This window comes from Prinia subflava, assembly GCF_021018805.1.
Source record: "Prinia subflava isolate CZ2003 ecotype Zambia chromosome W unlocalized genomic scaffold, Cam_Psub_1.2 scaffold_32_NEW, whole genome shotgun sequence".
Classification (NCBI taxonomy): domain Eukaryota; kingdom Metazoa; phylum Chordata; class Aves; order Passeriformes; family Cisticolidae; genus Prinia; species Prinia subflava.
This window is the reverse complement of record NW_026960609.1, coordinates 3,480,269-3,624,447: the sequence shown is the minus strand read 5'-3', so window position 1 is coordinate 3,624,447 and position 144,179 is coordinate 3,480,269. Positions and strand designations below refer to the sequence as shown.

Here is a 144,179-nt window from a genome sequence, read left to right as displayed (position 1 = left end):
TATGTCAACTTTAAGACTGTCTTTTCTAGGAATCTCCAGGCTGAGTCTAGTTTCATTGTACTGACCCTTTATAGGTATTACAGTTAAGCTTATGATCAGCAGGGAAGTCCACAGACGAGTTCTTCTGTTTAGACTAACGCCCATTGGGTTGCGACCAATGGCTGGTTTCCGGGTTCTTCTCACAGCAGGAACAGGTTGCCTGGACTTTCTTCTTGATCCTTTCTTCATTTTTTGCTGGGTTGTTTTCCCTGGATGGCTTGAGTTGCCTTTTTGTCACAATGGGAGCTTCACTGGATCAATTTCTCTACTTCTATGCTTTTTGCACTCTATCCCCCCCCTGTCGGCCGAATTCCAGGTATTTGCCAGATTAACTCACACTACTCTTAGCAGACCGTAATTTCTAAGATTGTATGACTAAGGAGAAATACCATCCTTCGGGTTACCCTTCCCTCTTTTAGTTCTCCTTTTCGAGTGGTTACAAAGTTTCTTTTGAGGCTCTTTTAGGCTGCGGCTTCATGTTACCAGGGCGGTGGCATCCTCGGTGCAGCCGGACCTTCAGATCTCCGGGGGAAGAGATGACTTTCTACTCGGGGTTTTCCTTCGGGGCTGTTAATTTCTTAGCTCTGGAGGCATGTGTCCAACCTCTCTCAGCCGTTCGGATGGCTGTATCTGTAGTTAAAAGGACAAGAAAGGGTCCCTCCCAATGAGGGGTTAGTGACACCGCTTTCTAAGCTCTTATCAGTACTTTATCTCTTGGTTGTATATCATGAATATACATCAAAATCTTGCAACTTTCCCAGATTGAATTTACTAATTAAGAACACGTACCTAATACAAAATTCTAAACCAGCCCAGTACTACAGGAATATTTTACAGAAAGAGTCACTGCCATGTCTACCATTCAGCAAATCTGAATATTAGAACAAGTTATCTAATAGTACATTCATACATTCACTATAAAAACAATTTTGTCCCTGGATCACTATGATTTTCACTTCACTATTCATACAATGCACTATACAATCAAGAATTTTTCTTTAATAAAAAATGATTTTAACGCATCATCTAAAATTTAAATAATTTAATACAAAATTCAAAAATCCTTTTTGTACTGTTCTAGAGAGAAAGTAAAACTAACAGGATGGTTTTACCAATACATCTGAAAAATGGCTGCGTGGTACATGGATTTTGTACAGCAAGTAAATAATAAACACTAAGACAACCTTAAACCCCATAAACTAGCTCTAGGTAATATGTTTCTAATGAAGAATAGCCTCTTAAGTAAAATGCACATGAGATAAAAATTTTAGACATCGACTATAATCCTGGGGAATACTTTTAACAAGTCATAAAAGAAATGAGGTATACTAAATAAAAGGAAATGACTTCACAAATGACAGAGTCTACTCTTTTACCACTTATAAAATATTCTAGACATATACAGATGCTATAAGAACAATACTGGCAGCAATATAAAAATGGCATCGCCTCAGGCACTTCTAACTTATTGCGGGTCTGATCTTCTTCAGTTTTTATCAAAAGAAGTGAATAAAGTAGCAAGACTAACTCATCTGTTTTAGATGGAAGGCATCAAAAGCTATAGTTAAAATGCATCAAAATACTCTGTAATATACCATGCATTACTTAAATTCGGAACTTAAGACTCGGGAAAGTTTTCTAAAGCTAGGAGTCACTGTAAACTTCAGGCCTCGGTAATTAGACAGCTTTATCTAGTGCAATTGCCAGAACATTAACACTACTGCTTTTTACCTCAGTCTAAAAAAAACTTTACAAACTTAGCCTCTCTTAACAAGCAAACTCGAGTTAACTTATGCTTAATTCTTAAAGCAAAACTCTTGTATTTGCTATCCATTTTTGCGTATTATTAAACCTAAATACATGGCTCAAAGGACCACAAGCAAACACTGACCATACTTAACACCGGTGACACAAATGCTGCCTCTCATACATCACTTACTCTCTACCCCTGAAACACAGGCACCAGGGCAACCTCAAAGTTCACATCTAAATTGAGGAGCAAGTAAAGAAGACATAATATCAAAGGGACAACACAAACTATCTCTTTCTAAGAAGTCAGTAATTAAAATTAAGAATCCCTGTTCCCACTAGACAAAATACATACAGAATAGGAACTGCAAAGAATAAAGAAAAGACCTGTAACTACTAACACAGAGAATTATACCACTTTCCCAACTTAATACTAGAATCTTGACTCTACCATTCTAACACTATCTCGACAGAAAGATTTAGTTTCTAGCCTCTCAACAGCCGCTTGTATTTGGACTCCACTGGGCACATGCTTCAACTTTTTAAAAGAAAAACTTAAACAAAACCCTTGCAATACATTGTCTGCTAACACAAATGCTATATCCCTGCTCAAGCTAACAATCTGAATTCAAAATGTAGCAATTGTTTTAAACATAGATGAACTACATCTACTATACTATCAACATTTTTGATTTGCACGAAATCTTCACATGCAGCAGACAGGCAACTAAAGGGAAGATATATTTTCAGCTTTTCAAGAACAAACACTTAGGTATTTCCCACGCATAAGTATAGCTCTCATTCTTGGTCTCTTTTCTCAATACTTTTATCTATTTTTGCTTCTTATTTCGCTTTACATTGCGGTTTTCTGCCCCGGGCAGCCTCGTCTAGTCACTTTAAAACTGCCGCTTTCCTTCATCTCCCGGCAACCATGGACTGACTCGCCCTGCCGCTTGCGGGGGGGGGAAGGGGGGTGGGTTTGGTTCTTTTTCTCATGTTAGCGAAAAGAGAAAAAAAAACCTCCAAAAAAAACTCGTCCAGGAGAAAAAAACCTTTTAAAGCAAAATACACAACTCTAGGGAGCCTCTAAAATGTATTCAGCCTGAAGTAAAAGATCTACTCCCACCAAGGAAGAGTAAGCAAGATTCTTTTTAATTCCTTTTTCTATCTTTTTCTCCTTTTGCAGACTTGCGTGAATTCTCGCATTTCTAATTTGCACACTTCCCAACAGCACCAGTTATTCTCTAATGCATTCCAATTCACCTTTGGTAATTTCTGTTTTGCTCTACTGTCTAGCTTAAATTTCTTACGGGAATGCTTCTTTTCCCCCATTTTTCTTCCCGGGCCGTTCTTGCTCTCACACCAACTGTCTCACTCTGAATCCCTTCCGGGTTCTTCTAGATCTCCTTCGGGGGTCCTGGTTTTAGCCAGGGCTCTAACTGGTGTATACCTGTCTGATTTATTCTTCCACCCTTCGTTTTCCTTACCTTTCTTCTCTTTTTCTTTATAGTTTAGCGTCGGTGGCCGAGGTGCGGGGTCAGGACCAGAAACGGGGGCAGGATTCCCTCTCGGGAATCTCCTTGAACGGGAGGGAGGTTTCTGGAGTGGCCGCTGAGCTCGGGGCTCCGCATGGGTCTCGGATGGCAGCGCTAACGCTGCCACTGAGAAGGCCGAGGAGGAGGAAGGGGTAGGGGTAGGGGCTGACAGGATGTGGGCCACCGAGCCGTGAGAGAAGCTTATCCCATAGTCCGGTTTATTCCGTGTTTCCCTTTCTTCAGAATACAGCTTTACTCGTACCCAGTGCCATAACAGAACATATGCCAATTCTTCAAATTCTCTCCTTTTCTTCTTCGCTACATGTTCCCACAGAGCTTCCCATGCTCATTCGTCAAAAGTACTAAACACAGGCCATATAAGATTAGGTCTCATCTCCTTTCCTCCCCAAACATTCATACACAAATAAATCATCTGATCTTTAGATGCCCTTCTCCTAATTGGGCATTCTTGCCAATCTTGCAACAACTTTCCTAATGGACTTTTCCGAGGGATTTCAAGAGCAGCCCCTGCTGAGGTTTCCCTTAAGGAATTTTCCCGATCTCTACTGTGATACGATCTCATACTCCCCGTGGCACAGAAGTTATGGGATACTATATAAAAATTAAATCCCGAGTTTCCGAACTAGGTGCCGTTAACATAATGATCCAACGGATGACCGTTCCGTGGATGTTTCGGTTAACCGCAGGGCTCTGTATCCGCCACTGAAAAAATTAACGGACCCCTCTCGGTAGCGGTCAAGAAGGCTTACGAGTCCCCGAAATCGAAAGGGACCTCCTCTTTCCTTCAGGACCCCTGGTGACTCCCACACCTTGTCGGGTAACACTTACACATGAAGCGAAATATCACGCGTTCCAATCGCTTCCCCGTCGGTCGGCCGTGTCCCTCGCGGGAGCAGCGGAACCGCGACCTTAAGGTCCGCTCTCGCTTCGTGATAAATCACGTCTCGTTCACGCACACTCACACACATACACGTTCTCAAACACTTGGTCACCCCACTCAACCACGCTATACTTACGGTCCTTTTCCTGCATGGATTCTTCGTGCACTTAGACTTTTACGAGTGAAACAATACTGCGGTTCCAGGGGAAAACCCCTGCTGAGTTCCCGAGCCTTCCCCAAGCTAGCTTGTCCTAACACCTAATACCTTCGCTGTTGTGGGTTCTGGGTTCGTAAAGCCAGTTCGTTCTTTCGGACTTACCCACTCTGCCAGGCCGCTTTTTACAGCAGGGGTCTGTAGAATATTCAAAACTGGCCCCACGTTGGGCACCAAAATTGTTATAAATGCCAGGACAATTTATTACCAAATTCAATAATTTGGTTTATTAAAAATTCAAATCACAAAATTTGGAATCAAATTACAGAATTTTAAGTAAAAAAAAAAAAAACCCCACAAACAGCGACACTTACTTGACAGAATTTCTCTCGGGAAAAAATGAGTCAAGGGTGACCCAGAGACACGGACCCTGGCAGTCTGTGTCTCTAGCTGGGTTCACACCTTGCCCACCTAGAGGCTTAACTTAAATACCCTTAATTTTACCCTCAGCAGCCCTTCTCCCATTGTTTCCACTAAGCACGGGCCATTAAGTTTGTTTATTCTGAAAGAATCCCTTGGCCCATTCAAATGCTAATGTCCAGAGTTAGTCTTTGCTTTGAGTAATTGAACCGTCGTAGAAGTGTGTGATGATTCCTCTGCACGTAGCATTCGACTGGTGTAAGTCCTGGTAATTTTCGCTGCACGTAGGCAGGGGTAGGTTGGTCCGTGTTCATTGTCTCATCAGTGCCTCGTGTTCTCACCTTCTATTTTTGGACCAGGGAGATCAGGAGAGGTGCTTTACAGAAGTCCGTGAAACGTGCGGGTTGAGCAGACACACATACCTTTATAGAATATATTACAGTTTCTAGTCTATAATTATTTATAGAACATAAATTAAATAACCCTATTTTCTACATTAAGGATGGGGGATCCATGCATGCTTGTTGCTTTGGTTTTTCTGAGATTTTTTAAAGCTTTTTACTTGCTTGTAAGATGGAGTCAGTTCTTTAGCTACTGTTGCGATATTAAGGGTCAGTCTTTCACTTTCTCACGCTTTGGAACATAAACAACCCTTCTTGTTTTTGTTCACTGTCCTTTGCTTACATATTTCCAACATAAAATAATGTTGGTTGACAGCTGGTCTAGCCAGTGGGGTGAAGGGGTAGTAACCCCAGGAGCCAATGTGCTCCCAGACCCACAAAATTATAAAAGGAAAAGAATAAACAGGCTGGCCCACTTTTCTCGGTGGGGAGCAGCTTTCACTGAAGAGTCTGCCTCCGTGTTGTTGATTATTGCGTTCCGGGCAACACATGCTCAGCAAGCCTAGCATGGTTTTGTTAACGTCTCTCCCGTTGGACACGACCTCTCCCATACCTTGAGTTCCCTTGGCTCACCTGTCACGTTCGGCGTACAGATGATTGTAGGCCAAACGCGGTTCCTTCACTGTCCCGATCAGTTCCAGGGGCATCGCCAATTGCCAGCAGATAGCCGGTTCTTCTCCGGTCACACGGAGCACCAATTATTGGCGATTGATGAGAGACGGGAAGACTGATTCAGTGATCAGAATTCAATTTTACTCAGGTTTCCCAAAAGCTTATATACTATTGCAAACAAGTTAATAATTTCTACTACAATAATCAGGTTAAAAATCACACAGAAAACTCATGCATTTTACAACAATTCTTTGCTTGCAGAAGTTGATTGAATCTTCTCTCTTCCCGTAAGCAGGTGTAATCTCATTTCCTGTAATTTTCCCAGTTCTGTTTGTTCCTGCCATGGCATCTTGGTTATCAAACTAGCTATGCTAATCAAGTCTGTTTGACTCTCTTTCTTGTGTATTCCCAGAGCCAAGAAGGCAAATGGCCTCCTGGCCTGTATCAGGAACTGTGGAATTGCATTTTATTGAAATGGTATGCTCGGGCTCACCCCTGGAAAGTGTATGGTTTATCCCAAGTCTGTAACCTCCCCTGCAGTATCGTTTATTTGTAACCCTTTTGGCCGGAGAATCTATCCGCGCCCACTTTGAATCTCTCTGTTAAGGGTGCAAACGGAGAGGGCACGCTCTCTCTTTGATCTGGAGGCCTCCGGAGGCTCCGCTCCTCTCCCCTTACATCTCCCCTTCCCTCTCTCCCCCTCCTCCCCCCTCTCCCTCACTGACCATGCTGCCTTCTTGGGGTCGAACTCTAAATAAATTCTCATCTCATCAGCACCTCACCAGCCGTCTAGAGTCTCCTTGCCTGCCAGCATGTGAACACCCACGACCCTAGGACCCGGGGGGCTCCTGGGGAACCCTCCCCGGGGACCCCCCAAAATCTAAACTTCAACAAGGAACAGTGTGGCCAGCAGGAGCAGGGAGGTCATTCTTCCATTGTACACGGCACAGGTGAGGCCGCACCTCGAGTACTGTGTCCACTTCTGGGCCCCTCAGTTTAAGAAGGACATTGAGGTACTTGAGCGCATCCAGAGGAGGGCAACAAGGCTGGTGAGGGGCTTGGAACACAAGCCCTATGAGGAACGACTGAGGGAGTTGGAGTTGTTCAGCCTGGAGAAAAGGAGACTCAGAGGTGACCTTATCACTCTCTACAACTTCCTGAAACGTGGTTGTAGTCAGGTGGGGGTCGGTCTCTTTCTCCAGGCAACAACTGACAGAACGAGAGGACACAGTCTCAACCTGCATCAAGGGAAATATAAGTTGGATATTATGAAGAAGATTTGCACAGAGAGAGTAATAAAGTACTGGAATGGCCTGCCCGGGGAGGTGGTGGAGTTGCCATCCCTGGATGTGTTTTAAAAAAGACTGGATGTGGCACTCAGTGCCATGGTTTAGTTGAGGTGTTAGGGCATGGGTTGGATTTGATGATCTTGAAGGTCTCTTCCAACCTACTAATTCTGTGATTCTGTGATTATCAAGCGCTTGCGATAAATCTGTAAATACAGCTAAGACTTGTGTTGCTGCCAAATCCTGCTTGCTGCACTCTTGATGACATTGAAGTCACAAAATGCATTTACTTTCCATGTGTTTGGTTGGCTTCTGTGGTCTTTGTGTACCTGTAATGATAGGAAAGTTCTGAATCATGGCTGTATATTATGGAGCTATCCTCCCTGGAGAGCTGGATGCCTAAAACCAGTGTGCCACTGTGGTTCCTCAGGGTGACCTGCTTTGCAGTCAAACTTACGGAGCAATGTAATTGTAAACACGGGAACGAGTTTTGCTCAGAAAGAAAAGTTGTTTCAACTGGAAATTGGTAGGGAATAAAGAGGTATGGGGGGAACATTACCTTCAACAAGCATTAGGGTAGGATTTATTTTGGCAGATGCCTATCTTGTATGTATAGGATACTTTCCAAATCCATCAGACATGCTTTTGGGCTGAGAGTGGACATAGACAAATCTATGTCTTTTTCCATTTATTGCTTGGGAGAATAGCTTGGAGGCTGAAATCCAAACTTTGCTGAAAGAAACTTCTGAAATATGAAAGATAAGATACTGTACCAAGAGACTCTAGCGTAACTTAATTGCTGAGAACACTTCATGGTATAAAAGTATTGTTATTTTTTTAATGCACTCATTAGTATAGTTTTTCTCAGTTATAAAAGCCAAAAAAATAGCCTAAAATGATTAAAAGATTTTTTTTTTTAGGTAATTACAGCTGTCTGTGCACTCCTCTCCTCTGTACCTAATCATCCTACCAAACCATCCCATCTCTGTCTGGCTTCCTCTTCTGTCCTCTTGCAGCATCATTCTTTGGCATATTGAGGGAAAGGAGAAATGGAGATTTGGGAGGCATGCTGCTGTCTCGGTTTGAGGGGGAGGTGAATTTTTCAGGCAGTTGTGGGCAAACCAATCAATGGTCAGGTTTGAATGTTGGCACTTTTCAGTGGCCACTGAGGTGTTGGACACGCCTCCGAGTACACAAGGGGTTAAAAGCAGGGACTCCCAGAGGTACCCTCTCTTTTGGGTTCTGGTTTCATCAGGGAAACATCTCTTCTCCCCCGCTCAGCTTTAGGCTGAGTGGGGGAGGGGAGCCACGTGGCCGGGCTGAGGAGAACCACGCGGCTGAGCTGAAGTAAGCTGGGGCCCCGGGGGGGGGGGAAGAGAATGGACAGAACTGGAGCTGAGCTGGCCCCATCCAGGATGGAGGGGTGGAAAACTGTGAAGGTGCCTTCTGTGTGTCCCCCCCCCACCCCCACCCCCCTCCGGGAGAAGATGCCCAGCCGCGTGGGAGTTGCCGAGCCTGGGAGTGCCTGAGCCTGCACCCTGCCGGGAGCCAGAAACTGTTAACCCTTTCTTGGCAGAAGGAAACTTTTCCCAGACATTGATTCTCATAGCTATTGGCTTCAGAAAAGAGAGAGAAACAGCTTGGGACTGAGATGATAAAAGAAGATGAAAAGAATCCCAGATGGGCAGGGATGAAGAAGAGTAGCTTTTTGAGCTGGGCTTTTCTTGCATAATGTTAGCCATAGACTGAAATTGAGTGTCTTTTGAACATAAACTGCATTTTGGGGTGGATGTGGCCGGCTTGACTTGCTGCAGTGGAGCGAGCAGAGAAGAGAGGGGGAGGGTGTGGTGACACCCTCTGCCCTCAGGGGAAACCTGCTCTTGGAACCCTCAGCCCCAGGGGAAAGATGGGGAGAGCTCGGCATGCAAGCATCCTTAAAAGAGCCCTATATGCTGTTTTGGCCCATGGACAGTGGTGAGAGCACTGGACATGGAAAAGAGAGTGTCACCATGGCAACTTTCTCTGGGTGGTGCCACGGGTGACATAGAAACACATAAGGGGTGGACCCTTGTTTTCTGAAGAGCAGTCTGTGGTGCGAGAGAGGCTCCTCTCTCCCTTGCTGAATTGAAGATTAGTTTTTTGAGTGGTGATTGTTTGATTTAAAATCCAAGGTTTTAGTGCCATGGAAGGTAACGTGTGAGGGGTGGAAATTGGGAGGAGGAGAAGAAATGCTCTGGGAAGTTTTCATTTCTGGTTTGGTTTTTTTTTTGTGTGTGTGTGTTTAAGGTGTTGGGTTGTTTTTTTTTTTCCTATTTCTGTTCTTATGTAATGTAATAAAGTTTTGTCTTCTGTTGTCAAGTTTTGAGCCTGCTCTGCTCTGTTCCTGATCACATCCCACAGTAGTTGCTAAGAAAAACATATAGTCATAGGTACATCAACATCTAGCCAGTGGAAACCCATGACAGCTGCTCCTGCGTCCAGGAAGGCAGTAACTTCTGAAAGTGGTTTTGGGTATGTTAGCCTTTAGAGGAAAGAGTGACTTCAGGGAAAGTAAAAGTAATTGTTTAAATTAGTTTAAATCAGAAAGAATTGAGCTAAACTGTTTAAGATTTACTCAACTTGATACAAGCGTGCAGGTTAAATAAAGTATTTTTGGAAAGTGCACATTGTCAAATACAAAATCCTGGTATATTTCCAGAATGCTGAAATAAATCTGAGTCCAAAAGGTATCCTTCTTTTCATCTTGAACAAGTCAAATTAATCTTTCTGCAGTGAGAATAGTGAATAAAACATTTGACTCCAAACAAGATATAGAGCTGATTTCTAAAAGTGACTGTCAGTGAGTGTCATATCCCTCCAAGAACACTGCATTTGCATCAGGACACCTCAGCTGATAAAAAGGTGCTGTATGAATAGGTGGGTGATAAAATATGAGATGAACCATCTTGAAGAACAAGCAACTTAAAATTTGGGGGAAGGTTAGAGAGAACTTCAATAAGAGGAGAGAGAAAATGGAAAATAAAAAAATAGATATAAAAAGAAGAAGCAAATTGAATTCTTCCATTTAACCTTTTATATAATAAAAGACAGGAGACATCCCAATGAAATTAAAATGCAATGCATTTAAAAATTAATAAAAAGCAAATACCTTTATTGAAGACAGGAATATGGACAAACGGAGCTATTGCTCTGATCTGATGTGTCAGCGCAGAGATAGCTAAATTATGTGACCTTTGGAGGAAGTCTTTAGCTTCTGTAGCCAGGTACAGTTCTGTTTTGCCACAGTCTGAGATATCTGGCCAGAAGCCAACCCTGGCTCAGCAGTTCAGTGGGTGCAGATGCTGTGGCAGTGGTAGCTGTGGTAGATACATTGCTGTGAGGTGGCTGTGTGGCTCCCACTTTGTGAGGACAACTTCCAGTTGAAGAACCGTGTGCAGGTTCTCATTGCAAGATCAGGCAGCATATGACAAAACCCTATGAATATTGGTTTCTGTTTTATTAGGTCAAACACGGTCCAGGCTCCATTAATTTTACTTTTATGATGTTGGTTCCTTACCCAAATATAGTCAGCCTAGCAAGGAGCTTTAGTAAAGCTAAAGGTACAATCTTCCCTCACACATGTAGATTTTGATCCAGCTTGTCAGAGAAATGGGCTTTTATTCATATCATAGAATAACCCATACTATAGGTAATGACATTTGAAACCAACAGATGGACATCTATGTGTATGCATTTGTGTCTATGCTTATACTGCTAGAAAAAAATCTTTTCATCAAAATATTTTAAAAGTTTTAAAGGCTGGTTTTTAACCAAGGGAAAAAAAAAAAAAGCCATGGACTCAGCCATATTAGTCTGGGTAGGCCTTCTTACTAGGATGAAAATTTTTTTGAAATTTTGTGCTCTGAATGCTGTGTAGCCAAAATCTTTCAGAGGAATGCTTCAGTTAAGACTAAACACAGCTTTATAGACTGTACACTTGGACCTAAGCCTCAGCTGTTTCCCAATTCCCACATGTGATGAGATGGATGGTTTGCTGCTTGTATTTTAAAAAGAATCTGGTGCAACAAATGATGCATAGCCACAGCAGGTCCTCACTAGGAAACGTACCTCCCAAAGGTGAGGTAGTGTCTATGCTCCTGCTGTGAGTGGCTTCAATATAATCCCAGTGAAACTGGTAGTGGATTTCTCCATGCGATCATCTTGAGTATGTGCCTGAAAACCACATCCTTCTTAATATAGTTTTCCTGTGGTGTAATCCAAAGGTATTTTCACCTCTCTTGGCAGTGTGTGGCTCCTTTTTTCTCAAGGCTCAGTCACTTTTGATATATAACTAAGATATAAATGGCCCTAAATTGGAAGGAAAAAACCTCAACCAACCATCTCTGAAAAAGCAGCAGAACCTCCCTATGATAAGATGCATCACATTGTGAACTGATCTCCTAAACTGCAGCAACAAACCCTCCATCATTAAATGCATCTAAAACTGAAAAGAGAAAACACACTGAACTCTTTAGGGCATCTTGTCCAAGGCTTGGGTTCATGAGTATTTACATTTTTTACCTACTTCGAGTCATATGAGAAGAATGCCTTAGCATGCTGTTTCTGCTGGACTAGCCAGCTGTAGAAGAAAGTAAGTTTACATGGCCTAAATAAGTTTTGGAGTTAAAAAGCATTATCTAGCAAAGCATATCATACTTTGTTTTGAGAGTAGTAATTTCATGTAGTCTACATATATGGGGAATAAAAAGTGTTTGAGAGCTCGGTTTGATGGCTTATTTGGGCAGTTTGTCCGTTTCCATTAAAGTCTGCAGACTGTAGAGTCAGTTTTATCTGTAAGGATGATACTGTATGAGAATTTAAGATTTAACAAATTAAGAAAGGCCCCACTAGTAAATACATTTCAGAGAAGCACATGCATCACCTGCTGTGTGCTCTTATTTCCTCTCAACTCTCACAATTTCAAATGAACATGCAGATAAAAGCAGAAAGTTTATAAAACCAGTTGTAATTCTTGTGAAATTGAATCATTACAGAGGTGTCAGTCATTACAACAGATGAACTGTTTTAGCCATCAGCGATGGTTATAGTATATTTTTTATAAAAGCACATGTTAATTTGTTGTAATGAGTATCAGTATTTGTGTGTATTGAACAATAGATTGATGAGTTCTTAAGGAAGCGATTTGATTTAAGGTATGTTTTGAAAATACTCTGGTTTTGGGAATGATTTTAAGAACCCACTTCGGTTTTGTAAATATGGGGCAACTAAGAGACTGAGTTTTAGTTGTTTGGCTTTTATTTAATGGGCCTGGCAAGCCTTTTGTTTACTTCCTCTCCTCTTGACAGTCTGCACACAGTCTGCCCCAATTTGTTAAAGACGAATTGTTGCCCATGGTAACTGCAGAGAATTTGTTGAAAAGAACACTTTTAGAAGACAATGTGCCCCAAATATACTGTAGCACAGCTATAAACTTTATTAAGTCTGTCTTGGACTACCCTCTCTTCTCCTGAGTTAAGAGAAGAAAAGTTTGGCAGCCTCCACGCTGGGAGCATGATTGATGCCCAGAACATCTGAGGGACTTTTGTGTCCACATGCTCTCCATGAGTGCATAATGTGTGAATACTCAAATAAGGTCAGCCCTTATCAGATGTAATCTAGGCCTGAAAGCAGATCAACAGTGACAGTCATACCCCATAAGTGAGAACACAAATCATCCTTGTGTGCTTTGGACAAGTTAAGGGATTTTCTCCCTTGCTCCCATTTTGCCCTTTCCAAATGAGGTGTGTGTATGTCAGAGGGGAGGGGAAACTTTGGCAGATCTCTGGGGAAAAAAAAGAGAGACAAAACTCAGAGGAATACATGCCTGGAATATTAGATGGTCCCCTCAGCTGGGCCACAGGGGCAAGGGGTCTGTGCAAGGTCTGGGAATACACCAAGACAGAGAGTCAAACAGACTTGATTAGCATAGCTAGTTTGATAACCAAGATGCCATGGCAGGAACAAACAGAACTGGGAAAATTACAGGAGATGGGATTACACCTGCTTACGGAAAGAGAGAAGATTCAATCAACTTCTGCAAGCAAAGAGTTGTTGTAAAATGCATGAGTTTTCTGTGTGATTTTTAACCTGATTATTGTAGTAGAAATTATTAACCTGTTTGAAATAGTATATAAGCTTTTGGGAAACCTGAGTAAAATTGAATTCTGATCACCGAATCAGTCTTCCCATCTCTCATCAATCGCCAATACAAGGCAGTGGCTGTCCCTGCAGAGGGGCTGGGGTGTGCGGCTCCTCTCAGGCTTGCTGGGGGAGCATCCCCACTGGTAGAGCTGGGCAAGAGGGAAGAAAATTGGGCAAAAGAGGTTCAATTCACATCTCCAGTACCTTCTAAGAGTCTTTTCAGAGATTTCTAAGCACGTCACAGTTTTGTTGTCTGCCTGTCCCTGGGTTTGAATGCCTCAGTTTTTCAAAGTGGACCAAAAGCATCTTTTTTAATTGTTTTTGAGTTTGTGCTCCATGGAGGGGGATGCTGTGTTTCACCACAAAGTGAAAAAAATGTTAGAGAATAATGCCTTAAAAATTCTTTTCTGACAGCTTCCCTGGAGAAAGCAGATGTAAGTGGGCTTCATCTGGAGGAAGAGCCTCCCATTTGTGAATATTACTGTAGTTTAAGTACTGGATTGCTTTTTATCAAGAAAAACAACAACAGCAGCAATGAAATGCTGTTAATTTAGACTTTTTTGATTTGCTCTTCTGCTTAGAAAAGCATTCTAACGGGCGAAGAGCTTTTACAGAACACAAAATATATAGGGAAATAGCAACATTAGCAGGAGGAAATAAAAGATACTGTTACATCAGTGACAACATTAACAACTATGGAAACAATGATGTCATCCTCTAAGATGGGAAATTTTATTCCCACACTTATGATGACTTGAAAAATTTTGTTTTTAGAAATATAATGCTTCTATCAGGACAATAATTTGCAATACTTTTGCTTGCTTATGCACTCTTTATATAGAAGTGTGTAACACTGGTGTATTCCTTGGGATTGAGTGGAAGATCCATGAATGCTGACAGCCTGCCTACAAACCTTGTAATTACAGCACATAATTGCTTGCTTCACTGATTTTTTTTGCTTTGTGTTTTAACAATAGCAGGAGTGTCCAGCTCCTCTTTGAAAAGGCACAATAAAAAAGAACCCTTAGTTGCAGCTCACACCTTGAACTCTGAGCAGGAAGGCCTCTCTCTTCCCTTCACTGTGCTGTCACCTCTTTTCTCTGCTGAATGGGACAGTGTTTTTAATGGTAAGGTGTGAAACTCTGGAATACAAGACAGGAGATGAAACCTCATCAAGTTTATGACAATGGTGTCCTGAGCTACCATATTATGTTTCCCCACTACCTCATTTCTCTTGAAAAAGTGATCAAGGTGTGTCTTAAAGTAATTTATGCTTTCTTTTTGGCCACTGTTCCATTGATATCCATATACTCAGTATGGATGTGCAAAGAACCACCTAATTTATAGAAATACATTATTGGCTTTGAGTCTAAAAGTCTCCTCCTGCCACCCACACCCTAACAAACACCTGCTGGGCACTGATTTTAAACACTTGCTTTAGTCTGCACAAGTTTTTCCTAGTGCATTGATTTCCTTGATGCATTGATTCTGCTGATATCCTAAAAGCATCTCAGTTGGATTCCCCATACTTGCAGTGGCAGTCTTTCAGATTCAGACACTTGCTGCTCTGAATTCATCTAAGTCCTTTAAGGTCACAAAACTGAGGTTTGTGGTGCCCGTCCCGTGTTCAACACTGATAATCTTCCATCTTGCAGTTGTCATAAATGCTAATACAATATTCCAATTAAAATAATAATTTGGTTTATTAATAAAGATTGAATTACAGAATTTCGATAAACCCACCAACAGCGGAGATACTTGACAGTCTTTTTCCCGGGAAAATGCCAAGGGTGAACCATGAGATACAGAACTTGGCAGTCTGCTATATCCCCTACGGTTCACAAATTTGCCTGGTTCGGGGCTTAGTTTTTATACACTTTATTCTGCCTTCGGCAATATTTCCCTGTATTTCTATTTGTTTCTCAGCTAGCTATTCAAATTCAAGGGTGTCTCTGACCAGGCTGGAGAGAGTTCCTTTCTCAGTTCATATGTTAATGTCCAGTTTCTATAGATCTTTATGGCTGATGAATGGTCGAGATACGGATGATGGTGCCTGATGATCTGTGAGGGTGTCAGCAGAGGTGTGGATCACTTGGCCACCTTATCTTGATGGGTCTCCTGCCGGTACTCGAGGAAGCTGTCAGTTTTCCAGTAAACCTTTTGTCTCTTTCTGAATGGGAGTTTCTAGGGTGGTGCCTGCTTTTTCAACATTTTTAGTTTCACCAACTGCTACAAGGTCTCCTGAAACATATACTTTATACAACACACATTTATACAGTTTTATAGTTTTTCAATTAACCATAAGAACATGAATTAATCATTTCACATTTTTCACACAGTCAAAAGGTCATAAGAGTGACATCCTGGGTTTGACATAGGAAGAATGGTCTGCTCTGTAGTGTTCAAAGTGTGATATGTGGCAATTTGGGATTTTTAATTTTACTAACAAATATTTTAAATGGTGTCAGCAGATGACAAAGCATTACTTTAACACGTTTTTGTATGGGACTTTGGGATGGAAATGCCTAGCATGCTTTTTGAAGACCACGTGTAGATTAAATAGGAATTTTAAAACTAAGGTACTTTTTCTCATGAAAACTGATCTGTATGGAGCAAATCTGTAATTAGGACTCCTTTTAGAAAATAATTAGTTTAGACACTACTGTAATACTTTCTTGACATGAAAACGTGAGAAAGACTGAAAAATTATATTGACAGAACGATTATATTCACACAAACGATGCATTCATGTGTATAGACATGGATGTATGTGTTACAGTTGCATTGTTAGTTGGTGTAGTAATCAAACAGGTAATAAGAGTCTTAAACAAAAGGATGAGGAAAAAAATTCCACTAATCACTAGAAAGATAAGAGCAATGCTTATCACATTTATGATACCTGGTCAGGATCTGTTTTATGAATGCTGTGGCCAAATTACTTTCAGTCAAATAAAAGTGAATTTTATTCTGTTATTACTAATTGTTGTTCGACAGCTGCTAGGTGGCCACTTCAAAGATTTCCATTTTGCTAAACAGCATCAAAAATGTTGATCTTTCCCAGAAAGTTTCAGGGGGATTACTTGTTTGAAGCAAAATAACATTTGCAGCACAGTAGTGGAATTTACCCTCTGAGATGCCAGGCTTCTATAAGCTACAGCAGTCCAGTATCAGTGTCAAACTGAACATTGTCACAAGTGAGCTGATCAACCACAAATGCTACTTTTCCCATTCTTATAGATAAAAATAATAGTGCTGTCATTAATTATTACTATCTATCAATACAGAGTTTAATTGTATATACCTAGCTTACCTGTGCTTGTTTTGTTTGGGTTTTTTTGTTTTGTTTTGTTTTGTTGTTTTTTGTGGTTTTTTTGCTTAGTGGTAGTTGGGAGCCTGAACTCAGGGTCTCTGTATGGGAGCTGGAACAGAGCAATGCACGATACAACGAATATGGTTAAAACATACGTTCTCCTGTTTATTCTCCAAATGGCTGGTTTTATACAGTGCAAAATAATTTACAGTTGCAGGTGCATTTTTATTGGCATTCAGCGTGAACAAATATGTAAACTATCTCAGTTTAAGGCAGCTACCGTGATTCCACTCTAATTGTCCTATCCAGTCTGTACACACGCCTTAACCAAATTTCTAACTGCGCCACAAGCTTATCTACTACACGGGCCCAAATCTGAGGCCTAGCAGGCCCAAATCTGAGGCCCAGTTTGGGATAGCTCAAATCTCATTCCACAGCACATCATGCCCACAATCTCTAAGAAATTCAGTTACAGTTCCGTCTTTTTCTTTTTGAGCTACCCAAACTGATGCTAAGGCACGGCTGGCTAATTTTTGCATACATCGTATCAAGCAAGGCGTGATAATTAAGATAACTATAATAACAATGAGTACCACTAAACTAAAACAGATCAAATCTTTGATCCTCCCAGTAAAACCCCATGATCCAAGCCATTTGTCAAACGGAGTGTCTACAACTACAAGTTTTTTCATGTTATCTTTTAGCTGTGACAGCTGCTTGTAAATTGATTGCGAATGGTCTGATAAATTCATGCAGCACATGCCCTCAAATTCTTCACATCCATGCCCTTGTGCTAAAAGGAGGAAGTCAACCGCAGCTCTGTTTTGGAGAACAGCATGACAAATTTCATTAACATCTTTGGCAAGCTCACTTAGTAAATTAGATGTTATATTAATTTGTTTTCCTGTCCAGCAGGCTAAGTTTTTCAACTGCATCAGGGCTTGCGCTGAAGCAACTCCTGGGGCAAGAAATGACACTGAGATTACAGCTGCAGGTTGCCATAACTCAACTCGATCTTTACAGTTAGGGCTTAGTTGAGACATACTGCGTTTGACTCATCAGGTCTTTCGAGACAACCCTAAAACTTGATGAATGCAGCAAACAATGTTAATTTATCAAAATAACATGGACCTCCTATAGCTTCTTGAGGCACTGCAGACCAGGCTCTATCTCCACAAATGAGAAAGATCCCTGGCGGTAATTTTCTTGCAACACCTGTTAATGGCGTTACAGACTCAGTCCAATTCTTACAGTACTCAGTATAGTTATAATACAGTGGGGACTGGGGAGACAAAGAAGTGTTGCCATTTTTCAGTTGCCGTTTGTCTACAATTAGCAAGCTTGAATTTATGATAAAATGCCCAAAGATCAAACAGTAATTCCCCGGCACAGAACCCAAAAGATCAAGTTCTTGGGGCTTAGTACTAGCAACTTTAAGACTCTGCGCAATGGCAACAGCTTGCGTTCCTAAAACATTATTTGGATTAATTTTGATTTGAGACCAGGTTCTGAACTCTGTAATGGAGTCCACTGGGACTCCAATCAAGCAAGTCTGAAAAGGATTTGATGGTGTGGCTAAAGACAAGCAAAATGAATCTTGTTTACTCCGATCGGCCCAAGTGACCCACATATTTTGTCTTGGGTCAATTTCAAGCATTCCTGATCCTCTTTCTATTAAAACATTAACTAAAATAAACATTCCAACACCTAACATTCCATTCATCATTTTGGTTGTCTCTCGTAGAAAAGCAAAACAAACAGCACCTGCTTATTACTTAATCTTAAATCTTAAAAATGACTTATTGCTAAACCTAATCTTATAACTGTAACTGTATAACTATTTTTTCTAATCCAAAAGTCAATTTTCAGCAGTCTCAGGGTCTTCACAAGGTGCTTCAGGTAAATCACTGCTGTCACTGTGGTTATCACTGTTAGCTGGTATGGCTGACTACGGACATGCACGGGTAAATTGGCTCGGCACCCAAACAGGTCCTGCTTCGCCTGTGGAAACACATATAACCACGACCATTAAATAACACAGGACTCGGTCCCTGCCATTCGCCCGTTCACATGTTTTTGTGATAAACATAAAGCCCTGGAATTGCTTGTGGTCTTCCTTCTTTCACTGCATGGTGATGGATGACAACCGCAGGCTCTTCTCTTCCTTCTGCTAAACACAAATAGTTTAAAGTAAACAGTACTTTGGACAATCGGCTAGTTATGTCAGTTTCATAATTTTGTTTCTGCTTTGCTAAATATTCTTTCAGCATCCAATTAGCCCTTTCTACAATGGCTTGACCAGTAGGAGAGTGAGGAATTCCGGTGGTATGCTTGACTCCCCACTTCTGCAGAAATCTAGCAACTCGCTGACCGACATAGGCTGGACCATTGTCGGTCTTAATTTCTGCAGGCACTCCCATTACTGAAAAACAAATGGTCAGGTGTCTTTCAACATGCAAAGCTCTCTCGCCTGACTGCGCTGTGGCCGAGATGAATTTAGAATAAGTATCAAGAGTGACATGGACATATTTCCATCTTCGAAATTCTGGAACATGAGTTACGTCCATCTGCCACAATTCTAAAGCTTTCATTCCCCTTGGGTTCATGCCCAGGCCAAGGCCAGGCCCATGATGACTACACTGAGGGCAGGCATGCAGAATCCCCTGTGCATCGTTCAGGGAAATCTGGAATTGTCGATGCAGGGCCCTAGCATTTTGATGAAAATTCTCATGGCTGTCGCGAGCCCTCACAAATTTGTTTTCTGGAGGGACATGGGTAACGCAACTGACTGCAGCGTCTGCTAGTGCGTTGCCTTCTCCTAAACCGCTGTTGCACTGATGGCTGTGAATATACATAACACAAAAGGCATGCTGACGCTGTTTCAGTACTCTTCTTAGTTGCAAAAACAGTTTTCCAAGGCACTGATTTTGAGAGGTCCTGATGAGTGCATCCTCAATTCTTTGCACGACTCCAACCACATATAAAGAATCTGAAATAACAGTGAGTGGTTCTTTGTTCCAGGTCTGTAAAGCCCAACACACTGCTCTCAGTTCAAGGGTTTGCAGACTGTCTCCCGCTTCACTCTTAAGTAAATGTTGCATCCATTCCTCCTTGCTGTTGCCATGCACACACAGCCCCTCTTGGTTTTCGACCGGCATCAGTAAAAACTGTTCTGCCTTTAACTGGTGTCAAGGAGCACAAAGGGCTAGCTAGCCATTGATAGCATGTAATTAGAGTCCACATCGGGCCTTTTGGCTGCTGGTTGTGAACCACACATGTAAAACCCAACAACGCTTCTTGCGTTGCAACAGAAAGTCTCAGCTTCCACTCTAAATCTTCACTTCTGACAGGAACACTGATGTCTGCTGGTTCCTTTCCATCTATCTCTATAATTCTGTCCCTACCCTTTCTTATCAATGCAGCAAGAGCGTCTGTTCTGGTCATAACACGGCTCTTTGGTTGCACAGGTAAAAACACCCATTCCACCACACTTGCTGTTGACCTAAACTTAGACGGGTGTTCCCCCTTTTTCTTTTGCCATTGAAAAACAATGGCAAATGGACAGGCATCAGCATTGGAAAGGAAAAGTGACAGTGGAAGATGCTCTATGTGGCGAGCACTCCAACTACGTTGTAACTTTTCTGATACCTGATTTAAAGCTCTTTGTTGTTCAGGGGTACACTTTCGGGGACTACTGGCATCACTACCATGAAGCCATGGTAGAAATGGTTGTAAATCATCATTGGTGATTCCTACAATGGCACGAACCCATTGCAAGTCTCCAAAAAGTCTCTGAGCATCATGCAAGGTGGAAATGCTCATGTGTAAAGTGATCTTCTGTGGGCGAATTTCTACGCTTGTGATCAGCCAACCTAAGTATTTCCAAGGAGCTGATCGCTGTATTTTTTCTGGGGCTACAGTCAGTCCACGATGTTTCAATTGTGCAATCAACCAGTTTAAATCTGTTTCTGCCAATGGTTGTTTAGTGGCAATAAGAATGTCATCAACATAATGATAAATCATTGCACTAGAAAAATGCTGGCTAATGGGTTGCAAGGCCCAATTAACAAATAACTGACACATTGTTGGTGAGTTTCTGCCCCCCTGGGGCAATACGGTCCATTCATATTGCTGTGCTGGGGCTGCCCTGTTGATAGATGGCACAGTGAAGGCAAAGCATTGAGTGTCCTGTGGATGAAGCGGGATGGTGAAGAAGCAGTCTTTTAAATCGATGATTACGATGTTCCACCCTTGAGGTATCATAGTTGGTGCTGGCAGGCCTGGTTGTAAAGCACCCATTGCTTGCATTTGTTCGTTGACTTTGCGGAGATCATGTAATAATCTCCATTTTCATGATTTTTTAGGGATAACAAAAATTGGTGTGTTCCATGGACTCACTGAGGGCCGAATGTGACCTGCTTCTAGTTGCTCTTGTACCAATTGCTTAGTAATTTGCAGCCTTTCTTCTTTCATTGGCCACTGCTGGACCCATACAGGAATTTCAGTCAACCAGGTGATTTTTAAAATGGGTGGCTGCTCTGCAGTGGCCATCAAGGAAAATGCTGGTTAGTGGTTAGAACAATTCCCAGTTGAGAAAGCACATCTCGGCCTAGCAATCCTGGAAGTTCTTCGGGCAAAAGCATAACATAGGGCTGAGTCACAATGACTTGATTGTCTTCAAAGATAATACTGATAGGGTCTGCACTCACTGAGGGAATACTCATTCCGCCCACTCCTACAACGTGGGTGTAGGGAGGTTGCAGAGGCCAATTAGGCGGCCAGTGCATTTGTTTGATGATGGAAATGTCTGCCCCCTTGTCGAGAAGGGGTGACCGGGTGACGATCTGTTTACCACGTTGTAATTTCACCATGATGCGCGGGTGATCTTTCAGGCTTATTGTAAGAAAAACATTGTGGTTAGTTGATCCAAAGCTCCCATGTGCTCTTTCTGGTTCAGTTGGCCCTTTTGGCCGCTGACGATGTGGTAAAATATTTTCAAATGGGATAATTTGAGCAATTTTGCTCCCTTTTGGAATGGCTGAAGGTGGTTGCAAAGCATAAGCCATTATTTTCACTTGTTCGGTGTAATCTGCATTGATAACTCCTGGAACTATGATTACACCTTGTTTGCCTGTGAAGGATCTTCCTAGCAATAAACCTCCAACTAGAGAGATTGTGCTGTACATCGGTCCATATACATTGGTGGGAATCAGGGTTACTTCTTTGTCTTGTAACTTCTTCTGCTGTTGTTATATCCACACCAAGACTTCTTCATGTGGCAGGCCTATTCTTAACTAAGAAACCATTTTTTGGGGTCTTGTGGGTCAAGGCATTGATTTGTGTCTTGGCGCGCTGCCTTAGCACACTGGCTTTGAAGTTTCCCTGCTTCCTACAAGCTTCAGTGGCGTGGGTGTCTGCATTACATTTGTGACACCACAGTCTTTTGACAGGCTCGCTTGAAATGGCCTGTATCACCACAGCGGAATCAAACAATGCCAGCTGGTGGTCTTCTGTTATTGCTGGAATGGCTGATATTTTTTCCTGTCAATGCAGCTGCAATGATATGTCCCTGTTGTTGCATTGCATTTTGCATAACTGCTGTGAATGCTGCTGTTTGCTTCTTCTGTTCTCTGGTTGCTCTTACTAACATCTCATCGACCCCACAGTCTTGAGGAAGGGAAGCTAACACAGTCCTGGTGTGCTCGTAGCATTTTCAAAAGCAAGGGGATGAAACAGATGTTCTTGCACATCTGTGGGTAAGTCTGGGGAATCTTTTAAAGCTGCAGATAAGTGATCGATAAACTGGCCATAAATTTCAGTGGCTCCTTGCTTAACATTTGCATATGATGCAGGCTTTTTCTTGTCTGGCACCAGTAGTAAAGCCTTGTGGGCTAATGCCTGAGACAGATGATGGATTTCAATTGGAAATGTCAGTTGTACGTTGGTGGTTGCTTAAGGACCTTGCCCTATCAACATATCTGGCTGGATTCCATAAAATGGGTCTCCCACTATTTGATGCTTATTAGCCTCTTCGGTGGCTAAGAGTCTCCATTCCCTCTCAAAAATAAGAAATTGCGAGGGTGTCAATAGCAAAGATGCAATGCTGGAACAATCTGCTGGACAAAGGGGATCAGCAGTTAAAATACATTGTATGATATTTTTGGCTGCTTCAGATCTAATATCGTGGGTTGAGACAGTCTGTTTGGCCGATTGCAAAACCTTCCACTCGTGGGGGTCCCACTTAGCGTGGTTTTGTTCTATGATTACTGAGCAGACAATGGAGTTAGCAGCTTTAAAATCACCATCTAAAACAGCTTCTTTTAAAACACCAGCCCAGTGTTTTTGAATTGGGTCTGTTTTGGTGGCAGGCAGCGCCATCTACTGGGCAGCAGGCAGCAATGCCTGATTGAATTGCAAAGAAGGGAAAGCTGGTAAATTGTGCATTTTTTGTGGAGAAATTCTGGATGCTGCAACTGCTTGCTGCTCAAGTTGGCTATGGCAATTAGAAAGCTCGGCGAGTTTAGTTATTATTTGTTGTAATTCATCCGAATGCGGTACTTTTTCTTGTGGCTGGGGTGTGCAACAGACGTCGGGCTCAGAAACCTCTCCTTCTGAGTCAGATTCTGGCAGGGGGCAATGGGTTGCCTGTGAATGGGTGGCGGGCTGCTCTGGTGCTGGCTGCAGCGGTGTGGGAAGGTCAGACTGGACCGGGTCTGAGTTTCCGGAAGTAGCAATGGGGGCAGCCATGTTTGTTTTGGTAACATGTGCTTGTGTCATCCGCTCCCTTTCTGGTGAAGGGAGAACCGGCGCCGCCCCGCTCTCGGCACCTCCCTGAACCTCACCTCCCTGCTGTGTTACTTGTGCCCGCCCAACTCCGCCTTCAGCCTCGCCTGCCTCCTCATCTTTCACTATGCTTCCTGAGCCTGGTCACTGGGGCATTTCCTGTTTGCTTTCATTCTTTCCGGGGGCCAATGGGAGCACTTCCGGTGATCGGCTCACATGGCTCGTGGCTGTGTCCATTACTTCACATAAAGAGGAGCACACTGGAGCTGCGTTCCCTTTCACGTGATGTGTGGAATTGATACCAAAAAATCTCGCAACTCTGGATGGTTTTTCAGCTCTTTTGGCTCGGCAGCAGGCACTTCCCAATCGGATGGCGGGGGGATTGCCCCCTCTAGAGCTTGGATGGCTGCTTGAGCTGCTCGCCGTTCAGCGGCGAAAACTTGCAAGGTATTTATGACCTTTTTCCAAATCACGCCTTAATCTGTTGCCACCTTACTTTCCTTTCCTTGCGAAATAGCACAGTCCCATAATAATTCACCTATTTCTTTCCATTCTGCTTCACTAAAAAGAAGCGATGGTTGGTTTAGCTTTCCTTTTTTCCTGGCCCGTAGGGTTAACTGCTCTATATCAGTTTCTTTTATTTTCTCGCCCCTTTTAGAGACAATAGTTGCGAGAAGCTCCATTGCCACGTGAAGTTCTTTCTCCATTTTTTACTTTCGATTCTTTTCTTTCATGCACGGCCGCTTACCTCTCCTTTCCACTGTGTGCCGTTGTTTCCCTCCAGGTGAAGCAGACAGGTCACGCTTCCAGCCCCAGCTCTGTGAGCTCGGCACTGCTCCGTGGCTGGTTCGGATATTCAGTCCGAATTTTGCACACTGAGTAAACCAAGCACAGAGTCTTTCACCGCATTAAAGCAAAATTCATATTCAAATGAAAAATTAAAAATTCAAAATAAAATCTGCATTAAAGCGTAATAAAATCAAGACTGCATTGAAGTAAAAATAAAAAATTGTCCCTGTTTTCCAGGTGCCAGAATGAACCCAGGGTCTCTATATGGGAGCTGGAACAGAGCAATGCACGATACAACGAATATGGTTAAAACATACGTTCTCCTGTTTATTCTCCAAATGGCTGGTTTTATACAGTGCAAAATAATTTACAGTTGCAGGTGCATTTTTATTGGCATTCAGCGTGAACAAATATGTAAACTATCTCAGTTTAAGGCAGCTACCGTGATTCCACTCTAATTGTCCTATCCAGTCTGTACACACGCCTTAACCAAATTTCTAACTGCGCCACAAGCTTATCTACTACACGGGCCCAAATCTGAGGCCTAGCAGGCCCAAATCTGAGGCCCAGTTTGGGATAGCTCAAATCTCATTCCACAGCACATCATGCCCACAATCTCTAAGAAATTCAGTTACAGGAGCCTCTTTTTATTATGGTACATCAGTTTGTAAATTTTCCCACTATATTGCTGTATTTTAAGGTGTTTTAAGGATCTCACGTGTTTTGCTCAAGAACATAGACCACATACTCCTGCTGCTCGATGGCATAAGAGTTGCTTAAAACGCTTGTTCCTGTCATAAGGGGCAGATGTGTAGATGGTTCAAAAGTTGTGTATGTGGCACTAGGGGATGTGGTTTAGTGGTGAACATGGTGATGCTAGGTTAACTGTTGCACTTGATTATCTCAGAGGTCTCTGTAAACTTACACTGATTCTGTGAGTCTGTGGGTTTGCATTCATTGATGACCTGCCGATGTAGAGGTCTATAAGCCCTAGCCATAGAGGAGGTGGCTTTGTTTTAGTGCTCCCGGCAGAAGAGCGACACAACTGCTGTGCATGCGTGACCATGACGGGTGAGGTTAAATCCCTATCTTCGGTTGATTCACTAACAGGCCTTTAGGGAAATCCTGCACTTCGCAAATACTGAAGCGGCTCATTTAGTCCTTGAATAACGACACCAGCTCAGAAGGTGTCTATAGCAGCTGTCCGGAGAAAAGCTGCAGGGAGGGTGCCCGCTCTGAAAGCGTGCCGGGCAGGAGCGGAGGTCGCGGTTCCTCCTCGCTCCCGGCTGCCATCGGCTGCTGCTGGTGGGCGCTTTCTGCGCGGGGCAGGGGCGCGTTCCGGGGCGCTCGACGGCCGCCGCCTCTTCCCGGGCAGAGGAGGCGTTTGCTGTGCGAAAGCCCGAAGGCGTTTGGTGGCACGGCTCCGGCTTCCTTGCGGGGCTGGGGCTGTGCCGGGGCAGGACGAGCCCAGGGGTGCCTCTCCCGGCAGCGGCTCTCACTGCGCCCCGGCTGCCCCTTTGTGTCCGGCCGCGGGGGTGCAGCCCGCCCGGTGGGGCTGCCCCGCTGCCCCCGGGTCCGACGGCAGCCCTGCTCTGCCCTGCCCTGCCTGCAGGAGCCGGCTGGGGGCAGGAGCGGCCGGGGGCGGGGGCGCGGCCAGAGGCGGTCGGGGCCGGCGGGCGGAGCGGGCCGGGAGCCGCGGCTCTCGCTGAGAGCTGGCGCTAGCTGCACGCCCGAGGTGAGCGGGGAGGGACGCACGGGCCGAGGGGGCAGCGGGCGGCGGAAGGTGCCCGCGGGCGGGGCGAGGGGGGAAGGATTTTAGCTCCGGGCCGCCGTCCGGGCCCTGCTGGGTGCAGCGGTGCGGGTGATGCTCCGGAGGCGCACGGCGTGCGAGGACAGCCGGCGCGATGGGGCGGCGGGAGCTGCTGCTCTCGCTGCTGCGCTTCCCTTTCCGAGAGCGCAGCTTTGGGCTACTTGCACTGCTCAAAAGAAAGAGTTTTAAAGAAGCTGTGTTGTATTAAATCTGCCCTTGGAAATCTTGAGCGTTTCAGGCTTATGCTTTTTGTAACTTTTGTCTGGTTACCCCTTTTAACAGTGAGGACTTTTTTTATTAGTAGCTATAGACTTAGGAAACGTCGTGCTGGTTTCACAGGAAGACCAAATTTGTTCATGTTTCAGTCTTAGCAGGAAAGCATCATGCTAATTGTAAGTGAAAATGCTGTATTTGCTCACCAAGTTGCAAATATTTGACATGGCTAATAAGAAAAGGAGGCACTAATTAGCAGTAAAGAGATGGCAGTAGGGCAGAATTTTGATTGACAGCAGAATCATAGTAGCTTTATTCATTATAGAGATGAAAATAAGAAGTGTATTAGAGGATTTGAAACATACTTACAAACCTGCATTTGAAAACAAGTTCTGGGCGCAGTAAAGGAACTGACGTGTTTTTGGGAGGGGTTTTTTTGAGTTTATAAATGTGTTTACAGTAGCACTTCATTCATGTACTGATGTTCTTTGGAAGAACTATGAAATTACTGTAATTGAAGACTCATTTTTCTGTTAAGCTTGATGTCTCTTGAAAAGCGGTAAATAATTTAATGAAACAGTCCTGGATGTTTTGGCTTGGATGTCTTCATTATGAAGCAGTTAGCTAACAAGCTGATACTCACATCTGAAAGGAGAAAAAGATATACATAACAAGGAAGTTTTTTTCTTTTCCCCCATAAATTAGTCAGTTCTCTTAACTAACCAGGTAAACTTTCTGTGATTTCACCTACAGCCCTTCAGCATCAACCATGAGTTTTCCTGATGCTTGTGGAGGTATTTCTCTGGCTTCCTTAGTAAGATACACTAAAGCTAAGGAGCAGAAGAAACAGCAGTGACACTCGTGCGTGTGGTGGAATGTCCTGGAAGCTTTCATGTGGTGGGAAGTGGGTGCAGTGTCCATGGGAACAGCTGGGCTTGGGGGGAGTGTGGTAGATGGCAGAGCAGGATTCTGAACAGCAGCTGGTCTGCAGGAGTCCTAACCAAGTGTGACAGTGCGAGCAGTTCAGATTCAAGCTTGCAGTCCTTGGTCAGTCCTTTTCTCTTTGAATCACAAAACTACTGAACTGTTGTTTTTAGTCTAATGTTTGACTTCATTTTCAGGCATCACTGCAGAAACTGTGTATGAGGCTTAGGAGTGAGAATGCCACACAGTTTGGTATGGGATGAACAAATTTTATGGACTTTGGGTGATACTGAAAAAGGAGGTTGAAATCATTAACTGGTCCTGTTCTTCCTAAGTGATCCTTGTGTGATATGGAGGCTCTGGACACACTGCAGTCACACCTGACTGACCAGTCCTGGATATCTTTGCAGGGGCACTCAGTATTCTGGCAACACCCTCTGCTGCCAAAGTGGAGAATGCAGCTAGGGCTGCATCAATTTCCCTGAAACCAGGAGTCAGAAATGCACTTGAGCCTTATTAGGCTCCTTGTTCCCTTTAAAAATTTTCATGGGTGGATGCTTTGACACTTTTCTTTGTGCATGATCCCTTCAAATCAAGGGGGGGTCCTAGTGTATCCTCAAAGTTATCCATACCAAAATAATGTGCTCCTAAAGGCACTGAGAATCTTGGTGCAATGACCTTCAAGGAAATAGTATGTATTCTGATTTAGGAGCATCTGCAAGGGGATTAGGCAGATCTGTGGAAGAAATGCAGTAGGCTGTTGAAAGATGTCCATAGAAAACTTAGGCTGTCCAGAAGAGACCAAGATTTTTCCCTCTCTACAGAATTTCAGGCACAAATATGAGCATGCAAAAATTACGTCAAAAGAAAAGATCCTCAGATACAGTGTCTTATCAACAGTGTAATTACAAGTGTCAGTAGAAGATTGCCAGTAATTTGAAACCTAGCTGCTTATGAGTTCCCTGTTTGCATTTGAAATACATTCCCAACTTCCTGGCAGTTGGGAGTCAAATCTTTTCTTGGTTTTTGAGCACTTGTGCAAACTTCTTTAGGAAATGCAGCCAGTGTCTTGTTCAGCGCAGGGTTTTTTCCCTCCCAAAGACTGTGTATTTCTTGTTTGCTAGCGCTGCTCAGAGGGTGAGAGGCTTGTGCTGGGGAATCTTTGTCAGGGAGTCCCCAGTGGTTTCCACTGGCGCTTTCAGCAGCTCCAGCCCAAAATCTTTCAGCAAATAAAGAATGACAAAGTGATAGCAGTTGAAGCTGTGTTCTTGAGGATAATTTTAGGAGCTAAATCTGTGGGGGGGGGAAACCCCAAAAAACCCCAAACCCTTGCTAAGATATGCATTGTATAATTGTATTTATGTATTTATTTATTTTTAATTTAAAAAAGAAAAAAAATCACACTAACACTTTGCTATCTCCTAACCTTTGGGTTGTGGGGTCAGTTTCAAGGCCAGAAATTATTATGAAAAGAGAGCTGAAAATGAAATTAAGAGGTCTTTTAAGTAATTCAGGCCATGCCTCAGGCTGAGAACAAGATTTTCTAAAGCTTTATTAATTCTAGCTTAAATTTGCTTAGTAGATACATCTATTCTTTATTGTGGCTCCTCGCCCTAGTCACGGTGTTCCGGGCTGGCCGTGCGTGGAGACGTTGAGGTCTCGAAACACAGCACCGTGACACTTTATCCCCCTCAAATCTTCTGCTTCCTTGCAGGATGATCCCAGTGAGGACATGAATTACTCACCTGTGGAGTTTGCCCTTTGCCTGTTCATATACCAGGGGAGATCCTGATGGTTCCACATGGTTACTAAAATCAGATATAATTAGATTATTATTGTAATGACTGATATGCAGTAGATGCCAAGAGTTTAATCCTCTGATATACATAACATAGTTTTACCAACATTTGGCTTCCCTTCAGTGATGAGGAGACCACAGGTTTCCAGGAAATAATTTCCAGTGTCTCCTTATTTTCACCTCTATAAAAATAAGTCTTAAGTGTACCCTGGTTGTCTTTATGCTAGTTCAAGCCTAGTTCTATTTGTCTGGTCTTAAGTATCTCTTGAGTTACATTTGCTGAACTTTGCTGTGCATTTTTCAGTCTCTCTGTATGTTCCTCAAAATGCAGAACTCAGATCTGAGTATCTCTTAATTTATGCAACTGCTTTTGTGTGTGCATTGTTACAGTGGCTGAATATTGTGTTATACTGTCTTAATAGCACCTCAGCTTCTCCCAAACATTTCTCCAACTTCTTAAGAACATTTTTGAATGCTAGCCTCATTCTCCAGTTCACCAGATCCAGTGCGATCTTACTTGTATTATGTCTACAAGGCCTATGCTTTATCCTAGAGGGAATTGAAATGTTTTTGACATGGTTTGTTTGTGGCCAATGTTGGCTGTTGCTTATGTGTGCCTTTTGAAGTATTTTTGGCTGAATTTAATCTTCTGTAAACTTGAGATCAAAATGTAAGGAAGAAAAGCAGAGCAGTTCACTGAGACTGAACTGCAGCTCTTGTATTCAGGCTTTTGGGCTAAGCACTATTTTCTGCTTCTATCCTGCATTGCAAACTTACTGAGGGTACTTTTTCAGACTGGATTTCAGACTTAAGGAGATCCTTTCTGAAGGAAATGTTCAAAAATTAGATCAGAAAAAGTAATATTGGTTTGAAAACTGAATCATGAATAATGTAGGCCAAAAGCTAATTTAACTGAATGGTTAGAAAAAATGCTTACTTTGAGCTTGATCATGCAACCTAGAGGGTTGTATTGTCAAGGAAACTGGTGACAAAAGCTCTTCTTAACAAACCTGCCTCTTTGTTTTAAAAACTCTCTTTTATCCCATTATCTGAGCAAAGGTCATCTCGGAAATAAAAAATTTAAAAAAAAAAGGAAGAAAGAAATGTTTCATAAGAGGCTGAGCTTTGGGGCAAAATCGTAGTTTTGGCCTAAATCCTTTGCATCTGTCACTGCATAGCTGAATCAGTCCTGTACATGGAATGAAGTGTAAGCCATAATTATTGTAAAAATGGAGCTTTACAAAAATTCTGAGGTTTTCCTGCCCATCTTACCCATGTGAGGTGGAAGCAGGACATGAGTTTGCCAGATTTTTCCATCTTCCCATTCTACCACTGGTGGCATCCCGAGTGGTGCTACAAATGAGCATCTTTTGAATAGTCAGGAAGTTGACTGTGTTGCAGCCTTGTCCTAAAGTTATGTGTGGAAATTATAGAGAAGTCTTTCTGAATGAAAGAGCGTAGCACTTGTGAAAAATAGGGGGGAGAAGTATGGGAAAACTGAGCAGGACCCAGTTGTATCTTTGAGGAGAAGCTTATGCCTCTTGGTGTACCCCAGCCTCACACTGTGGAGCGACATATCAGCCTTTTTGATTAATGGATCCAAAGCCACAGAGACTCTGAGCAGAGGTAATTGTCAATTAAGTTTTGAAATCTGGTAAATATATAAAGCTGATGCATCGAAAATTTTTGGTATAATTATTTGTCAGACAGTTCACTGCTTAAGGGATTTAGCAGGCAATTCTGTACTTTGGTCTAATGCAAAAGAATTTCATGTTCACCTGCTGGTCTGGTCATTGTCTGGATAAGGGCCAGGCCTCCACATCCACTTCTGGCATTTGTTGCTCTTTGATGCATTTTAACACTTGGAGACTTAAAGGAAAAAACTGTGGGAATTAGGAGATAGGACCTGACGTATTTTGGCTTGTTGAAAGTTGAAGGATGATCCAGGAGCATGAGGATAGGTAACCTTTGAGTTATGTTACTTCAGAGGTATCTGTCTGGTATAGTTGTACAGCATGCATTTAAAGTAATAATTTTTCAACTGTAAACTGATCCTAGTTACCATACAGGAAAATCCACCTAAAGTTTGAACCCAGCTGTTAAATGCATAACCATGTCTGTGTTCATGTGGTTCAGACTGCAGCTGTTACATGGGATCCCCGGATATTAATCTCACTATTAATCAACAGCAAAAGTAGCTTATGGTGAGCATTACAGATGCTTGAATCTCATCTTTTCAGCATCATACCTGGAGGGAAGACAGCAAATACCTGTGTCTTTCCTTCTTTCATTCCCCCCTCCTTGGTTTTCTAGGAGATATGGTTCAACTCAGGACATAAGAAATATACTTTGCACCACTTGTTCTGAACTGGAGTTTATCACCCATCCTCACCTGCCTGGCCTTGACAGAGATACTGGATTTGTAGGCCTGACGTGTTCTGCAGTGTGGCAAACACTTCACTTGTGTGGTTTTTCAATGCCTGTTGTTCCAGATTCATTACTAGAAAGCAGAATAATTAAGTGGACTGAAACTAGATGTGCCATGTGTTAGCCCAAATAACCATGAAGTGTTTAAAAGACCTGTGTGAGTTTAAACTTGGAAGGACTTTTTGGGACTCAGGACTACTCTCTTCCTTGAGTAATTTGCAGAAGTGGAGACTTAATTCCTTTAAAAAATGAACAGGGCTAGTGTGTTAGTTATCCAGACTACGGACAGCCTTGTCTTTTTACTAACCCCTATTTGCAGCTCTTCTATTTTTTAGCACTTGACACTGGAAACTGACTGACTTTCTAATGCTACTGATGTTTATGATGTTGCTCTGGGGAGTTACTGTGATGTTGCAATGGTACTGGTCATCTATCAGCAGATTTTGGGCTGTTGTTTCACGCACAATGTATTCTTGTAAGAAGTCAAAACGTGCACACTAAGCAATTGTATTGTTCTTCCTGGGTTGAAATATGGCTTTGCATTGGCTTCACAGTGTAAAAAAGGTACATAAAGATCCATAGCATATAAACATTCCTTGAAAAGTAAACAGGATATTCATTGCTCCTCTTTTGAAAGAGAGTTTGGGAAATGTTGCTTGCTGGGCTTCTTCAAATAAACTCCTGATCTCCTTTGGGACAGCTCTGCTGTCTCAGCTCATCCGGTGGCCCTGTAATGTGCTCAGGAGGTATTATATCACAGGGGTGATGGGAAGTGTTAGATTTGTCTCTGTTCCTGCTTTGCTGAAGTTAATGACCTTCTGGTTTCTGTTTTAAAAGCATTCAGTGAACTGCACAGAGAAGTGCAGCCCCTTTATTACTAATCCACAGTATAAATGTTAGCCTTTTGTACTAATTTTACTTTGCTAAGAAGATCACATCTGTGTGTATTAAGTCATAGTTCTGTATTCGAAAGGATATTTGTATAAACCAGGATTTTGAGGTGATAGAGTGCCAAATGATCACAAAGATTAACTTTTTAAATTTTTTTTCTGTGTTTCTCAATTCCCCAAAGGAGAGAAAAGATCATCTTGAAAGGGAATGCTACCCTTTCCAAGACAGTTTTTTGCCAAAGGATGAAATTTAGGAATGGCTAGGAAGGGAAAACCTGGTCATGTGCTGTAATAGAGCTTATTATAATGAGATGGGCAAGACTGGGACCGTGGAGAGCCAGACACGTTAGGCGTCTTTGGAGATTTTAGGCAAGACATTTAACATTGTAAAAATGGAGTTATTTAGTGTTTCTGTGGCTTCACTTAATTGTAAATGTTACCTCAATTTGTTCTTTATGTTCTCTTTTACCACAGTCATTTTTTTCCCTCCACTTCTCTTTTGAGGAAGCCAATATATGTGTGACGTTTTGGTGGAACAAATAGCCTGATGATGTGTCAGGATGTAGGAATTTGCTTAAGTGTCTGACAGCATTCCCTTGAGTGTGAAAGAGAGCATGTTTGTTTGTCCCAGAAGTATCTGGTGTCCAGTACACAATATTGTTACCCAGAGTGGTCAGTGGGATTTGAGCTTTTTCCCAGCCTTCGAAATACTGAACTTTTGGTGGCTAAGGAGTAAAACGGAGTCATTCATTTGAGCATGTTGTTTATAAATGTTTGATCCGCTGGTGTCAGAGGCAGTATCTGTCATCCCTGTTTCTGGAATAAGTGCTGTGAATAAAAGGTAAGCAGTCTGCATGAAACATAAGCACCTCAGGAGCTCCATGAATACCACCACTATAAACTAACCTAAGCCGATTGGGTGAAAAATGTGGTTTCCTGTCTTTGCTTGAAAAAATGTTTTTCAGGCATACTGACATGCATACTGCAAATTTAATTTTCATAAATATTTAATCTCTTTCTTATACTCAGTTTACTCTATCAAAGCTACACGGTGCAGGAGACATCTGGGATTGTGCTTAAGCAGCTGGGTTTCATTTGCAGGACGTTTCCAGCAAATTTCTTTTTCTTCCCAAACACAGACTATCTTGGTGACTGTGCAGAGTACTGGGAAAATCAGCATGAGTGACATAGCTTCAGAAACAGATGGGCTTAGTTTCTTCCTTTACCTGGGTTAGGTACAATCCAAGGCTTTTCATGGGAGGCTTTGTTTTGTATCTGTTCAGCCTAAGCAATAAAAGAACTTTTTTTTTTCTAACCATGGCACCTTGTATACAGAGTGAACCTTTACAACAGCTGGCTACATTTTCCTTTAGTAGTAAAAAGCATAGAAATTCTAATCTGAAATGTGTGAAATTGACAATATAGTTCTATATTGACATATGCTTTGATCAAGCAACATATATATAAAATAAATAAATTATTAATTGAATACCTCTTCTAAAATCTGAATGCATATTAATGAGGCCAATGTGACATACTAACCTCTATTCTATTGTGACTAAGTAACAAGTGAAAACTCAGTCTTTTGTTTAAATTGGTAAATATATTCTGTGTGATTAAGGGCCACCAAGTAGATTTTGTTGAATGAATGATGGCTGTCTGTGGGAAGTCACCAGCTGAAAATACAGCTACAGATGAAAAAACATTTTCACCTTCTGAATCTGTCATTACCGGCTTCAGTTTTGCAAATAAATTTAGACTTTGGGAGCATTATTTCAGATCAGTTTTCTTAGAGCTGGAACATCTCATAAACTTTATTATTTTTTAAATGTAGTTTTCTGTATGTTCTCTTAGCAGTTTGCAGTTCAGTTGTTAGTAGATGCCTTAAGATGTACTTTATTTATTGTTTTTGTTGCCTTATAAATTGGAAAATAAGTAAATATATCAGAGGTCATCAGTAACAAGAGGGAAGGTAAAAGATTGTCGGAAGTTTTTCTGGTGTTTGTAAAATTTTGCATCTGATTCTGTTCAGATCGGTTATTAACATGTCTTCTCTTTAAAAAAGATGGGAAGACAAAAATTCCAGCTTTAGCTGTAAAGAGGAAAAATTGAGAAGTTTTTTGTTGCAAATAGGGATAGTCCAGCTGCAAAGTAGGCATTTTAGCTGGACAGTGAGGATTAAACTGTCTAGGGAGCATCTTGTTCATGTGGGAAAATTTGGGCATGGAATTGCTGCTCTGTATGAAATAGAGATGCTGGTATGTGTAATGGTTTCTCCTTGGTAGTGGCTGTATTATATGTACAGAAATTCACAATTTTCTTAGATTACAGTTCCCATGCAAACCCAGATACTGAAGTGTAGTGATATTCTGGCATTTTTCCTGGTCTGTTCTCTTTAAAACAGGGTTCTCCAAAACGTTTGTGATTGATCCAGTATCTTTAGTAGCAGCCAGTAATAGCTGACACTACCGCTGTGTATGGTTATTAACAGTTCTCTGCAGTGCTTTGGTTTTTGAAGGGTTTTAATGCTTGTCTTAGGCTGACTGTTCCCTGTGGCAGAGGGAGATGCTGTGCTTTCTACAACCTGAGAAGGATTCAGTCTGGAATATCTACTGTCATTGTACTTTGTTAATTTTTTTGTATTAAGCACTCTATTATAAGTTTGACATAAATCCCTTAGGAATTCTTCTTTTTGGGGCCAAAAAAATGTCTGACACTTTCTACATCTGTGGTCATGCGCTTCAGTCATGTACATGTTTTGTGCAATAAGAAAATAGTAACATCAAAGAAAAGCAGACTAAATCTCCTAACAATTGTCTGAAAATCTAACCTTTTTAACTAAGCTTCTTTCCCTTGGAAAATGTTTGTGCAGCCAGCTAGCATCCTGCCACCAAAGACTGTTGGAATAAACCTAATGTTACAGCCTTCCTTTTGTAACAAATATCTGAAGGTTATTTTAGAAAGAGAAATAAAGCCTACCTGATGTAAAAATAAGGGCAAATAAATTCTGTCTCTAAAATACAATGGTTTTAATTGGTGAAAAAGCTCTTGTTTTTCTGCCACTTCTGTAAACAATGTGTTGGCAGAGTCCTCTATGTGTTTAGAGAGCGAGGGGGGAATTCAGTCTGGAGTTTTACAGCCTTGGGTGACAGCACCTTCTGACAACAAACTCTGCCACCTGTGTGCTTTCATGTCCTGGCACTAAGATGACGTTGGTTCTGGGAAGCACCTTCCTGTTCTCAGTGGGCAGTTCTTAGATGGGTGTTACACTGGAGAAAGGCTGCAGCCCTGCCATGGATGTGCTGGGAAGTGGAGGACAAATAGCAAAGATGAGAATTGCTAAAAAAATTCTCACGAATGGTGCACTGCTCCTGCTTCTCTCCAAACAAATTGTTTGTACTAGTGGGCAAACACCTTCCTCTCTTTGATTGAAGAGCTAGAGGAGTGCTGTGGTCCTGTGGTTAGGTTTACACTTACACTAGGTTAGGTTTAACACTTAGGTCTGCATCAGAAGGATTTTTCAGAGCTAAATAAAGGTGGTGGTGTAAATCTTTGTTACATTTTTATATAGATATAAAAGATGCATAGAAATCTGTGCTTTTGAAACTTTTGGCTAGAATGACAAGGTTTTTCTTATTGTGTGGCAGCATTAATGATTTTTAGTGTTTATTGGCATACAATACTTCTATTTATACAATAAATAGACAGTATTAGGGGAAAATTCAGTTATGAGTGGTGTGAAAAAAGAGCTAATTAGCTCATCCTTGTAAGCATTTGGTATAACCCTACCACTCCTCCTGCTCCAGTTTCTCTTGTCTATTTAATATTTTAGTGGTAGTAACCAACCCTTTACTGACGGAAACAATACAGCTCAATTTTCTGAAAAAAATTGTGTTTAGTTCACTAATGACCTTTCAAAGATACAAGGCTTTGTAGAATAATCCCACCTAGATGCTCATTTGATTTGTGGATCCAGATCCACACAAGTTCCAAGTTTGAACCAAGCAGTTGAACCAAGTTTGGCTCATTTCAGTGTGAGTTAGTCACAAAGATACCCTTGTGCATCTGGTCTGTTCTTTTGTTTTACCTTCTCTCCTGCAAAATGGAAATAATAATGCAGTCTGACTCCACAGAGCTGTTTATGAGAGGCATTTATTTGGAGTAGCTGTCTCTGCTGGTGACAAAGACCATAGAAATATTTGTAGATACATTATAAACAGTAACAGACTGCTGCTGTTTTGTGTGCTGGACCAAATGGCTTTCAAATCTGAGTGGCACTTTGGGTGTGAGGTGCTGCCATGTTACATTCCCATTGTTTTTCTCAGGGCAGCTTAATCTAAAATAATGGAGAATAAATTTCCTTTGCAGAATGGCAGAGAGTTTGTCACCATTTGCCTGACTCTCAGACAGGATCTTCAGTTGTGAAGGCATCTGTGTTTTGGCATCCTTGCAAGAAACATAGGAGGAGGGATGTGGCAGAGGAAGGTTGTGTGTTCCATCCTCAGCACTCCAAAACTGAATCTGTTAATCTGGGCTGCTGCTCAACCAAATAATTCAACCAATGCACTCAAAGTAATACATTTTAAGGAGAGAAAAGTGACATTTTGAAAGAAAATTATAGATCTTCAATTATGTCAACTGTTAAGTTTCATATACCAAGTAAGTCACGCTACACAAGCCCAAAACAGATGAAAACACCCTTACCAGTGCTGCAGTCAGAATGTCTGTGTTTGTGTTGTACACGCAACCTCTGACTCCTGTGCATACGCATTGCTGTGCAGTCTTCAGTTGCATGTTAACAGACTAGCTTTTCCACTGGACCCCTGCTTTCTTCAGTATAAAGGATGAGCAATGCTCACTTAATGAGTCTGTATTCATTAGTTTATTTTGTGTGACCATCACCTGATGGTCACACATGCTATTCAAACCCTGCTGAGGCCATGATTATTCATGTCCTCACATTTTTTTTTCCTGAGACACCCATCATTATAGTATCATTACTGTAACTTCAGTTTAGTTTTACAAATCACCAAGGTTAGACAAAGGGCTATCTGTCCCCCCATTTAGCAGGTGGAGCATCGAGGCAGAGGATGGTTCAGGCTAGAAGAAGACACCCAGGCTGCGGTTTCACATTTGGGTAAAACCAGCCAGCCTAATTTAGTGTGTGAGCAGCAGTGTACAACTCCTTGCTGTTGATTCTTCTCTCTGCTTGTCCCTGGGACTTAGGCAGCTGCACGGTGGAGCAGATCACTGATGTGACTGCAAAATAATGCCGCCAAAACAGATGGAAACAGAATTTTTGGTTGGACTGTTTCTTTCAAAGGAAGTGTGTTCTTGTTAGCGTAGGAAAACATATAACCACACAGAGGCAATCATATGCGGTTCTTTATTCCAGCGCGCGGGACACCGGGGTGATAATACACCCAAATCTGATGTCCGAAGGATACAGAGTCGATTCGTGATTTTTATAGTTTAAATTATACACATGTTAACTAACCCCCACCCCTAGATACTGATTATCCTATTCCTTAGTTACTATCTTAAATCATACCTACGCTTCTACCCTGATCCACACTTGATTTGGTTAAAACAATAGCATGGAGCTGTTTACAAAAACTGACGCTTGTTCCCAGCTAGCTGCGTCAAGTTCCAGTTGTACGTTCTCTACTTTCCTCCCCCTACACATTACTCAATCCAGAAATTATATTTTTTTTAACCCTCCACCAACATTCCCCCCTTTGAAAGTATTTTCACTCTAATATACTAAGTGTAAATGCTTTCACTTAATACAGTCCATTAGGCTTCAGAGTTCATACTGGATGTTCATCTTCAAATCCTCTGTTGTCATAGGCTTTGTCCGGGATGTTGTTGCGGATTGAAGGTGCTGGGTTCCGTGCCAATGCCTTCATTATGGTCCTGTTCCAAGATGCCTTTTTCTGTATCTCTCTCTTCAGGATTCTGTAAACTAACCAAATTACTAAAAATATAATCAGTAAAATTATCAGATTTTCAAGGATAGACTTTATCCATGAACTCACATTCCATCCTAATCCTTCAAAGATTTTACCCAACCAGCTAGTAGCTAAATCCTTTTGTTCCTTTTGTGCCTCATGCTCTATTTGTTTTAACTGACTGATGTCATGTTCTATATCTGCAGTTACATTTGGGATGTGGATGCAGCAATGGTCGATTTGTCCCTTTAAATATCCACACACTCCGTGTTCTTTCAAAAGTAACATATCTAAAGCCAAACGATTTTGCAGGGTCATTTTGGTGGTGGCCTGTAATTGCACATTGAGTTCCCTAAATCCTTCTCGTGTGATTCTTGCTAATCTGTCTACCTGACCTGTGAGTCTATATAGCATTTCTCTATTTCGATAATTTGCAATGGGACCAAACAAGGATTCTAGGGCCCACCCAATCTTTACTCCACTAGAGGGTTCCTTCCAAGTGTCATCTGGGTTCTTGTCTTCTGAGACGTCTCGCTTTGCTTTTATTTGTAAGGCTTCACTGCTCCTGTTAAATGGGGATTTCTTCCAAATTGGACATAAAGTGGGAAGGCCCAGGGTGATTTCTCTTACCTCCCCGTCCATAGGCAAGTGTGTTGTCCATGTGCCATCACTCATTGCCCATACAAATGGTCCTGGACTTCGAATTGTACTCCTGCTACATCCTACTATAATCTTAGAATCTATTTTGCCTTGTTTGTGTTTAATTTTCCTGCAGGCACAACCAATTCGTAAGGCTATTGCCAATGGTGACCACTGTTTCATTTCTAGATTGTCGGAGGTGCAATCATAAATTTTCTTACATACCCACCAACTTACCTTATTTGCCTCTTTCTGACTGCTAGTATCAGTATTTGTCACTGTGGGATCTGTCTCATTTTCGGAGCCTTTCCATTTAATGCACCAGGGTGTGCTTTCCATATATTGGAATTTCTGGAGGATGCTCACAGACCATGCACTGTCCCAAGGTTCCAGTCCTTTCCAATCCTTCTCTTCACATTTCCACACCACAACACTTTCTGTAGCGTTGTCCCTGATCTTTTGATAGCGTAGAAACCAACATTGCCATTTTGCAAGGTCTTGGTCCTTAACCCACCACTCTATGATTTGTCCCAATTTGCCGTTACTAAGAATGCACTCTGACTTTCTCATGGGTTGCATATAGGAATCCTCTGTTATCTTCCAGTATTCTCTGACCACCACCCTTGACTCTGGTACTTGTTTACAGTTAATTGTTTTGTTCCCTCCTATTTCAGGTAATTTTGACGTTATTATTCCCCAGCTTACTGGGTCCCCTGCTGCCTTTGGTATTGGCAGACAGGCTGTTATTCTGCTGGTATTATGCATTTTGGCAAAGTCTCTGACCAATCCAATCATTACATTCTCAGCCCGAATTTCATTAGAAATTTCTATTACTTGTGTTTTTGCCTGTATCTCTCTCTTCATTCTAGAATGAAGAGTTGTTAGTTGACCCTTCTGTATCCCATATCCCAAAGTAACAGCAATCCCTACTGGTGACATTAGTATCCATGAAATTAACATTACCCACAGGAAGAGCATGAGCACAGTTACCAATACCATTTGAACAGTTACAGACGTTTCAGCCTCAGCTTTGTTGGTCCAAAAGTTTCTACAGCCCACGACTGGACTCCACGAGGGACCTTCTTCACACGTGTGTAGTGTATCCAGGGTTCCACTCCAGCCACTTTGACTGCTGTAAAGGTGGTTAGCAGTACCTGATGGGGACCAGTCCACTTCTCTTTTAGTGGTTCTTCGTTCCAGGTTTTGATGTATACCTCATCTCCTGGTTCGATATTGTGGACTGGATTCTCCAGGGCCAGTGGTCTGTTCCACACGAGAACACTTCGGAGCCGAGCTAGAGTTTTCCCGAGGGACAGAACATAATTATACACATCTTGTTTCCCTGTGACATGAACATTTGGATTGGGGTTAGGAGATTCATATGGTTTCCCATACAATATTTCATAAGGACTAACTGACATCCCACTCCTAGGCTTTATCCGAACCCTCAGCAATGCGATCGGCAAAGCCTGTGGCCACTGCAGTTTGGCTTCCTGGCATATTTTACTGATCTGCCTCTTCAGTGTCTGGTTCATTCTTTCTACTTGCCCACTTGACTGGGGTCTCCACGGTGTGTGGAGGTCCCAAGATATTCCCAATAACTTGCTTACCTCTTGTACCACCGTGGCTATGAAGTGTGGGCCTCTGTCTGATGATATCCCTAGGGGCACCCCAAACCTGGGAATGATCTCCTGTAATAACCACTTAACTGTTTCCTTTGCTTGGTTTGTGCGACAGGGAAGGGCTTCTGGCTATCCAGAAAATGTGTCAACCCCTACTAACAGGTATTTGTATCCCCGAGTTTTTGGCAGTTCTGCAACATCCACTTGCCAATAGTCTCCTGGTTCTATTCCTATCCGAATTCTGCCTAACTGTGCCTGTCGTCTAGCTACGGGATTGTTTTTCAGACAGATTTCACATTTAGACATTACTGACTTGGCCACTGTTTGCATCCGTACTGAGATTAGGTATTGTCTTAGCCACTTTACCAACGCCTCTGCACCCCAGTGACACTCATTATGTTTTACCTGTAAAATTTCTCTCATTACCAAAGGAGGTACCACTATTTGCCCTTGTGCGGTTACATACCACCCTTCTGCGTTCTTCTGTGCCTTCAGCAGTTGTGCTAGTCTGTCATCTTCGATTGTATAGTTTGGCTTCGGAGGCAAATTAAATTGAGAGATATTAAGTCTTGATGGTATCAATGCCATTGTTTTCTGCACCTCTCGCGCTACCTGACGGGCTGCCCAATCTGCTTTTCGATTTCCTTCACAAATTTTGGAGTTGCCTGATTGATGTGCCTTGCAGTGCATGATTGCTACTTGTTCAGGTTTTTGTACTGCATCTATCAATTGTAGGACTGCATCTTGATGTTTAATATTTGTCCCTTGGGAGGACAGCAGTCCTCTTTCTTTCCATAAAGCTCCGTGTACATGCACTACTCCAAAGGCATATTTGGAATCAGTCCAAATATTCACTGTCTTCCCTTCACTCAGCTCGAGTGCTCTGGTTAATGCGATTAGTTCTGCCCTTTGTGCGGACGTGTTAGGTGGTAGTGATTTTGCCTCTATTACTACATCAATTGTAGTTACCGCATATCCCGCGTATCTGGCTCCGTTCTCCATGAAGCTGCTTCCATCTGTAAAGAGTTCCCACTCTGGTTGCTCCAGGGGGACATCCTTCAGATCTGTTCTTGCTGAATAAGTGTGCTCGATGACTTCTAGACAGTCATGCTCTAATGGACCTTCCTCAGCTGTGGCACCTAGAAATAGAGCTGGATTCAAGAGGTTAGTTGTTTTTAGTGCAACATCATCCTGCTCAGCCAGGGTTACCTGATACTTCATCATCCGGCTTGGAGAGAGCCAATGGCCCCCCTTTTGTTCCAGGACTGTAGTTACCATGTGTGGCACATAGACATCTATGTGTCTTCCCATTGTGAGCTTCCTGGCTTCCTGTATCAGCAGCACGGTAGCTGCCACTGCCCGCAGACATGAAGGCCATCCGGCACTTACGTTGTCGAGTTGTTTGGAAAAGTAACCCACCGGCCTTTTCCAGCTTCCCAGTCGTTGGGTCAGGACTCCCAGTGCCAGTCGCTGCCTTTCATGCACATACAGCTGAAAGTCTTTAGACAGATCAGGTAACCCCAAAGCAGGAGCAGTTGTCAGTGCTTCCTTTAACTTCTGGAAGGCCTCTTTCTGTGGTTTGCCCCAGGTGAACGGCTGCGTCTTCTGAGCCTCGTACAAGGGTTTTGCAATCAGTCCATAGTCCATGATCCACAGGCGACACCACCCTGTCATTCCGAGGAAGATCCGCAGCTCGTGTAGATTCTGGGGCTCTGGAATAGCACAGATAGCTTGAATACGATTAGTACCCAGTTTTCTCTGCCCTTGTGAGATTTCACATCCCAGGTAAATCACAGTCTGTTGGGCAATTTGTGCTTTTTCTCTGGATACCTTATACCCTCCCATTCCTAGTGAATTTAAGATCTCAATGGTTACCTTTATGCAGGTCATTTCTTCCTCTGTTGCAATCAAAATGTCATCTACATACTGGAGTAATAAATATTGGTCTCTTGGTACTTGCCCTTCTCTGGTCCAGATTTCCAGTTCTTTTGCCAGTTGACTTCCAAAGAGAGTGGGCGACCCCTTGTACCCCATCGGTAATCGAGTCCAGGTGAGCTGAGTTTTTCTTCCACTTTCTGGATGTTCCCACTCAAAGGCAAATAGTTTCCTACTTTCTTGGTCAAGGGGTATACAGAAGAAAGCATCTTTTAAGTCAATTACAGTAAACCATTTATATATCTCTTTTACGGATGCTAACAATGTATAGGGATTGGCAACCACTGGATGAATGTCTTTTGTTATTTCATTTATACCTCTTAAATCCTGTACAAGTCTATACTCACCATTGGGTTTCTTCACTGGGAAAATTGGGGTGTTGTATTCCGATTTACATTCCTCTAGAATTCGATATTTTAAAAATTTATCAATAGTCTTTGCTATTCCCTGTCGTGCTTCTGGTTTTATAGGGTATTGTTTAATTCGTACAGCCTTTGCTCCTTCTTTTAACTCTACATGTACCGGTTGTGCCAATTTAGATTTTCCAGGTACATCTGTTTCCCAGACAGAGGGAATTACTGCATCTTCTACTTCTTTAGGAATATTAGAAATTGGTTTTTCTTTTATCATCAAAATCTTTCCTGTCTTAGACTCCGGAATTTTCATTACGAGTTCACCATTCTCAAAAGTAATTACTGCCTCCAGTGCTGCCAGTAGATCGCGCCCTAAGAGCGGAGTTGGGCAGTCTGGCATGTATAAGAATTCATGGGTCAAGATCTTATCTTCAAAGCTCAATTCTAGGGGTTGCAAGAATGGCCGTACCTCCTCCTTCCCTGTGGCTCCAATGACTGCTGCTGACTTGTTCCCGATTTGCCCCTCAAGATAATTTAGTACAGAATGTGTGGCCCCCGTGTCAATGAGAAAATCTACGTCTTTTCCTTCTAAATGCAAAGTCACCATGGGCTCTCTTGATCCTGGCTCCCTCTCATGTAAAACCATGACCCTGGCTACACCATCCAGCTGATGCTCACCACTTTGATTAAACATACTGTCTAACTGAGGCTGACCATTCTGGCTAAACCGGTTTGGACACTCCCTTTTCCAGTGTCCCTCCATCCGACAATATGCACACTGATTCAGACCTAATCTACCATGACCAGAACCTCTGCCAAAGCCACCTCTATTAACGCCACGACCACCTCTACCACGTCCCCGCCCCTGTCTCTGTAAGACTGCCAAAAGGCTTTGCCCCTGTTTCTTGACAATTTCTCTGTCCCTGTTATTATAAACTTTCCAGGCAACCTCTAGGAGTTTATCTAAGTTTCTTAACTCTTCACCTTCTAGTTTCTGTAGCTTTTTCCTAATATCTTCCTGTGCCTGACCCAGAAAAATAAAGGCAAGCTGAGTTCTTCCTTGCTCACTGTCTACTTGAAGATCAGTATATTTTCTTTCAGCGGGTGTGGGCGGGGGAGCAGGATAGCTTTGAGCAGGTGTATGTGGAGAAGGGGGGGTTCTCTGAGCAGGCAGAGGAGGGGCAAGCGGAGGAGCGGCTGGCACAGGCAGAGGAGGATAATCACCTTCAGCAGACAAAGGTGGGGGTGAAACATATTGTGCTGGCGCGAGCGAGGGGGGTGTAAGAGAATCAGGTGGGGTCAGGGTGAGCGGGGTAGAACTTGGTGTTGAGGGGGCCGTGGTGGTTCCGGGAGCCATGGGAGATACCAATAATTCCGATTCCAGTTCGTCTCTTTTTCCCCCTAAAATTTCACTTAAAACTGCATGTTCCATACAATACTTATTTTGGACGCAAGCCAGACACTTATTATTCTCAAGCTTCATTGCTTTCATTTTGTCAAGCCACAAAACCGGTTTCTCAAGCAAGCACAGAAATAAGTCAATATATGGTAACTGTTCTACCCTTCCATCTTGTGTACAAAGCGATCTAAGTTGCATAATAACCTTCACATCAAAAGACCCGTTTTTCGGCCACCTCTGATTTTCAGGCAAAGCGTATTTTGGCCAGTGAACATTACAATATTCAATCAACTTATCTTTTCGTAATTCCTGACCAAAATTCCCCTCTTTCCAATGTGCCAACAAACAACCCAACGGAGAAGAACTTGGTATAGAGGCATTATTGCTGCCCAAAACCTCTTTTAACCCTTTTAGTTTCTCCATATCACAGATACATAAAACCACAGATGCCGAACCTGCAACGCTTTCGCGATGTCTGACGGACGGCTGCCTAGGCAATACCACCAGGAATTCCTTTTGCCCAACCAAGCGTAGCTTTTGCTGCGTCTTAATGGCAGGCCCCCAGACCAGAGAATAAAGAACCTTACCTCTCACCAGGGGTCGTTGTGAGCGGCGAGGGTCGCGGCTCCGATGGGCTCCCCGAGAAATCACCCGGTGCCGGCTGGAGCGTGATCGGGTCGCGGGGTCCTGGCTGCGCCCACAAGGTCCCATCTGGGTCGCCAAAAATGTTAGCGTAGGAAAACATATAACCACACAGAGGCGATCATATGCGGTTCTTTATTCCAGCGCGCGGGACACCGGGGTGATAATACACCCAAATCTGATGTCCGAAGGATACAGAGTCGATTCGTGATTTTTATAGTTTAAATTATACACATGTTAACTAACCCCCACCCCTAGATACTGATTATCCTATTCCTTAGTTACTATCTTAAATCATACCTACGCTTCTACCCTGATCCACACTTGATTTGGTTAAAACAATAGCATGGAGCTGTTTACAAAAACTGACGCTTGTTCCCAGCTAGCTGCGTCAAGTTCCAGTTGTACGTTCTCTACTTTCCTCCCCCTACACATTACTCAATCCAGAAATTATATTTTTTTTAACCCTCCACCAACATTCTGACATGGCTAAATCCCCTTGTGACATCATTTTTTTGCTACATGGTTGGTTTTGAGGCACTCTGGGCTCCATTCTTTGGCATGCACTTACTTGAGCTGTGAAGCACATTTCTGGCATCAGTGGTACCTGTGAGTGCTGACTGTGCTGGGTGATCAGAACTGAGGTTTTCAGGTTGAGCACACAGAGGAGTTGAGCAAAGAATTGGGGACCGCTTGAGAAAAGTGGCTTAGATGTTTGTTCTAGCTTCACCCCCAGGTAGTGCTGAGGGAAACAGGTCACAGCAAAGCAGCGTAATTGCTTGCAGATAATTCCTTCTCTTTTTCCTTTTTTAGTAGTTTTTTTTTTCTTCTTGTGGTTATTTACCTCACCTTTTAAAGTTTCTGGCAATCATTTAAAAAGGGTTCTACACTCAGCAATAAATATTCTTTATTAAACTTGCAGAAGTAACACTAATTCAGCCATCTCCTTAGTAGGCAGGTGGGTAGGTGAGTTGATTTTTTTTAGTGTGCTTCTAACATATTGTGGTTTTATGGGTTATTGTTTAGACTTTGAAAAAAATCAAGTGGAGAACAGAAGTCCTCTCATGCAGCAAACCCCCTATTGTGCCAAAACATGATGCAGCACAATGACCATGCATATCCATGTCACAAAACTTTTCCCTTGAGTGAACAAAGTAGCACAAATAATAGGTTGCAAATCTCCATGTGTCCAGCACTTGGAAGGGACAGGATGTTTAGCTAGGGCCTTGCAGAAAGGTTTTTCCACAGAGGAGTTATGAGATTCAACAAATCAAAGTGCAATTCTAAGCTGTAGAGAAACATCTAGCACCTCTTGTTTTCACCTGACTCAATTTCCCCCAGCACATTCCCCTCCTTATGCGAGTTTATATAGTTCCCAGATTTCTCAGCTCACTTCCACTGCTTACGAGTTTTGTGTCTGATGCTTTTTCTCAGCTTTTCAATCCAGCTTGGTCTATCTCTCAACCCATTTGGTTTCCTCATAGTTGCCAAATACTGGGATGAACAACACCATCCACTGTGCTGTTGCACAGCCTGCCACAGCCTCTCACAGGCAGGAAGCAAGGCTGCTGGAAAAGTCCTGCTGAGCTGGCATATTCCTTTGGAGGTGACATTGTCAGGAAATCCAACTCCTCAGATCTCTGGGGTCTGAATTAGTACAGCTGGGGGGGTTACTGATTTTTTATTGGGCCAGGCTAGCTCAGATCTTTGAAGGAGCTGCAACAAATGCACTCCTCATTCAAACTCTTCTGCTTGTGAGTAAAGATTTTGTTTAAGAAAAGCTTCATGGAATGTACTGTAATGCTTCAAGTTAGATTTACTACAAGCCTGCCATATTTATGTATCACAGAATGGTTTGGAGGGGACCTTAAAGATCATCTAGTTCCAACAGCCACCTCTGCTGTGGGCTATCACTGTGGGACCTGACCAGTAAGAGAGGGATTCGATAGACATTTCTGGGTTGTGAGCAGAGCAGGGCCGGAAGCAGGAAGCCCCGAGGTTTATTTACAAAGGCACTTTTATACATTTCCTATAATGCTCATCGATTGGAGGATGGAATTCCCACCTTCCAATCCACACTGGTCAAGCTAACTGTCAATCACCTTTTTCCTCCCAACTAGAAATATGTAAACAATGAAAGACAGTTAGCAAAACATGGCCAGTGTTTACATTAACAAGCGGGAGAAACTGCACGTCTCTCCTTCAACACGAACGCTCAACGAACTAGGAAAAACCTCATGGCAACAGTGGGCAGGGAAAGGTGCTGTGGAAAGGGCACCTTTCACTAGACCAGGTAGCTCAAACCCCATCCAACCTGGCCTTGAACATTTCCAGGCACAGGGCATCCACAGCTGCTCTGGCAATCTGTTTCCAGTGCCTTACCACCCATGTTGCTTCCCAATACTTTTGAAAATCTGTAGGTTTGTGTGCCACTGATAAAAGTAAAGGTCTTAGGAGAAAAAAAAAAATCAATCTATGAACACTTTAAACACTTTTTTCTTTGGACTCACATTATCAGTATTTTAGGAGTAATGGAAATCACATGGCAGTGTGTGCATCCAAGATTGGAATTTCGGTTTAAATCAAAGTTTTTTTTCTCATTTTTTGGAAATATTTCCAATCATACTCAGTATAGCACTGGAATGGCTTATGTTTTGTAGCCTTTGGCGTGTGATTCATTGCTCAGGTTACATTGGTAGCACCCTCTGCATCATTCATTTCAACAGGAGGGAGGAACTCGGAATCTCACAGGATCAGGTTGTTCTTTGGTTCTTTTTTGTATTCCTGTAATGCCTAGTGCCACCTGGCAGAGATTTTTTACTTTGATGTATGTTGTCAAAGTGAAAAGGGATGTTTCTGCTGCTAACTGTCAGCTGTTGGGGATGTTAACTCAGCTGTTCAGGGAGGGTGTTTGCTTTTCTCTGCCACTTTCATCTCTTGATTCTAAGAAAGGAATTTTTTACTTAGGCAAAACATAGCCTTTCCCTGTTGGCAGCTGGGAGAATAAGGATTAAATTCTCTAAACAAAGCTCAGTGCCCTTGTCAGGTCTCTCTTTTCAGAAGGTTTCCAAAGCCATGGTAATCAAAAGGCAGGTTTCAGGCAGAGCATTCCTTCGAAACACCTGCTGGATGGAGCTGAACACAGTATCCTTGAAGTGTATTGTGCTCTAACAGTGCATCCTCTTTGGAAATTTCCCCTGAAATTCACTGGGCACAGACCATAAAGAAATACAAGACACTTCTGCAACACTTTGAGCACTTGGTATCTATTTCCTTGAGAAGATGCATGGAGGAAGTCTGCAATAGCATTTTTCCTACCTGTTTTTAAACATTCTTTTGCCTGTTAGGGATCTAGGCTGTAAGGAAAATGTTATTCATGTTAATAAAGAAATGATATTATAAAAGCCTGGCAGCTTGAGTCCAGCTGGGTTGACTGGTGGCTCTTCATCTCCTCTCTTGTGCATGGCCCTTGTTGACTTGACTATGTATTATCATCTTTCACACTACAGTGAAAATACTTCTTTTCACCTTCCCCTAAAAATAAACAATTCAGTTGCATATACATGGCAATTCTCTGCTAAATACAAAGTTCTCCAGCTGTGCACAAAGAACATAAAGCTTTGGAAAGGAAAATTTTACAGCTCTGACAACCAAAACCCCAACTGGCAGAAGCTGCTATTTGCAAGAGATCTCATACACTGAATAGGGGAAGACATGGTAAATTGTGTTATTTGTTACAGCTTCAGTTTAACTCATTTGAAAAATCAAGGCAATTTGTAAAGTAGCTTTATATTTCAAAATATTGGTTAGCCTTTTGGAAAAGAAAGAAAAAAAGAGGCTTGTGTAAATGAAACTGAACATCTTCCTAGGGAAATAGCATTAAACAATTAAAGGTCTGGAGACAAATGTGATACGGATTTTCTCATTCGAAAGAGATGTTTTCTTGCCTGCATTAAAAATAATCTCAGAGGAGATTAGGAAACATGGGTAGAGTCAGAGAGTGATTTTTAATGCTGCTTTGTTCTTCTTAGATTAAGCTATTATGATCAAAGAAGCATGTTGGAATGTTCAAAGCATTTTAAAAATATATTTTCATTTAACTTAGGGCTTGCTGCAACTTCTGAGTCTCCAGAGTGAAGAAAAAACAAAATACTATAGTCCTCTTATTTCCAAAGGTTCAGTGTCTGTTCAAAACAATTTTCCCCTGAGATCCCCAGTAATTTTTTAGCTGTTGTTTTCCTTTTTTTTTTTTTTTTTTTTAACTTCTCTTTGGAGAGAACAGTCTGGGACAGAGGGCTTGGAATTGGATGGCCTTTAAGATCTTTAAGGTTCCTTACAATTCAAACCATTTTACAGTTCCACGATTTCAGACTGTCACCAAGACTGATGCTACAACTGATCTAACCTATATTCGTATTCTAATGTGAATACGATAATGTGAACAGTATTGTTGGAATCTTGGAATTCCAGTGATGGAATTATCTTGATTAGAACTCTGTGGAGGACAGGTCTTTTGGCTTGGTGAGCAATTAACAGTAATACAGAGTCTCAGTAATACCATATGTGGTTTATGAACATTACATTGAAACATTTTGGGTTTAGGTTATTTTCTTTATTGTTCATTCGGCCAAGTTAGAATTTCAGTGTTATGAAATTAAAAAGTGGAATTACATTAAAAGAATTTTGTATACTAAAAATTAAGAGATACAGATTCAGTTTTTGAATTAGTTGAATTTGCATTTTGAAGTAAATTTGTAAAGTGACAGACAGTAAGTCTGCAAAGAACTTTGAATTCTCTTGGCTGTCCCTCCACCTGAAGGCACTGTACCTAAGCCATTTCTGACACCCATTTGTCTAATAATTTTTTAAACCTTTGGGAAGAAATGTTTATTCTTGCACCTCTGTAAACAATCTGCTTCTATTCTTTGTCAGGGTTTCAAAGAAAACTTGATCTTCTGGATGTCTGAGATCTCAGTGTTCAAATTTCAGCCTTTGTTTCCCATGTTGTGCAAGTGCACATGGAGCAGGGGTGCATTTCATCTGTCTTTGCAGAGGCTTTTTACTTATTTCAGAGCTGTTACCACATGGCCCTTGTCTCTAGACTGAACAAATCTCACAATTGTAATCTGTCCTCATAATTAATTGTGTTCAAATTGGTGAAGGTACTTTTTGTGATGTTCTGGATTTGTTTTTCACAAGTTTTTCTCAAGTTTTTCTCATCCCTTTTGGGAACGATGCTGCCCAAAGCACAACACTGCTCTTAAAGTGAATTTCCTGTCCTGAGCAGGAGGCTTGTTTATCCTTTCTTACACAGAACAGTCTGTTGATATCTCCTGATTTTGTAACTGCTTTCTCATAAATTATTACACTGATGACTCACATTAAGTGAGTGACCTCCTGTCTAATGCTGCAGATTATTGACTAGCTGGTCGTTCTCCATGTTGCATTTGTGCGCCAAATTATGACAGTTCATTATTTGGACTTGTTCTTACTGAATTTGTGGCGTGTCAGAAATGTCTCATATGGATTTGTCATCAGTGCATATTGTTCCTGTTGTTAATAGTTGCTACTATTTTTACAGATGATTTGTGAGCAGGTTGAAATTACAGAATATAATAATATCGGCAGCAGCACATGAAAATACACCCTCAGTGCTGCCAGGGGAGGTAGCTGGAGTTGGCAGGTGGTAGTGGGGATGAGGAGAAACTGTCCTCCTGCTTCTTCTGCTGGGGAATTAGGAGAAAATTATATGGGAGGCTGGGACCACTGCTGCTCTTGCTCTGGTCAGTGTCTCTGCCCCCATTCCCATGTGAGCAGTTCCAGCAACTCTGAATTTCTATGGCTCACATGTAGGCAGGCTTTCATGCAAGAGGGCCAGCGACTGCTTCCCTCATCAAAGGACTGCTTCAGTCCTGAAGAAGTTCCCTTTATTGCTGAAAGAGCAGTAACATGAGTTTTTTTTGAAAAAGGCAGGTTGTGCTTGGCCAAGGAAGGAAGAGCATTGGTTGGCAAGGAGACTTGGTGGTTCATCCAAGCCTCAACTTTCATTTAATCTGCTCAAAACGTGGAACAAGCATTAACTGCTGCAGTGATGCCTCCTCAACCTCATGGTGAGTGTGAAGTGATGCATTATTTGCTGTCTTATTCACAGCTTGTCCAATTGCTGAAGGTGGGAGCTTGAACTGTAAAACCCCTGAGGGACACCTTTGCATCAAGACATATCCATTCTAAATATTTGATAAGATTATTTTTCATTTATCTGTGAAATATCCAGTGCTCAGCTGTGGGCAGAGAACAACTCAACTTGGAGAGGCTGATGTCTAACCCCTGCAGCAGCAGCAGCTGCTCTTTGCTGTGCATTCCTGGAGTCAGGTGCTGCTGCCACAGCCCTGTTGTGCTCAGGGAGGTGCTGCCCCACTGGCACGGAGGGAGCCTTGCTGTCTCACAGGATGCGGAAGGAGATCGGTGCCGTGGCTGCTTCTTGTCGTCCACAATTCCACATCAGTATTCTCACTAACCTTTTCAAATAATACCAAGAATATATGATTGATATCTGAAACAACACATTTGTTCTTAGCTGCAAAGACTAGACCCAGAGTAACTTACTGTAAAGTTCTGTTTCCACCAGACAGCGATCTATATTGAAGCTTATTAAAGTCATGTGTTCAATTTTTTCATAATTGCCCCCATTCAAACTATGGCAGGCAGCCAATAAAGCACTAAATGGAAGTTTCTGTCAGTCCACCTGTCTTTCTGTAGCTAACGAAGTGTGGTGGTTTTTGTCTTGTACATGTTACACAATTTATTGTCAGAGGCACTTGTTTATATATAGACTTCTAAATAAATGAGTTCGAGACAAGGCCAAAGCCATTCAACTCTACTTCTTTGTATAGCAAGTCATGTATTTATTATATAGAGTGACACATTAATACTTTGTTTGGGTGGAGAGCTTATTCTTAAACAAGAACAGGCAATTCTGGGTCTTGGCCATATCCATCTGTTAAATGTCCTAATTAAAAAGGATGACATCCTGTGTAGCATGGGTTTCATCAAGGGCACGCACCAATCTGGAATATGGGCTCTGCTACTTTCATTGATGGGTTAGTTGGAAGCTCTTCAGGGGAAGAGCAAGGCCATGTTTCAGGCCCTTGTCCTCTGCTAAAGCCCGATTTTCAGCAGAGGTTTCCTTTTGCTACACTTCAAACTGTAGGAGAACATCAGCAATTGCCTCTCATTAGTCTCCTTGGAGAAGTGGGAAATTAATTTTACAGTCTTCCAGAAAATAAAGTTGTAGCAGGAGCCGGATGACTTATATCCTAAGGTAGAGCTATCTCAAACTGGGCCTCAGACCAGCCTCAGGCCTGGGCCTAGTAGGCCTCATACGTCCAACATACGTAGTACCAGATAAGGTTATCTGGTACTGGGAATGTGTTAAGGTAGGAGTGCTAATAGCATAGAACAGTTACTGAGAAAACACGGTGGCTGCCTTAAACTGCAATAGCTTACATACTTCTGTACTCTCACTGCTTATCAGAATGCACTTGCTAACTGTAAACGACTGTCTCTGTATATAACTCGCCATCTCGGGAAATAAAGTGGAGTACGTGCTTATAACCATATTGGTTGGACTCATGTTGCTCTAGCCCCCGGTCTACCAGGCCTCAGCCTTCATAAAGTCTTCTAGGAAATAAAAGGAGATTTTAAGTTTACCACTCCTGATCTCTATGAATAACAGGTATGCAGCTTATCATAATTAATTCACAGTTGGAAGAGCCTCCAGGATAGAAACTTGACTGCAAGAGCAGCAATGCTAACAAAGCATAGGGAAAAAAACCTGTCCTATTTTCTATCAGGGCAATTAATCTTGAAAATTTTCTTTGCCTGTGAGAGGAGATTGGCAAAGACAGCTGTTGCTTCATCCTGGAAAACAGCCCAAAAAAGGTCTGCATAGAAAGATCTTGCTGTGATTTCATTACAAGCAGTAAGTTTAGCAGCAGCTTTCTGGATTTTCCTTTATTCTGCTGTAAGATTCAGGTGTGCTGGCACATATTCATAGAAGGAAATGAGCAAACCAGCAACTTGTCTTTCTGGCCATTAGCAGTGAAATGCTTCTGGATGAGCTAAGACAATTGTTCAGCTGAGTGATGTCAGAATAGGTCTGACACCTTCATTTTGGTGATATCCACCCTGTCAGCACATGTTTTCCTTGTCCAGCCAGTTTGTGAGCAGCAGAGTACGGTGTCTGGTCAGGCCTGAGGGGGAATAAAATGTAGCCTCCCTTGGATAAACTTTAGGCTACCCCTGATTGCTGTTACAGAGAACCTCCTATATAAACAGCTCTCCTGGAGGAGTTTTTCTGATTCATTTTCCCTGTTCACCTTCCTCAGAAAGGTTATGTTAACACAAGCTTCTCCCCGCAGTCTTGTCTCTTTTAGGCCTTTCAATTAAGAATCTTCAGCAAATCTCAAATTTTTAAAGACTTTGTATACAAGGATGCAATTCACCTTCCTTTTATGTATTGCTAGCTCTATTTTTGTTGCTGGGAAATTTGGGAAAGAGAGGAAAGGAAAGGAAGGAGGAGAGGAAGGGAAAGTTGAAGAGGTTGCCAATAGTTAAATTTTTGCAATGGGTTAATTCTTGCTGAGACGAGGTGTATGGCTCATGTCAGGTGACTGGGCATATGACTTGTCCTCTGCTTGATGGGTTTTCTGGTTCTAGATGTTTTTGTAGGCTGGATTAACTTCTGTGACCTGTTTTTTCAGGGTGAACATTGTCGGGGTCCAGGACATCCCTCTGTCCACTCTGAAGGGTTTGGAGACTGGACAGGGAGATTTGGGATCTGTACAAGGGGGTCAGCCAGCCTCACACAGAGCCCAGGAGGACACTGCTCTTGATCCCTGGCTATGGGAGTGAATACTCACATTGTATGAAGAATCACAAGCTGAAAGAATTCAAAATAAGTAGTAGCTAGTTTATCATAGAATGTAAATGTAGAAGCTAGGATTTTTAGTATATGGGTCTGAAGAGACAAGATGGAGGAATTGGGGAGTGGCCCCTGTCCTCCTTGTTCTTGCTCTCATCCCCCATCTTTTGCTGAGTTGGATTTCAAGGATTGGTTTAGAGTAGAAATGACATGTTAGCATAGGTAGTAGGTATCGGCAAAATTTTGTAAATAAAAAGTACGTTTTGGATGGTGGTTGGGTCAAGGGGACCGTACATAAGGTCCGGGACCCTCTGATCCGCCCCAGTCGGCCGCGTGTCCTGCTTTGGTGGGGACGCCTTGCAGAGCTGGGAAAGAACTGAGAGATAATGAAAGAATAAACGACCTTGGAAACATGGACTGGCAGACTCAGCTTGTCTTCTCTGGCTCCGGTGTGGAACCTTTAGGGCTAGAGAAGCCAGAAAACCTTATTACCTTGGGGAACAGCAACCCCGAGGAGAATCTCAGGGAACAGCAACCCTGAGAGAACATAAATGTGATTCAGACAATGTTAGACCTAATCAGGTCTAATCTTTTGTTATTTTGCCTACGAGGATGACTGAGGTGACAGTTTACTGTTTGATAGGACAAAACACTGCAGGGTAAATTTACACACAATTAAGTTCAGCTGCTTTTTCCTAGCAATGCAGAAACTTGTCTTTTATTCCAGTCTGCAGTGTGCACATTCAGGCAGAGCATGCAGAAGAGATGAGCTGTAATCTTGCATCTTTGCCCATGCAATGACATTCATGCTCCTGTGGAATATCTGGGTCTCAATATATGCACATTATTTGCATTGGATGGTTGAAAAAAAAATCCTGATATACTGATGAAATATTAAATAATCTGAAGACTTGTAAAATTAAATACTAACATTTCTTCATTCTATTCATGACCTGGAGAATGGTCTTCTCTACAAAACAGTGTAAAAGGGCCTTAGCAATGTATCTCATTTTAACTGAACAAGCATTATTATTTTAACACCGCTGTACTATTGGGTTCTTTCATCACAATAATGTTTCCTTAGATCACTGTGTTGTTTTATACCTTCTAGAGGAAATGCCAGAGTTTCATTTTCAGGACGTCCCACATTATTTCTCACTGTTTTCCATACACTGAATGTGTCTGCTTGCAAATATGTCCATCAGCACCTATTCAGTGTATGAGAAACAGCACTGGACTTGAAGGCTGCACTTCTGTCAGCGCTTAGAAGACTGAGATGAGAATGGAGTCTCACTTGAAAGGATACAGTGGAGACATGCATGGCAGTTTAATGCCTAAGTGGTTAGACTCAGAAATTTCTCACCCCAAATTGTCACTGGTTCAAACATTTTCAAAATCATGAAATAATAGATAGTATTTATTGTACAAAATCCCAGAAAAGGGCACCATTCTGTCATCATACAAAAGTAATCCCAGTCTATTGTGAGAAACAAAAGGCAGTGTTTTGAATGAGAGGATTTCACCTCTCTCTTCTGTTGAATAAAGGTGAACTTCTGGAAGACAGAAAGGTGATAATGGAGAAAGAATTCAAATAGCTGTTTTTCCTGTGATCTGTAGAGCATGGAAGTAAATCCTACTGCCAAACTCTTGAAACTAACCCCCAACATAAAAAAATTGAATCCATTCTTTTGTGCACCTTCACTGCTGTTTTTCACACAGTTGGAAACAAGATGGTTGAAGTACAGACATATATCCAGTGTGAGCAAGTTTCATTTATAATACTATTACAGTGGGCATTTTACTTAAAAACACCAGTTTTCAGGTTATAACTTCCATTTAAAGATACATAAATGAAGGTTAATATCTGAGCTGGTGAATAAAGAGGGGTTTTCTTTGTAGGGGGTTTTTGGCAAAATTTAACTCTCATTCTAGTGAGATTTTCTTTAGCCTTCTCATATTATTCTGTGGGGAACAACATTCATGCAGTCTTACCCTAGCAGGATATACTAATGCCAAATACAGATCTCTATGGAGTATGAAGACTGTTGCATGAGCTGGTCCCATTTTCAGGGACAAATATTTATGAAAAATAATATATTACACCATTCAAAGTGAACCTGTAGATTCCCTTTGCAGCACTACTCACTGCAGTTGGTAGCAATTACTTAAGATTTGCCCCATAGATTTTACATGTTCTCTACCTACATATTTGTTCTGTACTAACAGCAAAGTATCCTACAGAATATTGCTCATGACTAACATTTTGAACACTAACTGTTGAAAGACAGGGAAAAAAAAAAGCTGGGCATCTGATACACTCTGATCTTGAAAAGGTATTTAATAGCCTGAAATGTTACTGAAAAATATATTTCTGTTGGTTTAAGTAATGATCTTGCCAGGTGGGTTGAAAGCAGAGGAGACGGAAAAGGAGTGACGAGTGGTTGTTAACAGTAGTGTGCTATGTGAAGCATGCTGAAGTTACCCTTAAAAGTCCAAACTGGGGATGAGGCTTGCTGCCAGAACTGGAGAGCTTTTCTTAAGGCTGCCCTGTAGCTTAGTAGAGACTTACACATTAGGACTGCCACTTAATCAGTGCTATATTTGTCTAATATTTGATGCTGAAGCTTACAGTTGTTTTACCTGCAAATGGAGACTGTGTTAGCTTGTAGCTGTGTTGTACAGAGAGCCATGCAGGGTTTGAAAGCCATCTTTAAACCTTCTCCTTCAATACTAAACTCAAGCAGCCCTGTGCTAATAGAAGTGAAGCTGTGGTGGAAGTGAAAATGAGCTACCCTAAGAAGTTTGCATGGTGTGTGAAACAGTGCACACTGCAACACAGCAGTGGGAGAGGAGACATGATCCTTAGCCAGTCTTGTTTCTACATCCCACCTATATGTTATGTTAGTTATTTCCTTCTCTCTTCCTTGCTATCTCTTAATAAATAAATGGAAAGAAGCACAATCAAGCCTGCACACAGTAGAATGTTTTGAAAAGGCTTGAATGATTTGCTCTGAGTTTGCTACTGAAGGAGAGCTACTAGACAATTCCCTTCCTCTCAAAATGCCACTTTCCTGGGATTCTGTGGGAAATATGTGGTCTGTCCTACATGATATATTTTTATCTGGCAGGGCTGGCCCCAGCTGTGGCTGAAACCCTTATTTCACCTCTGGGATTTAATAATCAGTGTGAAACTGCAGCCTCCTTACATTTTAAAAAAACTAAAATAAAAAAATAGAGTGTGGTTTGCATTAAGCCTTATTAAAACCCAGAATTACTTATTAATGAATCATTGATATCTTTGTGAGACGAAACCTCTGAGGTAAATTTGTGGAACTGGTATTTCGCGAATTTCTGCTGCCTACTGCAGCAAAGTCTTGAATACCGAGAGGATGGTGGAATGCTGACTTGTTTTAGCTAGGACCCAGCAGATCAATTCATTTTCACATCTACATAGGGCTTTTGTGAATTTTTATCATAATTGTAGATATCTGACTGTCTCAATATGTCACATGACTTCCTGTAAATTTTCTAAGCACTGACTCTCCAGCATTTCCACTTTTGGGACAAAATACACTTTACTTGGCTTTGTCTTGCATTTCTTTTTAGTCTAACATGGGACCTTAGCAACCTATTAACATGTATAGATAGAATAGGAAATTCCCAATATTCTTTTTCATCATTCTTAATTTCTCTCCCGAAGAACTGGAAAGTGATATGATTGATAGAGCTGATTGAAAAGTTAAGACAATTAAAAAGCATAAGAAAATAAAGACTGGCAGAAAAATGTTTGGGTTTGGGCTCAAGGTACTCACAAATTTGAATTACATTTGACTAATAGTTTCAACTAAATAAGTGCAGGGGGTTTGAAATTGTATGATCACAACTTGTTCTCAGTAAAATGTAAATACTTTTCTTTCAAAATAACATTTCCACATAAACACTGACCCGCTGTCATGGGTTGGCACTGGCCAAATGCCAGTGCACCCATGAGTGTTTGTGTTTCCTAATGAGCTACTGTGAGATGTGGTCAAGAACAGAGCAGAGCAGGCCCAAACTTGAAATAGAAAGACAACTTTCTTAAACTACAAAACAACAGACAACAGAAAAGAAAAGAAAACCCAAACACCCAGAAACAGAAATGAAAACCTCCCAGAACATTTCTTCTCCTCCCCCGAATTTCCATCCCTTACATGCTCAACGGTTAACACTTGCACATTACCCTCATCTTACTTGCTTAAACCTTCCACAACCCTGGGTTCCCCATCAAAGTCATCATCCCTTAAAAAAACCAATCTTCAATTCATCCAGGGAGAGAGGAGTCTCTCTCGCACCACAGACCCCCCACAGGAAACACAGGTCCACCGTCCCCTGTTCCCATGTCACCCATGGCACCACCCGGAGAAGTCTGCCATGGTGACACCCTCCTTTCCATGTCCAGTGCTCTCACCACCGTCCATGGACCAAAACCGCATATAGGGCTCTTTTAAGGATGTTTGGACAAGTACCAAAAACCAGCCATCTTCTCATATTGGGACAAGCAGTCCCCCCCCCATTTACCCCTGGGGCCAAGGGTTCCAAGAACAGGCCACAAAGTCTTTGGTTTTGAGCCAAAATGCATCCACCCAAATACAGTCTTATGCTCAGGAGAGTCCAGGGTCCGTCTATGGCTAACATTATGCAAGAAAAGTCCAGCTCAACAGCCACTCCTCTTCATCTCTAGCCGATCTGGGGGTTTTTTCCATCGTGCTTTATCATCTCGGTCCTAGGCTGTCCCTTTCTCTTCTGAAACCACCAGCCATGAGAATCAGTGTCTGGGAAAAGTTTTCCTCTGCCTCAGAAAGAGTTAAAAGTTTCTGTCTCCCAGCAAGGCCACAGGCTTAGGCACTTGCAGGCTCCAGCAACTCCCACACACAGCTCGCAGCTCGGCACCTTCTCCCTGGGGGGGGGGGGGAATGGGACGAGGGGGGGGGGACGGGGACGGGACAGACGGGGACAGGGGGACAGAAGGCACCTCCAAAGTTCGCCACCCCTCCATCCTGGATGGGGCTGGCTCAGGTCCAGTCCCGTTCTCTCTCTTCCCCCCCCCCCCCCGGGGCCCGGGCCTACCTCAGCCTGACCACCTGGCCCTCCTCCCCCACCCAGCCTGGTCAGCTGGGCAGGGGAAGAGGGAAAAGATGCTCTGTTGCCATGAGGTTTTTTCCTGTGTGTCGAGTGCTCATATTGAAAGAGAATATGCAGCTTCTCTCCCGCTTGTTAATGTAAACACTGGCCATGTTTTGCTAACTGTCTTTCATTGTTTACATATTTCTAGTTGGGAAGAGAAAGGTGATTGACAGTTAGCTTGACCAGTGGGATTGGAAGGTGGGGATTTCATCATCCAATGGATGGACATTATAGGAAAAGTATATAAGTGACTTTGTAAATAAAGTTTGGGGGTTCCTGCTTCCTGCCCCGATCTGCTCGCAACCCAGAAATGTCTATGGAGTCCCTCATTTATCGTCAGGCCCAGCGGCGGCAGATGCTCCTCTCCTGAAAGTGGAGCCAGAAAGAGGAAGTCCCTCTGGGAATCCTTGCTTTTAACCCCTTGTGTCCTCAGAGGCGTGTCCAACCCCTCAGTGGCCACCAAAGGTGCCAACATTCAAACCTGACCACTGATTGGTTTGACCTCAGCTTCCTGAAAAACTCATTTCCCCTCAAACCAGGACATAGCTCTAAGCAACAAACCCCAAAATACAATGTTCTGAAGAATAATCTAAAAAATAAACTACATCATGTGGTCTGAACAATATGCATTCAAAATTACATTTAAAGGTTGGCTGGAACTGGAGGAAGCCTCAATAACTTACTTAGGCTTATTTCCAATTTTTATTTTTAGTCGTCTTCAAATGTGAAAATTCCTTACGCAATTATTCTGAAGGTTTGGCACCCCTGTTTTATTGGAAAAAAACCCCAAATAAACAAAACTCCCAAAAATACACAATGACTGAGAGATCAACCAGGGAGAATTATTACAGAGATGAAAAAGAGAGGGAGAGAAAGTACACAGCCTCCATGTGAACCCAGATCACCCACATTTTAACTGGGAGATTTTCAAGGTTGCCTGATACTTCCATTTGAACTTCTCCTTAGGAGAACTTCTCCTTCTCTCACTTTTAGCACAGCGTTATTGGTGGCACTGGCTTCTTCAGGGATAATGCACTTGCTGTGCTGCTTTTTGAAGCTGTTTTCAAGTTAAACAAAGCATCTCCCCTGCCATAAATACAGATCACTCAGTGGCTTTCCTCAAACAGAAACTCCCAGGCATCTCCTTCCAGGAGCACCCTGCAGGAACGGTAAACACTTGCCTTATAAACAAACATGGCCCAGGGAGGCTGGCCTGCCGGCTTGCAAAAATAACGTACGCCGAGGCAGGGTAGTTTACATCTCCTTCAGCCTCTGGGATGTGTCACAGAGCTGCTGGTTGAAAGGAGAAAAGCTACTGCTGCCTGAAACACGTCTTTGGAAAGGGAGGATGGAGAAGTTGTGCTTTAGATAGCTTTTTGTGGAGAAAAAAGATCTGAACTGGCGTCCAACAGACCACAGCCAGCAAAAGAGCATCACTGTGTCTGGTTTTGGCAAGAGGCATCAAAACAGTATGCAGAGTTGAAGTGTTTCAGACATTGTGTCCTATTCTTCTTTGCAAAGCACACACAGGAAAATATTTGCCTCTAATTCATATCATTAATGAACACAAAGTGCAAAAAATGAAATGTATGCAAACCATGGGAGTATGGTGTGTAACCTCTCCTTAACTGCCTAAATGTAAGCTGTCTGCCCACAGGCAAAGAAGAGAGAAAGATGCTTTAGAAATGTTTAGGTATTTTGGAAGGACGGGTCCAGAAAATGATTCTTTATCATTGTGTCTGTGTTATGTGTGAGGAAATGTTGGTGATTGGGTTTTGATGGCTTAAATGGGAGGAGAGGGCACCTGCCCAAATTCCACCAGCTGCCAGTTTTTCTTTCTTTACAGCTTAAATGGGATATAAATCAGATTATTTAGGTTTCAATTTCCATCACTTATTTGTCTTTAACAATAATATCTACATCTTAGGGAACTCTCAGCACATGTGGTTTGGGACTAGAAGATGAAGAGGTCCCTCAACCAATGGGCTACAAAATTAGGAGTGGGGAAACACCTGCACATCCCTGCTGGCAGAGGAATTTTGACAAGGGTGTTTCTTTTGGCAAGAACTGCTCCCTAGCTGGTGTTCCTGTGGGAGTCCTTTGCTGATACCCTAATTGCTGCAGGGTGGGTTGACAAGTTCATAAGCAGGGCTAATAGCTTGAGTACATTGTTCTCCATCTCTTCTCCTTGGATGAACCCCCGGACAGCTTTTGTTGAGACGAAGCTGAGTGTCAGCCTGTTAAAATCTTATGGCTGGCTTTATTGAGGAAAGGTTAGGTCCTACCTGTCAGACAGCCCTGTGATGTCATCTGGAGGATTTTAGTGATCTTCTGCTGAGGAAAGTGGGAAGGAATATTGAGCTGACTTCCTCCTAGAGAAGGGTGGAAGTGACAGAAAGGAGACACTGGTGGGAGGATCTGTGTCTGCTGTAGGGCAAATAAAACAACAAATATTGACATACAGGAAAAATAAAATTCTTCAGGGATGGGGAGAAGATATTTCTAAGGGAAATTTCCTAGTGCCTCTGCTCTTTAACAGGTTCTTCTTCCCCATTCCCCCCACATCTCTAAGATGTGTGATTTTTGTCTATTTTTCAGTGGGGTTTTTTTTCCCCCTTGTTCACATATTTTAGTTTGAAAGCTCTCTAAAAGAAGTGCACATGAAAAAAAAAAGATAGAATCTGTTTTACTGAACTTTTTTGAACTTGTCTAAGTAATACAACATACAGATGGAGTAACATGGCTATGCTGGTTTCTTGTAAGCATGTTTGAAAGGCATGGGTTTTTTCACCTTTAATTTGGCAGTATTTAGAACTATTCTAATACAATGATCCAAATAAAGTACATCTGTGCCTTGCTAGAGCTGTGCTGAGCCTCATTTTGCCATGATTGTTATGGGCAGAAACTGAATTTACCTTTGGCAGAAGCAAATACTCCTGAAAGTGGTAAGGAGAAACTTTGCAGGGGAAGGAAAAAGTGGTCTTAAAACACTCGATTAATATTATTGCTGAATCTGAAACCATTTTTTACTAGTGAAGGGAACCAGAAATATGATGCTAGAATGCTGTTGTTCCTAATCATCTCTTTCTGAATGGGTATGAGGTTTTTAAGTCAAGGGTTTTGACTCCTTCCCAAGATTCCCTAGTATTTCATGGGTTACAGAACAATGAATGTGAAATCCAAAAGGGACCCTGTAAATCTATACAGTGCATGCTGGTCTTTATTTCACCTTAATTTTTAACATCTTAACCCTATTTATTTTCAGTGAGAACTAAGATATAGGCAAGAAACAGGGGAATTACTTCACTACATAAATTTTTAATTGACTTTCTCTGACAGAGAAAGGAAGAGGAATTCTCTGCAGGTGACATCTTGCCTTGAAATGCTAAACCCATTGCAGGTGACAGCAAAACTAAAAATGCTTGCAGTAAAGCATGGGATTTAATTCTATAACTTCAGGATTTTTTAAGGAGTGAAAATTTTAGATTGTGCCCTGTACTAAAGCTGTATGAACAGTTTGCAGAAACCACTGATTCCTTCCTGAAACACAGAGAGCTTTGGATTTGAGTCTGCTCAATTTGATAACTCTCGACAATGGTGCTATTGAGAATAAAACCAAATAGTAGGGTTGTTTCTATCCTGAGTGTATCACCTACTGAAACTGCAGCAGCAGGATGTAGAATAAATTACAGAGTTCTAATTCTGTTGGTTTTATATTTAACTCTTCGTCTTTTTCTCCTTTCTTTAAATGTAGCTTCTTTCTTAGGTTTGTTGATTTATTAAAATGATTTTCATATAAGAAATTGTATTGCTGAGTAAGAAAAATATGTAGTACAAGAAAACCTTTTTTTTTTCTCAGAGTGTATTTTAAAACATAAATTTATTTTTCTTTTCTGAACATAAATTTATTAACTTTATTCTTTCAAGTAGCTATTAAAAGGTTCATTCTTGCTTGTTTTCAGGTTAGGTGGCTAACATTTAGTGGAGAAGTTGTGTTTAGCCTACCAACACTTCCTCTATTTTTAGGCTTGATGTGAGCCTAAAATGGTTTTCTCATGTATGGAGTCAAAGTTTTAAACTCCAGTCCTAAGCCAATTTCCAAGACACAGATAACTGAGTACCCATGACATTTCCTCCCCAGCAATAGTCCCTCTGACTTCTTTTGGTACAGCCCAGCTGCTGGAATGCATGTCTTGTGGTTCTGCTCCTGAAGAGGCTCCTGCAGCCGTGTCTCGCTATCAATTGGGCAAATATTAGTCATAGTTGCAGCTGAATTTCTGATTGGTATTCCTGGGTTTGTGCCGTGTGTGTTCCATGTCACTTCTGTCGGTGGACAAAGTAGGTGTTGCCAGTGTGGGGACCTACCTGCAGTGTTCTAAAGAAACATTTTTTTGCATAAGATTAGTTAACTGTGTTGTATTTTATTAAAGAAAATGACTAAATCTGACATATTTTCTGATGTCACACATATATAAGTGTTTACATTGAATTTCTGTTGAATGTATTACTAAATCTTTGAAATGAGTTTCCTTGAGCATGGTGGTAACTTAGGGAGAAAAACGTGAATTATGTGTTGGAGTAAATCTATTGCCCTTTTTGGAAGGGTTTTTCTGCTGTCTGGGCATACAGATAAATCTGGTTCTTTAACTCACAGAGATTGAACTTCTGTCCACCAGCTGCAGTCCAAGGGGAAGCTACTTTGAAAAGGAAAGCAGTGTAGAAGTACAAAATATTACATGTAGAAAAGTGTGAATGTCTATAATAATCACATGAATCTTTTAAAATGGTTTTTACCCTTTTCCTTCTTCATCTGACTGGAACTCAGTGATGATGGTTGTTTTATCTGGCATGGTTCCCACCCAGGAAAGGACTTCAGCAAATCATTCCTCTATTGAAAAGTTGTGTAGGGAATTGATTTAGCAGTGGTGCATTAAAAGAACAGCAATAAGAAATACAAGCTGAGAGGGTGTGGCGGTGTGTGAAATCTAGTTTATTAAGTTTGTTATATGTTCCTTTGTTTCCTCCCTATCCACGTGTACCCCTGCGGCAAGTGACGTAACTGTCAGTTTTCTGTCCGTCAGAAAGCCCGCGAGTTTTGTATTTCTCCCTGTCCCCTGGTTGGCAAAAGTTGAATATTGCACCTGTCTAACGGTCCCTAGAATTCCCTCTATTGGTTGTTTTGCCTTTACCCCTCCCTGACACCATCTGTATAAAGGTGTACGCAGAACTGCCCCTCGGGGCAGTTGTGAGAGCAGACGCAGGCGCGAATATCGCGCTTGCCGGACAATAAACGCTTCTACCTCACTGCCTTCCATCCTGCCTCTGCTTCGTCACTTTAAGACCCCTGCCAAAGATCTCTCAAAACAAAGAACCCACAGGAATCAGTATCGTTGCACGGCACACGAACTGATCCTCGTCCCGTGTCGCGGTGTCCTGGGCTTGCCGTGCGTGGAGACGCTGAGGTCTCGAAACACAGTACCATGACAAGAGGGAATAATTTCAGATAACTTTATGGGTAAATAATAATCCCTGTGCTTATTTACAGCATGTCCAAATACTTTTCTTTATTTCTTAGTTAAGGTTGATCAAACCAATAGTCAGGATGTGTAGCATGGAAACAACCTCATTTGTCAGACATGACCACCAACATATTCTTTAAGAATTCTGCTATTTTATGGAAAAAGCTGACTTTTTAGATTCTTTTATCCTATATTTGACATCTATTTGCTTTCATATTCTGATGGAAAATGTAGCACAATTCATGCATTTAGGTATGTTAACAGTATTTGTAGTGAGTTACAGTGCATTACACTAATGACGAAGTTTCATTTTTCATCTTTATCTAGCTGTAAAATACACTATTTTATACAAATGAAAAGTTGAAAGCTTGGGGAAATATTTTTCTTTCTCTCTGAAACTACACAGCATCTCAGCTTGAAACACATATTTGCTGTAGGCCCCTTGTTCTTATGCCTTGGAGCATTTTTAGAGATTGACTGGAGCTGAAAGAAATGAAACTTAGCTGGATGACAACTTCCATCTCTTTTAAATAGATTAAAAGAAGCAAAGGGAAAGAAAAAATTAATTTCAGCATTTTAAATTCATATTGGTGAGCATAGCCACCTTCTTTTAAGTGAAGTCTCTACAAGACCCACACTGTTGTTTTTTGTTGGCATTAGCTGAAACTTTTTTGATTTTTTCTCAAGTCAGGGTTTCTAATTCAATTGTAATGGATTAACTGAAAAAAGAAATAATATTTTTTAGAAAATGAAAAAAATTAAATCTTTAAAACACTGTGGAGGAATTAAGTTGAGGAAAAATGAGATAGAAGAGTGATTTGAAGAACAGAATATGGGAAATATTGTTTTATTAATAATTAGTCTTTATTTTATTATGTGCCTTATTTTATAATCAAATATGTGTGAACAGTGTTACACCACGGCCTTGTGTTCATTGTGCACATGAGAAAAATGATTATGAGGACCCCAGCTTTCATACTTACATTGCTTATATTGACATTATCATATTGAATAGTAGCACTATTTTCAATTTTCAAATTATTTTATTTCCACAGTGATTTGTTCAGTGGAACTAAGTCTGTGCTTCCTCTGTTTAGAGCCCTAACAGGTCAAATATTTATTCATACATGTTGCATTTAGATAGAATATGTATCTTATATACATGATATATAAACAATATTTTCTTGTTTATATTTCTTTCGAAATATTCGAGCTAGATGGAACTGATAGAAAGACATGGATGCATGGCTTGCCTTCCCCCAGTGCTTTTACCTGCGTTTTCTTTTCTTGGTTGTCCATATTTCTGGCAATCTCTCGTGTGTGTTTGTGCTTTGAACAGCAGGCAAGAATCACAGGAAAATACAGCACTGTTTGGTCTGCTGTTTTCCTCTGAACTAGCAACTTGCAGTACAACTGATTTTATCATTTCAGGGTTGTTATTAGAGTATGTGGTTAGGATAGGCAGAAATCCTCTGGCTGCATTTTTGTTCTGTGTTGTGTTATCCTCTGCTGTATTTCAAGTCTCAGGCCATTCAGGATAATTTGGATGGAGCTAGGAAAGAAGGAATGTTTGCAGATGTCATTCTTCTGTCAGTCTTGTAAAAAAATTCTCATCTGCAAAACAGAAACGGTTTTAAAAGACTGTAGTTATTCTCATCAGTGACTTGCAGATGGGCAAGGTGCATCGTGGAGTATCTGGAATAAGGTGCCACAGGTATTCATCACTTTGGGAAGAGGACTCACTTTTGGTTTCAGCATGTCATAACCACACTCTTAGGTTTTGTTACTTCACAGGGTGCTTGAATGCAGACTAGCTCTTTTTGGCTCCACAATAAAGCTAGGTGATTTGTGTCACATTCAAATTTTTTAATTATTCTAGTGGCAAAGGCTGTTCATGTTAACAGTGTCTGTGATGTCACTGAAGGCAAAAGGATTTTTCTAGGGAAGGGTAAAAGGCCATTTAATGAGTGTGAAGAACTGCAGGTTCTGAAAAACAGCTACTTTAGGAATAGTCCTCTTAATTCACTTGGACTTGCCTGATTGCTAGGAGGAGTCACTCATAGAAATCTATTGCCAAGGCCGTTTCTACAGGTTAATAGATCTTAAAGGTCCAAGAACATTTTAAAGTCTTATACCAAGTTGTTTATTACATGAAAGCATGCATCTGAAGGTGCTAGAGTTCTAAATGAGCGGTCTTACAATCTTACAATCGGTTATGAGTATAAAGTCTTTAGAAAATAAAAATCCAGAATAAACAGTAGTCTTAACATGGAATTTAACATACCATTCCAGCCTTAGGATAAAACAACCTCCAACTCCAGACCCCAAGCAGGGTTCCCGGCCGCAGGGATTGCAACAACAGGAAGGGGTCCCGAGATCACGAATCCCAAACAGGGTTCCTGGCCGCAGGGTCACAGTGGCAGGAAAGGGTCCTGGGGTCACGAATTCCAAGCAGGGTTCCCGAGATCAGGAATCCCAAACAGGGTTCCCGGCTCAAGGGTCGCAGAGGCAGAACGGGGTCCTGGGGTCCTGAACCCACGCGGAGTCCCCGGCAGCCCTGAACAGAGTTCCAGGGCAAGCGCCACAAGGGGGAAAGGGAAAGGGACCCTAGGGCCCTGATCCCACGTGACAAAGACTACAATAGATGGTACCTTCAGAATCCCATTTCTGCTCCCTGGCAGGACTCATTCCTCAGGCTGCAGAAGGTGGAGGTTGGATCAATAGATCGGATTGATCGATCGATACCTCCACTTCCAACCCAGAGGCTTTTTATCCATATGTTACAAATGCATATTCATACCTTCTTTTCATACCATTCATACCATTCATCTACACACTACCCAATCTAGGTTCAATTCTCTAACTTCGTAAAACTACGAAAAGCAGTATCAGAAACCTACGCATATAGCATATCTATTATTGCAAAAAAACTCTATCTTGCTAGTGTAAAAATTCTATCTTATTGTGTGGAAAAACTCTATCTTGTTATGTGAAAAACTTTATCTTAACATATGTAAAAAACTTTATCTTATTTGCGCAAAATTAATACCAAAAATTATAAACAGTACTCTATTTTTGTTATGTCTAAACTCTATCACTAGGCCTGAAGCTCTGAACTCCTACACTAACAATTAGGCACTTAGGGCATGTGAAGCTTAAAGCTGAAGCTTAAATCTCTACTTTATGTGTGTGTGGCTTTATATATTCTAATTTTTCTAAAGGTTTTAATTCAATCCCTTCACTTCTCACTCTCTGCAGAGGATCCATGGAAACATGGACTTCAGCAAGCTATCAAATCCTTTTGGGGGAGTGATCTCCTCTTTTATTGGAACAGACTCTCTCTCAATCCATATCGTAGTCTTTAGTACATTACAACCATATGATGAAACTGAATATTTTTATTGAATGTATTGTGTAGTGCCAGTGGACTTGAGTAGGAGAAATGATACTGGAGAGAACATAAAAGGAATTTCTTTTCTCTTTAGATGGGCATAGGAGAGTCCAATATTCCCAGAAAAACTGCTTTGAACAATGCTGATAAAGAAGAGGCTTACTGAGGCTGGGGCTATATGCAGAAAATTAGTCCATATTAGGGTATTATTCCTTCAGGGAGCGTTTATAATGCTGGCAGGAATGTGGGAAGGGGGGGTGGTGGATCAGATTGCGGCACAACCTTGCAAGCTTTCAGGTGCCTATGCTTGGTGCACCTGCATGTTCCCCTGTCTGACCTCAGAGCTGGCTTGAAAATCTCTGGCATCTGAAAGTGCGAGGAAAGATCAGGTTTTTAATTTTTGTGTGTGTGTGAAATTAAAAAAAAAAATCCGCCTTTTTTTTAATCTTAGAATGCCTTTTATTTTACATCTTTTTAAAGGATTCTGGAAACTATTTTGTAGGGATGCTTTTTAGTGGTTTGAGGTTGGTTTTGGTTTTTTTTCTTAAGCTAGTATCTTAAAGATCTCATAGTGATATTTCCAAATAGATGAATAATATTCAGTTAAAAAATCTGATTAGTTGGCAAGACTCGAGAAATTAATTTCATACTTTTTTGCTTATCTCAGGAAGAATGTTCTCCTTTAGCAAGTACAGATTTGAACATGAAAGCTTAGGCATTTATCTCATTTGTGGAGGTCTGGAATAGTATCTCATTTTCAAATTGTGGCAATATGGAGATAAAATGTAGATATGGCTGTATGAATATTGCCACTTCATAACCTTGTACATCATCACTGGTAGCTGCGGTAGGAACTTGCCAATTTTAAGTGCATGTAATTTACATTGCTTGGATTTAACTGTTTTGTAATTACACTTTGATTTGAATTTTTTTATCAGACATGATGGGGTGGTTAAGGTGTGCTGCTTATGAACTTCCATGTGAGTAATTTTGTGGTATAAAGTTGTGCTTATTAAATGCATGGATTTTCTCTTTCGGAGTTTAAAAGTTGTTCGATTTGGCATCTGTAGCTTATTTCTTGCAGTCTACTTAATTGAATAGCTTCTCTGTTTATCTTAAAATGGAGATAAATGGCTTTCAGCACAGTGTTTATAGCTTAATAGTTCCTGAAATGAGAGTCAACATTATCTCCTAGACTCTACTAGTCATAACTAATGATCCCTCTGCTTACACTGTTGAGCAAGCCAGGAGACACTGAACTCTGCAGAGAGCAAGGGCCCTGTGCAGTGGGAGGATAGTTTGTATGTGATGGCGCCTGCTAGACAAGGCTTTCATGGCTCAGTAGTGTTAATTGGGAACCAAAATTTGTCCTTGGCCACCTCTAACCTCCAACGTCCTATTACTTAACTGTTCTAGGAATATGGATACAAACCTGAGGGGGTGTTGACAGCAAACAGTATTCTCACTTCCCTCATCATTTAAGGTGAATAACTTGAGATTGCTCTTATATTTGCTTCAGTTTTGCTCATCAGAGCACATTTTGCAATACAAAGTATTTGCAGAAATTTGGTACATTATAATGTTCCAAACTTCACTGGCAGGCAGCCTAACAAAGGCATTGTGTTGGGGCCTAGAAGAAGATGAGAAAATAATTAGGCAGCTGGCAATTACTGTATTTTGTTCTGGGCCTTTTTATATTACATTTAAATTAGTTAATGAAAGAAAGAAAGAAAGATGATTTTTTTATATTTTCCTGACCTTTGGCTTAGTTGTGAATGGAGAGTGGTAGGCTTTCCTCTGTAGTAGGGGTAAGTGCATGCTCTGGGAAGAGAGAAGGGAAAGAAAGAAAAATGAAGTAGATTTACCACTCATCAGTAATGCTCTGTTGTTATTACCTTGGGAACAAAAGTTCCTTGCTAATCCATCAAATTTAAATAATATGGGGACTAGCAATGTCTCATGGTGTTAAGCATTAATATTCTTTTACATTCTGTCAGCTTGTCAATATGACCTTTTCATGAGTTTTTTAACTTGCAAGAAGAGTATTTATTGGAAATTGCAGATGTAGGTGTTGTGAGGTAGATATTACCCTTGAAGTATTTCAGCCACCACAGTGTTCTGGTTTCAAACAGGCAATCTAGCAGGAAGCTTTTGCTGGGTTTAGGTGAAGTTCAGCCGGTGATATACAAAACAGTCTGTCCCTAATTCCTATGTCTCCACAGCCATCTAGGCAACTGTTTTGAGAGCTAATTAAATGTAAACATTTAGGTGTGTGACTGGTTGTAAAAAGAACTGTATATGAAAGCTGTTCCTACTTAAAGACACATATCAGTCTTGTTTATGCTCCAGCTTCCATGCTTTTAATTGTTTCTCTGAGTTTTCACGTTACCTTAGAAGTAAGTTTTGAGCTTTGGGTTGACAGAACAGCAGGCTGGTACAGAGCAGTCTGGGTAACACCACATGCGCTGCAAAGGCCACAGTGTACAAAGAAAGAGAATTCAAAACACTACTTACAACTCTGAAGATGATTTTGTTGGACATTGCCATGAATGAGCTCCAGTAGACACAAGGCAGAATGAGCAGGATGCCCTCAGAGAGTTAAAAAGAGGAATGTGATTGCTGCCAGGAGCACCAAGCAGTTTCTAGCCAGGACCCTGATTCAACATTATGTTGGCAGAAATTTAGGCACCATCTATCTTTCACTTGGTACATGTGGTCTTGATAGAATAACAGGTAGTTCTCTAAACTAGAGATGAATCAGGAACAGATCAGAGTATGGAGGAGGAAAAATTTTGCCATTGCCTCTGCTAGTATCAAGTAGCTTTGAAAAAGCATGTAAGGCTCTGAAAAAGGAATTAAGTATTTAAAAAAAAACACATGGAAATTTTTTGAAAGAGGAAATTGGAGGCAGCTTTTTTTATTTTGATGTTATGTTGTATAAAGTCTTGTTTCTTACTTTTTGCTCTGTGATCTAATCAAATATCTAGATATCCTACTTGTTTCAGTCAGCATCTTGAAGAGTTAGCTCTTCTGTAAGAAACCAGTTTAAAGTTCATATAGTTCTAGATTTGTTATGAGCATTTTCTCATAGGAATAAAGCTCCTGTTTCTTTGGAAATAATCCCATTGGTAAACAGCAGCTGCAATAAACCTTCCACCAAGAAATTTTATGCGTAGTTCTGAGTATGCAGATGTCTCTTTTTTCCATCACCATTTTCCAAACATGGAATTAGATTAAGGAATGATGGAGCAGAAACTGAAGTATCATTTTGTAGAGAAGAGCATTTCAGTGCAAATGCTGTGAGCGTGTTGTGACTGAAATGTCTGATGTTTACAGCTTAATATCAGAAAGAAACATTAGTAACAGCACCTGTTGGTCATCAGTAATGCTTTCTTACATATATACATGTGTCACAGACGACATGAAAAGAACTGCACGAAGACACGCTGGTGAGTGAAGCAGGAAAAAGGACGAGTTTATTTACAAAACTCAATTTTATACATTCCTATGGTGCCCGTGGATTGGAGATTGGAATTCCACCTCTCAAACCACATTGGTCAAGCCAACTGTCAATCAACTTTCTCCTCCTACTTAAAAATATGTAAACAATAAAGGACAGTAAGCAAAACATAGCTATTGTTTATAGTACCAAGTGTGATAAAGCAAAAATTCTGACTCCAATAGGAAAAACAATACAGAAGGCTTAGAAAAGTCTTCAAAACCAGGGCGACATACATGTTACACACATATATCCTCTGTTAAATAGTTACATGCTGCCACAGAAATGATAGATGTTATATGAAGGAGGTGTGGTATATTACAACCATATTATCTGGAATAAATCCTGATTACCAGATTAAGGTAACTAAATTATTTCAAGTATCTGAAATAATAATCTAATCTGTATGGTTTTGTTTGAAATTTATATTGGTTTGTTTTATATGAATATGTGTGGATCACAATTACAGGGAATTTTTAACAGTGGTTAGTCAACTTGCACAGTAAATATCAGGGTCATAAAATGCTCTCAATAGCTATGTACTCTACCTTGAAATGAAATTCTTGCTATTGTACATGATGGGACCAAATTTTTATGCTGTTTGATGCAGTTTATCAAGTTTCCTGTCCTTTTTTTGGTTGGTTGGTTGGTTTTGGGTTTGTTTTTTTCTGTTTATTTTTGTTTGTGTGTGTTTTTTGGTTTGTTTGGGTTTTTGTTTGTTTGTTTGTTTTTCTGTTTCTTGTTTTTGTGGTTTTGGTTTTGTGGTTTTGGTTTTGTGGGGGTTTCCTGGCTTTCTTTGTGGTGTGCTATTATAAAGCCTATGTATCCTAGTAGCAACTTCACAACCTCTTTGCTGGCTCTTTCTCAGAAAAAAAAAATCCCAAATTGCTGTTGCATGCCATTTCCTTTCATAGTCTTCTCAGTTGGCATTTTTTTGTACCATAAGAAGCCTAAAACCCCATCAAAACCTTCTTCTGATGGCTCTCATCGGCAAATACTTATTGAATTGGGTAAATGAGAGCCAGGCCACTGTATTGCATCCTGTATCACAAGTAGTCACACTTTAAAGGGAGGTGAGGAGCAGAAGGCTCCAACTTCAGTGTGCATTTTATATACTGACCTTGGAAGGCATTTCCAACCATCTGGAAAGAGTTAGAAATTCTGCATTCCTCGGGATCTTTGTTTTATTTGTAATTCCAGGTTTTTCTTTTTCTTTCACCTTTTTACTGTCATATCCTATGTAGCTTGAATGCTCCTTTGCGCCTGGCTGAAATAATAACTGTTTGCTAGCTTACAATCAAAGCGAGCACAGAGGGAAACAGCTGAGCTGTATTAAGCAGAGGCAGTCTGGACTACATTTCTTTACTGCTGAATAACATGCCACAGGTGCAGGATTAGCCGGGCCTACGGTGCTGTGTTTGCTTAGCAGAGCCACCCTCTGCCTCACATGACTCTCATCCTCGGGGAATCTGGCAGCAATGTAGCAAGTGCACGGAAACTCTGTGTAAGTGGAAGGCTTTGGCTTTTCAGCTCACAAACCACTTGTGCTCCTCCCCGCCCTCGTCTTTCCCTTTTTCTTACTTTTTCTTTCTTTTATTTTCTTTTTAATTTTGTTTTTCTTAAGCCTGGTTTGAGCAGAACACTTAAGAGACTGGGGAAAAAAAAGTAAAACAGTGAAGTTCAGTGGGTTCTTCAGAAAGGTCAGAGAGGGACTGAAGAAAAAGTGGTGTTGCTGATGTGCTGGCAAGATGTGGGGCAGCAGGGAGCCAGCTGCTTGTGGTGCACAGGGTCTTGTGTTTGCAGCTTTGGGTCCTGCAGGGACACACACACACACTCTGGAGATTTCCTATTCATTCACTTGGACTGGGACTCAGAGTTTGTACAATGTCAGGAGGCTGATGCAAGCCTTTAGGTGCACTTTGGTTTAGATTTAAAGAGAAAGGTGTAGATTTACAGAGAAAATACTGCAGATAAAACAAAAGATTTCCTGTTTTACTTTTTGGTGAGGATTGAGGAAGAGATTTTTAGAACTAATACTTAGAAATCAGCCTCATCTTAAAATGATATTTCACTTTTTCTCCTTTATATTAACCTTTGGATTTGAAGTTAATTTAAAAGTAAATGTTTTGGCAGTAATAGGCTAATTTTGGTGCCAGGTTTGCATTGTGGGCATGAATTTCAGTGCTAGGACTGGTTTGAGCCTTAATGATAGTTGTGCTTCTGTCTAACTTTGCTGATATATAGTGCTTGTGTATGTCATTAATGCTTATTAAAATGCTGTATCTGTTCTATACAGTTCAAATACTAGTTAATTGGAAAAATAGCCAAATAATAAAAGCAAATGTGCTTTTTCTCCTACTCATTGCTGTTCATATCTGGCTGGATACTGAAAAACAAAGTTTTACATTTGATGAGAATTGTAGAGAAATTTGTAGAGAACGAAACAAAGGTGATCACACATCTCTTGAAAACTTCTGGTCAAGGAGAAGAGCACATGGGATGTGAGCTCACCAAGGATGTTTCCAGTGCACATTTCTTAGCTTCTGAGGTTGTATATGAAGTGTGGTTGTGAGGATACATCTGTATGACATTGGGAGAAAAGCAAAGCAAGCAAATACAGTGGGGCTGAGGGCTGGTTCCTCCTCTTGCAGAGGCCCAAGTGGGTGGGCAAGCATGGAAGCCTGTTGGTGGGCACTGGTTAATGGGTTGGTGGCAGTGTCACTGGCATGGGTGGCACACACCCCCTTTCCTACCCAGGCATGAGCTCTGGAGCATTCAGAGAGGGAAATATTTTTAGGCTGCTCAAACACTTCTGGAAAACCATAGCGCTTATGTTTGCAGTCAAAATTCATTATTGTTGTTCCATGCATGCAATTAATTTTGGTTTGCAGCAGAGGTGCTTTCCTCCCTCTCTAAATGGATTTGTTTGTTTTCTGTCAAAGTAAGTCAATGACACTTTTTGTTGCATTCGGCCGTGTTTGCAGAAGATAAGGTTTGTGCCTCAGCCCTCATTCATGAACACAAAGATCTTCATTGCTTATGGTTTCCACACATGCAGTTCAAATGCCTGTGCAGCGTGTGGGGCGAGGCCAACAGTAGCAGCATTGTCAGTTCAGTGCAGTCCCTGCCTTGGCAGCTTAACAGGGCAGGAATTTATACTGTCACTTGTTCAGTTGCTTAAAACTCTGCTTGGCCTGATGACCTGTCAGGGTGGCATTTGCCTCCAGGCAGAAAAATTCTTAGAGATTCTTGAGCACTTCACTCAGCAACAGTTAGTTGCCGAGAGTGTCCTAAACACGTGGGATTTTGGGAAGCAGATGGCATGAATCCATAAAAAATTATCAAAATACTAGTTATTTTTTCAGACACCAAATAATCTGTCCTTCTGGAAAATAGACACTTGAGGAAAAGTTGAAAGGGGAATTGGTAGGAAGCATCATCATCCCCATGATTTGGGAAGTGTGATAAGTTAATCAATAAACCGAGTTTAAAGGAAGCTATATATATATGGCCACAGAATTTGAAAAAATAAACTAAAAAACATTAAAAATATACCATGATTACACCATAACAGCTATATGACAGTTCTGGTTTTGTGAATATCTACACTGCTTAATTTATTCTTACAAGAAGAGACAAAAAGAATGACACCAATGTAGCAGAAATTAGAAAGGAGTTGCTAACTTATGAAGTAGGTTCCTCTTTAGGCTGAGCTGGGGTTACGTCACATTTACTCCTAAACAGATAAGCCCAGTCAGTCAGAAGGGCACTGGCACCTCTGAATAGTGTTGGCACTGTTTTCTGCAAGCATGGCATGTGCACATGCTAATTATATTTTAATATCCAGGTGCAGTCTTTGATCTTGAGGTGAGAATGGGTATCTGGTATTTTTATCTTCCAGGCACTATTTTTGTCTCAACCACATGGTGCTCTTGTGTTCCTTCTCTTTTGGAAAGGTGACAGATGTGACAGTGATTTATTAAACATATCTAAGAGGGCTAGCCATGAGGTCAAAGCTGTCTTTTGCTGGTTCTTTTAAATTCCATTGTCTGAAAGCCTCAATCTCAATATCATTTGAAATGATGATAAGTAAAAATCTGCAGCTTGCCCTGTGCAATCTTTGCTGCTTTCCTAAAGATCAGATAGCAAAGCATAGATTAGTAGCAATGGTATCACACTGCATTGCTTCCCATCTGTGTATTCTTTCCCCTGTTGCTGCTGTTCAGTAGAGTTTTCAAGATCACTTGTAGTGATATTTGCATAATCTCCTGTTGATCACATTTGGTGTTTGCTGCTTGGAACTGCAAGTATATGTGGTGAATTTCAGCTTAGAAACAGTAATAACTACTGTAGGATGTTAACAATAATCTTCCTATATTTTTAAAAATATTTTTTTAAATGTAGAGTGTGACACAGACTGCTGTTAATATCCAAATTGCCTTTTTGACATATTTGTGCCCTAATTTCTATCCTGTTTTTAGCATAATTTAACCTTTGTGATTCTATGTTGACTACTCCTGATAACTTTTTTGTCATTCATTTTGACAGAGATGGCCTCCAGAATGAGGTGCTCCATCATTCTCCTTTCACAGAATATTCTGACTTGGAAGGGATCCTCAAGGATCATCAAGTCCAACTCTTGAGTGGATGGCCCATATGGGACCAAACCCAAGTGAGCTGATCTCAGGCATTAAAGTCAGGCTGACTAGCCAGTAGGTCCCTGGCTCCTCCCTCCTGCCCTGTTTGAAAACTGGGGTGATGTTTGCTTTCTTCCAGTTTTCATGCACCTCTGTGGATTGCCACAACCTTTCAAAGATGATCATGGATAGACCCATTCTGGTGTGTGCCAGCTCTCTCACCACTCATAGATGCGTCCAGCCAGGGCCTATGGACTTGTGGATATCAAATTTGTCTAGATGTTCTCTAATCCAACCCTCCTTGACAAAGGGAATGTCTCCCTTAAAGCATTCCTTCTGGGTCAGAGATTCCTGAGGGATGGTGTTGACACTGAAGACAGATGCAAAGGCGGCCTTCAATATCTCTGTTATCTCTGTGTCCAGAAGAATCATTCTCACATTGGACTTTGGATCTCACCTTAGTATTTATGAAGTATTTGCATTTAATTGTTCCAGATTGATAGCTCCAACACATTTACATTTGCTGTGTAAAATACAGCTCTTGAAAAGGGATTAAAAATAAAGAAATTGTGGTGTTATCTTAATGAGAATTATGTGAACCACCTGCTCATTCATATTTGCAAATATTAAAGACTAACTTACATTTTAAAAGCTTTAATTTTGTCAGGGAGCATTTACACATTGAACTAAAGGACTGTAGAATGAGGCAAGATGTTTGACACAGCTTGGGAATATTTATTAATGGGGAATTCCAGTGGATAAGAATAGACTTTACTGAGTCCAAGCTGACAGAATAAAACACTTTGTGAGCACTTACCTTTGGAAATTTTAAAGTTGTCTTTCTTTTCTACTTTTTTACATTTTGTTGGTACATTGTCTCATGCTATGAAAAATGTGCCAACCAGTTCCCATTTTCTTCCAAATGAAAAATATGTCAAAGATTAAGTGTGGGCATCAGAAATGAGAGGAAAACAGCAAATTTCATCTGCATTTTCCATGGGCTGTGTTACCAAAGAAGCCACTGTGTTTGTAAGTTGTGAGTAGTATGGAACTGGTATTAGTTTGGAGGTCTTTTTTCAGTGGCTTTGTCACAGCTTGTTACATTACATGCTAAATTTTTAGCTAATAATTCTGAAAAAGAAAGACATTGTTTAAAGTGGTGCTGGATGCTTGTAGCTATATTGGCACTCCATGGCAAGTCTATGGATATGGACAGGAGCAGTTTTTAAGAAAACTGCCTTGACAGGTGGTTTAGAAGTACATTTTATTTTAAACCTTATTTGCATTATGAATAGAAACAAAGCCACCCCAAATTTTGAAATAGACAGATGAGAAGGAGCAACTTGTAGTTTCTCTGTGTTTTGTTGTACATGAAATCCAGCATAGGTGGGAAATGTAGGGCAAATCATACATAAGCCCTACAATGTTCCATTTTTTGTACTGTCAGTTTATTACAGTGGATGTATATCAAGGTACAACTATTTCAAACACAGGTTGATTCCAATCTCAGTTTGAGCTCACTAGTGCAATATAGTCACACACTAAAAAGCAAAGTGTGCTGTTTTAATTTTTTCTGGTGTATTAATGCCAGATTTTGTTTACTGTGGTTTTGGATCAAATATATGAAGATTTCAGCATCTGATATTTCCTTGAGTTTTATGGTAGCCTTGAATATCCAGCAAAGGGAAACTGTCATGATCCAGTTTTCCTTCTGTTACATAATTATCACCGATTAAAGTGTTTTACTGTTGCCTCGACTATTTTCTGCAGTAGATCAGGCTGAGTTAAGAGGTGTAATTTATTTCAAGTCTTTTAACTGTGCTGTGTTTTCATTGCTGACTATTTGCCAAAAAATATCCCATGGCAATTCTTTTATCTGGTAACTGTAAAGTACAGCGAGTTAGCAGTTATTTATTTCCCTTTCTCCTAAAACAATCAAGTTGTATGATGGTATAACCCTGGCCTGGTGGGAAGTCATCAGGCTGTGGTTTATGATACAGCATAGGAAACTAGCAGGGTGTTGCAAGATAGTTTTGTATTTTAATAAAAGTCTGTTTTGAGGAGAAGCACACTATGTAGATTAGTGCAGGGCATAGATAATGTCATCTTGTGGTTTAAAATTTCCATCATAACTATTTTATCAAGTTGACTGATTTTCTTCTCAGGTTTGCATGGTTTTAGTTTGTTTTCAATTACTGTTCAGACACTTTTGTAATGAATAGCCTTAATTTCTAGTCCAAAGGAACAGTTGAAACAGTTATTCAATTACATGTAGAGCTTCTTAGGTGTGTGCCTTCTCTGAAGCAGTAAGCCTTGCTCCCTCTCAGAGGGTGCTGTGGCCAGATGTTATTAGACTGGGAAAATGTGAATGGATGGTATTGAACCAATATGAGGCTTTAAATACCCTGTGTAGAAAGAAGAGTAAGCACAAAACTCTGATATATATTTTTTTTTTGTCCTTAGCATCTGTTTGGAGAAGGAGCAAGTCTGACTTTTACTCCTTTCAAACCCCTGCAAGGTTATGAGAGATTTGCTTTTTTCACTGCATAGACAGCACATAAATCTCACATGTGTGACACAGAAACCAATCTGTTAAGATAACTGTTGCAAATTCTTCATCCTCCAGGAACAGGATGGCTTAAAATTCAAACCACAGAACACAGAGAAACAGAATAAAGAGCTTTTCACCTTCTACATTACCAGACTTGTTGAATCGGAGCAGTGCCCAAAAGTCATTATCATCCAATGGCTATGGGCCAGTGTGAAATGAGTTATTGGGCTTTATCCAGATTCTAGTGGAGAAATTTCTTTCCAAATCACATAACTATGGCTACAGTTGGCAGGAGCTGAAGTACTTATTGGCACCCATGGCAGAGAATTTGAAGACTGAATGTACAGACTGGCTCTCTAGATCAGATTTTTTTTCTGCACCTACATGAGCCTATGTAAAGCTTAAATAGGTGCTTTTCCTTTTGTGTGTGAGGTACCACTGCCTGCAGACCTGTCCAACCAACTAACAACAACATTGTTTGAAACCAAGTTAGAATTCATCCTCATAGTTACTTCATTGTCACTGTGGAGTGGGGATCTATGATCGCTTCTCACACATTTAAAAAATGAAAGGGTTTGCCACATGACAAAGTATTTTGCTGCAAATCTTAGTGATGCTAGATGGAAGACTATATCCGAGAAGGATTATTTGTTGACAGTGGAGGTTGGTAGGGGTTTAAATTAGACATTAGCATTATCCTCTATGACCGTGAGAATGACTTTCATTTTACAACACTTTCTTTTCATTGTTTTCCTTCTCCTGGATTCAGGATCTTTGTAGATCTTCCTTTCTGTAAAGGACCACAAAGCATGGAGGGAAACATGCACTAACACATGGAAAAAACAAAGCAGTAACATGCTGCACACAGTCCCCATTCTCAGGTAGAGATTCATAACAGAGGCCATCACATCACAGTTTTCAGTGGTCCCAGTCCTAGAGAGGAAAATATTTCCCAGGAGTAGCACTCCAAAGAGACATTAAAGCCTTGGCGGCTGACTGCCAGTCCTTGTGATGGATAATGCTTTATAGATGCTGGTGAATTTTAGAGGAAAAAGAAGACTTAAGCTGAGAAACTCAGCTGAACTTGATGAATCTGTACCAGTCTGATGATGAACTTCAGGTGCTCAACTGCTTTGATGAATTCCTTGATGCAGTTTCTCAGCAGACTAAAATAACCTTATTTTTGATACCAGTGTTTTTCTGCAGTTCTCCCAAACTGTGCTCAGTGCATCAGGGATAGGAAGCTGACCATGAGCAGACTGCAACAGAATAGGCTACAGCAAAAAAGCAGCCAAACTTAAATAGTTCCAAATCTCCTGCTTTCAGGGCTCTAGGAGAGCTTTCAAAACCCAAAGGGCTTCTAAACCCTAGACAGAGCCAGGTCTGCGTGACCAACATGTGCTTGTTACAAAACAGCAGCAAATTCAAGATGAGCAAGCTGTTCACCATCCAAAAATGTGCTTTTCACACCTGAAATCAGGAGGAACTTGTTGCCAAGCTGGAAAGTTCTCCCCACTTCTCTTGTGAGTTCCTTCCTACATGTTTCCTTTTGGGGAAAGGATTGCTGGAACACCTTTCTGAGCTGAAGTCAAGCAGACATAGAAGTTAAGAGACCTTGTTGAAACTCAGCTCTGAATGGGAGGAGTAGAGTTCTTATGTGCTCCACAGTTATCTGCTGGGTGAGACACCTGAATTTCAGAGGCAAAAAATCTGCCTATCAGTTTAGCTAGCAGCCAGGAAATGAAGGCATGAAAGGAGCAAGAGAGTAGAGTGAGAAGAGTTTTACATTTTAGAAGACAGAAAAGAGCTTGATTGAATGTGTCTTATTCCTTCCTATTTTACTTTTATTCGTTTTAATATATTTGACACTGAACTGCAATGATTTTGCACTAGTTTTGACCCTGGGCATCAGGTAGAAGCAAAATACTAGGCTGCATTCCTAATTCCAGCTCTTGGAATATGTAAATTTGAACGCCAGCCTATCTGTCCTAAATTTTCCCAAAACCAACTACATCTCTAAATAGCCATCTGCAATGCTTCGATGGTACTTCAGATTTTTGATTTTGGTTCAGCAACTTCTGCCTGTCTTATATCTGAGAGTACAACCAGGTCTAGGGGTGTAAGCTGTTGTTTATGGCAAGTTTTGCAGAAGATGTTCATGATCCCACCGCTGATGAGTGATGGCCACAGATTGTGTTGGGGTACCACTGTCTTATGTGCTTGTTGGAAAAACAAATGATCTGTGGTTGTATATATTATGAAGATGGTATTTAGCTGCCTAAATTTAACATGTTCAGGCACCATCAAATGTGTAATTAAACCTTTCTCCCTTTTTTTGTGCTAAGTGTAAGAAGCTTTTGTCTTTACACTCTTTGTTGGGGAAGGATCCCTGCTAAAACTGCAGGTAGCTCACAGAAAGAGCTGTTGAAATGATGTACAGAACAAGCTATTACACTCATGAGCTAGAAGTTCACTTGGTTGCCTCATGAGCTTGAAGTCTGAAAATCCTTGACAGGAATATTAATAGTTGAACATTCCCCATTCAATGGTAACAAAGTAATACTGACAAAAATTGCTGATTGAAAGAGAATTTAGGTAATCCCTAATCCTGTGACCTAGGGAGCAAACATCTGTTGATATTAATTTGTTATACACAGGCTGCCTAATCATATGAGGAGAAACAAACAGTGCATTGTTTTTCCCTTATTTTAAGCATCTACTTCATCTTAAGGTACAGCTGCAAGTACACAACAACACACACACAATGCATCTTCAGTGAACTCATGCATTTAGTTCTAATTTTGCCAAATGTTCATGAAAACAGTATGGGACTGACAGCCATTTGTGTCATGAATCCAGTTTATAGCTTAATGCTGGGCACAAGGGTTACAAGACCATGATTTGTATATGTTTAGTAACTGATTGTCTGGTTTGGCTTTAGAAAGAGGTGAGCTAATCAAGAAGCCAGTTGGTTTCAGTGGGATACAGAGGTACCGAGCAAAGGCGAAGCTGTGTGAGTTTTCTGTTTCATAGGAGTAATCGTCTGGCATGGTGAATGATTCTCTTTCACGTGTATCACCCTAATATTAAGAATAAACCTCTTGTGCAAGGAATGTGCAAGGAGTGGAAGGGCTATGATGTTTAAAAGGCTATTGAAAAGAACTGGGCATATGCCTTTATTAATATTCAGCTCTTTATTAAAGTGATCAGCTCATTATTAAAGTCATCAGCAGGATTGCAGAGTCCGATCGGAGCTTTCCACGCTGCTGCAGCCATCCAAAGGAGCAGGTGCTGTCTCAGTTCATCGTTCCACTGCAAACAGTAGATGCCGAGTCCTTGTTCCCATAGGAACAGCTAGGAGTTCTCTCTGGTCAACCATCAGCAAGCAGGGCGGTGAGCAGTCTGCCACTGGCAGGCAAAGTCAGCTCTTTGCTCTCAGGGAAAACCTTCGAGAGTTTCCCGTTGTCTGAATCAGTCAGCTCACCTGGCCAGTTCCCATTCCATTCAGGCTCCTCATAGGTCATGGCGAATCTTCAAACCAGGCCAGGGGGTGCATCCACCTCTTGCTCGGCCAGGGCACTATCCAATTCTCTTCTGACGAATCCAGCTTCCTGTCCCGGGATGCAGTTTCCCCAAAAAACCCTCCTAGGATCCACTGGGGCAGCCCTATCTGCATATACAAATGCATATGCATTGGTCCTGGTCACAGCAGAGGCACTCCTGCTGAAGGAAGTAGTTACAAAGAACAATAACCGGGCAATCAAGGCCGGAGCCGCTCCTTTTCACTTTTTAATGAGGTAGGAAAGTGTTGCCAGGCAACTCCTCTTCAGGGCAGCTTTCCTCTCCACTCAAACTGGCTGGGGTGTGGGGGTTAAACAAGAAAACCCCCCATTCCTCCAAAAGGCTGGGCAACGGCACAAACTGGGAGGAGGGGGGCTGCACTCTCAGAGCTCTCCCAACATGCCAATGCGTGCTCCCGGGGGGGACGGAGCTGTCCCGCCACGGGGCTAGGACAGGGACAGCTGAGCCTTTTGTTTTTGACCGGGAAACTTGTTCATAACACTATCACTTCTCTAAATGCAATGTGCTTACGTGCAAAGTCCCACTTCTCCCAGAGCTGACAAGTTACAGCTTTTTTCTGACTTTACTGGGGATAAGCTTGCATTGTCTCATGTTTCACTGCAGAAAATCAAAGTCTGTCTGCCAGTTGTTGTTCCCAGTGCCTATCTGTGCCTATTGTAATAAACGCCAATCACTCGCTTTTGGGATTTTTGGAAATTTAATAAAAATAAAAATGGTTATATAAAAAAATAGTAATACAAATACAATAATAAAGGTTAAACAATTTAGAGTAGGACAATTTATGAGACAATAATAGCAAAGAGTACAGCCTGGGCTGGGTCCCCTCTCCCTAGACAAAAGTCAGCAGGAGAAGGACTCCGTTATAGTAGAATTCTTCTCTTAAGAGAAGTCACTTCATGATTATGCATATTTTATTTAAAACAAAACAAGTTATCTGGTCCTTGTCAAAAATCTTCTGCTAATCCCCCCAGGCACCTTTTAGTCTGGATTCGACGTGAAGTGGTGGTCTCTGTTGATCAGGAAGACATAAATCTCTCTCTCTCTGGAAAATTTAGGGGTTTCTGTAATTGTTATCTCTGTGCAAAGAATTTCCTGGTTATCTTCTCTTTCTCTTGAGCTAAAAAGAATATCTCACACACATAGTTTTTATTTTTGATTACTACAGCTTAATGTTAATTACAAAACTGCATTCACTATATTATTCAAAAGTTAATACAGCATAACTTTTCAACCTAGCATAATACATATAGTAAATATCTGCGTAGAGCCATATAATATGCATTTTCACACCTATCCTGTGCTACCAGAGCTGGCACAGAAGAGGAGGGATATGCAGCTTGGAGGCATGATGTGCCCTGGCTGGTCCCATGCTTCCAGGAGCCCAGACTGGGCTTTTTCAGTCCTCCTAAGGGCAAGGACTGGTAGAAGAGCCCCATGCTTCCTCCAGCCTTTCACTGCTTCAGAATCGTTCAGCCTTACACTCACCTCAGTTGTTGATTGCAATCCAAGCCCTGAAGTGTAGCTGCTTGTCCCCATCCCCTCTGCCTGTTTGCCCACCCTATCTCTCCATAGGGAGCTAAAAAAAATTTTTTTGTCAGCTTCACAATATATCAGTTCTAATGATGGAGATTTGGGAAAATTTTAGAGTAAAGGGCAATCAAAATAATTATAATACAAATTGTTTATAAAGACTTAACAGTAAATAAAGAACTTCAAACCTGCTCTTCAGCTACTCTGTTGGAGACAGCTGCTTGTAAATGACCCTTTGGTAAGATTTCTTACAGGGAACCAAAAGGAGAGTGAGGAACTGCCTGTTGAAGCTTTTCCTGCTAATCTCATTTTTGTCTTTGAGGCTTAAAACTTTCACAAGGACTGAAAGCTGATATTTATGAGTAGAGCTGGGGGAAGGAGGTTGCTTATACAGCTCCTAGCCTATCACCAACATCTCCAGCTGTACTCCACCAGCTCCATGGAGATTCAGTACTCTGGTATTTTTAGAAATAATCACCTCCATATATTTTAGCATTGTTCATCCGAAACCACATTCTTCTCTTTTACTTTGTTTATAGACTTTTCTTTTACAGAAATGAGCTCCTTCCCTTGTTTTCCAAGCAGTGCTTTTGCAATTCAGTGACAGAACATGCTGTTGACTTTGAAAGAACATCAGTTTCTGTTAAGTCTTTGTTAAATTGTATGCCCATGTCCTGTTCTGCCTGGAGTACCATAAATCCCACTGATTTTTATGGGATTCAGTGAATGCAGATCTGTGCTGAGTGCTGTAGAGATAAAGCAAGCTCAAAGGTGTAACCAAGGATTTGACCTGTGTAATGCAATAGAAGAAAAGCTGTACTGTGCGATATATAATAGTAAAAGCACAATATATCTCTTGGCAGTGGCAGAACTCGAATATCAGTACCTTTGATCTAACACCACCGAGACCCAATGAGCCTCAACCATGGTGACCATTTCAAACTACAGAAAAACACTCTGTGGTGAACGCTCATCTCAAATAACTTTCTTAAATTTTGATTGGTAGAAGTAGTTTAAAACCTTCATTTCAATTCTTGCTATACAGCCTAGAACTGTTGCCTTTTCTTCCTCTCCTACAGCCAGTTTTCTAGACAACATGCCCTTGCGAAGTTTTGGCAAGCTGAGCATGGAGACCAGAAAAGATGGTGAGAGTACGGCCCCTGCTCCTCCCCAGAAGCTGTTCTGCCAGTGCCACCACCACTGCCCTGAGGACTTGGTCAACAGCACCTGCAGGTTTGTGGGATAGATATCTAGTGAAGATACACAGGAAAACATACTTGTGGTAGCTCAGCAATCCCAAGTTGGGTGTCACAGTTTTTGTTTAAGCAGTAATATGTAAATGAGTTGTTTTTCACAGTGTCTAAAAATAGGAAGTAATTTTTTACCTGGATATCAGCTGTATGGTGGTTGTTTTTTGTTGTCTTTTGTTTCGTTAGGGCATACACATATTTTTCATTTTAGATAATACTTGTTTTAATGCATTGCATATGAAATATTCTGAAGGTTGAACTTTGTTTTTAAAGGTGCATGCAGTTAATGAGAGGAGACCTTATGGAGATATATTGAACTGTCAATAAATGCTTATAAATTTATAATCACTCTCAACAGAATAATATTTAGAAGAACCCTGGTCTTTGAGTCTGCAGCAGCTGTATCTGTAGGCCATTAGGGCTTTGGGTTTTGTGGGTTTTTTTGTTTCCATGCTAAAAGGAAAACTATCTTGAGGTGAGTGTTGAGTATTTTGGTCTAGTAGCTGTAGCCTTCTGTTTAATTTTGGGCTTAGAGTACTAGAGATTTCTCATTTGGGTTGGATTCTGCTTCCTCACGACCTTTTGGCTCCCTGGGGAAGGCAGGTCCAGATGTGCACAAGCTCTTTGAAGGCTTGGCATTGGTCTGTGTTGCACTGGCACTGGCTGAAGCAAGCAGAGGTGACTGAGGGGGGACCAAGCTGCTGTTCCCCTACTCAAAAGCAGCTCTTGCTGGACACATACAGTTTCTGTTGAATGAAGGTTGAGTGAAGGTTGAATGAACCTCTGTCTTGGCTTGAGGCGCAGATACAGTTTGCTTTAGCTGTAGCAAAATTGGGCTGAGCTCTTCATGTTCCATATGAGGAATTTAAACTTCTCTGCTTGGTTGGAGCAGGTGTGCTACTGGAGATACCAACTAGCAGCCAATAGCCTGGTGGAGTTGTGGGAGTCAGAGAAGAATCGAAGCAGGGCACAGATGTGAGCCCAGCTGGAGATGCAGTGCTGTTTGGGGTGAGATTGTCTAACACTGTGTCAGCTCTTCAAGGCAGTGTATTTAAAAGATAAATGGGGAAAGCTTAAGGCTGCTGAAGATACTGATTGCTTTGTTGGATTTTTGAGTGTGGTTTTGCAGCCTGACTTAATCCTTCTCAGCCTGCAGTTTCCTACTAAAATGTATCAAAGTTTTGGTGACAGCTGTAAATACCATTTCCCCTTTCTAACCTCTTCCTACAAGCCCATGCTCCACCCAGGAGTTAGATCTAGCTGCTCTCACATGACAGTCATTTTAATAAGCTATAAAACTCCACTCTGATACCAATTTGCAGATCCCCTGCAGCATGAATCAGCTGTTTCCTGTTCCTGCCCAGCAAGAGCCTCAGCCTTCATATGTAGTCACACACGCAGCAACAAGGAATTTGCAGATGACTTAAATCTGTGAATTAGGAAGCACAAAGGGATCAATGTTAAGGAACTGATTGAACAAGGTTTATCCCCCAGCTGAGTAGGCCTGCTGTTGCACGTCGCTTTGTAGGCATAATTGACATGAAGTATTTTTCATGGAACTATGAGTAAATGTCCTGTTAGAATGGATTTGTGCATTTTCCCTCACTGCAGTACTTTAAAGAAACTCTCTTCAGTATCTCCTTTACGGTGTCAAATGTCAAACTTTTTTTTAGGTGTTAATGCCCAAGGATACGCTGTTAAGTGGTAATAAAACACAAAATTGTAACCCCTTCTATCTTCATAACCCTTGAAGACTTCAGGCTTGAATGTTCTGATTTGCTGCCAGAATTATTTTTTCCAATTTAGATATCAAAATAATAATTGAAACTGGAATTTATCCATCAAATATTAATTACTTTTCTGTCCAGTCAGGAGTTTCCTGGAACAGACTTGCTTTAGATCAACACTCTCCTGCCCTATGCTGTCACCTGAGCAGTACCTACCTTGCTACTTGCCCAGTGAACAACAGCATAAGTGAAAAATTGCTGAGGAGTTTGGAATAATATAAAACAAATTAAATTAATTTAAATGCACTGCCTTCATGGCTTGTCAGCAGTAATCCTGTTCATGATAGTGATCATTGCTATGGCTCCCACTTCCTTGGTGTGAGAGCTGCAGTGAGGTGTGAAGGACTCAACACCCCTTGTTTTCCCTGCATCTCTTTAACTGTTAGTGTAGTAATTACTTTTTAAAATTACTTACTACATAGCTGGAATTATGGATTACAGAGGAAAGAAGATCCTGAGCCTACTGTTGGGAAATTGTGGTTTTGAGGTGTCTGCTTAGCTAGTTATTATCTATCTGGTTAGTTGGCTGGATGGAGACCAAGTTTCAAAAGATTTGAGCACAACCAACCAGGTTAGCAGGGATTATTAGCTTCCCCTGAGTTTTGGGATCATCCTACTAGCGAGGCAGTAACTTTGGTATTTTATTCTGTGTAAATGACTATTGGCACAATTTTAAAGCACTCGGGGAATCACTGAGCGTCACTGTAAAGAAAGTTTCCCCATTTTGAAGTTCAGGACGTATTGATTGCAGTGTTTGTCTGAAGAATAAATTGACTGCTTCAGAGTAAATTATCTTCTTGCCTCTATAAGCCTTTTGCATTTTATATTTTTAAGAAAAAATTAAAAATCAAACCTCTTGTCAGCTCTATCAGTCTGCTAAGCTTTGGGCTGTGCTTGGACCTTCAGAGTTTGGACCTGCCAGCCCAACAGGAATGAGTCAGTGTGTTCTGGGGCACCCAAGGGCCTGGCAAAGCTCTGACACCCACGAAATTCACTGAGTACATCCGCAGCCAGGGCTTGGGCTCTGGAGAGCATCAGCCACTGTTCTTACCAGGGTTCTTACTAAAGCAGCAAAGTATTTTATCAGCCCAGGAGCAAGAACCTCAGAAAGTTTAATCTGGGAATACACAAGACAGAGAGTCAAACAGACTTGATTAGCATAGCTAGTTTGATAACCAAGATGCCATGGCAGGAACAAACAGAACTGTGAAAATTACAGGAAATGGGATTACACCTGCTTACGGGAAGAGAGAAGATTCAGTCAACTTCTGCAAGCAAAGAATTGTTGTAAAATGCATTACTTTTCTGTGTGATTTTTAACCTGATTATTGTAGTAGAAATCATTAACCTGTTTGAAATAGTATATAGGCTTTTGGGAAACCTGAGTAAAATCGAATTCTGATCACCGAATCAGTCTTCCCATCTCTCATCAATCGCCAATAATTGGTGCTCTGTATGACCGGAGAAGAACCGGCTATCTGCTGGCAATTGGCGACTCCCCTGGAACTGATCGTGACGGTGAAGGAACCGCGTTTGGGCCCACAATCATCGGTATGCTGGATGTGACAGGTGAGCTAGGGGAACTCAAGGTATGGGACAGGACGTGTCCGACAAGAGAGACGTTAACAAAACCATGCAACGCTTGCTGAGCAAGCATGGATCTCCCATCCTTAAACATGACCTTAAGTCGCTCCTACAGTGGGTGTCACGTGTTAGGAACAAATTAAAAGAAAAAAAAAAACAAAACCAAAACTGCTCGTGGTCCTGGAGGGGGGGCTGGGCTATCCCTGTTCTAGCCCCATAGCGAGACTGTCGCACCATCCCCCAGAGGAAAACACAGAGCACGCATTAGCATATAAAAAGAGCTCTGAGAATGCCACCACCCTCCTCCCAATTTCTGCCGTCATCCAGCCTTTGAGAAAAATGGAGGTTTTTCCGTCTTGCAGAGAACCCCCATAACTGGGGGAGGCTGCTGTCCCTCAAAAGCAACTGACCCCCTCCTGGCTAGAGGTAACCCCCCCATACCCCAGCCAGTTTGAGTAGGGAGGGAAGCTGCCCTGAAGAAAAGTTGCCTGGCAACTTTTTCCTACCTAATTAAAATGTGAAAAGAAGCTGCCCATGCTTAGATAGCCCTATCATTGTTCTTTGTAACTACCTTATCAGCAAGAATACCTCTGCTGCGACCAGGACAAATGCATATGCATTTGTATATGCAAATGCATTTGTATATGCAAATAAAACCGCCCCGGTGGATCCTGGGAGGGTTTTTAAGGGAAACTGCACCCCAAGACAGGAAGCTGGATTCGTCAGAGGAGAACTGGATGGTGCCCTGGGCAAGCACGAAGTGGATGCACCCCCTGGCCTGGTTTGAAGATTCACCATGACCTATGAGGAGTTTGGATGGAATGGGAACCAGCCAGTTGAAGTGACTTAGCCAGACAACAGGAAACTCTTGAAGTTTTTACCTGAGGGCAAGAAGCTGACTCTGCACACTTGTGACAGACTGTCACCGCTCTGCCCTTTGATGGTTGACCAGAGAGAGCTCCTGGCTGTTCCTGTGGAGACAAGGACTCAGTACCTACTGTGGGCAGCTGAGTGAAGACTTGCAGCAGGACCTGCTCCTTCGGATGACCACAGCAGCATAAAGAACTCCGGTCAAACTCTGCAATCCTGCTGATGATTGTAATAAAGAGCTGATCACTTTAATAAAGAGCTGAATATTAATAAAGGCATATGCCCTGTTCTTTTCATCACGCATGTTCCATGATACCACCCCTTCCTCTATTTTTACTCTCCGTTACTGGGACAAGGTTGGCGTAAAGCTCTACGACCTGGCTACGCTGCCTTGCCACGAGCCAGAGCAACGCTGCCTGGCCACGAGCAAGAGCTACGCCTGCTTCCTGCATGGAGGGCGGTCATGGAAGCGATTAAAAAAGAGGGGGGAGTGAGGGAGCCTGCGATACCGCCACGGAGACGGCCCCGGAGGCCGTGCTAGACCAAAAGCTGCCCAGGTCCCGCTCCCCGTCCCCCGTCCGCACCCCCTCCCCGATGAACACCAAAGATAAAGCCCAGCTGCCAGCTGCACCCCCACCGGGATCCCACCAGCGACCCCAGAGCCGCCAAATGCTAACCGCTTATGGGGACTCTGACTTTAGCAGTGACAGGGAGTCTTTCGACCCCAGCCCCGAAAATGATCTGGACTTACTCGCTTCAAATATGCATAACAACTGGTTACAGATAAAAAAGAACGCCCTTAAAGACAGAGACTTTGCCTTTATTTTGCTAATCAATGCCTCTTCAAGTTTCACCGAATGGCCAGCTTTTACAGCAAATCATCTCACAGCACGGGACAGCAACGAGTGCAGACACAAGTCCCACAGCCAACCCAGCAGCTGACACAGTAACCAGGAGCAACCTTCAGCTTCCAGCCGGCCCAGCCCCCATCCACCGGACCGTCTCCAATCTACGTGCAGCCACCCCAAGAAGTGCAATAACATTGTCTAATTGCTCAGTTTTTGTCTCCCTACAGGAAATCTATGGACTCTTCGCAGGTCCTCTCAGGGGTGGGTGGAAACCGTCAAAGCTATCAAAGCCAACACCTGGTACAGATCACAGGGCCTGAGGGGAAAGTAGCTACTGTCAGGCCTTAAGTGTTGTCTGTGCTGCTGATTTTGTGGGGGAGAGATGTTCTATCTCAACGGGGAATTTTTATGCAGTCAAATTCTGTATAAAGGTCATTAAAGTGCGCGACTTTAAAACTAACCTTAAAAAAAAAAAAAAAAAGTTTGGTAAATTAATGTCTCTTAAGTTCTTAACAAGAAAGGGGGAGCCAAGGATGGCACCCCTGCTGAGAAGACTGCAGAAAGCTCTTTTCAGTCTTTTAAAGTGTTCTTGATGAACTCTAAACAAATGGTTACAGCCTTTGAGTGAGAACCTAATGCAGAACTGCTTCTCTCCTTCTCTTGTTAGTTTGTCATCAAACCGAGGTTGAATGCAAAAGTGTTATATGTGGGATACTCCAGTACTGTGCATCTCTTAAAGGACGAGGTATTTGCTGTCAATGTGATCCATCAAGATGCATCAGAAATAATGCACAAATTCAATGATTAATGTGTGTATGTAAATTTGATCCACCTGAACAATTAGAGCACAGTGGCTTACTGCCACTGAGAATAAGCATATATGATGATTTCCTGGCTATCATGATATTTACTGAGAATTGTTTCCAGTGCTCAGATATAGCCTGCTAAACTTACATGCTTTTGAAAACTTACATGATTTAACAAAGATTGTGATAACCAGTTTGATTTTTAGTTCAAAAGACATCTCCCTGGCAATATTTGGGCTGGCGAATAAACATGCATTCAATTTCTGCACAACCCTTGCAAATGTCAACTGAAATCAAAACTTTACAAGATGCACAAAAATTGCAGGGAACAATAAATTGGGTCCATCCCTTGCTTGGGATTTCAAATGCAGATTTAGAGCCATTGTTTGCCCTCCTGGGAGGAGAACCCAACCTCTTATCACCCAGATGCTTAAACAGAGAAGCACAAATTCCGCTTCAAAAGGTAGCTGATGCTATCGCTCAGAGGCAATCCACTAGGTGGGCTCCAGAACTGCCACTGTGGCTAATCATTCTGAATCCTAACAAACAGCCTTATGCCTTAATATTTCAGTGGGACTCAGAAAAACCAGACCCTCTGCTAATTATCGAATGGGTCTTTTTGCCTAACAATATGCAGAAGACTATTTCCATGCAAGATGAACTTATGGCCATGTTGATTGTCAAGGCTCGTCAAAGACTGACCGCTTTGGCTGGGAAAGATTTTGATCATATCTATCTACCTCTCACAATGTTTTATTTGAACTGGTTGCTACAGATGTCTGAAAAACTGCAAATTGCTTTAACAAATTACCCAGGGCAGATATCTATCCATCCGCCTAAACACAAATTATTAAGTTCGTCTTTTAATTTAATCCCCAAGCCAAAGAGAAGTGAGACTCCTTTGCAAGCTATGACAATATTCACAGATGGGTCTGGGAAAACCCATAAATCAGTGATTGTATGGAGGGACCCTGAAGCTGGAACTTGGCAATCTGATATTGCTGTTGTTGAGGGGTCTCCACAAATAGTGGAACTAGCTGCCGTAGTCAGAGTGTTTCAGAAATTCAGCACACCTTTTAATTTGATTACTGACTCCCCATATGTTTCAGGTATTGTACAGAGAGCAGAGAATTCTGTTTTGAAAAATGTTAAAAATTACATTCTTTTTTACTGGTTAAAACTGCTGGTGTCTCTGTTAGACCAAAGGACGGCTCCTTACTTTGTGATGCATATCAGGTCACATTCCAATCTACCCGGCTTTCTCACTGAAGGTAACACCCAGGCAGACTTGTTAACCTTATCAGTGCAGCATGTTTTGCCTAACAAAATAGAGCAAGCTAAACTGAGTCACTCCTTTTTCCATCAAAATGCTGGGGCTTTGGTAAGACTTTTCGGATTAACTCCAGCACAAGCCTCTAATATCATTTCTATATGCCCTGACTGTCAGCGTTGCTCCCTTCCTAATGTGAACACAGGGGTCAACCCAAGAGGTCTACAGAGCCTGCAAATTTGGCAGACAGATGTGACACACATTGCTGAATTCGGCCGCTTGAAATTTGTGCATGCTTCTATTGATACCTTTTCAGGTGCTCTGTTTGCCTCAGCTCACACGGGAGAGACAGGGAAAGACGCCTGCTGTCATTTCGCTGCTGCCTTTGCCACCTTAGGAATTCCGCAACAGATTAAGACAGATAATGGACCTGCATACATTTCCCGTAGAGTTGCAAACTTCTTCTCATTATGGGGTATCACTCACAAAAAAGGCATACCTCACTCACCCACTGGACAGTCAATTATAGAACGCTCCCATGGCTCTCTCAAACGTCTTCTGTTAAAACAAAAGGGGGGAGCTGGGGACACTTCTGCTGAAAGATTATGCAAAGCCCTGTATGTTTTTAATTTCTTGAATTGTTCAATGACAGACTTAAATCCCCTCAAATTATTGAACTTGCTACTGTTGTCAGAGCTTTTCAAAACTTTTTCTCTTCCTTTTAATCTAGTAACAGATTCAGTTTATGTTGCAAAATCGTGAAGCCTCAGCCCTAAAAGAAAGTGTAAAACCTGCAAACAGATGATAGATTTGAATAGCTGAATAAACTCCTAAGAACCTAAAGACTCCATAAATACGTTAGAAATTTAGTTAAAATAAGCTTATATGTATTAGACATTATATTATGTATTGTTATAATTGTTCCTTGTATTTTACAGTGTGTTTAAACTAAAGGTAGAATCTGGATTTTGGCTAGATAATCTGTTTAGTGGCTGGGGTTTGACACCTTGGCTAAAAGATTTTCTTAGGATAGGAATGCATGTAATGATTTTAATAATATTTGTATTAGTTATGATACCTTGCTTGCTTCAGTGTGTGCAGAGATTAATGAATAAAGCCATCAAGGGGGTGTTCTTGGTTGATACAGAAGGGAGAGATCTGAGAATTCACAAGACAGAGTCAAACAGACTTGATTAGCATAGCTAGTTTGATAACCAAGATGCCATGGCAGGAACAAACAGAACTGGGAAAATTACAGGAGATGGGATTACACCTGCTTACGGGAAGAGAGAAGATTCAATCAACTTCTGCAAGCAAAGAGTTGTAAAATGCATGAGTTTTCTGTGTGATTTTTAACCTGATTATTGTAGTAGAAATCATTAACCTGTTTGAAATAGTATATAAGCTTTTGGGAAACCTGAGTAAAATCGAATTCTGATCACCGAATCAGTCTTCCCGTCTCTCATCAATCGCCAGTAGTTTAATATTGGCGATTGATGAGAGACGGGAAGACTGATTCGGTGATCAGAATTCGATTTTACTCAGGTTTTCCAAAAGCTTATATACTATTTCAGACAGGTTAATCATTTCTACTACAATAATCAGGTTAAACATCACACAGAAAACTCATGCATTTTACAACAACTCTTTGCTTGCAGAAGTTGATTGAATCTTCTCTCTTCCGTAAGCAGGTGTAATCCCATCTCCTGTAATTTTCACAGTTCTGTTTGTTCCTGCCATGGCATCTTGGTTATCAAACCAGATATGCTAATCAAGTCTGTTTGACTCTCTGTCTTGTGTATTCCCAAATCTCCCCCTTCTGTATTAACCAAGAATACCCCCTTGATGGCTTTATTAACTAATCTCTGCACACATTGAAGCAAGCAAGGTATCATAACTAATACAATTATTATTAAAATCATTACATGCATTCCTATCCTAAGAAAATCTTTTAGCCAGGGTGTCAAACCCCAGCCACTAAACAAGTTATCTAGCCAAGATCCAGATTCTACCTTTAGTTTAAACACACTGTAAAATATAAGGAATAATTATAACAATACATAATATAATGTCTAATACAAGAAAGCTTATTTTAACTAAATTTCTAATTTATTTATGGAGTCTTTAGCTTCTTAGGAGTTTATTCAGCTGTTCAAAACTATCATCTGTTTGCAGGTTTTACACTTTCTTATAGGGCTGAGGCTTCACGATTTTGTAACATAAACTGAATCTGTTACTAGATTAAAAGGAAGAGAAAAATTTTTGAAAAGCTCTGACAGCAATAGCAAGTTGAATAATTTGACGGGATTTAAGTCTGTCATTGAACAATTCAAGAAATTAAAGACATACAAGGCTTTGCATAATCTTTCCGCAGGAGTATCTTCGGCTCCCCCTTTTTGTTGTAACAGAAGACGTTTGAGAGAGCAATGGGCTCGTTCTATAATTGATTGTCCTGTGGGTGAGTGAGCTATGCCCCTTTTGTGGGTAATACCCCATAATGAGAAGTTTGCAACTCTACGGGAAATATATGCGGGTCCATTATCTGTCTTAATCTGTTGCGGAATTCCTAAGGTGGCAAAGGCAGCAGCGAAATGACGGCAGGCGTCTTTCCCTGTCTCTCCCGTGTGAGCTGAGGCAAACAGAGCACCTGAAAAGGTATCAATAGAAGCATGCACGAATTTCAAGCGGCCGAATTCAGGAATGTGTGTCACATCTGTCTGCCAAATTTGTAGGCTCTGTAGACCTCTTGGGTTGACCCCTGTGTTCACATTAGGAAGTGTGCAACGCTGACAGTCAGGGCATATAGAAATGATATTAGAGGCTTGTGCTGGAGTTAATTTAAAAAGCCTTACCAAAGCCCCAGCATTTTGGTGAAAAAAGGAGTGACTCAGTTTAGCTTGCTCTATTTTGTTAGGCAAAACATGCTGCACTGATAAGGTTAACAAATCTGCTTGGGCATTACCTTCAGTGAGAAAACCCGGTAGATTGGAATGTGACCTGATATGCATCACAAAGTAAGGAGCTGTAATTTTGTCTAACAGGGAGACCAGCAGTTTTAACCAGGAAAAAAGAATGTCATTTTTAACATTTTTCAAAACAGAATTCTCTGCTCTCTGTACAATACCTGAAACATATGCGGAGTCAGTAATCAGATTAAAAGGTGTGCTGAATTTCTGAAACACTCTGACAACAGCAGCTAATTCCACTATTTGTGGAGACCCTTCAACCACAGCAATATCAGATTGCCAAGTTCCAGTTTCAGGGTCCCTCCATACAATCACTGATTTACGGGTTTTCCCAGACCCATCTGTGAATATTGTCATAGCTTGCAAGGGAGTCTCACTTCTCTTTGGCTTGGGGATTAAATTAAAAGACGAACTTAATAATTTGTGTTTAGGCGGATGGATAGATATCTGCCCTGGGTAATTTGTTAAAGCAATTTGCAATTTTTCAGACATCTGTAGCAACCAATTCAAATAAAACATTGTGAGAGGCAGATAGATAATATCAAAATCTTTCCCAGCCAAAGAGGTCAGTCTTTGCCGAGCCTTGACAATCAACATGGCCATAAGTTCATCTTGCATGGAAATAGTCTTGGGCATATTGTTAGGCAAAAAGACCCATTCGATAATTAGAAGAGGATCTGGTTTTTCTGAGTCCCACTGAAATATTAATGCATAAGGCTGTTTATTAGGATTCAGAATAATTAGCCACAAAGGCAACTCTGGAGCCCACCTAGCTGATTGCCTTTGAGAGATAGCATCAGCTACTTTTTGAAGCGCAATTTGTGCTTCTTTGTTTAAGTGTCTGGGTGATAAGAGGTTAGGCTCTCCTCCCAGGAGGGCAAACAATGGCTCTAAATCTGCATTTGAAATCCCAAGCAAGGGACGGACCCAATTTATTGTTCCTAGCAACTTCTGTGCATCATGTAAAGTTTTGATTTCAGTTGAGATTTGCAAGGGTTGTGCAGAAATAGAATGCATGCTTATTCGCCAGCCCAAATATTTCCAGGGAGATGTCTTTTGAACTAAAAATCAAACTGGTTATCACAATCTTTGTCAAAAGCATGTAAGTTGTCAAAAGCATTTAAGTTTAACAGGCTATATCTGAGCACTAGAAACAATTCTCAGTAAATATCATGATAGTCAGGAAATCATCATATATCCTTATTCTCAGTGGCAGTAAGCCACTGTGCTCTAATTCTTCAGGTGGATCAAACTTATATACACACATTAATCGCTGAATTTGTGCATTGCTTCTGATGCATCTTGATGGATCACATTAACAGCAAATACCTCGTCTTTTATGAGATGCACAGTACTACAGTATCTCACATTCAACACATTTGCATTCAACCTAGGTTTGATGACAAACTAGACAAGAGAAGGAGAGAAGCAGTTCTGCATTAAGTTCTCACTCAAAGGCTGTAACCATTTGTTTAGAGTTCATCAAGAACAAAAAAGACTGAAAACCTAAAAGAGCTTTCTGCAGTCTTCCCAGAAGGGGTGCCATCCTCGGCTCCCCCTTTCCTGTTAACAACTTAAGAGACATTAATTTACCAATTTTTTTTTTTTTTTTTTTTTTTTTTTTTTTTTTTTTTTTTTTTTTTTTTTAAGTTTTAAATGACCTCTATACAAAATCTGACTGCATAAAAATTCCCTATTGAGATAGAACATTTCCCCCCCACAAAACTAGCGGCGCAGACAACACATAAGGCCTGACAGTTGCTACCCTGCCTTCAGGCCCTGTGATCTGTACTGGGTTTTGGCTTTGATAGCCTTGACTGTTTCCTCCCACCCCTGAGAGGATCTGGGGGACAGGCCATAGATTTCCTGTAGGGAGACAAAAACTGAGCAATTAGACAATGTTACTGCAGTTCTTGGGGTGGCTGCACATAGGTTGGAGATGGTCTGGTGGATGGGGGCTGGGCCGGCTGGAAGCTGAAGGTTGCTCCTGGTTACTGCGTCTGCTGTGGGACTTGTGTCTGCACTCGTTGCTGTCCCATGCTGTGAGATGATTTGCTGTAAAAGCTGGCCACTTGGTGAAACTTGAAGAGGCATTGATTAGCGAAATAAAGGCAAGGTCTCTGTCTTTAAGGGCTTTCTTTTTTATCTGTAACCAATTGTTATGCCTATTTGAAGCGAGTCAGTCCGGATCATTTTCGGGGCCGGGGTCGAATGGCTTTCTGTCACTGTTAAAGTCAGAGTCCCCATAAGCGATCAGTGTTCGGCAGCTCTGTGGTCGCTGGTGGGATCCCGGTGGGGGTGCAGCTGGCGGCTGGGCTTTATCTTTGGCGTTCGTCGGGGAGGGGGTGCGGACGGGGGACGGGGAGCGGGACTTGGGCAGGTTTCGGTCTGGCACGGCCTCCGGGGCCGTCTCCGCAGTAGCCTCGCAGGCTGCCTCGCTCCCCCCCTCTTTTTTAACCGCTTCCATGACCGTCCTCCATGCAGGAAGCAGGCGCAGCTCTGGCTCGTGGCCAGGCAGCGTAGCCAGGTCGTAGAGCTTTACGCCGACCTTGTCCCAGTAGCGGAGAGTAAGAACAGAGGAAGGGGTGGTATCGGGGAACATGCGTGACACCCATCGTAGGAGCGACTTAAGGTCCTGCTTAAGAATGGGGGATCCATGCTTGCTCAGCAAGCGCTGGATGGTTTTCTTAACGTCTCTTCCGTCGGACATGACCTGTCCCATACCTTGAGTTCCCCTGGCTCACCTGTCACGTCCGGCGTACAGATGATTGTAGGCCCAAACACGGTTCTTTCACCGCCACGATCAGTTCCAGGGGCGTCGCCAATTGCCAGCAGACCGCCGGTTCTTCTCCTCACACGGGGCACCAATTATTGGCGATTGATGAGAGACGGGAAGACTGATTCGGTGATCAGAATTCGATTTTACTCAGGTTTTCCAAAAGCTTATATACTATTTCAGACAGGTTAATCATTTCTACTACAATAATCAGGTTAAACATCACACAGAAAACTCATGCATTTTACAACAACTCTTTGCTTGCAGAAGTTGATTGAATCTTCTCTCTTCCGTAAGCAGGTGTAATCCCATCTCCTGTAATTTTCACAGTTCTGTTTGTTCCTGCCATGGCATCTTGGTTATCAAACCAGATATGCTAATCAAGTCTGTTTGACTCTCTGTCTTGTGTATTCCCAAAGTTTAATGCAAAACCATTTCCAGCTGTGTGTAAGTTAATACCCTCAGAATAGAATAGCTCGTCCTATTACAGTCACCATTAAAATTTTCTCATAAAAAGCAGTCTGTCATCTCACATGAAGATTTTTTTCTGCTACCACAGGTATTCAAGTTTAAAGTATATATCTGGCCCATAATACCCGGGGTCTGAATATAAAAATATAAAAATGAGGACATCTGGTGGCCATTTAAAATCCTCTCCGTAATTGTATTTGTAGAAATTTAAAAGCCAATATTCTTTAACCACATCTATATCAAATCCTCCAACAGCCTGCTGTGTTCCTATACAGAATTTCCCTTTCTTTATACTTCTCCACTTTAAGTCCAACAATGCTTTAGAGAGCTAAGGATAACACTGCAGCTTAAAAGGTAGAATGCTTTTCTATCTAAGAAGAAAAGCCATAGCTCTAGTTAGTGTGCTTTAAAAAATGGGGCAGTTCGTGAGCACAGTGAAGTTTGGAAGGCCCATTACAGGGTGAGCTCATCAAGGGAGGGTTAATTAAGGTGTAGCAAAAGGGGGCCAAGCCAGGAGCTGAGGCTGATATCCTCACTCACCAGGACCCCATTTCTCCACTGGTATGTGAGCACAACGGGCAGAGACAGATCCTTCAATAGCCCTTCCCGTGGCTGGAGGACAGTATAGGGGGAAAGAGGGGTCACAAGTGGGTCCACTCTGGACAGTTGAAAAATACTAGTGCACTCAAGGCCCTGACAGTTAAAACCTTTGGAGAAGTCTCACAATCCTCTGCTTGTAAAGGGTGTGTTAAACTGCTGCATGTTGAAACTTTATTGTTCTTCCTGAACATCTGGGCCATTCATAAAAGGCTTTCAGTAAAGAAGGTCAAAGCTGCTTTGAACATAACCAGGACCTTGTTTTACTATTCCATTTAAAGTTTTCTCTGTTCAAAGTGAATGCACGGACAGTTGTCTCTAATCATAATTAATTGCATATTTTAAAGCGTGGTGTTACGTCTAATTGGCTTTGACTGTAATGGGATTGCAGTAAAGGCAGAGGCTGATTAGGTGCCTTGTCGCACTCTATTTTCATGCACAAATAAATGCTGACAGTTTTAAAGATTGGGCTGATAAAGTTTAAGTTCCTATGTGTTGCCTACTAGACTGTATTTCTGCCCAACTGTGTCTTTGGTTTTCTAAAGCAATTGTTATAAACGCCAGGACAAATTTATTGCCAAATTCAATAATTTGGTTTATTAAAATTCAAATCACAAAATTTGGAATCAAATTATAACAATTTTAAACAATAAAAACAAAACAATACGAACCCCACAAACAGCGACACTTACTTGACAGAATTTCTCCCGGGAAAAGTTGAGCCAAGGGTGACCCCAGAGACACAGAACCTGGCAGTCGGTGTCTCTAGCTGGGTTCACGCTTTGCCCATCTAAAGGCTTAGCTTAAATACCCTTAACTTCCCCCTCGGCAACCTTTCTCCCATTGTTTCACTAAGCACCGGCCATTAACTTTGTTTATACTAAATCCCGAAAGGGTCCCCTGGCACATTCAAATGCTAATGTCCAGAGTTAGTCCTTGCTTTGAGTAATTTAACTGTCCTAGAAGTGTGTGATGATCCTGTTGGCACGTAGCATTTGATCGGTGAGAGTCCCTGTTGGCACGTAGCATTTGATCGGTGAGAGTCCCTGCTCTGAGCCGTAGAGGTGTGAGTTGCTGATACCGGCTCATCTCAACAGGTCCCCTCCCAATACTTGAGAAGGCTGCAAAGTCTTTTGTTCCCTTCTGAATGGAGACGCCTGATTTTCAGGGTGGTCAGTTTCACCATCTGCTGCAGAAACCTCCTGAAACATAGACTTTTACCTGATATAAATTTATACAGCTTTATAATTTTCCAATTTACCATAAGAACATGAATTAATCATCTCACGTTTTTCACACAATAAAATAATTAAGTTGCTTTTTCAGTTGTTCTAAAGGTGATAACTCACTTGAGTGATGTTATTTTCATTCTGTTGTTCTCCAGATAATATGATTAAATTTTCATTGTAATTTGGTATGTAGAAGAAAAAATACTTTGACAGTGCCAAAGCACTGAGTTCAGACAATTTTTGTTTTAATCAACTTAAATTTTTAGGGAAAAGCTGAACGTTTTCTGATAAAGGAGCTATGGTGAGATCTTAAATGTTAGCCTTTCAGTTTTTTAAATGTTTATGTTTATTTTTAAATTTCCTCCTCTATAGAAGAATTTTTTTGATCATTTAAAAAAGAGTGCAGAGACTTGTCATGTTGATGCTCTTGCTCTTTCTGGTATCAAAATGAGGAATATAGAGAGGAGTGGAAAAAAGTAATAATATTTGTATGGACTCATTTGAAATCAAATGCAAGAGAAGGGATCTTTTCATCAAGTTGTGAAAGTTACCTGTCTCTTTGTAATAGGCATTGAATGAGAGAAAGATGTTGCTTTTCAAAGTTATGTATTGCCACTCCTGGCTGTGTCACACACAGAGCCAGATGGGAAATCTCCAGCAGGCAGGTTTTGGTAGCTGAGGAATCACATTTTCTGTGAGAAATGGCTGCTGGCCAGTGGGGACGTCTGTGTGAGCAGATGCAAAGCTGTTGGCCTTGGTTCCTCTCTTGTGACATTTTGGAAAGGTCTGATTTAAGATCCCTGCTTTTGTTGTGGTAATCTGTAATTGTAGCAGCACCTTCTATATCAGTGTCTGTCACTGTTTCACTGTTAGCTCCCTTTGTTTTCCTGGCATTTGACTTGGCTGTAAGAATTCACTCTTGGCAAATATGTGACATAAGAAATCGGTGCTTATTAGTGATTGCATCCAAAGTGAATTTAATCACTCCCTTGCACCATACTCTAATAAGATGGTGCTTCAGTGGAGGAGGTTACTGGATGTCTACCCAGATGTATCCAGTAACAGCGCATTGAATTCCTTCTTTACACACCATTTGCAGAATCAAATTACACACAATTAGAATTCACACTGCAGATTTTAAGAAAATAGCAGTTCTATACTACAAATTTTTTCTGGCAAGTGGAGAAGAGGTTTTTCATACTGCTTTGCAAGTATCAGTGATATACAGATGTTTCTCTTTCTGTAGTCACCAAAATAAACATAAAATTTGAGAGTGTGAACACATCTTTGACTTGTTTCTTACTGGCTATATTAATAAGAACAGATTCATTTCTACCTTAGTCAGGTGTGAGGTGGAGTAATCAATAAAACAGCGGGGGTATACCTTGCCCTTTTCTTGCAGTGTGTGGTCCATCTGATGTCCTGTGAACCAGGAGAACAGGTCAGGGGCGAGAGGGGGGAGGCAGGGAGGAGATCTTTCTTTTCAGAAGAGTCCCTTCTCCCTCTCACCCAAGCACCTCAGAAATTCTCAAAAAGATAATGAGTTCTTACATTGCATGAAAACTTTTTGTTGTTTAGATTTTTCTTAGAGCTAGAGACAAGCAGTACCAGTGTTTAATCTGCCCAGCAATGCTATTTTTTCTCTCACTTTTCCTTCATTATTCTGAAGTTTGTAAAAAACATGATTTATTCTTATTTTCAGAGCTCTATAACTTGTTTTGCTCTACTGAAACTCATTTTTTCTTTTTAAATTTGGAGTAAAATTTTTAGAGGGACTAAACTGCATGAGGAACCTGAATTTAATTTTCAGAAGTGAGCTTACAATCAGAGTCCCACATGACAAGTCAGAGAAATAGAATTAAAACTGCTGAGTTTCTGTTTCTTTTTTTCCCTTTTGCAAACAATTTGACTTTTCCTTCCTCTGCTTTTCTTTGATGAACCAAGAGTTTTGGGTTTTTTGCTGGGGCCTGTTTGCTGTGGAGTCCATTTTTGTGTTTCACTTGATAGCAGTTTATTGTTTTGTTGCTCTGTCCCCTGGGTTAAACTTACTCATTACTTTGAATCAAAGGCATCATGCAAACAAAATCTAATCTAATATTCTACTCTAATGGATTTCTTACTGTCTCTCTTGGCAATCCTATTGTTCCTATCTTTTCAGCTCAAGCAACGACATCAAGGTGGCTGGTGGCCAGAAGGGTTACTGTCTCCTTTGCCTCACTCCTATGTACAATGTCAGAGAAGGGTAGGTCATCGCTTCGTGGAGAAAGTAATTTGTAACGTGCAATTGGTTACTTTTCAGATCCAGAAGTCAGTAACCCATGATAGATTATTTTTTGAAGGAATAAGCTTACTGTGGCTAGACCCTACCCCAGTAATATAAAAATATGCCACAGACAATGTTTGACATGATCCTATGCAGCATCTCTTGGTTGTGTAGCTAATACTTACAAATTGTGTTTGTCTCTTAAATGTGTAACTGTGGCTCTTGTTTCCTACATCTTCATTGCCTTTGCTGCTGGTGCTCTTTAGACTCTTGTTTCATTCAAGTAAGGAGCAAATCATCTGAAATTTTGCTGTATTTAAGTTTTCTAATATTTTTTTTCTTTTTATTCCCTTGTTTTAACTGAGTTTACTTCTTCTCGTCTGAAAAATACTCATTGCACATAATAGCCAATGTTATTTTCCTGAGCAAATAACAGAATATTTTATTTTTCTGTGACTTAAATGTCATATTAAAAACTTTTTTCTTTATTTTTGGATCTTCTTCCTGCAAATCAGTCAGGAAGACTGATTTTGTTTCTTATGCGTTACATATCCCCCTCAGAGTGCTGAGAACTTAATGCACAGCACTCAATAAAATGCAGCCACGCTTTCCATGCCTTCCACTCCCTCTTTCCATAGCATTCAGGCATTTGACCTTCATCAAAGAAGGACATTTATCACCAGCACCATCTAGCCATCTGTTGGTATACTTGCCCTCCCTGGTGCACGTTCCTGTAAACGGAAGCATTATGGATCACTTCAGGCTTATAACCTGAATAAACAGCCATGAAGGGTGTTGATGATAATGCAAGGACTCATACACACAAGTGTCGCAGTTCATAATATGGTTAAAACAGGAATCACAAATCACTCTTGATAATATTTTATGTTTAGTAACTCAAAAGTGTTTCTTTCTTCAGGTCTCTACTGTGGTGAAGATATCAGTGCCTTGTTCCCGCACTCAAGGCAGACGTTGTGTAGCACTGAACCTTGCACCGTTTGGGTTTCCAAAGTCTTAACACACTAATGACATAGGCAGAGAACTGGGGTGTTTGCAAGTGGGGTTTAGGCTGTGAAATATTGCAAAGGTAAGTGCACAGTTCTGAGGCAGAGACTCCTTTGTGTGTGCAGGAGCTGGTCTGCAGCAGCCCCAGTGTGTCCATTTGAGAATGGCAGATTTGCCTGGCAGGGAGCAAAGTTTAAGACAATATTCAACAGCACATTTTTCACTTCAGTGCCTTTTCCTGATTCATTCTTTCCAATCCACAGCACTGATGGCTACTGCTTCACCATAATAGAAGAAGATGAGTCCGATGGACATTTAGTCATCAAGGGATGTCTTGGATTAGAGGGCTCAGACTTCCAGCGTCGGGTGAGGAAGCATTTTCTGCCACACTGTCACTTGCATTTTTGATAGTTTTCAATTAAAGTGCAGCCAACAGACATTGCTGTGTCCATGTTTCTCACTTCTGTTCACTTCGCAGATAGTTGATCTGCATTGATTACTGAGGGAAGTGCATTTGTATACCCAAAAGATGATACTATAATTCTTCCTAATAATAACAACTCATGTTTTTTGTTTTGGCACTGCTGCTCCTAGTAACATTCCCACTCAGAGGAAGTTTGGATTTAGAGAATTGCAGTCTTAACTCCTCAAATTTCCATGCTAGCTAAAGTTAGTTAGGATATTATTTAATGGACTGCAGCAACATCTATGTCTTACATGCAGTTGCACTTTGATTTGGGATTTTTGGTGCTAGATACTCCCTTCAAGTACAGTGATCACCTGATGGAAAACAAGTATCACTGCAGGAATGGAAGGGATGTGGAAAATGGAGCAAGGTGGTTCTAAGGTGGTTGCCTTTCTCATGTTAAACTTAAATGGTTTTAGATGAGTACAGGAATGGTCTAATCATTATGATTAATGGAAGGTATTTTATTCAGTTTCCCAGGAGACCAGAAGCTGCAGCTGAATTAGTCCATGCAGCAATTCCTGTATTATCCTGGCTAACCTGTTTTGGGTACTCATATTCACTAATTTTTGGTCTAACTGATGGATGTATGTGACTTTCACACTTCTGACTTGCACCATTAGAGAAAGTCAGTCCCTTCTGCAGCATTAAGGCACCAATAGGAGTAAGTTAGGAGTGAATTAATGTCTTAATTACCTGGATGAAATATTGCTGGATAAGCAGGTTGGCAGAAATCCTTACTCCACACATCCTAGAAATCTGTAGCGGATTGCAGTCCAGCTAGTAAGTACATCTTTCGAGTGCCAGAATTACCGTGTATATTTACAACAGGGATAATGACTTGATTTCTATCTAAATTGCTTGTTGCAGGACACTCCTATTCCACACCAAAGATCTATTGCATGTTGCACAGGCCAAAATTACTGCAACAGACACCTTCACCCTACGCTGCCACCACTGAAGAATCAAGATAGGGGGGAGAAAATCCAGTCCTAAGCTGATCTTTTCCTGCTGTTAGTCTTTGTGCCTTAGGGAAAAATAGAGCACAGACTGAAGCACCCCTTATCCAAAAGCATGTGATTAGAGAGATAAATGGCATCAAACAGTGTTTCTCCATTCCTGTAGGTTGTGTGTGGAGTGGTGCTGATGCTTGCTGTTCTGTTGCATACATGCAGTGAACACGAGATGCATTAGAGCTGCATGATGCTGTCCTAGCGCAGACCTGCTGAGCTATCAGAGATCATTTCAAAGACCTAGGCTGGTCGTGGCAGAGGATGACTCTTGCTGTGTATTTTTTTAGCTTGACAATAAAATGGAATCCTCTCTCCAGTCCTTGTAACTGCATTACTGTCATTCATAACTCCACACACAAATTGGTCAGTTCAAGTTGACACAAGTCTGTAAGTTTTTCTTGTTTGCAAGACCTGATCATCCAGCACTAGAACAATAATGACTCACTAAAGTGTATTTTTTTATGTGAAAAATGTTGCTGAAAATAGAATCTAGGGTAAGAGCTCACACACTTAAAAAGAAAAAGTTTGAGAGCCAATGGACATGTATTAATTCCTAGGTTATAATGCAAGATGTGCCCAAAGTATGTATTCCATCACCATCTTCACGAGCTGTTGGAACCAGGTAGGGCAGTGTTTCCCTTGCCCCCTCCCTCCGGACTATCTTCTGTTAATGGGCTATCAATGCCTTGCCACATGACTCATAGGTAACTCCCTCTGGGAGCTATCTCTGTTTAATGGGCAATCAAGGACCCACTGCATGACTCATAGAATGATATCAGCCCATTGTGAGATGCTCCACCCAGGGGGAGGAGCCAAGCATTCCCACCTGGATATAATCTGGGATTTGGGAGAGCACAGGAGCCCTTACCCACTGGATTCCCAGAGGACAGGAGCTACCAGACCTTTCTACAGGATCACTGCTTTAACAAGACTGCTTCATCTGGACTGTTACCACCACCCTAACTAACAGGGTGTCGGGTTGTATTCCGACTCTGTCAGTGGTCTTTTGTGCTATTGCTTTTATTTTATTTTATTTTATTTTATTTTATTTTATTTTATTTTATTTTATTTTATTTTACTTTTTTCTCTCTCTGCTATTAAATTGTATTTCTGACTTGGAGTCTCTCACTGGTTTTGCTTTCAAACCATCACAATTAACTTAGTAGATGCTGAGGCAATGTTTTAGCCTCAGTGTTAGTTTAAACATCACTTTGTGAAAGCTAGTAAAATTATTTTTGTCTGAGTGTTCAGAATACATTTTATAGAAGTGTATTCCTAAGTAAGTGTAAATTCATCCATAATAAACTCTTGGCATTGGCAGGAGTTTTGGTAGTCAGCATCGAGTCAGTTCAGAGTTGCAGAAGAATTTATAATCGTGGCGTTCTGTGTTGAAGATCCAGATCAGTGCACAGATGCACTCCTAATTTCACCAACGGCAGATACTTACAAGAATGCATGCTCACAGAAAGCCTTCATTCATGTAAGCTGTTCCCTTCAGGCCTGTGAAATTCTGCACAGATGGACTGCAGAGTCAGGCCTTTGGAGAGTAGTATGTAAATACTTCAGTTTACTACCAAGGCATTAAAGCAGCAAAACCTCATAAAATTCTAACTTCCAACAGAAGAGTTATGTACTACTTTGTTGGTTTATTTAATTTTAAACAGTTCTTTGTACTGAGAGAGAAACTCCAAAGAGCAGTCAATATTTGTTCACACTTAGTCTTTCATTCAATATCAGTTTGGAAAACACTGCCATGATTTCTTCTTGCTACTGGCTGAGTTTATTCTACATTAGAAGTACTTAAAAATACTGAGTCAGTGCCTAACACTAGACATCCATCTTATTAAGATTTTAGTGACTTGGCAATGCCATCTGCTACTTATACAGAAAGTGATGAAACAAAATTTTGGTAGTGGCGGAAGTTGTTTGGATCTGTTATAAATGCCAGGACAATTTATTACCAAATTCAATAATTTGGTTTATTAAAAATTCAAATCACAAAATTTGGAATCAAATTACAGAATTTTAAGCAATAAGAAAAACAAAACCCTACAATCAGCGACACTTACTTGACAGAATTTCTCTCAGGAAAAAATGAGCCAAGGGTGACCCAGAGACATGGACCCTGGCAGTCTGAGTCTCTAGCTGGGTTCACACCTTGCCTACCTAGAGGCTTAACTTAAATACCCTTAATTTTACCCTCGGCAGCCCTTCTCCCATTGTTTCCACTAAGCACCGGCCATTAAGTTTGTTTATTCTGAAAGAATCTCTTGGCCCATTCAAATGCTAATGTCCAGAGTTAGTCTTTGCTTTGAGTAATTGAACCGTGGTAGAAGTGTGTGATGATTCCTCTGCTGATAGCATTCGACTGGTGTAAGTCCTGGTAATTTTCGCTGCACGTAGGCAGGGGTAGGTTGGTCCGTGTTCATTGTCTCATCAGTGCCTCGTGTTCTCACCTTCTATTTTTGGACCAGGGAGATCAGGAGAAGTGCTTTACAGAAGTCCGTGAAACGTGCGGGTTGAGCAGACACACATACCTTTATACAATATATTACAGTTTCCAGTCTATAATTATTTATAGAACATGAATTAAATAACCCTATTTTCCACAGATCTATGTTGGGTTTGTGTCACGAGCCAAAGGATGGTTGTGATGGTTCGTTTTGATTTCAGAGTGCAAAAAGAGGCAGTGATAACTTAATTCAAGTGAAATCAATTGTATCTTTATTGATACACACAGTTATGCGATAGAAAAGAAGGGGAAAGAAGAGAGGGAGAGAGAGAGGGAGAGAAAGGGGGGTAAAGAAAGGGTATAGCTACCAACTGACAGACGGGGGTCCTCGTGACGTCGTTGCCAACAGACCACCTTCGCAGTCTCCGTGGCACGTAGGTCAATAGAGCCGTCGTCCGCTGGGGAGGCCTCCAAATGTGAGTCGCAGGGGGAAGCTTTTATAGTCATTGCAGAAGCAGGGGGCACCCGGCCAATGCAGGCAGAAGTGGGGGGCACCTGGCCAGCGTGGGGGGAGCACCCAAGAGTCATTGTGAGGAGCCCCGTTGCTCTGGGAATCAGGTGCAACCATTCAGATCAGGCAGGTTTGGGGCAAGCAGGTCTGGGCTCTGCAGCAGGTACAGCACAGTCAGTCAAAGCAAACACGGCCTCTGCAAACACGGCCCAGGAACCGTGACAGTGTCCATTGTTCCTGCACGGGTCCCTGAGGAGGGCGTCTTGGTCCAGTGGGTGCAGCTGCAGGGAGAAGCTTGGATCTCTCCTGTGCTGTGGCCCAGGGTCCAGGGGGGGTCTCAGCCTCTGACAGTCGTGAGGCAGAAATGAGGGATTTTCGGACCGACTCTTACACCACCCCGTGACTCACGACTGGTTGGCAGGAGAGCTCCATCAGTTGCGTTCGTTGCGTTGTTCTGAAGTCTTCAGGACTCATTGTCAGTGTCAGTGGTATACCCCGGAAAATAGAGTCGAGAGAAAGAGAGAGGGGAAAAAGGAAATATAGAAGGAAAAAGGAAAAACAAGAGACATCATAATGATTAATATTGATTGTAATTGTTGTTGATTAATAAAACTCTTAAACAAATCATGATGATAAATGATTCATAAAATCAAATAATCAAGACAAAATCTTAACAATATTAAGTAAAATATTAGTTAAAACAATTTTCAATCAAGGCAAAAAATTATTGTAAAACAATTTTCAAGTAGCATGAACAAATTTTAAAATGATTAACACAAATCACAAAAATCAAAATACATAATTTTCTTAAAATATATGTATTACTTAGGCAAAATCCATTTCACAGTCCGCGGCTATGGCCTACTTGTAAAGTTTGTCTTGTGTCAACATCTCTAAGTATATCTATTGTTTCTAAGTAAAGAATGAGATTGCTGCAAAACAAAAGCCAATCAAAATAAAGTTAAAAGAACAACGATGGGATGACATAATTTGTTATCAAGGTCTTGGTTTTATCTAAAATTTCACTTAGATCCTGATGGAGCAACAATTACTTTACCAAAGTGAGGTTCATCCCAATCAGAGTAGGCCGTAGCTTGTGGATCAGTGTGTAATTAGATTGTAAAAGCTGGTAAGAAGTAACTGGAGCTGAAAAAGAAAAATCAAAAGCTGTAATTTTAGTAAAGTTACAAGCACAAAAGTTTGAGTGATTTTTGGTTTCTAGTATAACATTTTCTACAGTTACAACATCACAAGCAGTCCTAAAGCATACACATCCATTGCCTACATATAAAAGCACTGTTTCAGGAGTCTCGTTAGGATAAACTTTAAAATGACAAATATTTTGTTCTATGTCTAAACAAATGTAATTTTATTACTTTCACAAATAAAGCCTTGTTGTTCTCGGACTATGCAGGATTCTAAGTTAACAGTTTGCCATTTTTTATCGACTTGACGGGCCCACTCCCTATACTGAAAAAGATAGAGAATAGCTCCATCATGTTTTAATCTTAACACAATAATAGGGAATATCAAATGTATCAAAGCATTACATATGGTCAATACAAAAGCTGTGGCTGTGTTTATAAAAGAGTCATAAATAAAATTCACTAAGTTCAACTAGAATTGAAAATCTCTTTCGAAATCATTGACATTGTTCCAAATTACTTTCCGAATTTCAGTAGAAAGACTGCCTTCTTTTATAATTGAGGCAGCCACTAACTGCATCCACTACTGAGACTGGAGGCAGCTAAGAGCTAAAAGATTTAGTTTTGTGATCAATTATCAATTTATGATTATTCACATTTAGATACTGAGTCGTTCTCAAGGCCAATAAGGATGACTATTCTAAATCAACACTATTTAAAATTCTTAATTTTGTTCCTATAACACAAATAATGTTTAAAATATCACCAGTTTTATCATGGTTTTATGTGGTCTTTATGTCCATCAGAGTTCTCCTGTGAAAAGTAAACACAACAGAATCTGCCTTCAAAGGCAGAAAAGTTAGTATGAAGGAATTATCCAGGGTGTGTTTATGCTTGGAACTGCCGGGCAAAAAGCAGTGATTTTGGAACATTTGTTAGCCTCCCATCCATAGCAGGTATGAGAAGCCCATTTGATCTTTTCACGTTTTGCCCAATCTGGGACAATTTCTGCAGAAAAGTGAGACTGCTTGGGGCAAAAGGGAGGGGCTGTTCCAGTGACTGAGGCAGGTAGTTCTGGGCTGCCATCCAAGTTCATTGTCAGATTTTTTACAGCTCCAAATGAGGCTCCTTCGGCCACCCCGTCAGGTGGGGGGGTTGCATATGGAGAAGGGCCTCTCAGGACAACAGGTTGTTGTACTGACAATCCTGAAAAAGCAAAACACCATTCCATGTGGAAAGGATCTGTAGGATAAGTAGGACCAAGTGTTTGGTGGGCGGTTGCCTCAAAAATTAACAATTTTAAAGCCTCATGATGAGAATCACCCCATTCCCAAATTTTTCCTTTTCTCAGCAGGCTGTAAAGGGTTCTGGCAATTATAGAAAAATCAGGGATGTGTTTTCTGCAAAGCACTAGTAATTCTGAAACTTGTTGCAGTTCCTTCGTAGATTCTGGCATTTTAATTTGATTGAAGGAGGTTATCAAATGCGTATCATGCTTCTTTTCCATCAAATTCCCAGAAATTTTACTTTCAGGGGAAATTTGTAGATCAAAGCTTTCAAAGTTGGAGATTATTTTCTGTTGAGGATCTTCCACTTCTTCTATTTCATCCCTACCCACAAAAATATCATTGATGCATTGGTAAACAGCTACATTGTCAGCTATGGGTATTTTTTCTAACTCTTGGGCCAAAGCAGGGTGGGCACGGGTGGGTGAATGTCGGTTCCCTTGAGAAGGAAGGCTTTGCTTTGGCTCCTTGCCTGGGTGCTGAGAGGGGGAGGGTGGGGGGGGTTGGATTGTTAGACTGTTTCTGGGCTCACTGCCCAGATTCTCAGAAGAAAGGTGTGTAATTTGCTGTGACTTTTTAGGGAGGGGTTGCCCTGGCAAATTTGGGTTTTGTTTGGGGACCCCTTTTTTAATATCTAATAGCAACAAGTGTTGGCGGCTAGTGATTTGTTTACTTTTCTCTGGTTTTTCACTACTAGGAGTTTTAACATAGTTGGTCACTTCTACTGCAATTTCACTTAATACATAGACATTACGATCACCAGCAGGTGAATTAGATTGAGGGGCTGGGGGCTGGGAGGGGGTAGGATAAGGACTGAAACCACGATCTGTAGATCCGGTTGGTTCACTTGGGTTTCCGAGGGATCTGTCTAGCTTTTCTACAGAACTTAAAACAATTGCTATAGGTTTAAGTAATTCCAAAGGCTTTTGAATTAAAGGAATCATAATTTCAGGCTTTACAGGCAATTGCATTGGAGAGTCATCATGTATCATTTGCAGGCAGGCAGCTTTGTGAATGTTTTCCATGGGCTGTTCGGGAGTACCAATTAAAGTTAAATGGTTTCCCTTTTCCAAGGGGTTATACCCCTCTGCCCAGTGAGCTGAGCATTGAATCAGGGACCACGAGTTATGTTTGTCTCTTATTGTTAAGAAAACTCCACGTCCCCAGTACCCACTAGCTTCTTGTTCTGTCAATTTAATTTGATCTCCACCACCGAGAGAAACTCGGGAAACATGTCCTGTCTCTGATTCATGAGGGAACCGCGAGTACTCTCCTTTTAGCTTAGATAATTCAGTGGTGGTGTCTGGGATTTCTTTAGTGATTATTTGTGGGTCTGAATTTTCATCAATATAGTTGCATTCTGTTTTAACTAGAGGTGTTGTGTTAGGGCAGCAGTGTTCCTCACAATTTTTTACTAACACTAATTCTTTCTGGGGGTAAATCTGATAAATGTGAGGAGTTTCTTTTTCTTCTGCCTTTTTTGGGAAGTCAGCATTCTCTAAATTTTTAGAATATTCATCTCCCAAGGCAGTCCGTAGCAAATTATTTTCATCTCGCAGCAAATGATTTTCATTTTGCAAAATTTCAACTAAATTTTGAAGGGAGTCTATTATTGCATTTTCTTCACTTCTTCGCTTAAAGCGAGTTTCTACAGCTGCGGTAAGGCAGGCTCCCAGAACTGAGCACAGTATGGTTTTATTTTTGCCCAGTTTAAATTTTGTTTCATGTTGTAAAGAACATACTTTATCAACCACACTTTCCAAATTAGACCAGTTATTATTAGCCCAAAATTCCACCTCTGGAGAGGGTCTGGCATTGTGTTTAGCTAGTAGAGCATAAAATTCAGTTTTATGTATAAAATCATTAGTCATTTTGTACAGGGGATCAGAAAACCACTACAGGGAGGTAATGCTTGGTTGTACACACACACAGCTACGCTGCGTCTCCCCTCTTTCCCTGGGGTGGGTGAAGGGACAAAATCTGTCTGCTGAGGCACTGTTTAGTTACGTCAAGGTGTCCCTTCTCTCAACAAGACAGTTCACACACAAAAAACAGTTTCTCTTTTTGCACTAGGAGATCTTTTGTGAAATCCTGAAGACAGATACACCTCAATAGAGTATAGGGATGCTTTCACCTAGGTGTCTACAGTGTGCGAAGAATCAGAAAAGCCCCCCTTGCTTTCTAGCTTCGTTCACTGAAGTGACGGGCTAGGTGCGGCTGAGGCTAATCTTCCTCTTCCTAGTACAGACTATAGACAACCTGCAACCCCTCTGTCAATCAGGATCCTGTCCGTGACGCCAATTTAATGTCACGAGCCAAAGGATGGTCGTGATGGTTCGTTTTGATTTCAGAGTGCAAAAAGAGGCAGTGATAACTTAATTCAAGTGAAATCAATTGTATCTTTATTGATACACACAGTTATGCGATAGAAAAGAAGGGGAAAGAAGAGAGGGAGAGAGAGAGGGAGAGAAAGGGGGGTAAAGAAAGGGTATAGCTACCAACTGACAGACGGGGGTCCTCGTGACGTCGTTGCCAACAGACCACCTTCGCAGTCTCCGTGGCACGTAGGTCAATAGAGCCGTCGTCCGCTGGGGAGGCCTCCAAATGTGAGTCGCAGGGGGAAGCTTTTATAGTCATTGCAGAAGCAGGGGGCACCCGGCCAATGCAGGCAGAAGTGGGGGGCACCTGGCCAGCGTGGGGGGAGCACCCAAGAGTCATTGTGAGGAGCCCCGTTGCTCTGGGAATCAGGTGCAACCATTCAGATCAGGCAGGTTTGGGGCAAGCAGGTCTGGGCTCTGCAGCAGGTACAGCACAGTCAGTCAAAGCAAACACGGCCTCTGCAAACACGGCCCAGGAACCGTGACAGTGTCCATTGTTCCTGCACGGGTCCCTGAGGAGGGCGTCTTGGTCCAGTGGGTGCAGCTGCAGGGAGAAGCTTGGATCTCTCCTGTGCTGTGGCCCAGGGTCCAGGGGGGGTCTCAGCCTCTGACAGTCGTGAGGCAGAAATGAGGGATTTTCGGACCGACTCTTACAGTTTGTTCTTTGTGTAAATAAAGTATTTCTTGGGAACCATGGTGGCAGACCCATTGAACAGCAGAGAGAATATTTTTTAAAAGAAAAATTTCAGAGAGTTGGAGGAGGATTCTTGCTGCTCTTTGTTGCCAAGTTTACTATTTTAGCATGACAGACAAAAGGTGATGTAGTCACTCAACATACTCGGAAGATTTTTTTTGTTGTTGTTGTTGTTTAATAAGCTCTCACACTGCCAGCATCCTGACAATGTTTTGTAGAAATGCATTTCAGGAACTGCTTCAATAAATGTGGCTTAACAGGGCTGAAGTCATCACCTTTACTAAAGCCTTAAGTTAATATGTCATTCTTGGTGCTGGGCCTGTTTTAATTTGTCACTGCTGTTTCGTAGTATGAAACCTCAGAAAAAAAAAAGCCATAACTTGAACCACAGGCCCTCACTGCAAATAGGTACAAATACATGCTACTGCCAGTGCCCAGTACTGTGGCTGTGATCATTGTTTCTATTGGAAGCATTTAGATTAGGCTGTGATTTTCTGAGTAATGTCAGAATTGTATATCAAATTTAACAGAAACTCTAAGTACAGAGAAAGAGAGGTGAACTTCTTGGAATAACTTTCTGACCTTCAGGGTTCCATGAAAGATATGTATGCTCCTCAGCAGCTAAAAAACAAACAGATATTTGGCTTCTGATGAACTCACGCCTGAGGTGATACCTCATGGGAAACAAAGTCTAGGGAGAGCATGCAGCTGCAGGTCAGAGGCTGTTGAACTAAAAATTGACCTATGCACCAAAGTAACAGCTACAAAGGCAAGTGACTTGTCTTCTCTAAGTGCTTTTCCAGGCCTGGCAGGGGCTGCAAGGCAAGATTTAGTCCACACCCTATCCTTCTCCTCTCTCCCCCTGGAAAGAAAGGAGGACCATGTACATGAATGTAAGAGCTAGAAAAATTAACACTGGTCAAAGCAAGACTTAAGTAATATGGTAGAATACAACAGCTAAGCCTAAGTTTTGAGCTCATCTTGGTACAGAACTAGCAGGATAAAATATCCCAGAGAATCCATTAAATCCTTGTGCCAGCTATACACGTCCTATTAAGGAAATGAAAATCATAATTGGGTCTGATATAACACCTCTGCTTTAAACAATAAAAGATATTCCTGGAAATACCAGCAAAAGCACAGGCTGAGACCAGTCAAAAGGAGAAATATGTCTACTGATTTAGAGCCTATATAAGCAGAAGTGGTGGTGCCACCGTGTCTGGCTCCCTGCCTGTATGGCTAGTGATGAATGGGCAAGGGAATGATTGGAGGAATTATGGGGTTTGATGTGTGCACACAGTCGCCATGCCTCAGATTTCACTGCCGTTTTTACTTGGATAACTGTAACATTCTGAACTGGAGCGACCTGGGGTGGGATGAGAACCTCCTCTCCCTTTGATATGCTGACTTCTGAACCTTCTGGGTGGCATTTTCAATGCACTCCTCAGTGTGGTCCCGCTGATGACAGTGAGTGAAACGAGTGGTGGAGGAGGGGGAAATTGCAGGAGAATAACAGAGGCAGCTTGGTCTCACCGAGCTCCCTGCTGTCACCAGCCTGCATCACTGTTTTCCTACAACATGGAACTGTTAATGTCCTATTTGCTGGGCTTCACTATTATCAGCCAGCCAAGGTATTTGAAGAAGCTTCCCAAACCTACCGTGTGTTTGTTTTGCACTTCCCACATGTGCTCCCAGTAAAATGGCTCACCACTGCCTCTGTGGAAGCTGCTGCTTATTCTCATAACCCTGCTGCTTGGCACCTTGCAGTTCCAAGTAACACAGCAGTAAAAAGCACAGCACTGGACTTCTTAAAGGACAGAGTACTTCCATCATGTAAACTGGCACTGACCAGGACCCACCACAGTGTTCACCACAGAGCCCACAAGCAAGTCTCTAGGCAGACTCACAGCTGAGCTGCCCCATCCCTCCTCCTGGTCAAATAGTGCAGGGAAAGGGAGGTTTGTCCTGCTGCTCTGTGGGGGACAGCCTGGGCTGGGGGAGCAGGAGAAGAAATTCAGCCTGGCTCAGTGCAGCAGAACAAACAGACATCGCTGGTATAAGGATGGGAGTTTGCATTTGATCTTGTGTTTTCCACACACACACCAGCAGGTTTATGAAGTCCTCAAATTAGCAAGCAAATGAAATCCTGCCAAAATGCTTTAAAAACACAGGAACTGTTTGAAAGGTGGGACAATAGCTCATTTACCATCAGTATTGCCTCTTAAATAGCCAAATGAATAGAAAGGCATATGGAAGGTACTCTCCCCTCCTGTGAGAGCCAGTTGCATGCCTGTGCTGTGCACAGTGAACCACTGCTGAAGCTGTGCCACTGTTGGCATGGAGAACACCACCCACCACAAGAGGGTCAGCTCTGCATCTGGTCGAAGTCTTGTCAGCTGCTCCTAGTAAGGAGATCAGGACACATTCCTTTATGTCTTTCATGCTTTCCTTACACTTTCTTCACATTTGGATACCCAAAGAATTTTGCAGTGTTGGAGCTGGAACTTCATCTGAGAGCTACATAGCACTTCCAAAACACCTTCTGGCCTCTAGGAAAACCAAACTACATTTATTTACTTTTCTGAATGGCAGAAGCCCATTAGAAACATTGAGCATAAGGTTTGGATCACATAAACCCTAAAAATTATGGTAATTTGATTCAAGATTTCAGCATGTTCATCATCCCTCTCCAAATCTCCATACTCGTACACACACAGACAGCGTGAACAACTTCATAGGCAATACTGTATCTGCAAAAAAGCAGATTTCCATGGCTTTAACATCTAGCAGGCGCAAGTGGAAGATCTGAATTGTTCTCTCTGTGTCTGACATCAGCTTTCATTACTGCTAAGCACAGAAGTGTCACCATGAGATCTTCCTAGTTTGCTAAGTGTTCATACTAAAGTAGAAGGGTGCACCTTCTCACGCTCATTAATGTAAACAGAAGATCGTGTTTTGTAAATATTGCCATTGTTATGAATTCCTTCTCCAAGAGAAGGGGGGGTTGAATGACAGCCTCCTTGACCAATGTGAGTAAGAGGTGGGAATGCCCACTCTCCAATCCATGGTCACCTTGCGAGAAGTATAAAATAAGAAGTAATAAACAAGGCGGGGATTTTTCTCCCCTGCTGCTGCTCTGATCAACCCAAACTCCGAGCTCCAGTGTGTCTTTCTGGCAAGGCTCACAGCGACACAGAAGCCCAGCTTCCATCATGTCATACTCTGTGAAGTGGGAGAACCCTTGATGTGGATGGTTATCCAGGTTTCTCCCATGTGTAGAATGCCGCTTTATGGTCTCTGTGCTCTGCTTATTCATCTGATGGGCTGCGACATCTGAAACTGTTACAACCCACACAATTTAGAGGGAGGTGGTGGCTGACACAGGCTGCTTACAAAGCACAAACCAGGGCCCTCAGCCCTGCCAAGCTGCCATCACCTTCACGAGAGCTCTGGATTCCCTGGTGGGCTCTTGGTTTCGACCCACAGCCAACTTGGAGTGGCAAGCCAGGGATAAATCTGCTGTGGCAGGCAGAAGGATGGGCTTGAGTGTTTTCCTGATAGACATCAGTGTCAGTGTCCCCTTTCAAAGGCATCAGCCATGTCCTGAATGTTTATATTGTTAGTGCTCCTAGAGCAGGTAATGGCAGGTTAAAACATGACCAGTGTGATCAGGAGGTGTGTTGCTAAGTAATTCTCAGCTTCTTATCCCCGAGATTTGGTGATAAAGTGTCTTTTACCCTCTAAAACATCTCGTGCCAGAAGTAGAAGAGTTAGGAGTCGCCAGTTCAGGTTTTCCAAGGTGGCTTATTCTTTCTTATCTTATAGTTCTTTCTGTGCTCCATCAAGGTTCCTGCTGTGGCAGAGAACTCGTGGTGACTCCCCCCGGTCGGGTGGTCTCAATCCTTTTATACCATTCCTCTGACCCAACCATTGTCCACAGCGTATTCTCTATTTACAATTAATTTCCAATACCTATCACCTACGCTAACCATGTCACCTCTACTCCAAACCAACCCCTTGTGACACAGCACTGCAGAAGATGGAGGGCAAGAACAAGAAGGAAGAAGAACAGGTCCACGCCCTGATTCCTCCATCTTGGCTCTCCAGCCTCCATTCTAAAAAACCCCAAATTCTACTTCTTTCACCCTGTGATAAACTAACTACTACTCATTTCACACTCTTGAGACTTGTAATTCCTCCTGGTCTCTGTGCCAAGGTTTCCAACCCCCCTGTACAGACTCCAAACCCCCCTGTACAGGTTCCAAACCTCCTGCTCGGGTTCCAGACCCCTCTGCCGGGGTCCCAGACCCTCCAGGGTGATCAGAGAGATGCCCTGGACTCTGACAGGTAAACTCTGGTTGTAGTGGAAAGGGGAAGGAAAGAAACTGTTTGGGAGCAAAAAATAAAATAAAAGAAGGAGAAACTGGATCTTTAAAATAAAATAGTCTGAGGGTAAACTAAGAGTCCCTTAGGAATCTCCTGGTCTCATTACCCTTGTAAATCTGAAACGTAACGTCATTGCAGAACCAGTCAATAAGGATAGATTTCTTGCGTTCTCTGATGTATCAGGCATTGGAGTGAAGGATGCAAGACAGCAAGGCTGGAAGAGCTTCAGAAAACATGGCCTTTATTTGCATTATCCTGTTATTGTAAGGGTGGTTTGTGTATGTACATGCCAAAATACTATAATTTTGAGAATTTGGGTGGCAAGGGGAGGTTAAAAAAGAATAGAGCTGGATGTCTCTGTTTTTCAGCAGAAAAACATGCATGAAGGTCAGATGTGCTTGCCTGAGCTGAGAATAAAAATTTGGAGATTAATGTTTCACTTTAAGGGAGAATACGAGTCTCTCATACAAAGGTTGACTGAAACATTTTTATAGTTTTTATGCAACAGCCTTTATCTACATGTTACTTGACACGTTTTTTCAAAGTGTTTGCAGAAAAGCTGCTGGAAGAATCGTTTTGCCCACCAGCATAGGAAGGACTTGCTGGCACACAGGGCTGCTGTAGAGCAAATGGAGAAGAAAATTCCTGCTCAGGTGTTTAAAATAGGATCTAAGAGAAAAATTATTCTGTAATGATAGAAATACACTTTCAAGGCCTCTCGTGGCCTGCCTTCTTGTAGGTTAAATGGTCTATGTTTTCCCTTCTAGGATAAATGCAGTTTGGTGATTTTTTTTCATATTAACTACTTAGTAGGATGCTACTTAATATGAGTGTTAAAAAGACGGAGTAATTTTTGCATGTCCTGGCTGATCACTCAGGTTAAGATCCAGAGCTACAGGTCTTGATTGATTTTTCATTCAGAGACAAACAGAGAATTGCAAATCAAGGCAATGTTTTGCCTGAGAAAGGACTGAGAAAACAAATAGGCCTTTGGAAGTGTCAGTTCTGTCCTAGTCAGTGAGAGTCAAAGAGGAAGCCCACAAAATGCCTGGAGAATCCAGGGGTATCCTGTACAGCAATTACGAGAAAAGAATGGAAATGATCTTGTGCTCAATGCACTTCTGACATTGACTTTGTACCATCTCCCTTTCTAAATTTACCTTTCTCATTTTTTAACCCCAGACTTTGCTGAAGGAAACATTCACCACAAGGCCCTGTTGATCTCTGACTGTTTGCAGCATCCTTCTGGTGCTTATTATCATATTCTTCTACTTCAGGTAAATAAGGAATATTTTGGCAGCTTCTTAATGTTCCTCCCAACATTTATCTTTTAATAGATTTAGGAATTTGAAAAAAATAGAAGTGGACTTTAAAGAAAAGAAATAAGAAACTGTAATTTTATCACGAGAAATAAAGTGTATTTTATTCACACTATTCACATGTATACCTGTGTGATGTATTTCATACAGAATCTTTCACTCAACATCTTAAAAAGCCATTCAGGTAGAAGCACAGATTGTTCTTTACTGAGAAGGCCAAAGGACAAATTTTATAGGGAAAGTTTTATAAGGGAAATATATCTAAGACTTCTAAGTTTGTTTATGTGATGAAGAGCTTATAAAAAAAGAAGACAATACAGGAATGTCAATAAATGTGTCTAGAATGTTATCATAATCTACATACATTACATTTTAATAATTGAAACATTCATTACATATTCCCAGATTCCATGACCTTACCTGCTCTGGCTCCTAGAAATGCGCTGCAGACAGTAAAATAAAGTTACTTACTTGGTTGGAGTTTTAGACATATTTAAGTTTCTGAAAGGAAAGCATTTGGTTGATTTGGAAATTTACCCCAGACTGCATGGCCTTCGAGTGTAATATTTAGAATTTTGATGCTGAAAACAGTTGCTAAAAATAAAAAATTTTGGCCAGCAAGTCCAGTGTATTCCTCAGGGAAGCAGAGAAAGCTGTTAGTCTACAAATGAAGGAAATGTGAAGGACATGTGCATTATTCACTGTACGTGTTCATTGTATTCAAAACTCATTTCATTTTCATGTAAAACGTCAGATACAAACGCCAAGAGACGAGGCCCCACTACAGCATCGGGCTGGAGCAGGATGAAACCTACATTCCCCCTGGAGATTCCCTGAAGGATTTGATCAAGCAGTCCCAGAGCTCAGGGAGTGGTTCTGGGCTCCTTCTCCTGGTAAGGAAGGAATACTACTTTAATGCTCATTTCAAAGGCAAAAATGTGTAGAGGGAGAAGAGGCACAGAAAATACATTTACATGTCCTCAGTTGTTGTTTTAGGTTTATTGGGTGTCTTGGTTTGAAAGACAGGTATCTGCTAGGGAGGGGCAGGACCTCCCTAGAGATAGAGAATTCAAATCCCCTCCCTCCAGATTATTATAATTTGAAAATTAAAGGGGCTTTCAGGCAGAGGTATGGGGATGGAAATAACAGTTCTTTACTGGTATATATGACAAAGCAAACAAACAACAACTACAGCATTAATAATAAACAGAACCAGGAACTTCAAGGGCTTTCTTTCACAAAGCCTGGGACAGTTTGATCTCGGTGCCCCTGCGGGACTCTGAGAGACCAAGCTGGAACAGTGGAAAGTCCCAGGCTGGTGGATGAGATCAGAAGCTCTGTCAGTGGTAGCTGGAACAGCAAGGATGTCCTGGCAGGGCAGGGCAGTGCGGGGCTAGAGAGTAGCAGAAAGCCTCAAAGCAGTGCCGAAGAAGCGGCAGCGGTGGGGGCAGGGCCGGCCCAGCAGGGCAGGAGAAGGTGAGCTCAGAATTCCTGGGCACCCGAGCAGATGATGGTAGGTTTCCCAGGACGGGACAGAGTGATGACTGTGAACTCTTCCCGCAGCAAGCAGCAGCCTGACTGTCTTCTCTGATGCCAAGAGCAAGAGAGACCAGCTGCCCCCAGGTCTGTCCTTTACCTCCTCCAAACCTCGAGTTATCTCCCCCCTCTGAGGGACACTCCCAGAGACCCAAAAACAATAGGTGTAGCCCGGTGATACAATCTCCTTTGGCCACTTCTTTGTTTTGGTCAAGGGCCCAATAGTTAGTCTCCTAGCAACTTATGGGCAAAAATTCTATAAGTAAAAAAAACCCCAAAAAACCCAACAAATCTAACCCCCAACATTGGGGTGTGTTATAAACGCCAGGACAAATTTATTGCCAAATTCAATAGTTTGGTTTATTAACATCCAAATCACAAAATTTAGAATCAAATTATAACAATTTCAAACAATAAAAACAAAACAATACGAACCCCACGAACAGCAAACTTACTTGACCGAAGTTCTCCCGGGAAAAGTAGAGCCAAGGGTGACCCCAGAGACACAGGACCTGGCAGCCGGTGTCTCTAGCTGGGTTCACAAATTTGCCCACCTAAAGGCCCAACTTAAATACCCTTAGTTTCCCCCTCGGCAACTTTCCTCCCATTGTTTCTCTAATCATCGGCCATTAACTTTATTTACATTAAATCCCGAAAGGGTCCCCGGGCACATTCAAATGCTAATGTCCAGAGTTAGTCCTTGCTTTGAGTAACTGTCATAGAGGTGTGTGATGACCGATGTAAGTCCTCGCTGGCACGTCTTTGCTGGCACGTAGCGTTTGACCGTTGCGAGTCCCGATGAGTTTAGCTGCACGTAGGCAGGGGCAAGTCATTCTCACCTTCTATTTTTGGAGCCCGAAAGATCAGGGAGGTGCTTTCCAGAAGTTCGTGAAACGTGCGGGTTGAGCAGACACACACATACCTTTATACAATATATATCACAGTTCCCAGTCTATAATGATTTATAGAACATGAATTAAATAACCATATTTCCCACAGGGTGTTTTTTTGGCTTTTATTTTTTCCTCTACCAGAAATGACAAGGATTTAAATTGGAGAACAGCTGCTTTAGAAGCAGGGGACTTTTTTCATGTGAACTAAGACAAAAAAGATTAGGGTTATTTTTCTACCTCAGTTCATTTCTTATTTTAGATACCGTAGGGTAAGTACAGGCTAAGAGAGCTCATGGAAGTACATCAGGATTTACTCCAGCATACAGGACAGCACCTGGCCCACTGATCTTTTCTTCGTTTGTATGTGCAAGACACAGTAGGGTTTCAAACACTGACACATCACTTTTTTCTAAAGGGAACTCTAACTTGTCAAACTTGGAACCTTTTTATTTGTAGACTTCACTTTGCATTCAGAACTCAAGGGGGATTTTTTTATTCTTGTAGTGTGGCAATCTCAAAGGTTAAAGGCACAGGGCTGGAGTTTGTGATTATTTCTGAACAGACTCCAGGATTACTAAGCCTGCTGAAAAGGCAGAACATTCTGAGGCAATATAGTTCTGTTCACCAAGGGGTTTTGTTTCTGGGGATAATCACTGGTAGGAAGGAATTGGTAAAAAAACTAGGTTACTTATTTAAAATATGTGCCTCTGAGAAATTGGAATAGATTTCATTTTCATTTTTCAGAGTGGATATGTCTGTCCCTCCTGTATTCCAAACCCATTAGTTTGTAGTGATGCTACTACTGTAGGTGTTATCCAGTTTCCAAGTACCATGTACTATCTGTCTGGTTTTTGCCCATACATATTTTTTTAAACACCCTAAAGAAGACATTAAATGGGAAGTTTTATATTTCGTTAAAAATGAAGCAACAGGATGAGTTTGTTCTTGGCTTTAAGAAAGCTCTGTCCTATCCCATACCAATGTCCTTCTAGCACCCATGGAAAGGGAGAGATCTTGTGTGCAGTTTAGGACCATTCCTAACGAGTTTCCAGTTGATTTAATTGTGAAGGATTCTTCCCTTTTTTTGCTTTGGGGTTTGGTTTGGTGGTGTTTTTTTTTTGTTTTGTTTGTTTTTTCTTTTTTTTTTTTTTTTTTTTTTTTTTTTTTTTTTTTGCATAACACTTACCACATCGAGGTCTTCATCTTTGCTTGTTCTAATGACAGAAAAAATGTAATAATTTAGAGCAAATACAAGGAACTTGGTAGTACTTCTCTGAGAGGATGTTTCCAGCACCCCATGTGTGTAGCAGATGCCCTGGGGCACCTCACAGCAGTGCATGGCTCAGTCCTTCATCCCAGGATCCCAAAAAAGCTGGAGCAATGCTGGTCATGACTGCTTGTTCTTTATGCCTTCCTCTGTCCCAGTGAGCAGTTTGAGGGAGGGATCTGTGGTCTCATTGGTGTCCCCAGGTCTGCTCTTGTAGTGGATGGGAAAACCAACTCCTGCTGCTTAGCTGCTGTAAGGGCCAAGGTAACATCCCAGCTGGGGCATTGCTCAGCAGCTTTCAGAGATGTGTGACTGCTCTATGAGGCAGAAAACTATCACTGTGGAGGCCTAGCCAGAAAACAGACTGGGAACACAGATCTGGGTGCAACAGAGATGCAGGGCAGAAGACCAGCCCCTTAGTTTATTTTGCCATTATATACCTGTGGCAAGGTGACCATGGATTGGAGAAGGGTATCGCCACCTCTCCTGCCACATTGGTCCAGGAGGCTGTCATTCAACCTCCCCTTCTCTTGGAGAAGGAATTCATAACATTGCCAATATTTACAAAACATGGTCCTGTGTTTACAATTCACCAGCGTGAGAAACTGCACATTTCTCCTTTAATATGAACGCTCAGCAAACCAGGAAAATTCATGGCAACAGAAAACATCCAGTCTTCTGTCAGTCCACTTCTTTCAAGCTTGGAGACTTTGCAGCCACTGGACCAAGTGTTTTTTCCTCCAGGAACTCTTCCCGCCCCCTCATCTCCCCTTGCTTACAAAAAATGCATAGAATTGTTTTTTATAAGTAGTGATTTTGGGTGGAAGAGAAGAAAATGGATCTTACACTTGGCAATAAATGTTTTTAAATGCATTTCTCAGACAGCTACAACCACTGTGAGTTCACTAGAAATGCAGAGTGATACCTCTGGGCCCATGCCTGAAACAAGTGTATGGAAAGTGCCTGGCAATAATGTTCTGGTCTTTATTGTGCAAGGGCTTATTTTTAACCTTGTTTCTTATGCAAAGACTGAAATATCCAGGGTTATAATTTCAGGAAAGTGAGATGCAAATTTAATGCAAAATGTCACCTTATGCTAACCAGTAATGTTTTTCTTCTGTGTAGGACATTTATTCTAATGGGTACAAATATTATACCCGAAACAAGTATTAGCCAATAATTTATCAGTATGATGACATTCAGTTTAACTGAATGCCAAGAAAGTAGAAATAGTTGATAATTGGATTGTTTCCACCGAGTGAGACCAAAGAAAAGGTCATGTAACCTTACCTGGCTGCTTACAGAGCTCAAGCAGCAAAACACAGATTTAAAAATAAATAAGAAATCCCCAGCCCCGCTCAGTGTAAACTCACAGAAGCACATCATTCAGCATGCTTGTGAAATCAGTTCAGCCAACAATTTTGATTAACCTGTTTGTTTTAGAAATCATAATTAGTTTATAATTCAAGAAGGAGATGAATTCCTTAAAATAAATTGTTCATAGGAAATCATTTGACCAGTTCTAGCAAGACAAAACCAGGTTAAAGCCTTTCACATAGTATTCTGCCGCCTGAAAACCCATAACAGAAATGTGTTTTTCCTTTTCTTAATGTAATTTAATAAGGAACTTTTCATCATTAAGTATTGTAATTGCATGTACTTTATGATGCCATTACATATATTTACACAAATTATTTGATATAACTACATTATTGCTCAAGATGCATTTTTAAAATGGGCAAAATAGAAAGCAACAATGCTAAAGACATTACAAAATGTTACAGCAAAATTCCAATGTAATATAACTATTGTTCAATCACTATATGAGCATATAAAAGATAAATCAATTTTAAAAATTAAGGCTAATCTCTATTGTTGGATTTCATTGATGTTAATCAAAAAGAATGACAGTGAAGCTACCATCTTGAACGTCTAACAGTACAGTGCAGGACTGGATAAATGGAATTCTGTTTAAATGACATAAGAAGAAAACTGGGGTATTTGAAATAGCTTTTCATAAATACCACTGTATGTTTTGCGTCTTAAAATTGTCCAATATGAAGACCAGTGGTTTATTTAAAAAATGAATGATGGTAGACCTGACCTAATAGGTTTTGAGTTTGTCTTTGGATGCACATTCATGCTGCAGTGAGGTTGTGGCAGTCCTGCCTGGCATTACCAAACTGATGGTTTCCACTGGACCTCCCAAGCATAACAGAGGAAGCAAATGATTTAAAAAATAAATTTTTGCTAATTTCTGTCAGCCAAGATTGCAAAAATATTTTGGATTTCATGAAATGAATATGATTTCATGGGGATTCAGTTAGAGCAGTTAGATTCACTTGCTGCAATCAACAGCGGGTTTATTTGGAGGTTTGTATCTGGATGGTGGCAAAATGGAGCACGAAGGCCACATTTGTCCAGATTTTGCCAGTTGCTTAGGAGATGAAAATCTTCCATTGCCAGCATTATTCATTCAAGACCTTACCAGATCCTACCAGATAGATACTCATTAGCTGTGGATTCAACTGGCAACACTGCAGCACAAGAGGGTGACATTTTAATCTCCTGTCATTTTAGGGTGAGGCAGTCAGCCACCAACACCAGTGAGTTGTGTTGCAGCATCCACTCACATTTTTATTTGTGAACTCCTAGAAAGACGTGATCTGCAGACATGCTCGAATCTGATGAGATTATTAGTCTCCATTTGTCCAAGATTTTTTGTGGCTGTAAAAGCTTGTTAAGTCTGGAGGTAGTCTGTCATCCTTGTGAAAAGTATCTCTGCAATGCTGCTGTGGACACTGATCTTGCAATACCCTTGACTATAGCCTTAGCTCACAGTACAGCCACTGACAAAGACACTGGAAAGCTGTTCCACTCTCTTCTGGGCTGGTTGTGTGGGAAGCAGACACTGAGTGAATGCTGAGATTTCCACTGAGCAGGGTCTAAGATCTGCCTTGGCATTTCACAGGTTCAAAGGACCATCGCAAAACAGATTCAAATGGTGAAGCAGATTGGAAAAGGTCGCTATGGAGAAGTCTGGATGGGAAAGTGGCATGGCGAAAAAGTAGCAGTGAAAGTGTTTTTTACTACAGAGGAGGCCAGCTGGTTCAGAGAAACAGAAATCTACCAGACTGTCCTGATGAGACATGAAAATATTCTTGGTGAGTGAAGTGAAAGGGAATTATTTGATAGCGAACAGGTTTTTACGATTAGCAATTTTGTATTTGCTGTTATCTGATGTCCTTTCCAATGTGCTTTGTTTCCTTCTGTGCTCTGCAATTAGCCACCCAGTGCTTTTCAAATGAAAGTTGTTTAAAGGATTACTGAAACATAAACAAAAGTTGAAAAATAAGAGAGTTTGAAGGTTGTTATTCCAAACATGAAACATGTGTTTCAACCACTGGTATATCCATATCAGGGCTTCTGAAAATACATAAAAGGCTAGAGGTGAGGCACAGTTGCATGAAAGTAAGATGAAAGGAATTAAATACATTATTAAAAAAAAAGAACTATTGATATAGATGACAGTCCAGAGTTCTGAGCAGTCAAAAAAAAACCCCATGAGAAGTATTAATTTGAAATTACCCTCTTTTTTTTTTTTTTCTTTTTTTTTTTTTTTTTTCTTTTTGAAGGATTCATTGCTGCAGATATTAAAGGTACAGGATCTTGGACCCAGCTGTATCTTATCACTGACTACCATGAGAACGGCTCACTTTATGATTATCTAAAATCTACTACTTTGGACACAAAAGCCATGCTGAAACTGGCTTACTCCTCTGTCAGTGGCTTGTGCCACCTGCACACTGAGATCTTCAGTACTCAGGGCAAACCTGCTATTGCCCACTGTGACCTAAAGAGTAAGAATATCCTGGTGAAAAAGAACGGCACGTGCTGTATAGCAGATTTGGGCTTGGCTGTTAAATTTATCAGGTGAGTGGAAGTGAAGGGGCTGAGGAGAAGTTAATAAATCAGGTGCAAAAGTTTCCTTCGTTGGTGACTGAGTGTGCACCTGCACTGTGTGTGCACACCTGAGCTCTGCTCATCTGTGTGTAAGGTTACCTGTGTGGGGGAGAATGTCAACACCTCATGCAGGTGTATAAATAGTCACTTTTTGATTATTTGAGCAAGTTAGCTGCATTTGCGTAAAGGTTCAGTTTTCATCACTGTCCTCCATAGCTACCCCGGTATTGCTGGCACACAATGAAAGGACATAGCACTGACAGGTGGAAGTCATGTCACTGAGCTTGTCACTGAAGCATTCAGCTTGTCTGATTCCATGAAAATTCACTCTTAGCTTAAGAGAGAAAAATCCTAATAATTTGCATGAGTTACTTACTAGGATTTATTGGAAAGGACCCCATTTGGGCTGCCTTTTGTTTCATTTCTTACAAATCAAATTGCTGAAGTACAGATTTGATGTTTGAAATGGCTTTTAAATTTGATTTTAAAAAATGGTTGTGTGTTTAAACAACTTAGAAAGAGCAGACGAGTAGAACTTACTCCTGGGATTCATAAGGAGACACTGCTCTCTGACAGCTCTGTTCAAAAGGAGCTTGAGCTCTCAGCGGTAGTCCTGGTGGCGGAGATGCATGTTCCAAAGTTTCTGATTTTTCTGTACACAGAAATGTGTCCAGAATACATAGACTGAAGGTTTCTGTTTCAGAGGTCAGCTTTGAAACTGTGCACTCCCTGGAGTATTAAAAAAAAATAGGAATTCTGTACAGATCTTGAACTGAAATTATTCAGAGTGAAAGGAAAGGCAGTTTTTATGTGTTCTTCTTACTGTTCACTTACCTACCAGTTTCCTTGGTGAGGCATTTCCTTTATGAGTCTGATCTTTCTTTAGGAGACAAGAAAGGAATATTTTTACTTTGAGGAACAGAGACCTAGAAAACAACAACTTGAAAATACACTATTAAAAAGTTTTGGGGAAGAATTTTACCCTTTGCAGGTGTACTTTGCCTGGCAGATACAGAGCAGCACACTGCTTAGCTGTGAATGAAGAAGAGCTAGGAATTACCAAGTGCTGTTACAAAAGAAGGTGAAATACAGATTTTTCACACTCCAGATGGAATTTGTTATGTACTTGGCTGGTTTTCATACTGAATCCTTCCTCAGACAGCATTTCTCACCCAACAACAGGGAATGGTAGATAGTTGGAAGGGGTGTGCTCTGCTGAAGCTAACTAATGATTCTAGTAAAATTCTTTGTGTTTCCATTTCATTTGAAATATTAGTTGAAATATTAGACCTGCAAGATAGTGCAGGTCACTGGATTTATGTTACATTCTTGGAGGTGTACACTAGTGCCACCAGTATATGTATGATTTAATGACTGTGTAGGTGACTGGTTGTACCACAGACTCAGCTTTTCTTCATATCAGTTGGTGAAAAAAAATTGCTGTACATCAAGAAAACTACAGAAATATAATTATTCTGTGAGCTTCTTTTGTATCTATCATATTTAAAATACATACATTTTGAAGGTGAGGAAAGGAAAACAGACCTTTTTAAGCGAACCAGAATATATGCCATATATTAAACTTTTAAATATATAGAAATTCATGTAGCTAAATCTGAGTTAATAATAAAAACAAGAATCCATTTACATAATTAATGGGAATTTCCCCCCCGTATGTTGTCTCTTCTGGTCAGTCTATGAGGTGTGACACATTTGCTTAGACCTTTTTATGCATTTCTCTCTCTGTGTCTGCATATCTTGATGTGTAAAGGTTGGGAGGGATCAAACATAATGCATGCAAAAAATAATGGTTAGATTCATCTTCCTTGCGGATCCGATTTGGTACAGCTACGAGATACTGCCTCATCTACTTAGTATCCCCCATTAACTGTTGAGACTGAAGCATTAGGAGGTGGAGTATGTGTCTTGGTTTGAAAGACAGGTATCTGCTAGGAAGGGGGCAGGATCTCCCTAGAGATGGAGAATTCAAATCCCCTTGCTCCAAATTATTCTAATTTAGAAAATTAAAGGGGCTTTCAGACAGAGGTATGGGGATAGGAATAACAGTTCTTTACTAGTATATATGACAAAACAACAAACAAACAACAACTACAGCATTAGTAATAAACAGAACCAAGAACCTTGAGGGCTTTCTTTCACAAAAAGCCCAGGGCAGTTTGATCTTGGTGCCCCTGCAGGACTCTGAGAGGCTGAGCTGGAACGGTGGAAAGTCCTGGGCTGGTGGATGAGCTCTGCACTGGTAGCTGGAATGGCAGGGGGTGTCCCGGCAGGGCTGGGCAGTGCAGGGCTACAGAGTAGCAGGAGAGCCTCAAAGCTCCAAAGAAGCAGCAGCGGTGGGGGGAGGGCCTGAGAAAACAAGCTCAGGATTCCCGGGTACATGAGCAGATGACGGTAGATTTCCCAGGACAAGGCAGAGGCAGAGTGATGGCCGTGAACTCTTCCTGCAGCGAGGGGCAGCTTGACCGTCTTCCTCGATGCTGAGAGCAAGAGTGAGCCCCCCTCCCCCAGCTCTGTCTTTTTACCTTTCCCAAAGCTCGCCTTATCCCTCCCCTCTGAGGGACACTCCCAGAGACTTAAAAACAATAGGTGTAGCCTTGTGCTGCCATGTCCTTCAACTACTCTCTTTGTTCTGGCTAAGTACTGTCATTAAGGTTTCTTAGAAACTTATGGGAAAAAATTCTCTAAGTGAAAAAGAGGCAAATCTAACCCCCAACAGTATGTTAAGAAAACAGCATTTAATGATGATTTGATTGTTATCACTAACATTAGAGCTCAGGCTAATGCAAATGAAATCTCACCAATGTTACAGCATCCCTGTTGAGTCTTATCTCCATTGTGGTTCTGCTTTTGAATGCTTAACATAGCCTCAGGCGGGTCAGCCTTTTAAGGAGGGTTGCCTTCACACTAAGAGGCTTTTCTTGCAAGAATTGTTCCATTAAGATTATGCATTACTTTTGACCTTGTTTGAGAGTGGATGTGGTGGATTTACTACTTCCTCCATCTAAATTGCTTTCTTTTCAAGCCACTTTACTGCATGATTCATGCCCTTTTTTTCTCTTTCTTTTTCTTTTAGTGGCACAAATGAGGTAGACATCCCTCCAAATAATCGTGTAGGAACAAAACGTTATATGCCTCCTGAGGTGCATATAAAACCTGAATAGAAAGCACTTTCAGTCCTACATCATGGCTGATATGTACAGTTTTGGACTCATCCTTTGGGAGATAGCAAGGAGATGTGTTTCAGGAGGTAAAGAGTTGGGAGATCACTTTTAATTGTGTCAGTGAACCTCAAACCTTCCATTACACATTTTTCTCTGAGTAACTGTTTTTAGAGTAATAAACAAGTGTGGGTAAACCTTACAGGTAACTCTCTTAATATCTGTTCTCTTGTTGAAATTTATTTTAAAGCATCAGTCAGTGCTATTTCAACAGCAGAGATTTAGGCTGTGTTTTAATGGCTCGTTTGAAGGCAGCGGATGCCTGCACTGTGTGGAATTCATTTGGGGACCTTTTCTAAAGGCATCACATTTCTGCTGGACTGGGGGTGTTAAGCTAATTTAGCAGAAAGAAAATAGTGATTTCTTAGTTTAGTTAAGAGTTAAATGAAAAGAGGAGGACAAAATTTGGGGTTTGCTGTGCTACTCTTTGAAATAAATAATCTGTTTACAAGACAAGTAGCAAAACACCAGAGGGAAGTGGCACTGTCATACCAGTGATGTGCTTCATTTCCCTCTTTTTGCATGTAGAGCTCAGTGTAGTGCAGAAGTGATGGGTGTTGTTATCTGTCTTTTGCCACTGAGAAAGTTAAATGCACAGAAATGACTTGGTAGCAGTTCTGTGCCAGTTTGGTGGTAAGAGTAGAGCATGTCTCTCTTGGGTCTCTGCTACCTTCAGCATACCTTATGGGTCTTTAAATCCTGCAGTATTGTGCTGAATGCTCACCCTGGAGGAGCTGAATGTTGCCAATGAGCAGCAGAATCCCTGTGTTTAAAAGCTGGTGACGTGTATTGCAATGTTGTGAGGTGAAATCTGTAATATTTTTGTCATTGTTGCAATGCACAAAGAATGGTACCTTGCCATGTTCTGAAAAGGCACAGAAATGCCCTTTAGTATTTTCCTGGTCCACTGATAAGGAGACCTAACTCAAGGTTAATTCTCTCTCAAGTTACTCTGATACAAACCCTATACTAATAGCTCTTTCTGTGAGAACTTACTGGAGATTGCTGGACTGGACAGCAGTGGTAGAAACTGTCTCACTTGGCAAGTTACTACACTTTCAGATTAGGAAATCTGGCCAGTCTTTACACAGCCATCGTTACATTGGAACTTGACTGTGTAATAAACTTCTAGTGCAGGCAAGTTCTCTTTAGGGGAAGTACACCCAACTCTTAGACAGTATGGCAAATCTGTTATAAAGTGAGAGGGGAAGAGGGGACTGGAAGTTTGTTTTCTGCAAGTGACAGGCAACTAATTGCTTCTTTCAGGTATAGTTGAGGAATACCAGCTTCCATACCATGACCTCGTGCCCAGCGACCCCTCCTACGAGGACATGAGGGAGATCGTGTGCATCAAGAGACTATGCCCCTCATTTCCCAACAGATGGAGCAGTGATGAGGTACCTATCATCCCTCTTAACATGCAGTATGTGCTTTAAATCAGAGTTAGTGAGTGAGATTGACCAAATTCTGCATCATTTTGAGGGAGGAGGATATTTACCACTGATGCCACTGCTTGGGAATAGCAGCATGCAGATGAATATTCTGCGGGGAAAGATTTAGGTGGCATGAGATTTGTGAATGTGAGGGGAAAAAACCTCTCTGGGCTGTTCGGGGTTTTGTGCAACAGCCAGTGTGAGATCTAACCAAAACTCACCTGCCTCATCCTCTCCCTAGCCAAATCCCTCTGAGCCTTCAGACTTGGGCTGGAAACACTGGAGGAAGGAGTATCAGTTCCCAAAAGGGCTTTTGTGTGGTGGCACTCAGTGTTTGGTCTGCTACCACACGTGTCAAGGACTGGGGAGGCTTATTGCAATAGCTGCTCTTGATTAATTGGTTAGCATCCTTGGTAATCCCACCCCAGGCATTCCAGCAATAAAAGGTCAATTTGTTACTACATAGTGCTTGTGTATTACCAAAAATGCATTTATAAAAATCTACATTAATCTACATGAAACATGTTTGGCTGGTCTGGGCAGTGCTGGTGGTGTTTATGTGTAATGCCTTTCAGAGTCTGCACTGCCCTTAGAAAAGACCTCTTCCCTTCAGTTTTTCATCATTGCCAACAACTGCAGTCTCCCCTTCCACTGACCCCAGTGGCCCAGTGGGACATTCTCTTCCCCTTCTCTCCACAGTGCCTGCGGCAGATGAGGAAGCTGATGATGGAGTGCTGGGCTCACAGCCCTGGCTCCCTGCTCACAGCCCTGCGCGTCAAGAAAACACTCGCCAAAATGTCGGTCCCAGGACATTAAACTGACTGCCAGAGCAGAGGCCCCTGGAAATGGACTTTGTTGTGCAGGCAGAAGTCCTGAAGATGTATCAAAAGTCTTTGCTAAGTACCTTGAATAGAGGAGTCATGCTTAAGAGCAGCTGAGTTTTTGAAGAGACTATCCATTGCAAAAATCACCCAAATTTTGACATGCAAGATTGAAGAGGCTTGTCTGCCCTTGTTTACATGGGGAAATACAGTTTTAGTAACTGGTTTAAGATTATGCATGTTGCTTTCCATGAAAGCCACTTATTATTTTATTATTATTATTGTTATTATTATTTTGATTGTTTAAAAGATACTGCTTTAAATTTTATGGAAATAAAACTTTGGGGTTAGAAGTAAAAAAGATGTATATTGTTACATTAAAAAAAATTGGAGGAAACTGCTGAAAATGAAAGCAAACCAAATTTTTCATTTCCAAAAAGACTATTGCACTCCAGCATTTAAAAACAAAAAGGTGAGTGGGTCTGTGTAGCTCAGAGGAGCTGTAATGGAACCTGCCTTAAAAGCCACCTATTTGTGGAGATAACTTTCCAAACCCTGCATGTGCAAGTGATTCTCACAGTATAGAGATGGAGCCCAATTACATCCCTGCCATCCCTGTTGTGTGAGTGCCCTGATTCTTGTGGGTGGCCTGTCCCAGGGAAGGTTATGCTTCATTTAAGGTAGTTGGGAGCTGTATGAATATGGTTTGGTGTGACTTGTTTAAAGATCTTCATGTTTCCAGGAAACCTGATGGAGATAATACCATAGTGATAAACAAGTGCCCTTTTCCTTGGCTTTTTTTTTCTTCCTTTTCCCCCACTGCAAAATAAAGTATTTTGTGTGTGAGTGGAAATGAAGTACACATTTGAATCTGCTGGGTAATTTAAAACTGCTAGCACCCATAAACAACCACTGTTTAAGAGGAAATTTCTTGTGAGAAAGAATTATTAACATGCTCTTTCATTTGTGTAGAAGTGAGGGGTCCATCTACAACCACAGCTGAGAAAAAAAAAAAAAAGTTCCCTTTTTTAAGGGAAAGTGAAAAACCTCAAAAGTGCCCATTTCTGGGGTGGCAATCATTTTTCCTTGAGTGTGAGAAGACCTGGTGCCTTGAGGCTGTAGTAAGAAGTGACAGGGAGGGAGAGTGGGACACATGAGGTGGGTGGTGAGAGCTGGGAACCGTGGGCAGCAGTGGGTACCTGCCTCCAGCACTTCTGCTGTAGTGAGAGACCACAAACCAAACAACTGGCTCAAGCTTTATCTGCATTACTATTTTGGGTGGCCTTCCAGCAGCCTTCACACATCTGGCAGCCACTGCACAGTAGTGCCAGGCTCAGCTGCCGGGCTGGGGCTGTGTAGCATTGTGGTTCCCAGCAAGAGGAGCTGTAAGGAGAGAAAGGCAATGAGAAATGTATTTTCTGTCTTTCTCTGTTCCTCCTTCCTGGGGCTGCAGCACTTGTAGCAATGCTAATGCTACAGAAGGGGAAATGAGAGGTGAAATGTGGAATTGCATTTTATTGAAATGGTATGCTCTGGCTCACCCCTGGAAAGTGTATGGTTTATCCCAAGTCTGTAACCTCCCCTGCAGTATCGTTTATCTGTAACCTCATTGGCCTGAAGATCTATCTGCGCCCACTTTGAATCAGCCTGTTAAAGGTGCAAACAGAGAAGGCTCGCCCTCTTTGCCCTGGAGGCCTCTGGAGGCTCTGCTCCTCTCCCCTTCCCTCTCCCCTTCCCTCTCTCCCCCTCCTTCCCCCTCTCCCTCAGTGACCATGCTGCCTTCCTGGGGTCAAACTCCAAATAAATCCTCATCTCATCAGCACCTCACCAGCTGTCTAGAGTCTCCTTGCCTGCCTGCATGCAAATACCAAAGAACCTAGAGCCCGGGGGGCTCCCGGGGAACCCTCCCCAGGGACCCCCCTAAATTTAAACTACAACAGTGAAATATACCCTGGGAAGTGTTTTCTTTGGAAAGGTTCTGCTCTTTGTCAGATTACCAAAGCTGAGCTGCATGGGAGTTACTACTTTACCCTTTTTTATTCTTAATTTGTTTTTTAAAATTTTCCTGCCTGCCTATATTGTTTTACTAGATGGTGTTCAGCTTAATTTTGAAATAAGTCCTTACAAATGCTGCTTTGATTATGCTAAGCCTATTTCAGAATTGAAATAATTGCCATGCAGGATTTAGCCTCAGCACTTCTGTAATGTTTTAGGGTTTTTTTCCCCTTTTTGGACAAAACTGATTTGTTTGTGGTAGGTAGGTGTATGATTGGGGTTTAGCTTAACAGCTCTCTGAAGGTATTTCTAGCTGAAAAAATTACCATTTTATACTTTTGAGCTAACAGAAAAATGTGTGGTTCAAGAGAACCAGCAAAAACTCCATGATGACAGGTGTTAAAAAGCTTAATCAGAAGTTTTTTGTTCATTAGAGTGCTTTTTCTGCAGTGCAGTTGCCCTGCTTGTACCCAAATTTACCAAGCAATACAAAAAGAAAATCTCTGAGAGTTAATAATACACCAAATTCTGACCCCAGGAGGGGCGGTGATGGTTTCCCCGTCCTTAAAAAATGTTTGTGAGGCTGAGAGTGGAATTTACTCCTCTCCTTGGCCGCCTTGGCTTTGAGATTTGGGGCCAAAATGGAGACAGCCCAGCCTCACTTCACTTTTTTGTCTTAGTGAATGGACCCATGGGTTTCTAGTCTCATTTCTTCCCATAAAAGCCAGCACACCCTGTGGAACTGAGATATCTCGGGTCCAAAGAAGCGGATGGGACTTGCAGGTCCCAAGTTGCACAGCAGGGATGCTTCTTTCCTGTCTGTTTAGGTGTGTTTCACCTCCACCCTCTTCAAATAGATTTTTTTTTTAATTAGCAGGGCTCTCCCAGGAGTGTTTTGGAGGGTGCTTTGCCAGCTGGCAATGAATGTACCTGGTACCTGCCATCAGCATGTTACAAGAGAAAGGGCCAGTCAGTGGTTTCCTGAGCAAATCTTACCTTTTTTTTTTTGGTCTAGAAGAAAAGGGTCTAAGATACTGGTTGATAGATCACATAAAGTGCGTATGTTAAATGTTCAAGTTTATGTGTTTTTGTATATATATATATATATATATACACACATTCAGCTGCGAGTCTGGAATAGCTCCAGTATGTGGATTAAGAATAAACTATTGTGGATGAAAAAGAACTAAATAAAACATATATATATATATATATATAGGAGGAGACACACTGAGAAAGCAAACAGTTAAACAGTCTGTGGATGTGTAACTAGTGGCTGCCTATTTTTTCTCAAGACCAGATTTTGCCCTCAATTCTCCTGTCCACTGTAATCTATTGTGAAGGGCTATTCCTAAGGCCAAAAAACAGCTTAAGGCAGGTATGGAGATCTGTTGTTCCAGCACTCTGACATTACAGTTAGTGCCTGCATGGGTGAATTTCTGTAACACTCAGCATGTCATTATTAAGCTTTCAGCACCTGCAGTGATTACAGGTTAGTATGTTTATTTTGCCAGGTGTGGCCTTTTAATGTCACTTCCATATTTTGGTAATTTCAGAGGGCACATTGGTGAGGGCTTGGAAGTCAGTGGTAAAGATTATTGTGGCTTTGGTGCCCGTGGGTCTAGAAATCCACTTCTCAAACAGAAATCATTCAAGGAAGTGTAGTTTAGTTTCTTACTGGCATAGGTGAGACGGCATAAGTAAGTGGGAGAAGAAAAAAAAAAAGATGCCATCTAGCAACTGCTATCCTTTCTCTAGCACAAAGTTATTTCTATTAAAGAAATGGTTGTCAGTGTGGAGACTAAGATGTCGTGAAGGTAAAAAGAATTATAAAAGAAAGGCCTCATAAAATCAGGCCTGCTCTGATAAATTTCCATAGATAGCCTGTGACTTCTAAGTAATTTGGAAGTTCCCATGTGAAAACTATCTAGGTATGAGAACTCGTTAGCATAACAACCTGTTCCTGGGTTGAAAAACAAATGCACCTGCTATAAATATATAAATATAATAATATAAAAAACAAAGGATTTCTCCCATGAAAATCAGTAAAGAAAATATGTAAACAATCCAAGAATACAGAGATTGGATAGACAAGGAGAACATCTTCTACTAACCAATAGTGTAATTGGCAAGAATGCTATTAACCAATTAAAGTTGCACACAAGGTCTGTGAAAACTGTATAAAATAAGTTATGTGACTAAAGAATTGGCTTTTCCCGCATAAAATTAATGGAGTCTTGGCTAACTTACTACCATATCTGATGACCCGACGGTATCACGGGAGGCGACAGCCGAGCCTGCTGCGAAAAAGGACGCGGGGCCCAGCTGAGCTGGGACTCAAGAGGTGGAATACACAAATGAACAGCCCACAGCAAAATGAAATTCAAGCGGTGAATAAGCGAAACAGTGAAAGGCTGCGGCTCCAGCTGGCCACAGGACAGCACAAAATACAAAAAGACAAGAAGTGGGCGGCAGAGCGGGACTGAGCGGGAGCACACGGGGCCGTGGAAGGCACAGACACAAACACAGACACAGAGACACAAACAGATACAAACACAGAAACAAAGACAGAAACAAGCACAGCTCCCGGGAAGGCGCCACCTGGGAGGGAGTGAGCAGGGACAGAAAAATGCAGTGCAGCCACTGAGACCGGGGGAGGCAGAGGTCTCAAGAAGCATGGTGAGTGTATGGTCAAGAACCAGAGATGTGGGAGACACGATCACGAATCGTGGGGAAGCACGGTCTGGAGCTGTGGGAATGGCTGAGAGCCGGGAAATAGACTGTGTCTGAGGAGACGCGGGGCACAGTCTGAAGAACCGTGGAAATACGACAGAGTGAGCCACGGAGACGCGATTGAGAATCGTGGGAGAGCTACGGCCTTGAGCCAGGGAGACAGCGACCAAAAAGAGCTGTGAAAAATGCGCTGTAGAAGATCCGCACCACGGAAGTTTTGCGCCGCGGAGAGTAATATGCATGAAATTACAGAGGTGTGAGGTGGTGCGGCTGCGGGGCAGTGCCCAGACTGAGAGTTTAAAAGATCCGTGCCACGGAGCGACACACACTCCAAAGTCGGCACATAGGCCACCAGGTAACGTGCAGACTGCGAGTTCAAAAAAGGGGTAAAATATGTGAAACCTTAGATCACACATTTTGGCCAACGAAACAGCGATAATATGTGTGTGGGCACTTATATTCCGCAAACGGGATAAAACCGGGTAAAAGCAAATTGCAAATTTTATTGCTACGGCGTAGAAAACATTGTGAGAACAGATGTACAAAATGCCTTTTCTATCAAAAGGTGGGATGAGTTGGGGCAGTGATTTATTAAAAAAAAATATTGATCTAATATCAATATCCATCTGTGACGGACAAAAAAACCTCTCTAACAGTTGAAGTTAGAAAGTCTGTTTATTGTGACGCTGGGCAGTGAATGGGATATCTCCCTAATGCACACTGCAAAGATCACAGGTAATTACAAAGCCTTTTATTTACAAAAATGTTGAATACACAAAATACAAATGCATATTCATACCCCTGTCACTTCCTCTTCTCTGCTTCGTATGCTAATTGACAACAAGGCTATTAAGCATGGGTAGTTTGTTCCCTGAAATGTGTCGGTGGTCCTTTTGTGAGGATTGGTCACCAAAAGGAGGAAGTAAAACGAGTCTTCCTCGTTCTAAACTTTTAACCTTTTCAATGCAGATGTGATTAATGGATGGTAGAACTCCCTGTTTCCTGTTTTCCAGGACTATTTCAGTGGCTTTCTTTGCAGCCCGGCAGAGCAGGGAGAGTTTTGCGGAACCGAACTGGCCAAGACGAACCAACCAAATTTTAGACCGCAATCAAAAGGGGTTGAGATAAAAGGCTAGCTAGCCGGGGAGGGCTCTCGGGTACTTGGGGGAGATCCAGGGAAGGGTCTCCGGGACCGCAGTATTTTTTTCACTTGTAAAAATCTCTGTGCATGAAGAATCCACACAAGAACAGGAGGCCGTGAGTATTGCGTGGTTGAGTGGGGGGCGACCGAGTGTGAGTGAGACGTGATTTATCACGAGGCGAGTGGGGATTCTAAGGCCACAGTTCCACTGCTCCTGCCAGGGATGTGGTCGGCCACGGAGGAAGTGAGTGTCATCTTTTTCTGTGTTACCCCGAACTTTGGTGAGGCGGGGGAACAGGGTCGGTCGCTGGGGGCTAGGAGGGAAAGGGTACATCCTTAGGAGTTCAGACTGGCAAGTCCTTCTAGCTGGGACCAGGGAAGGTCCACCTTAAGGGAATTGAGAGCCCACTGCCAGGTGAACACTGGTGGGACAGTCCCCCATGGGTTAGTAACTTGGTGGTACCGAGCCAAGGCTTGGAAAAGTACTGAGTATAACGGTGTTATATTCAGGGTCAGGACGACGTGAAGCAGGGAGGATGGGATCCTATCTGAGCAAGAGTCAAGGGGATTCTGTGAAAGACTAGTGTCATTGAAATCCCATGGGGAAGCCCATTGGGATGGATGTTGGAGACTTGGCATGTGTGTCCGATGAGGAGAAAAAGGTCAAAGGAAAAGATGGTGTATTTCTGTATGGAGGTCTGGGGAGGGAAGGAGATCAGAGAGCATGTAATTTGGCCAGTGTTCAGCATGTCTGAGCAGTGGACTTGTCAGGCTTTGAGTGATTATGGTGATTATGTGAAGAGCAAGGATAAGAGAGAGTTTGAAGAGTATGATTATGCCTTGTTATGGGAGTGGGCGTGAGTTAAGTTGTACCCTCTAAGGGCTGTGGGAAGGAAAGATTGGAAACCTTTAGATTACCTTCCCCCTCCCTACACAGCACAACCACCCCTGCCTGCCCCAGCCCCCGCCCCTTCTCCGGCGCAAGTGGGAGCAGCGGCTCCTCAGCCATTGTCCGCTCAGGCACCTCCTGTGGTGGCTTCTGCGCCACCGCTTGAGGACCAGGCCCCACAAAGAGAGGTTCAAACACTGCAGGCACCCCCTCCACACCCCCAGACCTCCTCTGTTTCCGAGGAATCCTCCTCTGAACATGGAGGGGCTCCCCTTTCTGGCCCCAGCCAGAGCGCATCGCGTCCAGCGGTTACTCCCTCAGTCAGGAGAACAAGGCAGAAAGGGAGAAAAATTGGCAAAGAGGAGAGTGAAAATGAAGAGGATGGACACAAACTACTCCCTTTAAGGGAAGTGCCCACTGCTCCGGATGTTATTGGATATGTGAACGTTCCTATTAATACCTCGGATGTGAGAACATTTAAGAAAGATATGGGAAGGTTGATGGATGATCCGATCGGGGTGGCGGAGCAGCTCAATGAGTTTTTGGGGACAAGCATTTATAGCTGGGAAGATATGACAGGAATTTTAAGATCTTTGTTTAACCATGAGGAGAGGGAGTTGATCAGGCAAGCCGGAATGAGGGAATGGGAACATAGGAACCCCCAGGGTTTGCCTGGCAATGTAAAATGGCCCAGTCAGAATCCAGGATGGAAGGCACAGTTGGATGATGATCAGAAAAGCATGATAGACTTGAGGAATCTAGTGATTCAAGGTATAAGGGAGGCAGTGCCCAAGGGCCAGAATATTAGTAAAGCTTTTAATGAATGCCAAGGAAAGGATGAGACCCCCTCGGAGTGGTTGGATCGACTCCGAAAAAGTCTCCAAATGTATTCTGGAACTGATCCAAATTCTCCGGTGGGAGAGATTCTTTTGAAGACTCAATTCGTGGTGACATCATGGGAAGATATTAGAAGGAAATTGGAAAGGATAGAGGACTGACAGGCCAAGGGACTCCAGGAATTGTTGAGGGAAGCGCAGAAAGTGTATATGAGAAGGGAAGAGGAACAGCAAAAAGTGCAGGTGCGAGTTTTGGTAGCAGCTGTCAGGGAGATACAGAGGAAGGAGTTATCCTCCAGCTCTGGGAAAGGAGGGATGAGCGGAACCAGGAGGGGGCGCTCTCCTCAAGGGAAAAAGGAGCTGGGAAAATCCAAAGAGCCAAAGAAGTGTTATTACTGTGATGGTAAGGGACATTTCAAACGGGAATGTCTCAGGGTTGTTGATTCCCTGAGATTCTCCTTGGGGTTGGTGTTCCCCAAGGTACTAAGTTTCCCCCAAGGTTGCTGTTCCCTGAGGGTTTCCTCTGGGTTGCTGTTCCCAGAGGTAATAAGGTTTTCAGTCTTCTCTTTGCCCTAAGTGTTACACACCAGAGGTAGAGACGACAAGCTGAGTCTGCCGGTGCACATTTCCAAGGTTGTTTATTCTTCATTATCTCAGTCCTTTTTCAGCTCTGCCAGGCTTCCCTGGCAGGGTACCTTATCTTAGTTCTTTCTTAGCTCTGCAAGGCATCTCCAGCAGAGCAGGACACGCGGCGGACTGGGCAGATCAGAGAGCCCCACACCTTATGTACGGTATCCTTGACCCAACCACTGTGTGAGACGTATTTTTTATTTACAAAATTTTACCAATACCTATTACCTATACTAACATGTCAGTTCTACTCTAAACCAATCTCTAAAACCCAACTCAGCACAAGATGGGGGACGAGAACAAGAACAAGGAAGACAGGGGCCACTCCCCAATTCCTCCATCTTGTCTCTTCAGCCCCATATGCTAAGAATCCTAACTTCTATATTTATATTCTATAATAAACCATCCACTACTTATTTTAAATTCTTAGGATTTGTGATTCTTCCTGCATGTGAGTGTTCACTCCCATGGACAGGAATCAGTCAATGTCCCCCTGGGATCTGTGTGGGTCTAACTGACCCCCCTGTCCAGTCTCCAAACCCTCCAGGGTGGCCAGAGGGATGTTCTAGACTCCAACAGGAATGTCCAAAAAGGATTAAGGATGAGCAGGTCTTTAAGTTAAACGCATGAGGAAGTCTTGGGCTCTTTTTCCTGGGGTCACGACCATCTGATGAGCCTAAGATGAAATTAGGAATAGGCCCCTATAAGGAGGAGATTTCTTTTTTAGTAGACACGGGAGCGGAGCATTTTACGGTCCAGCGATTGCCAAAAGGGTGTGTGAAAAGTAGGGATATGGTGATGGTGATTGGGGCGAAGGGGGAACCCTTCAAGGTCCCTGTTGTTAAAAATATAGAGGTTGAATCAGAGAATAAAATTTGTATTGGGGATTTGTTATTGGTGGAGGAAGCTGATTATAATCTGTTAGGAAGAGATTTGATTGTTGCGTTAGGAATTAATTTGGTAGTTGAGGGTCCAAACATAGTGGTGAGTTTGTATAGATTAACTGAGGAGGATGAAAAAAAGGTGGACCCAGTGGTGTGGTACCAGCAAGGGGAAGGAGGGAAAATAGACATGACTCCGATTTCTATTGAGATTCAGCAGCCCGAGGAACCCATTAGGGTCAAGCAGTACCCTATTTCTATGGAAGGAAGGAAAGGGCTGAAGCCCATGATTGATGATTTAGTGAAGCGGGGAATTTTAGAACCGTGCATGTCAAGACATAACACCCCGATTTTGGCTGTGAAGAAGCCAGATGGGAGTTTTAGGTTGGTACAAGTTTTGTGGGCTGTGAATCAGAGAACAAAAACTATTTTCCTGGCAGTAGCGAATCCGTGCACCCTTTTGAATCAGATTTCCCCTGAGGATACTTGGTATAGTGTGATAGATTTGAAAGACGTGTTCTGGACTTGTCCCCTGGCAGAGGACAGTCGATATTTCTTTGCATTTCAGTGGGAGGACCCCGAGACCCATAGAAAGCAGCAGTTTCGTTGGACGTCTCTGCCCCAAGGATTTACTGATTCCCCAAAATTATTTGGTCAAGCTTTAGCGCAATTCCTAAGTCAGCTTGTCCCAGTGGAGGGGACCAAGCTTTTGCAGTATGTGGATGACTTGTTGCTGGACCTAGGGAAGAAGAGGTGAGGGCAAGCACCATAGAACTGTTGAATTTCTTAGGGAGGAAGGGATTGAAAGTGTCCAAGTCAAAATTACAATTTACAGAGCCAGAGGTGAAATATTTGGGACACTGGCTCACAAAAGGGAAAAAGAAAATAGATTCAGATTGAATTGCGGGAATCATTTCACTTACACCCCCGAGATCGAAGAGGGAAGTCAGACAATTGTTAGGGCTTTAGGTTACTGTAGACAATGGATTGTAAGTTATAGTGAGAAGTTGAAGTTCTTGTATGAAAAGCTGACCACAGATAGAGTGAAGTGGTCAGAACAGGATGAGAAACGGTTTGAGGAATTAAAGGGGACTCTGGTCAGCACTCCTGTTTTAAGCCTTCCAGATATAAGAAAGCAGTTCCAGTTGTTTGTAAATGCAAGCAATCACACAGCGCATGGAGTGTTAACGCAAGAGTCGGCAGGGAACAGAAAGCCCATGGGGTATGTGTCAAAACTTTTGGACCCTGTGAGCCAAGGCTGGCCGACTTGTCTGCAGGCAGTGGTGGCTGTGGCATTGATGGTGGAGGAAGCAAAAAAGATTACCTTGGTACACCACTGGTATACCACATTATACCCCACATAATGTGAGGGGTATACTCCAACAAAAGGCAGACAAGTGGCTCACAGATGCTAGATTGTTGAAATATGAAGCTATTTTGATACATTCTCCTGAGTTGGAGTTGCAGACTGCGGCAGTCCGAAACCCCACCCAGTTCTTGTTCAGCAGAGTAGCAGAGGAATGCAATCATGATTGTTTGGAGGTAGTGGAATTGCAAACAAAAATAAGACCAGACTTAGAGGATGAGGAGCTGGAAGAAGGGGAGAAGTGGTTTGTAGATGGTTCTGCAAGAGTAATAGAAGGGTAAAGAAAGTCAGGATATGCAGTAATGGATGGCAAAACTGGAGAAGTGATTGAATCAGGACCATTGAGTGTTGACTGGTCAGCACAAGCGAGCTGTACTCAGTTCTTCAGGCACTGAAGGGACTTAAAGGAAAATGGGGGACCGTTTTCACGGACTCCAGATACTCTTTTGGGGTGGTGCACACTTTTGGGAAGATTTGGGAAGAACGTGGGTTGATTAGAACTAAGGGAAAGGGGTTGATCCATCAGGAACTAATAAAACAAATCTTGGAAGCTGTGAGGGGACCAGAAGTCATCGCAGTGGTTCATGTAAAGGGACATCAGTCAGGGCTTCAATTTAGAATGAGGGGAAACGTTGTAATTCAGGTTTAGGGGGGTCCCTGGGGAAGGTTCCCCGGGAGCCCCCTGGGCTCTATGTTCGTGGGTATTTACATGCTGGTAGGTGCTGATGAGATGAGGATTTATTCGGAGTCTTACTCCAGGAAGGCAACATGGTCACTGAGGGAGAGGGGAGAGGAGGGGGAGAGGGAGAGGGGGAAGGGGAGAGGAGCAGTGCCTCCGGAGGCCTCCAGGGAAAAGAGGGCGAGCCCCCTTCCCCCTGCACTCTTAACAGGGAGTTTGAAAATGGGCGCGGTAAGATTCTTCAGCCAATGGGGTTACAGACACACGATACTGCAGGGAGGTTACAGACTTGGGATAAACCATACATTTTCCAGGGGTGAGCCAGAGCATACCATTTCAATAAAATGCAATTCTATAGGGAAATAATTTAGCTGATAAGGAAGCTAAAAGGGCAGCAATTTTAGTAATGAGCACCTCAGAAACCGAGACCGAAAGTGCCCCAAATTATCCTCCCTGGTTATCCCCACAGGAGATAGAGGAATATAAAAAGCTGGGGAGCAGGTTGGAGGAGGGAAAATGGAAGCTACCAGATGGTAGAGAATTGTTAGCAAAGGAATATACTAGGAGAATTCTGAATAAGCTACATCAACAAACTCATTGGGGGGGCTCAGGCTTTGGATGAACATTCTCTAAAATTTTTCGGGTGTAAGGGAATTTATGAATTGGCCAAACAGGAGGTAATGGGATGCCTGATATGCCAGAAAATAAATCGGGCCAAGTTAAGACAGACCCCTCTTGGGGGGCGGCCCTTGGCATATCGACCATTTGGGAGGGTCCCAGTGGATTTTACAGAATTACCCAAAGTGGGGAGGTGCAAATACTTGTTAGTAATAGTGGATCAACTCACTCACTGGGTGGAGGCTTTTCCTACAGTTAGGGCTACAGCCCAAACTGTAGACAAACTTTTACTTGAAGAAATAATTCCAAGTTATGGCATTACAGACCACA

At 41.9% G+C, this 144,179-nt stretch overlaps 2 protein-coding genes across 3 annotated transcripts; one reads left to right on the top strand and one right to left on the bottom strand.

Moving 5' to 3' along the window:
- Positions 1 to 38,129: 38,129 nt before the first annotated feature.
- On the bottom strand, positions 38,130 to 44,656 carry LOC134565054 (uncharacterized). Of its 2 annotated transcripts, none has more exons than XM_063424419.1 (2): positions 39,808 to 44,656; positions 38,130 to 38,186 (listed from the first exon to the last, which is right to left on the bottom strand). In XM_063424419.1, the coding sequence occupies exon 1, from the start codon at positions 44,541 to 44,543 to the stop codon at positions 40,563 to 40,565; it is 3,981 nt and encodes a 1,326-aa protein (XP_063280489.1). In that variant the 5' UTR covers positions 44,544 to 44,656; the 3' UTR covers positions 38,130 to 38,186; positions 39,808 to 40,562. The 2 variants fall into 2 exon arrangements, with proteins under 2 accessions (XP_063280489.1, XP_063280490.1); XM_063424420.1 differs by having other exon boundaries at positions 39,966 to 44,656.
- A 6,085-nt stretch (positions 44,657 to 50,741) lies between these two features.
- On the top strand, positions 50,742 to 132,173 carry LOC134565047 (bone morphogenetic protein receptor type-1B-like). Its single transcript, XM_063424414.1, is given in 14 exon segments — positions 50,742 to 50,872; positions 84,637 to 84,790; positions 103,543 to 103,645; positions 104,616 to 104,713; positions 118,791 to 118,835; positions 118,837 to 118,887; positions 119,684 to 119,822; positions 125,597 to 125,789; positions 126,261 to 126,558; positions 129,683 to 129,757; positions 129,759 to 129,856; positions 131,094 to 131,224; positions 131,960 to 132,060; positions 132,062 to 132,173. Coding segments are annotated over 14 exon segments (1,617 nt in total). The 5' UTR covers positions 50,742 to 50,853.
- The last annotated feature ends 12,006 nt before the right edge of the window (positions 132,174 to 144,179 follow it).

Coding starts and splice junctions, on each gene's coding strand:
- LOC134565054 (XM_063424419.1), bottom strand. CDS start 44,543: ATGGAGAAACTAAAAGGGTTAAAAGAGGTTTTGGGCAGCAATAATGCC.